Source organism: Pinus tabuliformis, chromosome X, assembly GCF_031772625.1.
Source record: "Pinus tabuliformis cultivar Carrire ecotype Pingquan chromosome X, CPIR1, whole genome shotgun sequence".
Lineage (NCBI taxonomy): Eukaryota > Viridiplantae > Streptophyta > Pinopsida > Pinales > Pinaceae > Pinus > Pinus tabuliformis.
In genome coordinates, this window is record NC_142308.1 from 1,313,411,134 (window position 1) to 1,313,555,312 (window position 144,179).

The 144,179-nt window shown below is 39.2% G+C and overlaps 1 protein-coding gene across 1 annotated transcript; it reads left to right on the top strand.

Annotated features, from left to right (window-relative positions):
• Window positions 1–8,622: 8,622 nt before the first annotated feature.
• LOC149144921 (uncharacterized) lies at window positions 8,623–119,186 on the top strand. Its single transcript, XM_089453122.1, has 6 exons — window positions 8,623–8,913; window positions 9,208–9,340; window positions 101,973–102,076; window positions 115,567–115,738; window positions 116,000–116,140; window positions 116,240–119,186. The coding sequence occupies exons 1-6, from the start codon at window positions 8,882–8,884 to the stop codon at window positions 118,928–118,930; spliced, it is 3,273 nt and encodes a 1,090-aa protein (XP_089309248.1). The 5' UTR covers window positions 8,623–8,881; the 3' UTR covers window positions 118,931–119,186.
• The last annotated feature ends 24,993 nt before the right edge of the window (window positions 119,187–144,179 follow it).

Here is a 144,179-nt window from a genome sequence, read left to right on the forward strand (position 1 = left end):
GAAGTTGCTTTTATACCAATATGATTTGTAAATTTCTTTAGATATTCCATTAGATCAATTCATCACAACAAATCTTGTGTAATGCTAAAATGTTCTATTACATAGGTCTATTTCGTTAGATCTGAAATTTGTTAGCATTAGCTTATTGCTTGAATTTACAAAAATAAATGAAATATGGAATGAAAGAACTAGAAAATAAACACATTTCCCACACAAATGAATGCATATGCATCCTATGAAACCTGAAACAAGAGAAAACCCAATTAGAAGGTGAGGCTTATGGTCTACACTCTTTTCATTTGTTATGAAGTGCAAGTACAAAGAAAGGGGCACTCACTATGGAGTTTCGTATGGAATTGTGGCTTGAATGGTTGTTACATGATCTACGTCCTCCCCTTTTTGGCTCTCAAATCCCACTCCTAGATGCTCTACACAACTATGGAACAAGTATAATACTAAAGAATGGAACCCTTTCTCCTCCTAACAGCCCAATATTAACATAACTCGATAATCATCTTTGTTACATGCCTTAGCTCTCAATTAGTAATAAGGTTAAGACCTTATAGAATCTTCTTAAAAGTCTATACATGACTAGCCCAACATCTTTGAGCAATGGGGGTTGATGTGGCATCCACTTGTACCATGGTGGTAAAAAATGTAAGTAAACTTGCAAGAAGCATAACTTCTACATATGAGCTTTTATTGATGTGATTTCCACCTCGTATTGGCATGCAGAACAATATCTAGGGGCCATGGCCCAGGCACACAAAACTTTGACCCCCAAAAGTGAGATTCGATGCCTAGGATGGCTTTGGAAGGCTTTAAACCCCAAATTTCTTATTTGGTACCTACCACTAAAATGGGATTTGCAAGCCAACTCCTCAAAATTTACACCCAAAAAGTACTAAGATAGATGGAAAGATATATAATGATCCATTCTGGATCATTAAAAGTGTCAATTAGACATGATGAGGTGTATTCCAATTGAAACTTTAAAATATTAAATATAATATTTTTAACATGAAAAAAGACAAACAATAAAATATTTAGATGATCATTCACTTACACAAAATATTATAGTTCTTTCTTTAAGGAATTTTTTGTGAAACTTTGAGGTCTTCCTTGGAATATTTGGATGGAGGATGGTGTCAAATATCTACCAAAACATCAATTGGAAATCTTGAGAAACTCAATTGGATTGGAAATTGTGACTTCCCTATTTGAAACATGCCTTTGACATATAGTCCATCTAATTAAATAAACCCTTATACAATATATTATAAAGTATTAGTTATAATAAAAAAAAAAGAAGAAGATAAAGTTATAAGGATTATGTTGAGTAAAGCTCAAAATTTTGTCAAACCATAGTTCTAGAGTTTCACTAATCACTATGTTTATCATAGTAACCCCAACATGAATGAGATTGTGGAATTTCCCTATTCGCCTGTGAATTTTGCAAGTTCATAAAAGAATTTGGATTCTTAGGACATATTTCTTAAATCTGATATAAACCATGAATTAAATGACATTGATACCTACACCAAAATTTGTGTAAATCCTGTCTTGAGTCTAGGTCAATTGGATAAAATAGTTTTAGACTGTGATAATTATAAAGTGATCTAGGAATTAGATTATGAGAGCATGACTTTTAGAGTTGAGTTTATCAAGAGATTGGCCATATGAAGAATGCATAATCAAATGCTAGGGTATCAACAAGATAATAAAAGGAAACACAACAAGTTCAGAGGTTGAATCACTTTCAAATGAATCATCACATTGAACCTCCAAAAATGTTTCACAATACTAAAAGCTTAGGACATCAACAATGATGTCGACCCCAACATTTTCGGAAAAAAACATTGACATGGATTTAGTCATGATATACAATTCACCCCTTATATACAGGTAATTATAATTGAAAATACCTTAGTCAGATGAGGAGGCAACATCGACAAGACACCTCGCATTTATAATGGGAAATGATCCCCTCTACTATATGATCAGAGGAAGGTTGTGTTGTAGTGGCTACAACCACCCTCCAAAATTTTGCCTTAGCTTCGTTTTAGAGCCTCTCTACCGACCATCCTCAACAGCATGTCTTGCACTGTCAAGCACGCCAACTTCAGTTGTTTCATAAAGTCTTGTTAGCCTGTGCATACAAGTTTGTTCCACCTCCTTCATAGGCTGATTTCCAGACTTAGTGTCAATTACTGGTTTAGCAGCTCCCTATGGGAATTGCGCAATTCTGGAGGGGAACCAGCCTTCCCTCCAAAAATTGCGCAAACCTAGCTGGACGCCTAGCTGGGCTTCAGAATTGCATAATTCTTCCTGACAGTCTTCCTCTCAAAAATTGCACAATTCATCCCAGGACAGCTGCTCAGCCAGAAATTGTGCAATTTTGGGCAGCAATCACCTACTACTCCCAGAAATTGCATAATCCCTCTAGGACAGCCAACCCAACAACTAGCAGAAATTGCGCAGATCCAGCCAGGCAACCTGCTAGGCTTAGAAATTACACAATACAGTCAAACAGGCCTCCTTGAGAAAATTGCGAGGTCTGACCCAAGATAGATGCTCAGCTCAGAAATTACGGAATACAATCAGACAGGCTTCCTTGAAAAAATTGCGAGGTCTAACCCAAAAAAATTGCTCAACTCAGAAATTGCGCAATATAGTCAGGCAGGTTTCCTTGAGAAAATTGCGAGGTCTGACCCAGGGAAACTGCTCAACTCAGAAATTGCGCAATACAGTCAGACAAACTTCCTTGAGAAAATTGCGAGGTTTGACCCAGGACAACTTCTCAGCCCAGAAATTGTGCAATCCTAGGAGACAGTCACCTGTTCCTCCCAGAAATTATGCAATCCCTTTGGGACAACCATCTCTTCTCAGCCCAGAAATTGCACAGATTTTCATCCTAGGCTCGCAAACTAATGCAAGTGCCTTTAGGTTGACCGGTTCCCTCCGGGACCGAGAAAAACTGATTTGCATGTATGGACTACTTCTCCCAAAGCAGCATGCAAAGGCATCCCTTGATTCAGAGATCTATTTTTAGCAGTTGGAGGTTACATGCAAGGATCATTTCAGAAACCTCTCGTTAAGTGTCGCTTTTCCTAGATTTGTGCCATGCGCGTCACAACCTCGATTTTATAAAAAATAATCAACCCAACACTACAGAGCTCATTCCTCACATCGACCTTGCAACTCTGACATCCCACATTGCATCTAGGAGTCGTCAACACATTCAACTTAGCTGTTTTGGGGTAAGCCTGCTTTTCATCTCTCGCGCTGCGTTTTTGTCACTTTTTGTGTTTCACTTCGTGTGAGTGTTGTCTTCTTGATTTCAATGAGCACTTGTTGTTGTTTTGATGTGTGTTAGCTTGTAGAAGCACTGCTTCCGTTTTCGTTCCCATCTCATTGCTGTGGCATGCATGACACTGTTTTTGCATGAACGGTTGCCATTGCGGCGACTCGCTTCACACACATGCATGCTTTCCTGTTTTCTGAATCCCGCACTTGTTGTTTTCATGTATGATCATAAACTCTTGTTTGCACTCATCTTATCATTCATTCATACTTCTCATGTTTTCAGTCGTCCGTTGGCCTGTCTAGGTTGCCTTGGCCCGGACCGTGCCTTGCCTGGCTAGCACTGCGCATTTCCGGAAGCGAAGGCTCTGCCTTCCCTCCAAAAATTGCGCAAGTCTGGCCCAGCACTAACCTCCAGGGTTGCATAGCACAATTCTTAGAGGCAGGGTCTTGCTGGCCCCAGAAACAGCGAATGCAGTTTGCTGGTTGCATTGGAGATCCCCTGACATGTTGGTGGGTCCAGCACTGTCAAAATTTCTGGTGCTAGAAGGAGGGCCATATGACAAGCTGTGTCCTCTCATCCTGTTTGGAACCTTTGCACATCTATCATGGATTCTATTACACACACCCCTCCATGATGTTTTTTGCATGTCGAACCTTTGAACATCACAAGGGAGTTTTTTGATCTCTTGTCCGAATTCACGTATGATGGTGAAGGAGAAGTGGCCTGACCTGTGTTCTTACAAGGATTCCTTTCCATGCTTGACGAGGAAGATGGATGTTCTAATGAACAGGCCAGTATGCTGCTTGCATACACACTTCGTGAATCCCCACTACGATGGTGTTGCAGCCTATCGGCTGACAACGTGCACTCACTCGAGCATTTATGTGATCTCATTGAAGATACTTTCCATCATTTTGATCCAAAACATCTTGACCAAAAACTGTTACAACAATGGAAGGCCCCGCATGAATCGCCTATGGATTTTTGGCAGCGCTTCCGTGTTTTGCAGTTTCAAGCTCTGAAAAGCCAGATGAAATTTCCATATCTTTGGGATAGATTCGAATATTGTCTTAACAAATCAGTCCATCCCAAGAAGAATTTTGAGCCCAAGCCTCACTCAACATACTTCAGTGATGGAGCTGCGCAATCACAGATGGACATGGTCACTGTCACAAGTGACTGTCCACCGTCCCCTCATCAAACAACTCCACCATTGCAGAGTGATGCAGGAGAACAGGCACACATATATGTTCAACTGTCACATCCTCCCAACATCACTTCGCTTAATTTTCACGTAGATTTGGTTGTGAGTCCATTGAGTTGTCACATGCGTTTTATACCACAACCTCCATATCCTCCAGATGATATTGTCTTGTGTTCTTCCATTCCAGACTCTACACTTGTTTTGAATGAGGATCAAGCCATCGACGAAGTTGGTGTTGCACAACCAACATGTGTTGTCATTCATGAAGAGTATGACTGGGAGCTTGAGAATCAACACTCGGCGAAGGATGACACCCTTCTATATGAGCCCCCTCAATTCTTTCCTGACATCTTTGGTGAACCTGCCATCCATGATTTCGCATGTGTATCTCCATCTATGGATGCACCCATTGTTGATCATTCGCAAGACACACCAAATGTCAGTCCATCATCCGACAATGGAGAGGACCAACTATTAATTGAAAATCCACTTGAATTTTCATCTACCTTTTCCTTAAACACACAGGGTGAATTTTTCCACTTCTCATCTAACCCTCTGTTTGATTCATCAGATCATGAGGATGCCGATGAAATCATTGATTTTGTTTATCATAGCTGTCGTGATTTATTGACTCCCGTACTCGATCACGATGATGATTCTGTCGCAGTTGATTTTTCAAAGCCACCTGTTTATGATGATCTATCTGTCGACGAATTCGAAACCCCCCAGACTGTCGAGGCACTTTAGCTCGAGCTGATGGTTATATCAGGCCCTTGCTGTCTTGAGGTTGGTTTCATTTCTGATCAAGGAATTGTTGAAACACCTGAGGCTCCTCATCACTCATATGTCTGCATTGAAGATCAATATCACACACATATCATGCTTCCTCCACTTGAACTGCACGATCCCATCACTCATGCATTGGAGGAATCTTACATTGCAATCACACATGCATGACACAAGTTGTCTTTGTTTCTTTCATTTGCTTACATGTCACAGTTAAGAGTATGCGTATGCTTCACGGCTGCACGTAGTGTCGCACAACACCATGACGAGTCCATGGACTGTATGTCATGCACTTGCACTCACTTATGTTCCGTGGACACTTTTAAACTTGGAGTGTGTTTGTCTTTGTTGTTATATCTTTCTTGTTTGCTAGTTTGCACAGTTGTGTTGTTCACAAACCATGCCTTCACCAACATGGGTCAACCAATGCATCGGTGGTTGCATTGGAAGTATCACTTCACGTGATCAGGCCCATGCACTGTTAGCTTAGGAGTAGGAGTAGTGTTTGCTTTTGGTTGTTTGCTTGCATGCTTGTTTGCTTACTTACCTCGCATGTTTGTTTGTCTGCTTGCTTGTTTTCTTTCACAGTTACTCCTGCTTTTGCTTTGTTTTGTGTTTGTTTGCTTATTTTGCGCTCGTAGGTTAGTTTTGCATGAAACTATGTGTGACTCTTGAAACAAGCTAGGTAAAGTACAAGAGGCCTTGTGCAACTATCATTACTGGTTATCTGTCATCCTACTTCTATATGAAGAGCTTGTTATCTTCAGTCCATGATATGTAATGCTCGAAGTGAACCTTGGTGAAAACACAAACGCTTGCGTGCTAACTAGTATCACCTACTCTAGTCGGTTGTTTTTGGGTTAACCCTTGTCAACTCAGTCAAGTAGAGTAAGGTGAGGGGGAAAACCTTAACAAGCACGTCAGAGGTATATAATAAACTACTTATCTGAAGGAACAACCTCTTCCGCCTTCGAAATGAATAAGTGCTATGCACAATTATGAAATGGAAAAAATGAAAAAAATGAAAAGTGAAAAATTTCAAAATGAAAAATGAATAAGGCGAAAGAAGAGAAAGGCGTCCTGTGCAAAGAGGTGATGCAAGTAACTCCGCTGAGGTACTGACCAGGTTCGCTGGCAGCGGAGCATTGCTTGTGTTCCTGTGTGACTTTGCTGGGGTACTGTCTAGGCCTGCTGGCAGTGGAGCAACACTAGAGATGAAACTAAAACTTTGATGACTATACTGCCTGTGCACCAATATACCCCTCATCCCCAATCGAAACAACTGTGTTGGCTTAGCTTCCAATGCATGTCGATCGACCAAGAGCTTGGCAGATGGTACATCTTATAATCAAGCAAGTGTGGAAACCAAGACGAATAGAGAACTGAACAATACTTCCGAAGGTGTTAGACTTGATTTTCACGAACAAGGTCTATTCAGAGAGCTGGAGTTCTACCAGTGTGTCGCCAAGTGTTATAGCAGCTACAACCACCCTCAAAATTTTTGCCTTAGCTTCATTTTGGAGCCTCCCTACCGACCATCCTCAACAACATGTATTGCATTGTCAAGCACATCATCTTCAATTGTTTCATAAAGTCTTGTTAGCCTGTGCATGCAAGTTTGTTCCACCTCCTTCACAGGCTGATTTCCAGAATTAGTGTCAGTTGTTGGTTGAGCAGCTCCCTCTGGGAATTACGCAATTCTGGAGGGGAACCAACCTTCCCTCCAGAAATTGCGCAAACCCAGCTGGACTCCAGAATTGTGCAATTATTCCTAACAGTCTTCCTTTAAAAAATTACGCAATTCATCCTAGGACAACTGCTCAGCCCAGAAATTGCGCAATTTTGGGTAGCAGTCACATGTTGCTCCCAAAAATTGTGCAATCCCTCTAGGACAGCTAGCAGAAATTGCGCAAATCCAGCCAGGCAGCCTGCTGGGCTCAAAAATTGCGCAATACAGTCAGACAAGCTTCCTTGAGAAAATTGCGAGGTTTGACCCAGGACAGCTGCTCAGCTCATAAATTGTGCAATACAGTCAGACAAGCTTCATTGAGAAAATTACTAGTTCTGACCCAAGACAACTACTCATCTTAGAAATTGTGCAATAAAGTCAGGCAAGCTTCCTTGAGAAAATTGCGAGGTCTGACCCAGGGCAACTGCTCAGCTCAGAAATTGTGCAATACAGTTAGATAGGCTTCCTTGAGAAAATTGCGAGGTCTGACCCAGGGCAACTGCTCAGCTCAGAAATTGTGCAATACAGTCAGATAGGCTTCCTTGAGAAAATTGCGAGGTCCGATCGAGGACAGCTGCTCAACCTAGAAATTGCACAATCCTGGGAGACAATCACCTGTTCCTCCCAAAAATTGTGCAATCCCTCTGGGACAACCATCTTTGCTCAGCCCAGAAACTACGCAGATTTTCATCCCAGGCTCGCAGACTGATGCATGTGCCTTCAGGTTGACTGGTTCCCTCCGGGACCGAGAAAAACTTATTTTCATGCATGGACTACTTCTCCCATGGCATTAAAATTATATATATATATATATATGAGATCAATCTTAATTTAGGATTTTATTAAGTGTTCAAATTTTTAGAGGTGCAAATCATTCTTCAAATTTTACACTAAAAAAAGAAATTTGTATATTGAAAAATTTGATCCTTCTCAATGTTTAATAAATTCAAAACTAAAATAAATCTAAACTAATATATATTAATTTTATTATTTTAATAAAAATAATTAGTTAATCAAATTGATAATAAACCTTACTAAAACATTAAACACTAATTATAAATAATATTGATAAATTCAAAACTAAAATAAATCTAAACTAATATATCTTAATTTTGTTATTTTAATAAAAATAATTAATTAATCAAATTGATAATAAACCTTACTAAAACATTAAACACTAATTATAAATAATATTTAATTTTATGAATAAAATTAAAACTAAATATTATTTAAAAAACATTATTTAAAATAAATTAATTGTTATTTTAAAATAACACCTAAAATAATAACTATTTTTTTTCAAATATAAAAATAGATTAATAACTCAAAATAAACCATATTTAAAAATGAAAATTATCCCCTTACAAACTACCCCAATCAATCATTTTAAATACCATAATTTTCTCTGTAATCAATATTCCTACACTAATAAATTTTCTCGCCATCAAAGCAATTCGCATTACATTATTGCGCTAAAATGCGTAACGAACCAATTTGACTATAGATCACTACTACATTTTTTTTAATTAATAAATCATTAGCTGTAAAACTAAACTAAACTAATTTGCTCCATGTGAAGATATTGGGAACCTCAAGCTGACTTTCCTTTCGGAACTGTGTTGAGTAAGATTTCGAATGGGTGTCTGACTTGTTCCTATCGCTGCTGTCTTTTCCTCTCCCCTTCCCTAGTTGAGACCTTCTCCAACATATGTTCCCACAAACGGCTCTACTCGTACATCTCCAATCTAATCAGCTGCCTGCTGCATAGCTTTCTCTGCCATTCACAATTCAATCCCGTCGCCATAATTTAACCGCATCTTCTGTCTTTAATCAGAGGAAGCTTTATCTGCAAGCCATGTTCGGCAAAAGTTTCAAGTCTGCAAAATGGTGAGAAAAAATATGCGTGCTTTTTTCCCATCAATTCAGTATTGCGCTGCTTTGCTTTTTTTTTTTTTTTAGCTTTTACAGTGTCTTCACAGAGATGAATACACATAATTGAATTTACATAATATTGTTACAGACGACTGAGCACTATGACCCCAATCAAATTTTCGATCAGTTGAGCATATATTGATTATATCGAGTCTCAATTGCAGTAATGGGTTTGATCTTGAATCTGTTTGAATGCTTTGTTACTTAATTTTAATGGTGAGTACTTGTTATTATTGGGTCTGTCGGCAGCAAGACCACTCTGAGGCTCGCGATCTCGCGCGTGAAGTTGTTAAAGAACAAGTCAGATTTGCAGATAAAGCACATGAGGAGGGATCTGGCTCAGCTTTTGCAATCCGGGCAGGAAGCAAGTGCCAGAATTCGGGTTAGTATGGTTCTGCTTTTGAATAGAGTTGCCTTGGTTTTGCTATTTAAGTTCATTTGTGTGTCAGTTAGAGATTTTGGGGAAGGTCAAGTGGTTAAATCAAAGCACTTTCAGTATGAACACCTGATAAAACACCCCCAAGACATGTTGTTGAGCGAATGTGGCCATCATAGTTGACCACCGCATCTGGGTGCGGGCACAGCTTAACGGTCAAGTGCAAAGTCTGAGGGAGTTTGACATAACAGATACCCTTTTGTTGTGGCGTCTAAGCCAAAGAAAGAGCCCACTTCTTTAACAAAGGCCATATGCCAATGAAAAAAACTTGTTAGCAGTTTAATTAATTGGCCAGTGGCTGGTCCTTCAATGCCTGGATGTTGCACGTTTTCCCCTTCACCTGTAAATTGTGTCGTTCTTGAAATTTCTCAAAAAACTGCAGGTTCTTTAAAATTGATTCCAACCAATAGCAGATCTAGATCACGTTTTAAGTTTTCGAAGGAAATCTTGTAGAGAAACCCAAAGGATGCTTTTCCACCTTTGTGCATGGCATCCCTGGTAAGACAGTCAGCTTAGATTAGTGCAGCTAACCCAGGGGGATTTGAAATGGGCACCTGCTGGCATGGAACTAGCTAAATGCTCAACAACTTTGGTGATAACCAATTGAGCTGAACCCTTGTGCCAACAGATCTCTGTCAGTTGTATGCAACCATTTTATAATTTTATACTGCTTGGTAGATTATTGAGACCTAGGTATAGAACCTTACTGGGTTGGCCATCAAATGGGTGAGGACTAGGCATAGAATTGTACTGGTTTGGCCGTTAAAGTGGTGAACAGAACCTCTTTGAAAACACTACTGTAGGATAAGAAAAGGAATCATATTTTCTTACCCTGTTAACACCCTTAAAAGCCTATACAAGTTATCCACCATCAACCTTTGACTTATTAAACATTCTCAACTTCCTTTCTGTTGGATTTCTGTTACACAATGACCATGCACGAGGCGGAACACAAGAGAGTAGTTTATCACAAGAAATGTGCACAATAACATGGATGCACGGCACAAAATTTGTCTCAAATTTGACTGTCGAGATAAGAAAAACTATTTTGTCAAAAATAGATCAACCCAAAGTAAACAATTTGCATCCGTCTCGCTCATCTTATCTCATCTCGATCCTATTCTAAAATGAGAATTATATGCTCTCACACTTGCCTTAATGATCATCTTATTTTCCTTTAAGCCAAGCACATCTCTAAACCTCTATAACTTATGATGCCTTCGTGAAGATGTTTGCAGGCTATTTTTTATTCTGCAATATAGGCCTTCCACTTCTTTGTTTACCTCTCGCTCTCTGATAACATGGTGATGGATCTGATATGCTTGGTTATGGCATGGAAGATTTAATTCTTCATAACTCGAGTTACATTACGAGTTATGATAGAGGGGTGTGGCTTGAGTTTTTTGAAGGTTTGTATCACCCAAAACCTACTTGAGCTGTATGTTTCTCTTGTTGAATCAGCTGCTACTTTGTGCCTAGCTTTTATGGAAGACAATATAATAATTGGTTGTTTCTTACTAATCCATGAAATGTCTCCCGTTTCCATACTAAATGAGTAACCTGTGGTAAGTTTCCTTACATCTAGGTAACCTACCCAATCTGAATTTGTATGCCCAACCAACTTGAAGTCACTGGTCTGTACATAGTCAAGTCTATAATGTACTGTATTTCACATACCTTAAAATCCTTCTCCTGCTTTCCAGTGCACATCTTTGGGACATGCGATTAACTGCAAAATAATCCCAATTGTGTGACTAAATCCGGTCTAATTATAATAAAGCAGATCATACTTCTTATCAGTTGTCTATACACCTTTGCATCATCTATTGCTTTAAAGTTTAAACCTTAATGCTCTCATAACTTCATTCATATTTATATTGGAGATGCCATTGACTTAGAATTAGCCACGTTAAACCTTCTTAGCATCTTCTAGATGTACTCCTTTGTGATATAAAGGTACCTGTCACCCATCTTCCATGCTTTTACTCTTAAATAATAATGAAGTAGGCTCAAATTAGTTATTTCAAAGGCTGCATGCATTCCCCCTTCAGTTCCTCAATCATATATGTATTTCTACCTGTAATGATGAGCTCATCAATCACCATCACATTATCATTATCATTATCATCTTTGATATTTATTTATAGATTTATATCATAGTTTGCAAGTTTTGAATATGAATACAATTTGGTACGGGAAAATACAAGATAGAAAAACTTAATAGTATTAAAATATGGAAGTATACATTTCATAGAAACAGAAAAATCACATATCTTACACTGAAATAGTAGGGTTATATTAATATACAGTGTAGTGATGTAGTCTATTGTTTCAAGTTTAAACTTTCTGCCAGTATTCATAGCAGAATTGCATAAGCAAATGTTAATGAACTAAAATGATCATTCAAATTCTCTCCAAGTATTCGTAGGAGAATGAAAGCTACAAGCAGGATGTAGCAGCGTGCTACTGCTCACTATATCCACCATTAAAATTTGGTTGCAAGATAGAATCTAGATAGAACTTAGAAGGACCTGAATTTATTACATTTAGAGTCTGGACTCTGAAGGTGAAATGCAGTGAAAAATGAGAACCCAAAATTGCACTGTCATGGCCCAGAAACAATGTAACTCAGAAACATGTTACACAGCCAGTATTATCTCCCAAAAAGTCACTTGTATTGAAGAATTTAAGCGACAGAATGCCCTCCTCTCCCCCCCAAAACAAAACTACTTGTGTTGGAGAATACAAGCTTCAAAATGTGCAATCAATCAATCAAAACTAATTCAATTCCTTGAAATGATGATTAACCAATTAACCAGATATCTATAGGTTTTTAAATGAAAAAATTTGGTTTTTTTTATTATCATTTTTTTGAGATTTTTGTGTGGTTTTTCGGGTCTATTTTGAAATTAATTAGATCATTTATATTGGTTTATTGGTCAGCTGAACCATATGTGATTGTCATGTCATGGTTTTATCACGATTTCTGCAGTAAAATGACACTTTTTTTGGAAGGCAAAAAATTGGCAATTTTTACCCGCGATAAAATTGTTGATTTTTTATAGGATCTTCTAAACTGATAATTACTTCTTATGATTTCTTTAGTTACTCTTATTTTGCATTCATATTCATCATAAAGCAATTACACAAAAGATCTCAACAATAGAAACCTAAATGGCAATAGGATCATAAAGAGATAGCCAAACAGGAACACAAACATTTACCCTGCGAAAACTCACATGGGGGGAAACCCATCAACCTTTTCCTTAGAGAAATTGTCCAGTTCAAGAAGAGACACACCTAGATCTTCTAGTCAATAACAAGGTCAAACTGACCAGCAAAGTAGACTTGGTCAAACCTGGTCCAACTCCCTCCTAGTCAAGTAAAAAATCTTCCCAAGTGACTTGGTCTGGTCTGCTCTGCTAGGGCCGAATTTCGGCCTCCTTCTGCACCCAAGAATTTCAGTTCTGCAGCTCTTGTTATGCCTCAGAAGTTTGGTCCTTTCTATCACATGTGCGAGGTCACAGATGGAAATCAGATCACACGTGTGAAGGCTAATGGAGAGAGAGAGAGAGCTCAGTCTTCTTCGGCCGTCCTTCTTCCTTGTCTCCTTCTCTAGATGGACAGAGAAATACTTGTTTGTGTGATGATCCGAATTTGCCCAAGAGGAGGAAGTCGCGTAGCATATATATAGTGATTCTAGAGGTCGAGTAGGTTCCTTACTTGACTGGGGCCGACTTGGCTTATTTGGAGCCAAAAATTCAATTTTCAAAAATTCAAATTTTCTTTTTTAAAAAGGACATGAAGAACATGCTTTAAAATTTCTCTTTTGACAATAGCATGAAGAAGATGCTTTATATTTATCATTACAAATACATCAATGGCTAAAATATTAATTACGAAGACCAACCATAGCTACAAAAATTCAACAAAAATCACCACATGGTAAAAATTGTAACCATGCTATTTTATTGCGATCTTGGTAACTATGGTATTACATATCCACCGATTCTGCACTGCATGAATTTAGATACAGAAAGGATCAATATGGCTGAATGTTGCTAGTATGATTTAGATTTGGTGGTCTTCTTTGAAATCCAGTTGCTCTATGTGTTTATCTTTCTATGTGTAGTGATGGTACATACCAAGCTCTATAAGTCTATTTAAGCTTGTACACTGCCTTCTTCAACTTACGCACTAGATGCTCTTTCCTCTTTTGCATGAAGCCTCTGGTTTGTTGCAAGTACACTTCCTCTTCTAAATCACCATTTCAAAATGCACCTTTGACATCCATTTATTAAAACTCATTTTCAACCAATTGTTTTATTTGCCTTTAGTCATCTTCACAAGTTCGCAATTGCCATTTCTTTGTATGGATTCTGGAATTCTATTCATTCTGCATTGCTTTGTCTTTTCTTTCCAGTGATGCATAAACTGCATTGGATATTTCAGTGGACAGTTTGTCGCAACAAATATTAATATTACTGCTACAAATACAATGAGACTATACTCTACTACAGAGTGATTTACTTACGTATGATGTTTTAACAATATTAAGAACACAACAGAGACATGTTTTAACAATATTAAAAACACATCATCTCTGTTGTTAAAATTAACTGACAAATAAGAATAGTTTACAAAACTATAATGGTAAAAACACATCATATAACATAAAAAATGCATGATTTACCTTGGAGGAACATGTGGGAAAAAAAATCCAACTAGAAATAAAGGATTTTGCCTTGCTTTTATTATTCTCAAAGTTTACAAAGCCATTGGACATGGTGCCCTGATACGGACTGTTACATGGTCGCCTTATTCCTTTGCTTTTCTCTATTATGTATTTCCTTTGCAGTTGCTTGATTATGGAACAAAAAACTATAGCAATAGGAATGGAAACCCTTTCCGCCTTTGTGACTGTTACCCACCAAAAAGTGGGTAACCCCTGGGAGAAAAAAAATTCTCCTCTTTGGACAGCCAGTAAGCGAGCAGCCCTATATGATCAGCACATAACATTATGCAATTTTTCTCTACTTATTACTCTGGTCAGATTTCTCTCACATCTGGCATGCCTTCTTAAAGGAAGGTGGATCATCCATCGACAGGTACTTCAACCATTTTTGTAATATGTGCTTTCATTTAATGTTATGGGCAATACTAGGATGAATCACAGCACAAACTGGATGATTGACCAATCTCGACTATATTCTTGTTCCCTTCACATGGGAGGTTAGTATTTGACTCTAGTCTAGTGGGACCTCCTTTGAGGCCTTAGGGTTTTAGGAAGGGCACTACTAGGGAAGCACTGATTGATGTAGCATGTCCAAGATAATCCATACTTACATCTTTCCATTTTTCCCTTTTATCCATCTCCATTCTTTGGGCCGGTGGTCATTGGGATTCGTACCCTTCATCCATATCCTTGAGTCTAGGCTTGAAAACTTGAGTGAATGTCCCCTATGGATTAATTACCTACAGGAGGACAAAGTAGCCTATCCAACCCCGTAGACTATAGGCTTGATAAAGGGGGAAAACCCAATTATCCAATTTTTGGGTTGGCTGGGGCAAAAACCCCAAATTGGGGGTTGCACATGAACCCCTCACATTTGATTAAGGAAGAGAAGCCCCATGGGGAAATCTATAAATAAAGGAGAGTTGGAGTCATTTGATCATCATCGATTTGGATTGGATATCTTTGATTTTTCTTGAGCTGAGGCTATGAGGGTTTAAGACCCTTGCTTCTTGATTAGCTTCGGTGGAGGTGATCCCAACCTATATAATCCTTTTTTCTAGTTTTGGTGGAGCGGATCCCACCCTACCTAGACACCCTTTTTTCTTGTTCTGGCAATAGGTTTCTTTGGAACAATTCTAGTATGATTTTGGCACATAAGGAAAAATCTATCTGAGGTCATTTATTAGGCCATTTACAGGACAACGAAGGATATCTCAATTTGAAGGCTATTGACAAGGTTCTTTCTACATAGGTAGTGATGTCTCCTCTGTAATCCTTTGAGCTTTTGGTCACCAAAATCCTGGCTAAGGAAGGATCAAGTTTGAGTTTGGGCAGCTGCAGGGCCGAGAGCCTCAAGGTTAAGGGCCTCAGGTCCCGATTTTGATAGCGAGTTTATCAGATATTCAACCAATGAGGTCTTTTATTTGGATTGAAATTCAAAGGCAACTTAATTAATTTATAGCTAGTTGAAGCCTGTTGTGAATTAGCTCTTTGGTTTGGTTTAAGTACTCTTAAATATCACTGTTTCAGTACTCTTGAATATTACTATTACAATTGAGAATTGCTATGGTTGCATGGGCTTGATATTTGGCCCTAATTATAGTCAATTGTGGAAGAATTTTATGACTGTTGATGCATTTTTATATCATTAAGAAAACCTGCTATTGTATTGGTAAATGAAGGTTTACTGTTCTCTTAATAAGTGTTGAAACCCTAGAAAAATTACCCTAGGACATTACGCTTGGCCTTGGAGCTTAATGCTGCTAAAAGAATGATAAAACTTAAAAGTGTAGAAAAACACAATGAAAGAAAAATGTAAAATGTAAAAGATGGATATGACATTATCTAGCGTGTGGGAAAAAGTGTAGCATGAGCTCTACCCCACCTCACTAGCCATCATCTAATTCCTCAAGCATTTAATGCTTCATTTAAGGAAAGGAATTCTTGTAAGTCCCAACCCTGCAATGGAAAATATCAAAAGCAAGCTTGGGCTCCTAAGCTATGCACCTAGTAAAGACAAATCATAAAAAGTAAAAGGCGCACCAAAGGAGTGGAAAAAACAAGCTGAGGAAAGGGATAACTCATGCCTCTACGATTGCTTCTTCCTTACATCTATTCACTCAGAATGTTGGACCCCCATTAGCTGGTCACATGGCTATGGGACCTATTGTGAAGTCTTTCCCACTCTACAACCATCATTATTGCACACACCTACGGATTGATGGGCTAACTTGGGACATGTCATTCCCCTTGGGGGATGGAAACACCTAATAGAGTTGTTGACCTAATCATCCCTAATATAAGTGATGTAACTTGTTTACATGTCCCATTCTGGTTAGACATTTGAAGGTGAGTTTCGTGTGAAGTATTCTTGTGCCCCTAATATTAGGTATGATCCACTATGATGCATTAATGGTTATTTCCCCTAATTATTGTTGATTTCACTTGATATTGAGAGGTTTTTGTTAGTTTGTGTTATCATAACAGTAGAGACCCTTTGAGAGTTGGTCTTGATCCCCTTCAATAACACTTTAGAGGTCGTTATACCTCGTCTAATGAGAAATTTTGATCTTGAGGATGCAACCTAAGTCACCGGGTTCGGTGAATTTAATCCTTGGGATTTGAAATTCGCCAAACCTCAAACAAATCTGAACAAATTCGATTTTATTCGCTGAACAAAATGCCAAACATGAACCCCAATCGAACGCCGAACATGAACCCAAATTGAATGTTGAACTCGAACACAAAAAAAATCAATGCACCTGAAAATTTGTTTAAATTCGCTGAAAGTTTGATTTTGTTCATGTTAGGTTTTTCTTGGTAGGGTGTTAATAATTAAAAAAAATAAAAAAATAACAGAGGTAAAAGAGGTTTGGCGCCTGGATTCTAAATTCTTTCTCACACACCCATCGGCTCCTGCTTGATGCCACGTACCCTTGCTCTACCATCGACTCTCACTACTCCTGCTCAGTGCTCACTCGTGACTCCAATTTCAACCCTCGTCTCTTGCTTCTCGGCTCTCAGCGTCACAATAGGCTGTCAACATTTTCATTTTGACTCTTGAGTCTCCACTGGTCACGGACTCCCGACTCACAGGTAGTGCCCACACTTATCGCTCACAAGCTATAGCCACAGGCCCACAACGACAGTTTTAACCCAAAGGCATAGACGTAGCCTACATAGCCACACTCACAGTGTTTCGTTCCACTTGATCCCTGATCCTGGCGTTGCATACCTATCACCAAGGTCCAATACCATTAGGGTTCAACTACAGGTGCTCCGCACAACGAGGTAGTCATGAGTTAGCCAAAAGCCCAAAGGAATTGGACAGGTGACGACAGTGAGCACCGAGGAGTCCAGGTTGTCAACTGTTAAACAACATTTTTTATATTAGTTATTATATACAAATTAATAGTTAAAATTTAGGTATTTTTTGAATATATTGTGTTTGGTCTCTCAAGCTTCAGCCTTAGTAGATCCAGACTGTTTAAATATATTTTATAAATTACAGTTTCATTCTGCAAAAAAATTAAAATGTAAATTTAAAAAAAATAAACTGCAAAAATTTCAAGCTTCATTTCAACAATCAGAACATTCAAATTTCAATGGCACCCCCAAAATCAACCACTGTAGCATGGAATTTTATCAAAAGAGAAGGGAAAAGTCTTTTGTGTTAGTTGTGTGGACATCAATTCACTGGCTCTTTAACTAGAGTAGTGGATCACCTTTCCAATACATTAGAGAAAATTTTAGCCTAAAAGTGGCCTCTTAAGGAAAAATATTAAAATAATAGGAAAATAATAAAATAATAGTTATGAATTTTGGAGGGAAAAGAAGAAAACTATTTTTTTCATTGTATTTTTGGCTTATTTGCTTATAAGTTTACTCAATTTCAAGTGTAGACACTCGTTGCATGCAGAATTCCGCATCCAACGAGTATTCATTATGCATACTTTTGAGAAGACCCACAGTGATAAAAATTGAAGATACATTAAAAAATGCATTAAACACATTTTTTAATATATCTTCAACTTTTATCAATGCATGTCTTCTCAAAAGTATGCATTCAATTTTTATCAATGCGGGTTTTCTCAAAAGTATGCATTCAATTTTTATCAATGCGGGCTTTCTCAAAAGCAATGTTGCATTAATCGTTATCACGGTATTATCGACGCGGGGAAAAAATCGGTAAAAAACGGGAAAAAATTGTAACATACAAAAATATTCATTTTTTTTTCAATTTTTTTAATATCTAAAGCATCGACAACATAAAATAAATACATTGACACATAAATATGATAAAAGAACTAATATATAAGATGTTTGATATCATTTCTAGTGCTACATCACACATAATAGTGAATCATTGTTAGAATAGTAAGTCCTGACTCATGACTCCCAACTCAGCCTCAAAATATCAACAAAAAATATAATAATGTATCTCATGAGTCATATCATGAGTCATAATGTCATATACAATGAAATGAACCAAATAACTAAAGTCTAATACTATTGATTTTCTCTGCCCCTCTTGCGAGAAAATGCAATAGCTTTCCCTTTCCCTCTAGATGTAGTGCCGGTGGAGTTGGTAGTGGACTCTGCTGTACTCTAGAAGCGGAAGAACTAGGAGCTATAGGCGGTAGACCACGTCCTCTACTGGTGGCAGGGGTAGCCCAGGTAGGTGGTGTCACCTCCTTGTCTTGTTGCTCCGCCTCCTCCTCCTCCTCCCCCCCTCCACTACCTCCTGCACTAACCAATCATCAGTAGACTCCATGAGAGGCCTCTTGGCCTCAACCCTCCATGCAGCAGTGGTGTCAATCCCATCTAATGAGGTGGCCTCCATATCAGGTGTCTTCTCAAGTTGCCTCACCCACAATCGAAAATTGTAGTAGACGTAGACCATGTCATTAAGTCGATGGGACTCCAACCTGTACAAAGATCATGAAATAATAATTATAAAAAAAAATATTGTTTAATGAATTCAAAAAATTATTTGGAAATTTGCAATATTTAAAGTGTGAACCTGTTGCACTTCTTGTTGTGTATTTTTTCAAATACACTCCAGTTACACTCACATCCTGAGGAGCTACATGTTTGGCTGAGGATTCAAATGGCAAGCTTTTGCAGAAGGGGTACCTTGGCACCATACATTCTCCACCATGCATCTACAACAAAATTACAAATAAAATTTTAAATAAACATAAGAAAAAAATGAAATTTGAAAGTTGAATCAAAGTATGAAGTTATGAACTTGAAGAGACAATGAAATTTGAAACAAACTAAAAAATACCTGGCATTTTAGTCGTCCTATCAGTCACAGCCATGTCAAAGCCAAATGTGCCACCTGCCATCCTGTATGTCTCAATTTCTTTGGAGATTTCTGTACGTTCTACTGGAGATCGCACCATCCTCTGAACACAGGTTAAGAATCCATCCATGATCTCAACATCAAATACGAACCCACATGGGTAAGAAAATGTGGGGTTCAGGTAGATCCCTGCAGCATGAATGGGATGATGGAGTGTGTTGTTCCATCGTTCATCAATCACTTCCCATAGGAGGAGTTGTCTTTGAAACCCCTCATCTCCTTTATCATCATAGTAGGCCTGAATAGATTCTTTCGCTCTGTCCATGGCCTCATACAAATAGCCCATTATGGGCTTCTCACCATCAACTAATCGAAGAACCTTTACCAAAGGTTCAGTAACGGTGCACACCTCCTGCACTCCCGCCCAAAAGTCTTCCTGGTATGAAACTAGTCTGCAAATGGCCTCTCTCTTTGGTTTGCATCTCATTGTCAAAGCACACCACTCCTCTGAAAGAAACATTCTCTTCACATCCCACATAGAATTCAAGAGGGATTGAAGAGATATGAAACTGGTGGCAAACGGTGTAATGGTGGGCGCACCAACTCTTTGTTGTTGATGAATTTTTTCATCAAGCTAAGCACAGATGTATGATTATATATAAATTTTGTAATTCTTTTTGATGACTCAACAATATCTTTGACAAAGAAAATTTTCCCTAGGTCCTCCAACATCAAATCAATACAATGTGCAGCGCAAGGTGTTCAAAATAAAGTAGGATGCCTCTCCATAAGCATCCTGCCAGCAACAACATAATTTGTAGCATTGTCCATTATGACTTGGACAACATGTTTTGCACCCACCTCCAAAATAAACACATCCAGCAAATCACATAAAGTTATTGTATCTTTGATATGTGTAGATGCATCAACAGATTTCATAAACATAGTCCCCTTGGGACAACTAACCAAGAAGTTTATAAGGGTTCTCTCCTTTTGGTCAGTCCAACCATCTGACATCACAGTGCATCCTATTTGTGCCCATGATTCCCTAAACTCCTCCAATATTTTGGTGTAGTCAACCTTTTCATTTTGAAGAATCTGGCCTCTAAAGTCACCATAAGAAGGGATTTTGTACCCTGGGCCAACAGTTGCAATAGCATCAACAGCAGGTTGGAAAAATGGATTATTCCTTACAATGCTGAAAGGAATATCACTCCAAAGGAGAAATTTGGCCAACAACTTGTCAGCTTGTTCTTTCTCAGTTTTTTTAAGCATTGAAGTGATAGATGGCTGTGAACCAGGCGTGGTTCTAGGAACAAAAAATGATGAGGCAGCTACCAGGTTGGTTGATGCTGAAGTAGAACCAGTGCCACTTCCTTGTTCACCTGAGCTTAACACAGACTTTGTTAGTTGCTTCTTCATTTCTGCTTTGGCCTCTCTATTGTGCTCTAAATTTTCCAATGATCTCATGGCTTTTCGGATGATTTCAGGATTTGTATTTGTGCAAGACCCTACATCAAATCCAAGGATTTGTGCAAGGTGATACTTCAATCTGTAAACCCCCCAACATATGTTGCCCACACAACTTGCAAGACAAGTTTATTCTATCAATCCCTCCATCAGGTTCACTAAATTCCCATAGAGGGTCTGATTTCCTTGGCATGTTTGACTTTGAACTTTGAACTTTGAACTTGAAGTTGAATGGTGATTCGGTGAACCTATGGAAAAATAAGGATTACAATTTACAAGTTACAAACTTACAATTTACATTGTACAAAAACTAAAAAATAATTACATACATCAGTAACATAACAAAACACATGGAATTTTTGACAATTTAAGAAATTTTAACAAACAAAATGAAAAATCAAATGACAAAAACCCCATCAAGATTCAAATCAATTCAAAAATATTTGATAACCCATTGAATTCTTTTGATAAACAATGGGTTATCCAGATTCCAAACCCAACCAAAAACATAGAAAAAAAACCAAAACAAAGTTACAAAACACAAAATGTTGGTGCCCATACTGGTTTGATAGAGAAAATTCGTCTCCTCCTTAGCTCTCACTTCGTTTTTCTCTTCCAATCAGCGGATTCAGTTCCCAAACGACCAAGAGGTCACTCAAAAACCCTGTTGCTGCCAGCGTGCCGCTGTTTGTGCAAATGAATTTAAAAAAATCGTGATTTTTTGTTTTATAAACCCGCTGTTGTAATGGGCCACGATTTTTTGCCATCGAATCGCAATTTTTTGGAAAAAATCGCTGAAAAAAATGTTGTATTTATCGGGCGATAATATCGCCGGTTTTAAAAAACTGCGATTTTGTACTGCAACACTGCTCAAAAGTATGCATAATGGGTACTCGTTGGATGTCTAATTTAATTTTGCATCCAACGAGTGTCTACATTGAAATTTGAGTAAACCTATAAGGATATAAGACAAAATTACAATTAAAAAAAGTAATTTTTTAATCTTCTCTCCAAAATATTTACATGTACCTCTTTTTAAATTTAAAGGACTTTGATTGGTTTACATATTATGTACGTGAAAATTTCATGGGCACTTTTAGGCTAAACTTTTCTCTAATGTTAGCAATGGAAGTGGAGGTGGTGTTGAAGGCTGCACTAAGATCGTTGAGGAACAAAAAAGTGCAGTGGAGAAAGACTATTTCACTTAATAGATGGAAAAAGGAAAAAAGGGAGAATAAGAGGCAACAAACTGAAAGGGAGATTGCCCTGTCTTTCTCAAACGCCATTAATTCAATCTCAACCATGGGTGGATCAAGTTCTACTCCAACGAAAAAAGGTGGAACCAAAACTTTAAATCAATTTTGGAAACCTATGGAGAGACAAGAAGTTGATGATACTGTTGCAGAATTCTTTTATGCATGTGCAATTCCCTTTAATGTGGTCAGGAGTCCATATTTTAAAAATGTATAAAAAGGACCATTGATTTTGGGAAGAGCTATTTTTCTTCCGGATCTGAAGCTTTAAGGACCACTTTGCTAAAGAAAACATGACACAGAGTGATAGAAAAGTTGGTTCAGATTAAAGAGTCTTGGAAGCATACAGGATGCACAATTTTTGAGTGATGGTTGTTCAGATTTGTGTCATCGCCCATTGATCAATGTGCTTGTTTATAGTCCTCGAGGGGTACTTTTCTTGAAGGCAGTTAATGCAATGGATCAAGTGAAGACATCAGAATTTATTTTTAGAATTTTGGATGAAGCAATTCAAGAGGTTGGGGAGAAAAATGTGATCCATGTTATTACAGATAATGCATCAAATTGTGTTGGTGCAGGGGAGATGATTATGGAAAAGTATAAAAACATTTATTAGACTCCTTGTGCAGCTCACTGCTTAGATTTAATGTTGCATGATTTAGCCAAATTTCCTTGGGTTAATGAGGCAATTTGAAGAGCCAAAACAATTGCAAACTTCATCGTTGACCATCGTCTCACTTTGAACATATATAGGAAGAATGCATCTAAAGAGTTGTTGAGGCCTTGTGATACAAGGCTTGCCACTTTTTATATTACTTTGAAAAGAGTTGTTGAGGAAAAAGCAAGCCTAAGAGTTGTTTTTTGCAATCCTGAGTGGGAGAGGTCTCCCCTTTCAAAAGAAACTAAGGGATGTTGAACAAATAGTGCTCAATAATGGATTTTGGGAAAATGTTGTCAAGGTTTTAAAAATATGTGGCCCAATTTGTTAATGTGCTCGGCATGGTTGATGGTGACAAACGTTTTATGGATTTTGTTTATGAAAGCATGGATCGTTGCAAGTGCTTTTAGTAATGTGGAAGCTGATTACCAGGAGATATGGGAGGTAATTGATCAAAGATGGAAGATGATGCATAGTCCATTACATGCAACAACATGCTATTTTGACCCTAGATTGTTTGGGTTATCAAGATATAGGGATGAAGAAGTCATGAATGGACTTTACCAGGCTTTTGAGAAGCTAAAGCCAAATCCAACAATTGCAGCTTTGGTCAGATGTCAGTTGAGGTCATATAGGTTAGAAGAAGGGTTATTTGGAACACAATCAACAAAGTATGATAGGAACATAAGTGATCCAACAATATGGTGGGAATTTTATGGATTAGGGGCACCAGAATTGCAAAGTTTTGTAATTCATATCTTAAGCCAGGGATTAAGTGCATCAGCGTGTGAAAGGAATTGGAGTTCCTTTGACCACATTCATTCCAAGAAAAGAAATAGACTGTTATTTGGAAGATTAGAAGATCTTGCTTATGTTTATAGTAACTTGCAGTTGGCTTTGAAGAATGTGGCTAAAGAGTCATCCAATTCCTCTACTCCATGGATCGATTCTGTTCCTAATGCATCAAGGGATGATAGTGACATTGACAGGGAATTGAGTGATGAATCTGATGCTCATGCTTCTAGTGGATTCACAACCCCTATTGCTCTTGATGATATATAAATTTTTGATATAACAAGTAGGCCACCGGAACATCAAGAATAAAACTTGTGTTCCCGTTTTAGACTTCTAGTTTACTTTTTGCATGAACAATTTTCTAAAACTGCCAAGCTACTTTAAACTTTAAAGTTTATATATTTTGAATACTTTTTGATCAGATTGTTTTTCAATATATGAAATCTGATATGGCCCATGGTTTTGTTGAATTTGATATGGGTGCCAATGTCTATGATGAATTTCTAACCTTGTTTACTATGTATGGAAGTTGGTTCTTTATTGGCACTCACTTTCATGGTTTATATGTGGAAATGATTTAAATGTTTGAGCAATAATCCTATGTGTTTGCAATGTGCATTATGGACTTTGAAAATTGACATGCCACAACCCACCTCTACATCCTTCCATGGCAACAAATTTGTTATATGAATTTATGTTTTATGAGAAATAAACATCTATTTGATTGATGCTAGATAGTTTGTAAGTAAAATTTCATAATTTTCAATGTGCTCTAGCTGTGATAAATTTCAGATTTTTTTGTTTGGATTCTCTAGCTGTCATAAATTTGATTGATGTTCTGGAAATTTCTCTAGTTGTCACAAATTTCATAATTCTTTTTGTGGAGTAGTTCTTTAAATTTTTAAGCAAATTTTTCTAGCTGTCTTTGAGATATGCCCAAAGTACATACAATAGAATCTATAAAGATGAATGTCACATTTATTTTGCACCCTGTTTAAAATTGAATCATATATATATATTTTCAAATTTCTATATGTCAAATTTTATGTCGAACTTTATCGGCAAAATTTTAGGTGCCGAACTTTATTCGAATTTCAAGGTCGTCGAACACAAACACGAACACGAACATGAACATGTACACGAACACGAACACGGTGACTTAGGATGCAACATTGCCTCTCCATAGATGAATGTTGGGCTATAAGATGTTTCCACATGGTACTTGACTCTCATGAATACCCCTAGATGTTGAGATGCTGAGACACTGAGTTGGGCGTTGGATTTATTGATGATGTGTCTTGATGGACCTAGGATGCCTCCCAAGCTAGCCTTGCGTAATTTCCTCAACAATTTGAGGACAAATAGGACTCATTAGCATATCCATCCCCGTATGTTATAGTCCACCTAAAAAGGGGAAAACCCCAAAAAATACCCATTGTTTGGCAAGTTTTGGGGCAGCTGGGCGAAAAACCCAGAATTGGGGTTTTGAGTAAGATTTATCCAACCATTTATGAAGATGAAATAAATAAAGGAGGATTGGATTCATTTTGGGCATGAAGTGTGAACCAATTCATTTATTCTTGAGCGGTAGCTCTAAGGGTTTTAAGACCCCTTTGCCTCTGGTCAATTTCGGTGGTGAAAGATTCCACCCTAGTTGACACCATTCTCTTTTCCTCTCTATTTTGGTGCATGACTACTTTTTGAAGGAGGAACAAAATTCTATTTGGATTGGGCTTGTTCTGGACACCAGAATGATCTTTTAAAAAAAATACCGAAGCCTCTATTTGACCTTTGATACGGTTTTGGCTTAGGAGTTTTGCTTGGAAGGCAACAAAATTCTCTACAACTCCTAGGCTCTAGCAGAAGAGCAATTCCGTAAAGGACATCGAAATTGTCTGTGGCATTAATTCTTGTTCTGGGCACAATAGTAACAATTAATAAGCATTGGGGATCTTTGTTTGTTTCGTAACGTTTAATGTCTATCTTTAGTAACCCTTTTTGTGGCCAATTTGATAGTTTCTCTGCATTCGACCGAGGCAATCATCTCCCTAAGAACATCCGCATATAGATCGAGATCACGTGGACCCCAATTTTCTGTAACGATTTGTCATTATTTGGCGTCCGAAGAAATTTTGTGACAAATCGTGCATATCTTGAAGTGATCTACAATAGTTTGAGACCACTATGTTGATACAACAAAGGTTTTTACAGATCCGTGGTCATTATGTGTGGTGGTAAATATTCTGCGGAAAGTCCAGTAATGAATCAACGTCCGACATTATGATGCGAACATTCTAAAGGGAGCGAGATTTGGTGATCAAATTCCGTGGGCCCTTGTGGTCATTCGAATAACCACAGGTCAAAACTAGGATCTGTTGAGGAAGCGCGAAAATTGCACAACGAAGGCAAGAGTCATGGGTAGTACGTAGTGTAGAAGCAATTTTTTTTTTTCAGTACTTTATTGGTAGGGTTTCGTGGCAGGAAATTCAATTAGAACACTGTCCACAACGTCAATCTAGTTGAAGCTGGACTGGAATATTGAATCATTAAGTTACTGTGGATTGTTGAATTGTAGTCTTTTGATGTATGGATAGTGGATTGCTATTAAATAAAATTACATTGTGCGACTATATGGGTTATTTAAATATTTTTTTGGAGCAAATCCTAATAAATCCTAGGGCAAAAATACCCTCATTTCATTACAGTGGTATCAGAGTAACGTTACAGTAAGGAAGAATAAGGGTAAGGAGGGTAAGGAGGAACAGGGAGATCCAGACACCAAGGATCTCTTACACATAGAAAATTTTAGGGGCGAATGTTCGCCCTTTGGCGAAATTAAGGGGTTTTAAATTTTTAGTGGGCGAATATTTTGTATCATAGTACATTTTTACAAATCACCTCAAATAGCCCACTTTATTTTAAGGGAGAGGGTAAAAAAGGTAAATTTAGCCCTTGAAATTAGGAGTTACAACCTTCCATTCGCCCATTTTCAAGAATAGGTTTTATTTAAGTGAATCCATTCGCCCATTTTCAAGAATAGGTTTTATTTAAGTGAATCCATTCGCCCATTTTCAAGAATAGGTTTTATTTAAGTGAATTCTATGGGCCAAAGGCCCAAATACCATATTTGTAAAAGAGGTATGGTAAATTAATAAAAATATAAATAAATGAGAGGTATGGTAAATAAATAAAACATCTTTTATATTTACTCCATAAGTCACTCTATATACATGCAAGGGTGTAAACAAATAAAAATATAAGTAAAGTGGAGATATGGTAAATAAATAAAACGTCTTTTTATACTTACTCAAAAGGTATGGTAAATAAATAAAAATATAAATAAACTAGACGCATGGTAAATAAATAAAACCTCTTTTTATATTTAGTCCATAACCCTCGTTCTATTTATGAAGGCTCAAGAAAGAGGTTTTATTTAAGTGAATCCTATGGGCCAAATACCATATTTGTAAAAGAGGTATGGTAAATTATAAAAAATATAAATAAACGAGAGGTATGGTAAACGAATAAAACATTTTTTATATTTACTCCATAAGTCACCTTATATTTAAGACACTCAAAAAATGCGTTATATTTAGGTGAAACCTATGGGCAAAATACTATGGGACAAATACCATGGACTAGATTGTTATTAATACCATGCAAAAAAACATTATTAACCCTAACATCAGTATTAATAAAAATAAAAATGGCACATGGTATTGACCCATGGTATTCACCAAAATGGCACATGGCATTGACCCATGGTATTCACCTGGAATGTAGCCTATTTAAATGGGGGAATTAAACCAACATAGATCCATCTTTACTCTGGATCTACTCACCCCCGAGAGGTATCAAGTATCGTGATATGCAAACTAGCATAGAGTGAAAAAATATCGTGATATGCAAACTAGCATAGAGTGAAAAAATATTTGATCCACTCAAGAGTAAAAATGGATGTTGTAATTTAATGTATGTTAAACATTTTAGCTTGGTTAAAATAAAAAATAAAATAAAAATCAACTATTAATTTTATTAATTTTTATAAATTACTAATAGTAATTTTTAAGCTCCAGGTTTATGATAACCCATGGTAATACCATGGTATTCATGTGAGCATAGACTATTTAAAGGGGAAATTCTATCATCTTAGATCCATCTTAATTCTGGGTCTACCAAGTTCTCAAAGGGATAAATAGATTTCATCCCCCTAAGAGTGGTAGATGTGGAGTTAAGATGGATATAGGTTGGTTTTTATGATAATGAAGATATTAAATAGACTTAGGAAATTATATTGTAAAAAGATCTTAAGGTGAATGGTTAAACATAGACATTGGACAAGTATATTTGTATACTTTTGTTTTAAACTGAAACAAATTCATGGCTAAAAGGAATGGATTGATTGCACTAGTCATCCTTCTATAACTTTCCAGCATATGCTGGAGTAAACAAATTGTAATTTGGGTAATTTTTCTAATTGCAAACAGGAACATACTTGTGTATGGGCAGGGTGGTTACAAGGTCCCCAGAAGTGATGAATTTGAATTTTTCTTGGTTTTATATATAGTATTAGGTTTTTTCTTATGCTTTCTGTGGATGGAACGGGTGAATTTTATCCTACACCCACTAGGTTATCGATATGTAATTTCGGTAATTTTGATTTCAAATGTAATTTCGGTAATTTTGATTTCAAAAGATATTTTAAAGAAATGCAATGATTTCATTTGTGTATTCAATAAACACAAGATTTTATAATTGAGTAAAATATTCGCCATGCATGGTGAGAGATTCGCCAAAAAATTATATATACATATCATATTATTGATAAAATCGCCTTCCATTTTTCCTATATACCATGGAGATTCGCCCATTTATTATACATGTAAATTTAGGGGGGGTTCTTAAAATTTTCCCTGCTCTTACATGTACTAATACATGGATAGACATAAATCTCAAATTTAATATTACAGGGGCAACAACAAGGACAATAGATAATGCACACCTTGGCCTAGGGTCAACAACAACTTGCTCAACTGATGACTCATCTCATAGGTAATGAAAATGTCGCTTGCAATAACAAAACTAACATGGAAGGGAGTGGAAATCATAACCCTGGTCCTCCTAATACCAGGGAAACCAACATAAGGAGTCACTGACCATTGCTTCCTCAATTCACGAATAATCAAGCCACGACAAACCAAGAAGTTGTTGAACCAAACAGACTGTTGGATGGTTATTTTTGGGAATATGCAGTGCTAGAAGAAAACATGTGCGCTGCTATGACCTTCAATGAATACAATAATTTTAGATTTAGAAGCAGACCCAGGGGACATCCTAAATTCGATCTAATACGTAAGGTGAGTAAAATTTCCTTTCCCTCCTTTGATGGATCATCTAAATGTACAACAAGAGCTTGGGTGCAAAAATTGGACACCTACTTCAGGCCCAACCCTATGCCAAAAGTAGATGCGATCCAATTTGCCTCATTGCATCTAGAAGGGGAAGCGCATGAATGGTGGTATCATGGTTTAGTAACATTGGGGCATGCCAACATTACTTCCTATGAAGATTTTACACAAAGGCTAATAGAAAGATTTGATTGAAAGAACCCAGACATCCACTTCAGAGAATTGGCACTTCTCAAGCAGACGGGCTCACATGAAGAATTCATTTCAGAATTTGAACATACCGCTTTCATGGTAATATATATATCTAAAGAAAGATTAGTCATGCTTTTTACGGAAGCTTTATTTGAACCTCTACAAGGTTCGGTAAAAGCATTCAACCCCACGACCCTATGATATGGGGAATGCAACAATCAAATCTAAAGCCCCTCCCAAACCTTTCATTCCTCCAAAAGATAAGGAGAAGAAGGCCCCTCAACGTGATTGGCCCAAAAGGGACAGGTTAGATGAGGAGACTCGAAGCGAACTAAGGAGGAAAAAACTATGTTTTACTTGCAGGAACCATGGGAACCTGGACATCGTTGTTTAGGAAAGGGGAAGATTCACTACATTGAAGTGCTCTCTGACGATGAAGAAGAAGAAGAGGCCACTCCAAGTACCGAAAAAGAATTACTGCAGTAGGTAGCAAAAGAAGAAGAAAAACCTAGCAGCCCTAGGGAAGAACCACCAGAAGAAGCGAAAGTTGAAGAAAGGGCCAGTGGAGAAAAGAAGTCTCGCCCTCAGGTCAAGATTGCAACCCTTTTTGGTACACCCATGTTTTACACCTTCAAGGTTAGGGGAGTTGTCAAGGGATAACGCATCACAACACTAATTGATGGAGGAGCGACACACAATTTCATTCATGCAACACTAGTGGCCAAGAGAGGACTTCCCACCGGCCTGGATGTAACAGTTGCAAATGGATACAACTTGGATTGCACTCGAATGATCTCAGGTTTGAGCCTAACTCTCGGTAACTATACTTTTACTAGTGAATTTCTATGTAATAGATCTTGTATATCTCAATATGGTATTAGGGGTTCAATTGCTGTATTCATTGGGCAAGCACACAATAGACTACCAAGCACTAGAGATGGAATTTAAAGCACCAAATGGCAATAGGATAGTCTTGAAAGGTATGGCAAACGACGGGCCACAGGTTGTTTCAGTGAGAAGAATGGAAGCTATCTTTAGGCACGACAATGTCGCATATGCAACAAATTGCAGAATCATGCGCCAAAAAGTACCTAGCAGCGATAAACCATAGTACAACACGGATATTCAACAAATAATTGACCACCATGCTTCAGTGTTTGGTGATATTCCTCCAGGATTGCCTCTTAAGAGAGGATTCAAGCACACTATAGAATTGGAAGAGGAAGCTAAGCCTGTGATCACCACGCCTTACTGACACCCGAAGAAATTCAAGGATGAAATAGAAAAGACCATCCAGGAGCTGTTAGAAATGGGCCACATCAGACCTAGCTTGAGTCCATTCGCCTCATCTGTGGTCTTGGTAAAGAAGAAGGATGGCACGTGGAGAATGTGCATTGATTACCGAGCGCTCAACAAGAAAACTATCAAAAACAGGTACCCTATCCCTAGGATCGATGAATTATTGGACAAACTTCATGGGGCAGTTTACTTTTCAAAAATTAATTTACGATCAAGGTACCATCAAATTCGAGTTTGAGAAGAGGACGTGCCGAAAACAACATTTTGATGTCATTATGGACATTTCAAATTTTTGGTCATGCCATTTGGGCTAACCAATGCCCCCACTACTTTCCAATCATGTATGAACAATATCTTCAACAAGCAGCTAAGGAAGTTTTTATTAGTGTTCTTTGACGACCTTCTCATTTACAACAAAACATGGGACAATCATCTGAGGCATTTGGATACAATTTTGAGCATTATGCAGGAGCAGTCTCTCTATGCCAAAGCATCAAAATGCAAGTTTGGGTTAATGAAGATTCTTTACTCAGGACACATAATCAACACAAAGGGAGCACAAGTTCATTAGGAGAAAATTTAAGCGATATTGGACTGGCCCACACCCAAAACCCTAACAGAATTACGTGGGTTCCTTGGGATCTGCAGCTACTACCAACAATTCGTTAAGGGTTTCTCTCAGTTAAGTGCACCTTTGACAGACTTAACCAAAAAGGGAGCATTCAGGTGGACAAAAGAATCTGACAAGATATTTAACAAGTTCAAAGAAATAATGAGCTCATGTCCAGTCTTGGCTCTTCTCGACTTTGGTCAACCATTCATATTGGAGTGCGATGCGTCAGGGGAAGGAATAGGGGCTGTCTTAATGCAAAAGGGTCACCCTATCACATTCGAAATTCAGAAGCTTCAGGACACAAAGAAGCTTTACTCCATATATGACAAGGAGATGTTGGCTATCATGCATGCTTTGGTAAAGTTTAGACAATATTTGGTTGGAAATAGGTTCATAGTCAGGACAGACCACAACAACTTGCATCATTTCTTGGGGCAAAAGGACCTTAACGAGCGACAACAGAAATGGGTAAGCAAGATCCAAGCTTATGACTTTGATATTGAGTATGTGAAGGGAAAGAAGAATGTTGTGGCCGATGCACTTTCCTGGAAACCAGCAGCATGGGCCCTCATGGAACTCACAAAAGATTGTAATGAACACCTCCCAGCAGAGTATGCGAAGAACTAGTTTACCTGCACACTAATTGATGAGATCACCTAGGATGACGGGTACAAAATAATCGATGGAGTCATTTATTATAAAGACAGGGTATACCTGGTTCCTGAATCTACACAAGGAAATGATTTTGAAGGCTACACATGATATTCCCTCGGTTGGGCATCAGGGATTCTTCAAGACATATCGACAGATTCAGGAACAATTCTTGTGGAAAGGGCTCAAGGAAGATGTGATGAAATACATTAGGGAATGCATGACATGCCAACAGAATAAGGTTGATCATACACATCCTGCAGGTCTTCTCCAACCCCTACCAATCCTAGAACAAAAATGGAAGAGCATCTCGATGGATTTGATCACACGGTTACCAAAGCACAAGGCACGATGGTATATAGGTTGACTAAATTCACACACTTCTTTGCTATCTCAGCTGATTATTCGGCCAAACAAGTGGCATGACTGTTTTTCAAAGAAGTCTTTAGACCGCATGGGCTGCCAAAGAATATAGTCAGCGATTGTGACAGTAGATTTATGGGTGCATTTTGGCAGGAACTTTTCAGGCTAGTGGGAACTAAATTGACCCCTAGCACTAGCTATCACCCTCAAACTGACGGTCAGACAGAAATTGTGAATAAGTGGATTGAAGGGTACCTACGCAACTATGTGACAGGTCAACAGAAGGCATGGATTAAGTGGTTGTACCTTAGGGAGCATTGTTACAACACCACCTACCACTTATCCATTGGGATGACACCCTTCAAAGCTTTGTATGGATATGATGCACCGTCCTTCATCGATAGAATTTTTGGAGACAATAAGGCACCTCTTGCCAGAGACTGGATACAGGAGAGTCAAGACATTCTCAGGGTACTCAAGGAAAACATACAAGTTTCTCAAAATCGACAAAAGTTGTATGAAGATCAACATAGAACATAACACATTTTTGAGATAGGAGATCTTGTTTTCTTGTGATTGCAACCCTATAGACAGTCTACACTCAAGAAGAGCGGAGCGGAAAAATTGAAGCCAAGGTTTTATGGGCCTTACAAAGTTATCCATAGAGTGGGCGAGGTGGCATATGAGTTGGAGCTACCAAGTGATAGTAGAATCCACAATGTATTCCATGTGTCATGCCTCAAGAAGGTTGTGGGTCAACAGGTCACCACCTCTATCGAATTGCCACCATTAGATGAAGAGGGACAACTGGAACTGATTCCGGAAACGATCATGGCCGTGCGAGAAAAGAAGTTAAGGGGAAGAGTAATTCCAAAATACCTCATTAGATGGAAGAATTTACTGGAGGATGATGCGACATGGGAAGGAGAGTGAATTTTGCAGCACCCGAACTTGCAATTGCTTGAGGGCAAGCAATTTCGGGCAGGGGGACTAAATTGTCCTCAACAAATTGAGGACAAATAGGACTCATTAGCCTATCCATCCCTGTAGGCTATAGTCCACCTAAAAAGGGGAAACCCCAAAAAATACCCATTGCTGGGCAAGTTTTGGGGCAGCTGGGCGAAAATCCGAGAATTGGGGTTTTGAGTAAGATTTACCGAACCATTTATGAAGATGAAACCTCTCAAGAAAGCCTATAAATAAAGGAGGATTGGATTCATTTTGGGCATGAAGTGTGAATCAATTCATTTATTCTTGAGCAATAGCTCTAAGGGTTTTAAGACCCCTTTGCCTCTGGTCAATTTTGTTGGTGAAAGATTCCACCCTAGTCGACACCATTCTCTTTTCCTCTCTATTTTGGCACAGGACTATTCTCTAAAGGAGGAACAAAATTCTATTTGGATCGGGCTTGTTCTGGACACCAGAATTATCTTTTAAAAAAAATACTGAAGCCTCTGTTTGATCTTTGATATGGTTCTGGCTCAAGAGTTTCGCTTGGAAGGCAACAAAATTCTTTACAACTTCTAGCACAAGAGTCCTAAAAGGACAACGGAATTGTCTGTGGCAATAATTCTTGTTCTGAGCACAGTGGTAACAATTAATAAGCAGCGGGGATCTCTATTTGTTTCGTAATGTCTAATTTCTATTTGTAGCATCCCTTTCTGTGGCTGATTTTGTTGACGGATAGTTTCTCTGCCTTCGACTAAGGCAATCATCTCCTTGAGAACATCCACATATAGATCGAGATCACGTGGACCCAAACTTTCTGTAACGATATCTCATTATTTGGCGTCCTGAGAAATTCTGCGACAAATCATGCATATCCTGAAGTGATTTGCGATAGTCCAAGACCACTGTGCTGATACAACAAAGGTTTTTACAGATCTGTGGTCATTCTGTGCGGTGGTAAATATTTTGCAGAATGTCCAGTAATGAATCAACGTCCAACATTATGATGCAAACATTTTAAAGGGAGCAAAATTTGGTGATCGGGTTCCGTGGGCCCCAGTGGCCATTCGAATAACCACAGGTCAAAAGTAGGATCTATTGAGGAAGCGCAGAAATTTCACGACGAAGGAAGCTAAGCCACCGTGTTAGAGTTCGACACCTAAAATTTTGCTAATAAAGTTCAGCATAAAATTCGACATATAGAAATTTGAAAAAACTAGGTATATATATATATATATATATATATATATATATATATATAATTCAATTTTAAGCAGGCTGAAAAATAAATGTGACATTTATCTCTATAGATTCTATTGTATGTACTTTGGGCATATCTCAAAGAATTCTAAAAATTTATGACAGTTAGAAAAATTTACGGAATACCAATTCAATTTATGACAGCGAGTGAATCCAAAAAGAAAAAATCTGAAATTTATCACAGTGAGAGCACATTCTGAAATTTATGACAGCTAGCTGCTAGAGCACATTGAAAATTTTGAAATTTTAATTACGAACTATCCAACATCAATCAAATAGATGTTTATTTCTCATAAAATAAAAATTCATATAACAAATCTGTTGCCATGGAAGGATGTAGAGGTGGGTTGTCGAATGTCAATTTTCAAAGACCATAATGTAGTTTGCAAACACATAGGATTATTGCTAAAACATTAAATCATTCCCACATATAAACCATGAAAGCGAGTGCCAATAAAGAACCAACTTCCATACATAGTAAACAAGGTATTCATCATAGACATTGACACCCATATCAAATTCAACAAAACCATGGGCCATATCAGATTTCATATATTGAAAAACAATCTGATCGAAAAGTATTCAAAATATATAAACTTTAAAGTAGCTTGGTAGTTTTAGAAAATTGTTCATGCAAAAAGTAAACTAGAAGTCTAAAACAGGAACACAAGTTTTATTCTTGATGTTCCTGTGGCCTACTTGTTATATCAAAAAGTTATATATCATCAAGCGCTGTAGGCGCTGTGAATCCACTAGAAGCATGAGCATCAAATTCATCACTCTATTCCCTATCAATGTCACTATCAATGTGAAAATCAACTTCATCCCTTGATGCATTAGGAACAGGATCGATCCACGGAGTAGAGGAATTGGATGACTCTTTAGCCACATTCTTCAAAGCTAACTGCAAGTTACTACGAACATAAACAAAATAATCTAATCTTCCAGATAACAATCTATTTCTTTTCTTGGAATGAATGTGGTCAAAGGAACTCCAATTCCTTTCATACGCTGATTCACTTGATCCAGGGCTTAAGATACGAATTACAAAATTTTGTAATTCTGGTGCCCCTAATCCATAAAATTCCCACCATATTGCTGGATCACTTATGCTCCTATCATACGTTGCTGATTGTGTTCCAAATAACCCTTCTTCTAACTTGTATGCCCTTAACTGACAACTGACCAAAGCTGCAATCGCTGGATTTGGATTTAGCTTCTCAATAGCTTGGTAAAGTCCATTCATGACTTCTTCATCCCTATGCCTTGATAACCTAAACAATCTAGGGTCCAAATAACATGTTGTTGCATGTAATGGACTATGCATCATCTTCCATCTTTGATCAATTACCTCCCATATGTCTTGGTAATTAGCTTCCATAGTATTAAAAGAACTTGCAATGGCCTCTTTGCAACGATCCATGCTTTCATAAACAAAACCTATACAAGGTTTGTCACCATCAACCATGCCGAGCACATTAACAATTGGGCCACATATTTTTAAAACCTTGTCAGCATTTTCCCAAAAGCCATTATTGGGCACTATTTGTTCAACATCTTTCCCCTTAGTTTCTTTTGAAAGGGGAGATCTCTCCCACTCAGTATTGCAGAAAACAACTCTTAGGCTTGCTTTTCCCTCAACAACTTTTTTCAGAGTAATATAAAAATTGGCAAACCTTGTATCACAAGGCCTCAACAACTCTTTAGATGCATTCTTCCTATATATGCTCAAAGTGAGACAATGGTTGATGATGAAGTTTGCAATTGTTTTGGCTCTTTGGATTGTCTCATTGACCCAAGGAAATTTGGCTAAATCATGCAACATTGAATCCAAACAGTGAGCTGCACAAGGGGTTCAATAAATGTTTTTATATTTTTCCATAGTAATCTTCCCTGCACCAACACAATTTCATGCATTATCTGTAATAACATGGATTACAATTTTCTCCCCAACCTCTTGAATTGCTTCATCCAAAATTCCAAAAATAATTTCTGATGTCTTCACTTGATCCATTGCATTAACTGCCTTCAAGAAAAGAACCCCTTGATGACTATAAATAAGCACATTGATCAATGGGCGATGACACAAATCTTACCAACCATCACTCAAAATTGTGCATCCTATATGCTTCCAAGACTCTTTAATTTGAACCAACTTTTTTGTCACTCTGTCTCTTGTTTTCTTTAGCAAAGTGGTCTTTAAAGCTTCAGATCCGGGAGGAACATAACCCTTCCCAAAATCAATGGCATTTTTTAATACATTTTTAAAATATGGACTCCTGGCCACATTAAAGGGAATTGCACATGCATAAAATAATTCTGCAACAACATCATCAACTTCTTGTCTCTCTATAGGTTTCCATAATTGATTTAATGTTTTGGTTCCACCTTTTCTTGTTAGAGTAGAACTTGATCCAATCATGGTTGAGATTGAATTAACGGTTTTTGAGGAAGATAGGGCTCTTCCTCTCAATCACTGCCTCTTATTCTCCCTTTTTCCCTTTTCCATCCTTGAAGTGAAATAGTCTTTCTCCACTGCAGTTTTTTGTTCGTCAGAGATCTTAGTGTAGCCTTCAACACCACCTCCACTTCCATTGCTAATACTGAAAAGGTGATCCGCTGCTCTAGTTAAAGAGCCAATGAATTGATGTCCACACAGCTAACACAAAAGACTTTTCCCTTCTCTTTTGATAAAATTCCATGCTACAACAGTGGATTTTGTGGGTGTCATTGAAATTTGAAGGTTTTGATTGTTGAAATGAAGCCTAAAATTTCTGTAGTTTATTTTTTTAAATTTACATTTTAATCAATTTTAATTTTTTTGCAGAGTGAAACTGTAATTTATAAAATAAATTTAAACAGTCTGGATCTGCGAAGGCTGAACCCTGAAAGTCCATACACAATATATTAAAAAAATACCTAAATTTTAACTATTAATTTGTATATATTAACTAATAAAAATAAATGCCGTTTGATAGTTGACTGCCTAGACTCCTCAGTGCTCACTATGGTCACCTGTCTAGGTCCTTTGGGCTTTGGCTAACTTGTGACTACCTAGCTGTGCGGCGCGCCTGTAGTTGAAGGCTTGATGGTATTGGACATTGGTAATAGGTCTGCGACTGTCGAGATCAGGGATTAAGTGAAACAGAACACTGTGAGCGTGGCTATGCAGGTTGCGGTTATGCTTTTGGTTTAAAATGCGGCTGTAAGCCTGTGGCTATAACTTGTGAGTGACGAACGTGGGCATTACCTTTGAGTCGGGAGCCTGTGACCAGTGGAGACTCAAGAGTCAAAATGAAAATGCTGGCAGCCTGCTGTGACGCCGAGAGCCGAGAAACTAGAGCCAAGGGTTGAAACTAGAGTCACGAGTGAGCACTGAGCAAGAGCAGTGAGGGTCGATGGTTGAGCAAGGGTACACGACGTCGGGCAGGAGTCGATGGGTGTGTGAGACAGAACTTGGAAGTCGGGTGCCAAACCTTTTTTACCTCCGTTATTTTTTTAATTATTAACGCCTGTGTTGTTAAAATCACGATATTATCGCTTTATCGCAATTTTTTCCCGAAGCCGATAATATTGCGAGTAATACTCGCGTTTTTTTTTATACGCGATTTTTTCCCAGTTTATCGCCGAGGGTCGGGGCAACGCAGTTTTATAAGGGATGCTAAATGTTCGAAATGCAATTTTATTTGAAAGAAACAAATAATTTTTGAGTGGGGCAGCTTAATGATCAAGTCTAGCCCCTAGTATTGATATGCTATTCATGGTAATGTTAAATTCTTAAAGTAAAAGGGACATTCTCCTTGATCTTCATTTTCATCCTTTTACTTAAATTTTTAACATTACCATGAAATGACTTAGGATGTTTGCGAGTGGTTCCGGTCTCATTGGATTTCATATGGAGAAAGTAGAATTTTAGATTTCATTCAAAATCCTGCAGACTTATCAGTTTTTCAGGATTTCAGGATTGGGAGATTGTAATGTTTCCAGGTGACACCACCTGCCAGGGCTACCCCTGCCACCAGTAGAGGACGTGGTCTACCTCCTATAGCTCTTACTTCTAGTTCTTCAGCTTCTAGAGCATAGCAGACTCCACTGCCAACTCCACCAGCACCATCATCTACATCTAGAGGGAAAGGGAAAGCTGTGGCATTTTCTCGCAAGAGGGGCAGAGGAAATCAATAGGATTAGACTTTAGTTATTTTCTTCATTTTATTGTATATGACATTATGACATGATGAGATACATTATTATATTTTTTGTTGATATTTTGAGGTTGAGTTGGGACTCAGGAGTCAGGACTTACTATTCAAGACATGATTCAATGTTATGTGTGATTTTAGCACTAGAAATGATATTAAACATCTTATATATTAGTTCTTTTATCATATTTATGTGTCAATGTATTTATTTTATGTTGTAGATGGTTTAGATATTAAAAAAATTGAAAAAAAATGAATATTTTTGTACCAAACGATTTTTTCCCGATTATTTCCGATTATTTCCCAATAATTACGATTTTTTCCGATTTTTTCCTCGCATCGATATTATCCTGATAACGATTAATGCAACATTGAATTAACGCTCTACCAAAAAGACCCTAATGCGAACAAAATCGAACTTTTAGCGAATTTAAATGAATTTTTAGGTGAATTCATTTTTTTGTGTTTGAGTTCGGCATTCGATTCGGGTTCGTGTTCGACATTCGATTCCGGTTCGTGTTCGACATTTTGTTCTATGAATAAAATTGAATTTGTTCTTATTTGCTTGAGGTTCGACGAATTTTGAATCCCAAGGATTAAATTCGCCGAACCCGGTGACTTAAGAAGGAAGGAATCATGGGTAGTATGTAGTGTAGAAGCAAAAAAAAAATTCAATACTTTATTGGTAGGGTTTCATGACAGGAAATTCAATTAGAATACTGTCCACAACGTCAATCTTGGTTAAGCTGGACCGGAATATTGAATCATTAAGTTACCGTGGATTGTTGAATTATAGTCTTTTGATGTATGGATAGTGGATTTACTATCTGGGTTATTTAAATATTTTTCTGGAGCAAATCCTAGTAAATCCTAGGGCCAAAATACCCACACTTCATTACACCTTGACACTGCTTGATGGGTGTTGCTTGTTCCAAAGCTTAGATGATGATTGACTATCCTTGATGATGACATGGGAGGGCTTGCACATCACTTTTGGACCTCAATGCATGTGTTGACAGTTTGGCAACTCAGGGATGAATTTCTAAAAAATAGAATTTCTAAAAGTAGAAAGTCTAAAAATAGAAAGTCTAAATATAGAATTTCTAAAAATAGAAAGTCTTAAGATAGTAAATCACTTCGCATCAATTGGTAATCAAGTATTGTTGATGGGAAATCCCTTCTGATCATCAATTAATCCTAATAGTTCAATTTTGACTTAATCATCAATATTATCATTAATATTATTATCAGTATTCTTATGATACTATTCTATTATTATTAAAAAGAAATTCAAGTCACTCAATCATGGCTCTCAATAATTTTCTCTTACGCTCTCATTATTGGCATGACATATTCCTCTTACACTCTTTTATAGTCATTAAAGCACGTCATAAAAGATTCTCTTGCACTCTCGTACACTCAATAAAAGTATTTCATGAAAGATTGCTCTTATGCATTCTTTAATGCATCTGTTACACTCTCTCTTAAAAGCATAAGTTACAAAGGCATGCATACCTCCTTAATGGCATGAGTTACATTTCCTAAATGGGCATGAGTTACACTCCTCTTGGCATGCGAGTTACTCCTCCTTTATGGCATGGATTCATTGCTCCTCTTATATATATGTGCCTTATTCTTTTTCCCCTCACTACTTGTGCATTATGAAAGAATAATTCAAACTTGAGAAAGTTGGAAAGAGTTGAAGAAGATTGTGAAAGAGAACTTGAGAGTAAGAGTAGAACTTGGTGAGCTAAGGTTGATTCAGTGTTGATTCAGTTGAAGGGAAGATTGATTCAGTATGTGCATCTGTTGCTACTACTAGTGATCTTCATGCTACAACTTGTTTAGATTTGGGGGAACTTGCTCATTCTCTTGATCTCTTATTGTACTCTGTATCTTTGTTGAACAATTAATTTCTAATAGAAGAAGAATTTGGTTGGGTTTCCCCTTGTGGGTTTTGCCCTGGTCATTGGACCTAAATTCTTTATTTCTCATTTATTCTTGGCTATCTTCTATTGCACATTTGATTTATGTTCTATCTACAATTGCTTATCTAATATTGCAGCATAAAGGAGTTTTGTAATAAGTGATTGTTACAACATAGAACATCTGAATTTCAACATAGTATCAGAGCTTTGGTGAAGACAAGCTCAAGAAGACAAGTGTTGTTCCAGACCATTTTCTGCTAAAATATCTCTTGTTGTACACTCTATTTTTTTAACAGAAACGATTGAATTTTATTAAGAAATATGGTTGGGCCTGAGTCAAACAACCTCTATTACAGTCATTTGTAAGATTTCTGGCATTTTAGAATCCACACAATCTGGCTTTTTCATTGGAATTTCGCTGTTACTTTTGATTCTTTTGGGATATCTTGAGAGTTCCTTGCTTTGCGCTTAGAGTCTAAATGCCTAGCTTTTTCTTTCAACTTTTCTTTGGTGGGATAAGACAACCTGACTTACCCAGAATCGCTTCCAGCAGCTCGATAACTGTAGTCTCTAACATTGCTATTCCTTTCCTTTATCTCGCTAGATGAGTGCTAAATGCTTAAGTGAACGCGTTAGCTGTGGCAAGCCAGTTGTGTGGTTCGAATCAATGTTGCATTAATCGTTATTGGGATAATATTGGCGCGAGGAAAAAATCGTAATTATCGGGAAAAAATCGTTTGGTACAAAAATATTCATTTTTTTTTTCAATTTTTTTAATATCTAAACCATCTACAACATAAAATAAATACATTGACACATAAATATGATAATAGAACTAATATATAAGATGTTTAATATCATTTCTAATGCTAAAATCACTCATAACATTGAATCATGTCTTGAATAGTAAGTCTTGATTCCTGAGTCCCAACTCAGCCTCAAAATATCAACAAAAAATATAATAATGTATCTCATCATGTCATAATGTCATATACAATAAAATGAAGAAAATAACTAAAGTCTAATCCTATTGATTTCCTCTGCCCCTCGTGCGAGAAAATGCCACAGCTTTCCCTTTCCCTCTAGATGTAGATGCTGGTGCTGGTGGAGTTGGCAGTGGATTCTGCTATGCTCTAGAAGCTGAAGAACTAGAAGTAGGAGCTATAAGAGGTAGACCACGTCCTCTACTGGTGGCAGGGGTAGCCCAGGCAAGTGGTGTCACCTGGAAACATTTCAATCTCCCAATCCTGAAATCCTAAAAAATTGATAAGTCTGCAGGATTTTGAATGAAATCTAAAATTCTACTTTCTCCATATGAAATCCAATGAGGCCGGAACCACTCTCAAATATCCTGAGTCATGTCATGGTAATGTTAAAAATTTAAGTAAAAGGATGAAAATGAAGATTAAGGAGAATGTCACTTTTACTTTAAGAATTTAACATTATCATGAATAGCATTCAATACTAGGGCCTAGACTTGATCATTAAGCTGCCCCACTCAAAAATTATTTGTTTCTTTCAAATAAAATTGCATTTCGAACATTTAGCATCCCTTATAAAACTGCGCTGCCTTGACCCTCGGCGATAAATTGGGAAAAAATTGCGTATAAAAAAAAAGTGAGTATTACTCGCAATAATATCAACTTCGGGAAAAAATCGTGATAAAGCGATAATATCGCGATTTTAACAACACTGTTTTGAATTGTACTGCAGGAGCAGCGATGAGTCAGAACCTGCAATGGCTGCGATGATTGACTTTCCAACAATGTTTGTCTACTTGTGTCAAAGCCATGGATCAGCGTCAGTCTTCTGCATTCAGATGCGATTTGGATGAATGTTGTGTTCACTAAGATTTGCACTTTCATGGAGACAGAACTGTTGCGAAGGGAGTGCAAAACAGAGACATTGCCTTGGCTACCCTGTCCATGCTCAACTCTCTGTTAAGGAATTGGGTGGCTTTCAATTTCTTCATCGTTCTTTGACAAAAAGCCTTGTGCTAATAGACATCCCTTATTTGCCATAATGTAGTTCGGAGGATATGGTAGAATGAGCAAGAAGTGAAGTTTTGCAGCATCTTTCTTATTCTTTCAAGGGTCCTGTTAAGCGCAGAGCTATTGAGTTGGTCGCTAGTGTTTAGGATTTTAATCAGGATTTCGGAATCGCCGAAGACTTGAAGGTTTTCCCCTCTATTCCTCTGAGCAAGCTGACACGCTTTGAATAGTCCGAGAATCTCGGCCTGGTTGTTAGTGCTCTGTCCTAGGCCCCAACTGAAGCTGTCATTTTTGTGCCCGTCTGAGGAGTAGATTGTTCCTCCTGCACCTGATATCCTCGGGTTTCCTTTGGAGGCTCCGTCGAAGAATATCGTGACTTTGCCTTGATTTTTCCACCAGTTTTGAAAGTCCGCCTCAGAGATCCGAAGCCGCCACTCTGGATTGTGGCAAGGCCAGGAGAGGTTCTTTTTGTTGTTGGCCCGTCTCAGGGATTCACCTAGCCAGCTGAGCTCTTCGGGGAGTAGAGAATTGTCTGACTTATGAGGTCTATTTTCGTAAGTTTCCAGCAACAGAGCTTTGGCCTTGGCAGTCACTGTATTGGTGGATTGTAATCTATTGTTGAATATGGCTTCATTCCTTGCCAACCAAATTCCCCAGCAGATGTATTTTGGAATTGCATTCCAGATTTTAGCCCATGTTGATTTGCTCTTCAGAGTGTGAGGATAGCGCTCTTTCCATGTGGCGAAGAGACTAACTACTGAAAGCTGCTTTGGAATTTGGGCGTTGAGCCCCAACATTGCTTGCAACCAGACTTCTTGAGAGAAGGGGCAGTCAATGAACAGGTGTTCAATCGTTTCCTGAGCCTTGCAGTAGAGAGGGCATCTATGGGGACCAATAATTCCCCGTTTCTCTAAATTATCTCCAGTGAGGACCCTTCTGTGCATGAGAATCCAGCAGAAGAAATTGATTTTTGGGAGGCCAAATGGGTCCCAAACATGCTGCCAAAGCTTTGTAGAGTGGATCTAAGGCGGTTGTTCTTGAAGAGTTGCAAAGCCTTGCCATGTTGAGTAAGTTCTGGCCTTCCCCCAACCCCACTTGTCCCTCGAATGGAAATGCACAGGAGCCAGACCATAGAGCTTAGCTAGAAAGAGATGGAGTTGAGGGAGCATCCAGTCAGGGGGGCGATGGAGAGCCCAATTACTCCAATTCCCACCGAAATCCCAAGTGCATATGTCAGCAAGTTTGTGAATACCTTTTTGGATGAGCCAGTTGCGCAAATCTGCAATTTCCAGTGCAAGATTTAGGGGTTGGAGGCCCATGATCTTATCTTCCCACAGTCCAATTCTTTTTCCGTTTCCTGGGATTCTGTAGAGATGATCTTTAAAGAACTCCCAACCTTGGCTACACAACTTCCACAACGTGGTTCCTTTGTGGGAAGCTCCTTCTTCCATATTCTTTATTGAGAGTCCGTGCAGATATCTAGAGAATCTTACCTCCCAAAGCCAGATTGGCCATCCTGGGATCTCTTACCTGTAGTCCACCTTCATATATTGGCCTTTTCACTATGTCCCAGCTTACAAGATGAAATTTTTTTTGGTTCCCCTTTCCTCCTTGCCATAGGAAATTTCGAATCAGCTTAGCTAGCTGTTTGGTGATCATTTTTGGAGCTAAAAGGAACGAAGCCTGGTAGATAGGAAGGGATGAGAGAACTGACTTAACAAGAGTGAGCTTCCTGGCTGTGGTAAGCCACTGTCCGCCCCATGCAGTCATTTTTGCCTTGATTTTGCTGATAATTTCCATCCAATGAGGGGCCTTGCTGGTTCCCAATGTTAAAGGCAGGCCTAGATACTTGAATTTGTCCCAAGAGACATAGCCGGTGAAGCCCAGGGCTTGGGCAATCTTGAGAATAGTTTGCTGGTCTACCGCCCAACCATACACTGCGCTTTTCCTCTTATTGACCATAGCTCCGGAGACTTTGTAGAAGCTTTGGATTACTCCATTGAAGGCCCTTGCTATTTTAATGGAGGCTCCTCCCATAAGGATAGAGTCATCGACGAACAAGGCATGATTGATTGGGGTTGTTCTGTTTATCACCCTGATGCCTGGAAGTGTCCCATTGAGCTTCTCTGCTGAGAGCTTACGGCTCAGGGAGTCTGCCATCAGAATGTACAAGAAAGGGGACAGAGGGCAGCCTTGCCTAATGCCCCTCGAAGCTTTGAAGTATTTTGTCGGCCTGCCATTTACTAGAGGGGCTATCCAAGGTTCTCCAATACATGCTTTAATCAATTTTATAAATTCAGAACTGAAACCAAATGCAGAAAGAACTTGGAGGAGGAAAGAGTGCCTTACTCGGTCAAAGGCATTCGCCATGTCCAGCTTGATGAGCATACCTTGCTCTTTGCGTTGATGGCTAGAATGGATGATTTCCTGCACCAGTATCACGTTGTCCAGGATATGCCTGCCTTTGACAAACCCTCCTTGGTTGGGCGAGATGAGTTTTTCCAGCAGCGACTTTATTCTATTTGCAAGTAACTTGGTGAGAATTTTGTAGGACGCATTACATAGCGAGATTGGCCTGAAGCGGTCAAATGCCACTGGGTTCGCTTCTTTGGGGATTAGTGCTAGGAAAGTGGAGTTTGTGCTTCCTCCCACTTTGGCTTTTCGAAGGAAGCCTTTGATCATTCGGTACAAATCAGCCTTGATGATGTCCCAGCAGATTCTATAAAAATGTATGGAGAACCCATCGGGTCCTGGAGCTTTGTCTGGTTCCATCTTCCATATGACATTGCTGATTTCGTCTTCAGTGAAGGGCTTCAAGAGTGTTGAGTTATCCTCCTCATTAACCAGCCTTGGAACGTGCTTGAGGAAGTCTTGAGCTTCCTCATCATCCTCCGCACCTTCTTCTTTGTACAACTGCTGAAAATGAGAGGTTGCAGCCTCTTTTATCAGAGTTGTGCCTTTGAGAACAACCCCATCTGGCGAGGTGATTTCAGCAATGTGATTTCTAGAAAGACGGGTTCGAATTTGCTTGTGAAAGAAGGCTGAATTTTTGTCTCCAGACACAAGCCAGAGATTGCGTGATTTGAGCCTCAAGGATTCTTCCTCCTCTCTGAATGACCGGAGGGTGCTGATTTGGAGTTCTTGCTCGCTCTGTATTTCTGAGCAGGTTATGTCTTGCAGCTCCAGGCCCATTTGCAGATCCAACAACTGCTTTGTGTTCTGTTTTCTATGACTAGTGGGGGAGTCTGTGGGCTTTTTTATCCATTGTTTCAAGGCTGATTTGGTGGCCTTTATCTTTTGCTCCCAGACATAGCTGGGCGATCCGATAACATGGATGGACCAGGCCTTCTTGATTGTACCCATAAACCCTTCTCTGTTTGCCCAGAGAGGGCTGAACCGGAAGGGGATTGGCCCCAAATTTTCTTCTTCTTCTAGCAGAAGAAGGATGGGTTTATGATCTGAAATCAACTTTGGCAGAATATTTGTGGAAATGATCTTCTTCTCGGAGAGGAGGATGCTCTAAAGTAGGAATCTGTCCAACCGGGTTGAAATATGCTCCGCCCCAACTTTGTTATTTGTGGATGTGTAAAGCCCTTTTTTTGGCTTAAAATCCAGTAAATCCCATTGTTGAATCAGGTCTTCCACTAAGGGAAGGAAGTGGTCCCTGTTGTTGGTTCCTCCTCTTTTTTCCTTTGGGTCGAGGATTAGATTGAAGTCTCCCACAAGAATTATATTCTTGAGGGAGTAGGCTTCAAGGAAATCAGTCAGGGTTTGCCAGCATTCTTTCTTTTCTGCATAGAGGACAGGTACGTAAAGATTAAAGAGAGCAAAGTTAATCTTACTTGGAAGGTGCCGGAGTTCGGTGTAAATCCAGTGCTGCGTCTGAAAGGAGCTCTCAAGTTGAAACTTGTCATCCTCCCAGAGAGTGGCTAGCCCACCGCATGTACCTCTAGCGCTTACAACTTTTCCAACTTTTGTTTTCCATTTTACTTTGCTGAGTTCCAGAAGGGCTTCGCCTTCTATTTTAGTCTCTTGGAGCATGAGGATCTCAGGAAATTCTGATTTCAATAGGTTCTTGACTGCTTCAGCTTTTGAGGGATTCCCCAGTCCTCTGCAATTCCAAGAGACTAATCGCATTATTTACTGGCAGAGGGTGGGGCAGTACCTCCCTTGGGAGGCTTGGTTCTAGTATTTCTGCCGATAGACATCTCAATAGTGGGTTGGCTGCCTTGCATTTTTTGTCTCTCTGCCTCTTCTTCTCTGGCCTCTCTGTGAGATTTCCTCCCCACTCTTTTCGAGGGCCTCTCAGTTGTCTCATCTTCCGAGGATCCCAAAATCTCTGGGGTCTTCTTCCTTGTCATATCTGCATAGGTTGGGGAACTAGAGACACCTTTTGGAGTTCCGATTTGGAGAGGGCCTGTTTCCTCTTGCCTTTTGTTTTCTTCCATGATGATGGCCTGCTGTTCAGCCTCTTTATCTGCTGGATCTTGGAGTTTTTCTGGTGTGGATCTTAGATTTGTGGGTATGTCTGCTCTTGGTGGGTCTGAGCTTCCCTCTGCTTGGGCTTCGGGAGGAGGACCACTCCCCGTGGACAATGCTTTCCCTTTGTTCCTGTTGCTCTGCTTAGCTGTTCCTGGTTTCTGGACCTGAGTCCATTGATCTCCTTTCGCATTCTCGGCCAAATCCTCTGATTTCTTTTTACAATGCCTGGCAAAGTGCCCATAGCCATGGCAATGTTGGCATTTAAATGGGAGTTGCTCGTAATCTAACACTTGTATGTGAGTCCAGTCAGCCACTGTGAGTTTAATAGCTTCAGGGAGACCTTCCTCCAGGTCTACTTCTACGCAAATTCTCACACAGGAGTACTGGTCCCTCCTTTCTGCTCGATTGATGTATTTGCCAAGTTTATTGCCTATGGTTTCTAAGGATTTGGGGTTCCAGCAATGCAGAGGTAAATGGGGCAAGTGCACCCAGATAGGGACAACCGAGGGCACATCCTGTGTCGGATCAAAGTTTGGAGTCCATTGATTCAGATACAAACCCTGAGGCCCCATGAAATACGGGCCGTTTTTGAATATGAGGTTTCTGTCTTCTGTCGCTTCAAATATGAATACAAAGAAGCCTTTGCCGATGAAGTGACTTTTGATACCTTCCTTGACCAAAGATCGCCAGTTCCTTTGCACCCAAGCATCTACAACTTTAGGCGAGGGCCATAGCCCAATGAACTGTCCAATAAGCCCTCTTTCTGCTAGGTTCAATGCCACTTTGCATGGTTCTTCAGTCGATAGAGCAACTGTGGGGATGGAATCCATTCTTTTGACAAACTTCTGCTGGTTTTTGGTTGCTGGCCGTTTATTGCATGCCGCAACCAGATCTCGGAACGCAGCTAGCTCAGGTGGAAGGGGAGGATCCAGTTCGCGGCCCCCTCCTAGGGCCATGGCGCTAGAGCTGCGCGTAGTCTCACGTTGTGGCTGTGGCTCCTCACGCGTGCCCAGAACTCCCGATCGCTCCTACCAACCTCGGATGCACCAGTCTCCTGCTGTGGTTGTGGCTCCTCGCGCGCAAAGCAATTCTCATTCCACTTCCAATGTATATTCGTACACTCTATTTACAACCCATTTTCTGTTGAAATATCAAGTGTTGTCCACTCTATTTGCAACCCATTTTCTACTGAAATATCACTTGATGTTCCTTCTACTTGTCGCTCATTTTTTGCTGAAATTTTACTGTTGAATTTCACTGCTGAAATTTTATTGTTGAATTTCACTGCTACCGTTCTTCCTAGATTTCAAGGAACCCAAGATATGATAGTAATTAAGGTGTTGCATGTGTTTAATAGTTGTGGTTTTGGTATTTGTAAAGAGTAGTTTTACTTTTGTTTATGCATGTGCAAGAAAGTGTTGTCTTGAAAAGAAGTACAAGGCATAGAAGGTTATGAAAGAATGTTAAAATTGGCAACTAGGGCCAAACTCTATGTGGGTCATCTTATTAATGGAAGCTGATATTTTTTTTTGGATCCCTCTCATCGAGAGGTGTAGGATTGATCTAAAGATCATCCGATTCCGATAAGTATTCATGGAGATATGAATTTATTTGTGTTATGGGACAATTCGTCAAGGTCGGCTAGCGACCAAATAAACCCCACTTTTGCTTAATGTTTTAGTATAAATAGAGGTGTTCATCAAGTCATTTCAACACAATTGAGATCTCTTCCTCTCTACTTGTCTTTGGGTTTTAGCAGGAGGAGAGATCCTAAGGAATAACGCTGCCCTAATCCAGAGGGCAAAAGTCGGAACTGCCGGGAAAGCTGACGCAGAGGGCAGAAGCCGGAACTGTCGGAACTACCGGGAAAGCTGACGTAGAGGGCAGAAGCCGGAATTGCTGGGAACAACCGGAACTGTCGGGAACAACCGGAACTGTCGGGAACAACCGGAACTGTCAGAACTGCCGAGAACTACCGGAACAACCGAGAAAGCTGACGCGGAGGGCAGAAGCCGGAACTGTCAGGAACAACCGGAACTGCCGGGAACTGCTAGGAAAGCTGACGTAGAGGGTAGAAGTTGGAACTACCTGGAACAGTCGGGAACTGCCGGAATAGCCGAGAAGCTGACGCAGAGGGCAGAAGCTGGAACTGCCGGGAACAGCGGGAACTGTCGGGAATTGCCGGAACAGCCAGGAAAGCTGACACAGAGGGCAGAAGCCGGAACTGCCGGGTAAGCTGACGCAGAGGGCATAAGTCGGAATTGCCAGGAACTGCAGGAGTGTTTATCCAGGGTTTTAGCCGGAGCATCTGTCTTCAAAGAAGAGCCGCATGCAAGGGACAAGCATGTATTAGTACAACTAGCATGCAAGGGACAACTAGCATGCAACAACAAGCATGCTAAGGACAACAAGCATGCTAGGGACAACAAGCAAGCAAGGTGTAGCCAACACATAGGTCAGTATAGCAACATGGTGCAGCAATGGCACATAATGAAGTGCAGTGATGGGTACAGTCATGATTAATGAAGCGTGATGAGATGCAACATAGTGATGATGGGTGCAACATGGTGCAGCGCGGTGAGCTGCAACATAATGACGAAATGCAACACAACGATAGGTGAAGGAGTCACCTTGGAGAATTAGTTGAAGCCGCATGTCTTCAATTGATCTCATGTATCATCTTCTTAGAGATGATCTATGCTCTTATCTAGATAAGTCAAAGTGTTGACTTCTGTTGTAAACGTACTCTGATGTTGATTAGGCTAGTAACTCCGTTGATAGAAAATGCACATCTGGATGGTGCTATGATATCTTGGATGAGCAAAAAACAGAAGTCTGTAGCCCTTAGCACGACTGAAGTTGAGTACATTGTTGCTAGCATGGCTAGTTGTGAGGTAGTATGGCTGAGGAAGCTCTTTGGAGAGCTGTTTGAGCATGTGCTAGATACGATAGTAATATACTGTGACAATAAGAGTGGGATTCAACTTGCAAAAAATCCTGTGTTCCATGACAAGTCCAAGCACATTGAGATCAAATATCACTATATCTGGGATATGGTGCAGAGAGGAGCAGTGAGGCTCCATCATATTGTGACTGATGATCAGATAACTGACATACTTACCAAGCCTTTGCCGAAAGGGAAGTTCTTGGTTTTCAGAGAGCAACTTGGATTGACGGATGTGACCCTTCCTAGAGAGGGTGGTCATGGATGATGAGCCTTGGATGTGCGAGATCCTTGATATGTGTTGACAAGTGGATTCCCCCAAGCAGTGATGAGCCTTGGATGTGCGAGATCCTTGTCATGCGTTAACAAGTGGATCCCCCCAAGCAGTGATGAGCCTTGGATGTGTGAGATCCTTGTCATGTGTTGACAAGTTGATCCCCCCAAGTAGTGATGAGACTTGGTTGTGTGAAATCCTTGTTAAGTGGTTATCCCCCCAAGCAGAGAGGTGACCTGGTTGTGCGAGTTCCTTAACAAGTGGGTTATCCCCCCAAGTAGAGATGAGACTTGGTGGTGTGAGATTCTTGTGATTTGTTGACAAGTGTATCCCCCCAAGCAGAGATGAGACTTGGTTGTGTGAGATCCTTGTCATGTGTTGACAAGTGGACCCCCCCAAGCAGAGATGAGACTTGGTTGTGTGATATCCTTGTCAAGTGGGTTATCCCCCCAAGAAGAGATGTGACTTGGTTGTGCGAGATCCTTAACAAGTGGGTTATCCCCCCAAGTAGAGATGAGACTTGGTTGTGCGAGATCCTTGTCATATGTTGGCAAGTGGCAATCCCCCAAAGTGAATATAGGGTGATAGATTAATCTCCCCTATTTTTCGTGGATACAGGGTGGTAGCCAGAGCTCCCCTATGATGATTCTTCATCATTAGAGAGATATCATTGTTCTAGATGATACAAAGCAGCGATGAACAAAGATGAGCAGAGAAAGCAGAGATCTTTTGTTGCAGAAAGAAATTCCTCCCTAGCTGAGAGGGAGTGTTGAAATTTGACAGCTTAGGGATGAATTTCTAAAAATAGAAAGTCTAAAAATAGAATTTCTAAAAATAGGTCTCAAGATAGTAAATCATCTTGTATCAATTAGTAATCAAGTATTGTTGATGAAAAATCCCTTCTGATCATCAATCAATCCTAATAGTTCAATTTTGACTTAATCATCAATATTATCATTATTATTCTTATTCTTATGATACTATTATATTATTATTAAAAATAAATTCAAGTCACTCAATCATGGCTCTCAATAATGTTCTTTTACACTCTCATTAATGCTCTTACACTCTCTTACACTCATTAAAGCACGTCATAAAAGATTCTCTTACACAATAAAAGCATGTCATAAAAGATTCCTCTTACACACTCTTTAATGCATATGTTACACTCTCTCTTAAAAGCATAAGTTACAAAGGCATGCGTACCTCCTTAATGGCATGAGTTACATTTCCTAAATGGGCATGAGTTACACTCCTCTTGGCATGCGAGTTAATCCTGCTTTATGGCATGGATTTGTTGCTCCTCCTATATATATGTGCCTCATTCTTTCTCCCCTCATTACTTGTGCATTGTCAAAGAAGAATTCGAACTTGAGAAAGTTAGAAAGAGTTGAAGAAGATTGTGAGAGAGAGACTTGTAGAGTAAGAGCAGAATTTGGTGAGCCAAGGTTGATTTAATGTTCCAGTGTTGATTCAGTTGAAGGGAATGTTGATTCAGTGTGTGCATATGTTGCTGCTACTAGTGATCTTCATGCTATAACTTGTTCAAATTTGGGTGAACTTACTCATTTTCTTGATCTCTCATTGTACTCAGTATCTCCGTTGAACAATTGATTTCTAGTAGAAGAAGAATCTGGTTGGGTTTTCCCCTTGTGGGTTTTTCCTTGGTCATTGGACCTAAATTCTTTATGCCTCATTGCATTTTTGGCTGTCTTCTATTGTGCATTTGATCTATATTTCATCTACAATTGCTTATCTAATATTGTAGCGTAAAGAAATTTTGTAATAAGTGATTTTTACAACATAGAATGTCAGAATTTCAACAACTTCAGCATGATGGTGCCATGTCAATCCTTTTGCCCTTAGAAGGGTGATGCAGGGCACAATTGTGATGACATCATGGTTTTGGAGGTATACCCGTTGCACTTTGAGTTTTACTTGGAGTGTGGAGCACTCATGATCCATTTTGTCACGTGCTTGTGGCATATTAAGCATTTATGGAGGATGACATTATAGTGGAGGACATTATTTCCCACACGTGTGGGCTATTTTGGCATTTATTGTTATGTTTTTGAGCTATATTGAGGTCAGCTTGTGACCTCACACTTGTTGAACACTTAAGCAAACTTGTTTTAGGGCTTTGCTTGTAAAATTATGAAAATAAGGCTTGTTAGACCTCATATGAAGTGGTAGCCTTATTTCTTTTTTCATTGCCACACTTTCATTATTCTTCTCTTTCAAAAGAGTGTGAATTATTCCTCTTGTAGCTCTTTGGACATAAATGTGATCTTTTCATGGTGCAAGTTCTCTTCGAGATGGTTTTTACTTGGCGATGATTCTCTCACATTGACTGAAGTGTTTCTCTTGGAAAATTGGTATATTTAATGCATATTTTCTATATTTTGCATATTGTATTTGTGTAGTAGGGTTTTTGTTTTGCGCCATGATATAATTGCTAAATCTATATTGAAATCTTGCTCCTTTATGATATGTAAAATTGTTTTCCTGGAAACCTTAAGGGAACTTTGAGTGTACATCCCTTAAATTTAAAATCTCCCCTCACAAAGAAATTATTGGGGTTTAAAGAGGATGCCCTAATCATCTCCTCCAACCTCTGCAAGGTTGTTCTCATTGATTTAGCCCTAAAAGACTCCATTTTTTTATTTAGAACAAGGCACTAGCCAAGAAGTGTTGATCAACCCTCTTATTATTACATTTCTCTTTCTTTCTTTTTCCTATATATCGTGGTTCAAGGCTAGGGTTTTATGTGAAATTTGCTAAAAAGTATCTATGTTTGATGTTTTTTTTGTTTTGTTTTTAAAGTAGGAAATGCACTTAATAATTATATAAAAGTAAAATCTAGTATTGCTGCATGTTAAACCCCACCTTCTAGGGTTGATGTCATCATTTATTTGCTGTTTATGCTTGATTTCAGCCATAAAGCTCCATTAAAACCCCTAAATGCACTTAATAATTTTATAAAAGCAAAATCTAGTATTGCTGCATGTTAAACCTCACCTTCTAGGGTTGATGTCATCATTTATTTGCTGTTTATGCCTGATTTCAGCCATAAAGCTCCATTAAAACCCCTAAATCCTTAATATCCATTTGAAGGTCTTGCTGCTTGTTGAAAAAGGTACTAAGGAGGTGTTTCCTAGGCACTTATCCTTTTGGCCTAGGGAGACACACTAATGACCTTCTGTCTAAGTGACATTATGAGTTTTATTAATATCAAGGAGCTAAAGTACTTTTTATGGGACTTGTACTATGTACTTTAAGTTATTAAAGTCACGTGTTTTAAAAGTCACTTTATGTGAAAAGTACTAAGTACACTTTATATTGTAAAGTGACTTTATGAAATAAAAAGTGGCTATGGTACAAAATATTGAAAAGTACTAGGAGGCTCATTATTTGAGGGGGACCACATGAGGGAGGGGGTCAACGGAGGGATTGATCTCCACCCTTGATCTAATGAGTTGAGATTTAATCTTAGCCATTAGATCTAAGGGTTAGGGTTCTCTACACTAAAGGAAGACAAAAAGGGAGAAAAAGGAGGAGAGAACTCATTATTCTCATGAGAGCCATTCAGAAGAGAGCAAGGAGAAAAAGGAAGAAGAGAACTTTGGAAATTGTACAACAGAGAACAAGGACCAATACCACAATAGATTGAATCTCTTAGAGGCCAAGATTAAGTCTACAGGAGAGGTCGAAGTTTGTGGAGGCAGTTACAGTCATTGGTTGCACATAGGTTGAGGGTTTTTCTGAGCCAAGTCTAATTACATCTCTGTGTGGGCCAATGTTCTAGTAGCTCGTATATTCCTCAGTCAGCCTACTCGCATTTACTGTGGCTGTCACCGAGATTCTCAGGTTAGTTAAGTGAGAGAATCAACGAGAATATTGGGTTTGTTCTAAGAGGGAATCGTGAGATTTCTATAGTTGTTATGAGAGCATATCAGGGCACATCGTGGGAGGTAACAACTACTAAAAGCTTGTGTATATATGCTGCAATACAAGCCTGAGTTTTAGGGAAAATCATGACTATCAGGAGGCTTAATTTCCTGTGCACAAGGAGCTGTCAAGAGGCTGAAATTTTCACTGGAAGGAGAGCAGACTATGTAAAAAGATATAAGTCCAGATCTCAGTAGAAAAAGACCTCAAAGATACTCCTTCATGGGAAGAGATAAGTTGAAATTTCTTGTTATATTTATTGTTGTAAGAAATTACTAAAGAAGCAAATAAAATCCTCCTTGAAGATTGGTTTCCCCTTGTGGGTTTTTCCAGGGTCATTAGACCAAAAACAAGTGTGCAAAGTTTGTGTGTGTGCTTGTATTTCCTTGTATCAACTGAAAAGTGAAATGTGGTAGAGTAGCTTTTTGTTTCAAGTCAAATGCAAGTTTAATATGCATATTAGTCACATGTTTATGATGGTTTTTAGACATTAAACCATGCAAAACTTGAAACTGGGTTGGGCTACAACAAAGCATAATTTTCTACATGGCATTAGAGCCTAAGAGCAGTCAGATCTGAGTTTTGTGTCAACTGATACAAAGACCAACAAGCAAAAATCCTGCCATCTCAGTGAATAGTAGTCACTAAACCTCAATTAGACCCAAAGAATTGTTGGTTGAGAGGGAGGAGATTACCTAGTAACAAATTTGCTCCATTGTGTTGGTTGTGAGGATCATGGCGACTAGTTTGAGGGTAGAGGACAAATTGAGTGGGGCTGATAATTTTGGCCCTTGGAAGGAGAGGATGATGCTTTTATTGGAGGAAGTTGAATTGTGGGACATTGTTGAGGCTCCTATGCAACCACCTATTGATCCAGCTCAGTTAGTGGACTTCAACAAGAGGAATGTGAAGGCAAGGAGAATCATCCTTGATGCCATCAAAGATCACTTATTCCCTCATGTGACTGGGAAGAGGTTTGCCTATGAGATGTGGGAGTCTCTAGTCACATTACACCAGAGTTCCAATGAGAACAGGAAGGTGTTGAGGCAAAAGCTAAGAAACACCAAGATGACCAAGACTGACAATGTGACCTCATACCTCACCAGGATCTCTCAAGTGAAGGATGAGTTGGCTACCATGGGAGAGGTTATCCCAGAGAACCAGTTGGTCAGGATTGCATTAGATGGGTTCACCCAAAAATGGGATGGATTCATACATGGCATTGTGGCTAAAGAACACTTTCCAGACTGGAGGAGGATGTGGGACGATTTCATCTAGGAGGAGACTAGGAGGAGTGCTAAGGCAAGCAACCTGAGTGGTGGTGGAGGTGAGGAAGAGAGCCCTTGTTGCTGAGGGCAAGAAGAAGAAGGCCAAGAAGGGGTCTTCTAGTGGAGCAAAGCAGGAGAAGGGGAAGCAGAAGGCGAAGGAGAAGGACATGAGCAAAGTGAAATGCTTTGCTTGTGGGAAGATGGGTCACTATGTTGTTCAGTGTCCCAACAAGAAGGGTAAGAAGAAGCAGGGAGTTGTAGCTTCGACATAGGTGGACAAGTTCACTTCTAGATTTGACACAAAGTTTGCCTTATCAGCAGAGGTGGATGAGTTTGCCTTAGTGGTGAGTTTAGCCACTCATGTTACATCTTCTCGTGCATGGTTTGTTGATAGTGGAGCATCCTGCCATATGACTGGAGTGAGAGAGCACTTCACGAGTCTCTCAGAGGATGATATTGACTTGGAGGTTGTGCTTGGAGATAACTCCAAGGTCAGAGCAGCAAGAGTGGGGACAATATCATTTTAGAGGGAGTCATTACCTCCTCTGAAAGTGACAAATGTTCTTTATGTTCCAAGGTTGAAGAAGAACTTTATATCATTCTCTAGCTTGGAGGATGGGGGGTAGGAGGTGGTGTTTCGTAGAGGACAGGTTTTGATATATCTCAGGGGATTTAGTGTTGAGCATGCTAGACCTATTGGAGTCTGGAGTGGGAGGCTATATAGGTTTATGTTTGAGCCTATTAGAGCTTTGGTGGTGCAAATCACAACAGTGAGTTGTGCGAGATTTGGCACAAGAGTATGACCCACTTGCACCATGGATCTTTTAGGATGTTGAGGGATATGGTTATAGGTTTACTTGAGTCCAACACAAAGCATCATGATGTGTGAGGGGGTGTGCTTTGGGAAAGTACACAAGACCTTTCTCGAGTAGTGACAGTAGAGCTGCAGGTATCCTTGACTTGGTACACTTTGATGTTTGTGGTCTTATGTCTCATGTATCCCTGATCAAATGCGAGTACTATCTGACCTTCATTGGTGACCACTTCAGGAAGACCTGGATTTTCTTTTTGAAGTACTAGGAGGAGGTCTTCAAGAGGTTCCAAGAGTTTAAGGCTCTTGCGGAGAACTAGACAGGGAGGAAGATCAAGGTGTTGAGATCAGATAATGGGGGTGAGTATACCTCCACGGAGATGGAGTTCTATAGGAGTGCATGCATAAAGAGGGAGTACATAGTGCCTTGTAGCCCTCTACAAAATGGGTTGCAGAGAGGAAGAACATGGCTATAGTGGGTGCAGCTAGAGCTATGTTGCATGACCAAAGAATACCTTTCTTCTTGTGGGTCGAAGTGTGTAACATTGTAGTGTATTTGCAGAATAGGAGCCCGCATAGAGTTTTGGGGAGAAAGACTCCTAAGGAGGTGTTTATCAACAAGAAGCTGGAGGTTGGGCACATCAGGATCTTTGGGAGCCTTACATATTCACACGTCCCTGAGGAGAAGAGGACAAAGTTGGAACCCACTGCAAAGAAGGGTATTCTTATGGGATATAGTGAGACCAATAGGGCCTATCTCATATATATTCCTACACAGAGGAAATTTGTCTAGAGGCGGGATGTGAGATTTGAGGAGGAGAGGACCTTGAGGAGGTCTCTAAAGGTTGATCAGGTAGAGAAGTAGGCTCCTCAACAAGGGCCCACACCACAAGTTTCAAGATCTTCAGGTGTTACACCAGGATTAGGAGGATCACCTTCTTAAGAGGTGACAGGTTCGTAGACTCCAGGATCACCGTGATCTAAAATGGATCTTGTATCAAATCTCTAAGTCTAAGTCTTCATATATATTAACTATCGGAAAACACTATCGCAGAAGAAAAACACTAAGAATGACGGAAACAGAGCTAAGCAGAGGTTTTAAATATTGCTGCACAGGAGCCGTCAGATCGGGCCGATCAACGGTCCAGATCAAATCGGCGATTATCGCATCGGCGGAGGTCAGTAGGGCATATCGGCGCTAACCCTGAGTGAGTTGCGACTGTGATCCAATGATGTAACGTGGACCATTGGATCGGCGCGTAGATCAACAACAGAGACCACTTATATCGCATTGCAATAATGCCAAAGGGAAGGACTTAACACAGGCGGAAGGCTTTTAGCGGACCCGAAGGAGTTATGAAATAAAACAGCGAAGGATTTGAGTTCCGTGGTAAGCGGTATTTCGGGCGGGCTTTAGGCGGTAAGCAGTATTGGAGAGGCTCTGCCCGATTCCATACACTGGTCGACACGTAGCACGCCGCAGGAGAGAGAAAACCGCTTTTTCGGGCGAGTAATCTTCGTGCAAGTGGGCCACCCAAAATGGCCGTCAGCCATTGGATTAACGATCACGGATCGGACGGTGAAGAAGGCATGAGCTAGTTGGATGATCGGGTTGGATGCGAACCGTCAGATTGAAGGCAGAGCAATGGTATGGAATACAAAGGGATTATGACCTGTAGCCAATGCGACTTGCGATCACGATCAAGGCGGACCCGAGAGGATTATAGATATGACACTATAAAATTTGAAATCCGATATGCGACGTTTTGTCGGGTTTTCTGTGTTTTGATGTATTTCCGTTATAAAATCAAAATACAAAGGAGTTCTTGTGCCTTAAGTGTTTTGTCTTAACAAGACGTGTCCAATGCCGAAAGAAAGGTGAACGAACAGAAGAGGAAGACAGAGAGCCCAAAGAGGGAAGGCGAACAGACAGGGCCGATAGGCTTAAAATCCATCCAATGGCATAACAAAACAGGGACAAGTGAAAGTCAGTGGAAGACAGTCACAGAAAGACAGTGAGTCAGATCGAGGCAGATTGAATAGAGGAACAGGATAGAGGGAGAGTCTGTGCACTCTTTTAGACTCTAGGTTTTCGAGTAGATCCCTCTTTGATGTCACTGTTGGTTGAGGCTTTGTTTTTTAGCTCACTTTTGTAATAATTTGTTCTTGAAGACTTAATATAGAGGTCAACACTGAACGCTGGACCAAGAGACGTAGCCAGGAAGTCTGGTGAACTCCTTGATTATTTTGGCTGTGTTGATGTGTGTGTTTATTATGTTTTATAACTATTCATTGTCTATATTATTCGCAATCTTTTCGATTCGTTGCACTAAATAATATAGACATTCTTGTACATGAGTCTGTAATACCTTTTCTTCTTGATTTAATATCCATTTTGGATCAAATGGTATCAGAGCATTTGGCTTTGGTTTTATTAAGGTTAGACAAGCTTGTGCTGGATTTTGAATGCTAACTAGATTAAAGCTCAGACTAGGAGAAGGAGAACTTGTTGAGACTAATCTAGAGATTGGAAGAGTCTATTCTTAGAGGAGAATGGCAGAAGAAGCTCCATTGGGATTAGAATCTCAGTTTATAGAGAGTTTTGAGACACTCCAAACCATGGTGGAAGAAATGTATCTGGAATTTAAGAAGGGTCGAGGTGGAAGCACTTCAACACCTAAACCAGACAAAGGAGCAGGGGAACCTTTTCTAGTTGCCCCTCCAGAAGGCAAAGGAAAAGGAGGAATGACTCCTCCACCATCTCCTCCATCATCATCCTCATCATCATCATCTTCTATCTCTTCTAAGAAGAAGAAGAAAACTTCCTTAATCAAATTAGATGTGAAGTTTGATTTGCCAATTTATGTTGGAGAACTCAATGCAAAAAAGCTAGATAATTAGATAAGACAAATCGATGTATATTGCAGGGTACAGAACGTTGATTTAGAAAGGAAGAAGATTCAGCTGGCTAGCCTTCGACTTGGAGGAATTGCACTAGTATGGTGGGAAGGCAAGACACAAGTCGATCTGAAAAAACATGGTAAAATCATTTCTACATGGAATGAATTTGTTTCTGCTATCAAAAATTAATTCTATCCTTTAGCTTACATGCAGTAGGCAATGATGAGTTGGCAAACTCTTCGGCAATTGAAGAGTCAAAGTGTACAAAGTTATACTTAGGAATTCAGAAAGAGAGCTTTAACTGTAGATATATCATTAGACTCACCTGAGACTTTATTGAAGTATATAGGTGGTCTTCATAGCTATTTAAAACATACTACTCTCATGTTTAATCCCACTAGCTTAGATGGTGTATCAGTTCAAGCCACACATCTAGAAGCTAGAGGTAAGAATGTAAACCTAGAGGTTGGGGGATCATCTAAATATTCTGTAAGCAAGAGCAAGGAAAAGAAGAAACTGAAATGGAAGGAGAGGAAAACAAACACTGTAAAGAAGGATAAACCTTCATGCACTCATTGCAAGAAAGAAGGACACAATGAGGCACACTGCTGGTTTTTGCATCCAGAACTGAAACCTAAAAAGTTCGGTGGAAAGGAGAAAAAGAATGCTGTTGCTATTCAGAAGGACTTGGGATCAGATTCAGGCGATGAAACAACAGTTACAATGACAGGTATTAAAGGTAAAGATTCTGAAGCATCCACAAGTAATTCTGTACAATCTGTTGATAATGAAAATAATGAGAGGGAAATAAATGAACTTTTTCGTATTAGAGTAATTTCCAAGCATAATAAGATTGATACTTTATTTGATAGTGGATCACAAGTAAATTTGATTTCTGAAACAATTGTAAAGAAGTTGGGATTACAAGCAAAACCTCATGAGAAGCCATATCCATTAGGTTGGGTGTGTGATAAAACAAAGCTACAAGTAATGAGACAATGTAAACTCAGATTTGCTATTGAATCAACATTTGTAGATGAGGTTGAGTTAGAAATAATTCCATTGGATATATGTGGTTTTGTTTTGGGAAGTCCATACTTGTATGATAGAAAAGCTATTTTCTATAGAGCTGAGAATAAGTATCAACTCACTAAAGATGGAATAGAATATATTGTAAGAGCTCATAAACTCAAAGGTAACTATTCTCTCATAAATTCAGGACAGATGAAAAGAATTGTGAATTCAAGTAAGCAGTTTTTACTAATGGTTGTAAAGGCAAAGGATCCTGAAAAATCCAATGCATTTGAAGGCTGTGATTCTAGACAGAAAGCTGATTTAGTTAAAGTTGTTTCAGAGTATGATGTTCTATTTCAAGAACCAAAAGGTTTGCCACCCAAGCGGGAAATAGTACATGATATTTATTTGCAGCAAGATGCTCCATTACCTAACATTGGAATGTACAGGTTATCAGCTTTAGAGAATGCAGAGATAAAGAAGCAGGTACAGGAGTTGCTCGATAAAGGGTTTATACGACCAAACACATCACCATGTGGATCCCCAATCGTGTTGGTGAGAAAGAAAGATGGTTTGTGGAGAATGTGTATTGATTATAGAGCACTAAATAAAATAACGATCAAGAATCGTTATCCTCTTCCTCTTATTGATGATTTATTAGATCAATTAAAAGAAGCAGTTTACTTTTCTAAGTTAGACTTGCGAGGTGGTTATCATCAGGTCAAAGTTGCAGAATAGGATGCGTGGAAGACTGCTTTCAAGACAAAGCAAGGACTGTATGAATGGTTGGTTATGCCTTTTGGCTTAACTAATGCTCCTGCTACATTTATGAGAGTCATGAATGATGTACTCAGACTATTTATTGATGATTTTGTAATTGTTTATTTAGATGACATTCTTGTTGTTAGTAAGACATGGGAAGACAATGTAAAGCATGTAAAGCAGACTTTAGATGTTTTAGAAAGAGAAAATCTCTATGTAAAACTGTCAAAATGTGAATTTGGTAGAATATCTTTAAATTATTTGGGTTATATTGTAGGGGGTGGCGATTGCAGCTCCATTACATGCTTTAACAGGATTGAAACAGGTGTTTAAGTGGGGAGGCAAACAGCAGAAAGCCTTCGACACCTTAAAAGAAAAAATCAGTACAGCACTAGTACTAGCACTGCCAGATCTTCAACATCCATTTGAGATTGAGACAGATGCCAGTGACTATGCCATGGGAGCAGTGTTGATGCAACACGGAAAACCCATATGCTATCATTCTGAGACATTTACTTCTGCAGTAGTTAATTATCCTACATATGATAAAGAATTGTATGCATTAGTACAAAGTGTGAAAAAGTGGAAACATTACCTAATGGGTAAAGAAACAATCATACATATAGATCATCAACCACTTCAATATTTTCACTCACAAACTAAATTGCAGCAATTAAGACATTATAGGTGGATGGGTTTTCTACAGCAATTTCATCTTGTCATCAATTATAAGAAGGACATACACAGGAAAGTTGCAGACATGTTATCAAGGCCAATCATAAATGCATCTACTATACTTAAGCATAACTCAGTAATGCATGAAAGTTACATTGAACAATATGCTCAAGATGTAGATTTTAAAGATGTATATGCAACTTTATGTCATGGCAAGCAAGTAGAAGAATTGGATTATTATGTAAAGGACCAACTCTTATATCATTTGGGAAAGTTATGCATTCCACAAACTAAAAGAGTTAACATAATTCGAGAAGCACATACTTCTCTCATACCAGGTCATTTTGGTGTAAGTAAAACAGTTGCACAATTGCAAAGATTCTGTTATTGGCCGAGAATGCATGAGACAGTTTCTAGAGATATCAAAGGGTGTACTGTGTGTGCTACAAGCAAGCCCAATAATAGGAAATTAGGCTTTTACACTTCACTTCCAATTCCTTCTCGTCCTTGGGAAAGTGTTTCCATGGATTTTGTTGGGGGTTGCCAAAATCTAGGAAAGGTCATGATTATTTGTATGTTGTTGTGGATAGATTTAGTAAAATGTGTATTTTGATACCATGTAACAAGCAGGTTACAGCTGAACAAACAACAAAGTTGTTCTTTCAGAATGTATGGGTTCATTTTGGGTTACCCACTTCTATTGTATCTGATCGAGATTCTCGATTTGTTGGGAAGTTTTGGTCAAGTTTATGGGATTTAATAGACACCAGGTTGAAGAAGAGCACAACATTTCATCCACAAACAGAGGGTTAGACAGAAGTGGTCGACATGACAGTGATCCAGTTGCTCAGAGGCTATCGCAGCAAGCATCCCAAGCTTTGGGATGAGCATTTGTATTATATGCAGCATGCTTACAACCGTGCCAAGCACTCTTTTACTCAGAGATATTCTTTTGAGACTTGTTTTGGTTTTATACCAAAGTCTCCCTTGGATTTTGTATTTGGTAAAGACATAACAGTTGATGGACACAGTGATGTGGACAAAGCAACCAAGTTCATTGAACAAATCCAAGAAATTCACCAGGCAGTACAACAATAGTTGGAAAGAAGTGTTAAAATTGGCAACTAGGGCCAAACTCCATGAGGATCACCTTATTCATGGCTGATAATATTTTATCTAGATTCCTCTCGTCAATAGGTGTAGGATTGATTTAAAGATCATCCGATTCCGATAAGTATTTATGGAGATATGAATTTATTTTGATTATGGACAAATTGTCAAAGTCGGCCAGCAACTTATGTAGGCTTAGAAGCCCAACAGACACATCTATTTATTATCAACGTTTGCATATAAATGCAAGATGTCTCCTTCTCATTTGGACACACACTTCTCATCCATCTCTCTCTCTCTTTTGCACAGAAAAGAGTCTCTCTCTCTCTCTTGCGCAGATAGGTCTCTCTCTCTTTTGCACAGAAAAGAGTCTCTCTCTCTCCTGCGCAGATAGGTCTCTCTCTCACACATGGGAAAGAAGGACACAATTTTCTAAGGGTTTACAAACTGGAGATTGGAACTTTGACGAGCGTTGACCAACGTTCTCTCTCTCTTGACTACACAGTAGGTGAAGCTGACTCTCCTTGGAAATCCACAATTTTTGGCACAGGAATCGAGGTGATTTGACCTCCGGTTTGGAAGATATTGACTGCCCTAGTTTAGGGCTGATGCCGATGATACTGATGCCGTTGATGCCAATGATATTGATGCCGCTGATGCTGATGATGCTGATGTCGCTGATGCCAATGATACTGATGTCGATGATGTCGATGCCGCTGATGTTGATGCCGGTAATCTAGGGTTTTTTGTTGCTGATATAAATCAGATTTTTGTACTATTTCTCTCTGCTGAATTATTGAAGATAAAAGAAGATTTGATCAAAGGGTTTCCCCATATTGGGGTTTGTCCCTGGCTAGCCGCCACATCTTGTGTCTCTTGTCTTGGCTTGTTTTCTGTTGATCGTTTAATGTTCTATCTGCACTTTACTTATGTACATGTGATTGCTAATCTGTGGATAATAATAAGAAAGATAAGTAAACTACTCTAAGCATAGAACATACCATAATTTAACATGGTATCAGAGTTGAGGTGAAGACAAAGCCCAAGCAAGAGCAAGAGCAATCACCGAAGAGAAGGTTGGCAAGGCTATCTAAAAAGAACTATGGGGTCCTCAACACTCTTCCCGCCGAAGACAAGCTCCATGAAAAGTCTGACTATCACGGATGGAAGATGTCTCTCGATCTAACTTTAGAAGATCAGGAAGTGTTGGACCATGTGAGAGGCAATATTGTTGAGCCTCCATCAAATGCATCTGCTGCTGCCAAGAACAAATGGCACTCACAATTCTTGGAGGACTACCATCTGAATGGTATATATTTAGGACTACTCTTCTCAGCAATAATGTAATTCCCAGATTTGAGGAATTAATGGCAAGATGCATTCAAGAAGAAGCAAGGATGGAAGAACAAGAAATGCCCACACTTAAAGGTCATCTCGTTGCCTTTTCTTCTCATGCTAAAAGAAGAAACAATTTCGAGGCTAAATCCAAAGGAAAGGCTGGAATATGAAATATCCCGTGAAAGGTGTAGGCAATGTCTCTCTTAAATTGAATCAAGGTAATACAATCCACCTACAGGATGTATTATATGTACCTGATCTCAAAAAGAACCTGGTGTCCATTTCGACAATGGAAGACAAAGGCTACAAGGTGGCTTTCAGCGATGGCAAGGTACGTGTATGGAAAAACAATATTAAAGATGCCTTCACTCTTGGGTTTCGAGTTGATTCATTATATCAGGTTGGAGGAAGTCCGCTAGGTGTCATGTCTTGTGACACATCTCTTTAGTCCAAACTATCCGAAAAGAAGATCAAGATCTTAAGGACTGATAATGGGACTGAATATGAATCTAATGAGTTTCATGACTTTTGTAAAGAGGCTGGCATTAAGAGGGAGAATACTACACCATACACTCCTGAACAAAATGGTGTGGCGGAAAGGAAGAACCGTACGATTGTGGAAGCTGTCCGTGCTATGCTCCATGATCAAAGACTTCCGAAGTTTCTATGGGCCGAAGCTGCAAACACTGCCGTATATGTACAAAACCAATGCCCCCATCAAGCATTGGGTTCCAAAACTCCTGAAGAAATGTTCACTGGTAAGAAACCTAATGTATCTCATTTTAGAATTTTTGGAAGCCCTGTATATTTTCATGTGCCGAAAGATAAAAGGAATAAATTGGGTGCATTTGGAAAGAAAGGAATCTTCGTGGGCTATAGTGAAAATACTAAGGGCTATAGAATCTATGTAGCCGGTCAAAGGGAAGTCGTGATTAGTCATGATGTCACCTTTGAAGAAGATATGGCTCTCAGCAAGGTGAATAATCTTCCTACAATAAGGAGCTCTCAAGAAGCTGACACTAGGGAACCGAAAGAAAAAGATGATGAAACAATGCTCGATGTGGAAGAACCCATGGATCCTATTGATCCTCCTCCACCTGAGCCTTCCTCTTCTAGGAAGAAGCTTTCATGGCTTGGGGGGGACACTTGATGATGCTGAAGGACACGCTGCACCTCGAGGAACCTTCCGTGAAAGTAAGAAACCAAACAGGTATCAGGGATACTTGACCATCATGAGCACGATCATTCAAAATGAGCCTTCATCATTCTTAGATGCCGTTAAGCATCAAGTATGGAAGGATGCTATGACCGAAGAATATGAGTCTATTATGAAGAATGATGTCTGGGAAGTGGTTCCCAGACCCCTGGACAAGACAATTGTCACTTCTAAATGGCTTTACAAGATAAAGCATGTAGCTGATGGAAGTACGGAAAAGTATAAGGCTCGTTTTGTTGCTCGTGGCTTCTCCCAGAAGGAAGGTATAGACTATGACGAGATATTTGCACCTGTTGCCAGATATACCACCATCCGCTCGATCATAGCCCTTGTGGCTTCACAAGGATGGAAACTACATCAGATGGATGTTAAGACCGCATTCTTGCATGGTTCAATCAAAGAAGAGGTCTACGTGGAGCAACCCGAAGGATTTGAGATTTATGATCGAAAATCTCATGTGTGCAGGTTGAAGAAGGCCCTCTATGGGCTAAAGCAAGCACCCTGAGCATGGTATGAGAGGATCAATAGCTACTTGATGAAGCTGGGATTCACTAGGAGTGAAGCCGATCCCAACCTTTACTTTAAGGTTGAAGATGACAAACCTCTCATACTGGTGCTGTATGTTGACGACCTCTTTCTAATAGGTGTAGACCCTCTCATTCACAAATGTAAGAGGGAGTTGGCTTCTGAATTTGAAATGAAGGACCTAGGACTGATGCACTATTTCCTAGGACTTGAAGTTTGGCAGAAGCCAGGGGAAATTTTCTTATCTCAAGGAAAATATGTGGTGAAGATATTGGAAAGATTTGGTATGGTGGATTGCAAGCCTGTAACTACCCCGATGGAGCTTGACTTCAAAAAGTTAAGCAGTAGTGCATCTGGACCTGTTTTACGAAATGCCACCGAGTATCGTCAACTCGTTGGAGCATTAATGTTCTTAGTGAACTCCCATCCAGATATATGCTTTGCAGTCAACACGTTGAGTCAACATATGGTTGAACCTCACCACATACATTGGATTGGTGCCAAGAATCTGTTGAGATATCTTCGTGGCACAATTACTTATGGGTTAAGATACACTGCCGGAGATGTGAGACTACTTGGATATACTGATGCTGATTGGGCAGGTAGTGTGGTGGACCGTAAGAGCACTTCCGGGTGCTGTTTCTCCTTGGGATCTGCTTCGATAGCTTGGATAAGCAGGAAGCAAAAGTCGGTGGCTTTGAGCACTGCCGAGGCAGAGTATATTGTTGCTAGCATGGCCTCCTGTGAGGTAGTCTGGTTGCGAAAGCTCTTCAGTGAGCTATTTGGATTTACATTGGATACCACCGTGATTCTGTGTGACAACCAGAGCGGGATCCGTTTATTAGAAAATCCCGTATTTCATGATCGCTCCAAGCATATTGATATCAGGTACCACTATATTTGAGATATGGTGCAGTGAGGAGCAATAAAGCTCCAACATATCGGTACAGATGAACAGGTCGCCGACATTCTGACAAAGCCCCTAGGAAAGGTCAAATTCCTGATTTTCCAAGAATGACTTGATGTCGTTCAGAGACCCTCTAATGAGGGTCAAGTATGATGTATTGAGCTCTAGGAGCTCCAGGGGGGGCGTGGGGTACTTCTTGGAGCGACATATGACCACGGGGTGACTCATCATCCCCTGTTGGTGCACTTTGTACAGGATAAAAGGTTCAACCTTCCTTTGTGACTCTTCGTGGCGACTATGGAATAGGATGATTAGTTCTCCTGTGGGCCAGGATGATTCGTTCTCCATGGCGACTATGGAACAGGATGATTAGTTCTCCTGTGGGCCTGGATGATGTGTTCTCCATGGCGATTATGGAACAGGATGATTCGCTCTCCTGTGGATAGGATGATTCCCTCTCTTGTGGACAAGATGATTCGCTCTCCTGTGGACAAGATAATTCGCTCTCTTATGGGACAGGATGATTCGCTCTTTTGTGGATAGGATGATTCGCTCTCCTGTGGACAAGATGATTTGCTCTCTTGTGGGACAGGATGATTCGCTCTCCTGTGGACAGGATGATTCGCTCTCTTGTGGGACAGGATGATTCGCTTTCTTGTGGATGAGATGATTCGCTCTCTTGTGGGACAGGATGATTCACTCTCTTGTGGACAGGATGATTAGTTCTCCTGTCGAGGCATCCTACCCATGCAGTTTGGGACTCATGGGAAGTACCTCTCATCTGATCAATGAGCAGGGAAATGAGGATAGGGACCATAGTAGTACTGATGGATGCATCATTGTATCTACCGTACTCCCTATGCTAGGATGACCTTCATTAATCTGGAATCAATGATACTGGTCTGGGACTAGTGAGAGTGGTACACACTCTAAGACTGACTTCAGGTCAGTGGAGGATGGTATGATACATCCTCGATCATTTCTTCTTCTTCATAGTTCGAGCAGAGCAGAACAGAGCAGAGCAAAGCAGAGCATAGCAAGACAGAGCAGAGCAGGGGTCAAACTGTGCATTTGATGGATGAATAGTAATGACGGTCAGACGAATTGCAGATGGAGTTCTCCCTAGTTGAGAGGGAGTGTTAAAATTGGCAACTAGGGCCAAACTCTATGAGGATCACCTTATTCATGGCTGATAATATTTTATCTAGATTCCTCTCGTCGAGAGGTGTAGGATTGATTTAAAGATCATCCGATTTCGATAAGTATTTATGGAGATATGAATTTATTTTGATTATGGACAAATTGTCAAAGTCGGCCAGCAACTTATGTAGGCTCAGAAGCCCAACAGACACATCTATTTATCATCAACGTTTGCATATAAATACAAGATGTCTCCTCCTCATTTGGACACACACTTCTCATCCATCTCTCTCTCTCTTCTGCACAGAAAAGAGTCTCTCTCTCTCTCCTGTGCAGATAGGTCTCTCTCTCACAAGTGGGAAGGAAGGACGCAGTTTTCTAAGGGTTTACAAATTGCAGATTGAAACTTTGACTAGCGTTGACCAACGTTCTCTCTTTCTTGACTGCATAGTAGGTGAATCTGACTCTCCTTGGAAATCCGCAATTTTTGGCACAGGAATCAAGGTGATCTGACCTTCGATTTGGAAGATATTGACTGCCCTAGTTTAGGGTTGATGTCGCTGATGTTGATGATGCTGATGCCGATGATACTGATGCCGCTGATGCTGATGCCGATGATATTGATGCCGCTAATGCCGATGATACTGATGCTGCTGATGCCGATGATACTAATGTCGCTAATGCTGATGATGTTGATGTCGATGATACTGATGTCGCTGATGCTGATGATGCTGATGCCGCTGATGCTGATGCCACTGATCTAGGGTTTTCTGCTACTAATATAAATCAGATTTTTGTACTATTTCTCTCTGCCGAATTATTGAAGATAAAAGAAGATTTGATCAAAGGGTTTCCCCATATTGGGGTTTGTCCCTGGCTAGCCACCACGTCTTGTGTCTCCTGTCTTGGCTTGTTTTCTGTTGATCGTTTAATGTTCTATCTGCACTTTACTTATGTACATGTGATTGTTAATCTGTGGATAATAATAAGAAACATAAGTAATCTCCTCTAAGCATAGAACATACCATAATTTAACAAGAAGTCAAGCCAAGTACAAGGCAAGACATGATAAGCATCGAGTTGAGCATAGCTTTCAAGTTGGTGATCAAGTCTGGCTGTACATCAACGAAAACAGAATGCAGGGTGAAGGTAAGAAGCTAAAACCAATAAGGTATGGACCTTTCAAGATACTTGATAAAATTGGTGAAAATGCTTTTCGCCTTGATTTGCCAGCTTACATGCAGATCTATTCAGTCGTTAATGCAGAAAACTTGAGATTGTATGAACCTTCATTGATTGAGGATCCTGAAGAGCAAAGTCAGCTGCCTTTCATTGAGGATTTGTTGCCTGAATATCTCAATGAGTTACAGGAGGACACAGTTCTGGACAGGAAGGTAAGAACTACGCGTCAAGGGGATGTTGAGTACCTGAGAGTAGGACTCAAAGGTTCAAAACCAAGCAAAGCTCGATGGATGGAGATTGGACAAGTGAGGGAATTGTATCCTCACTTGCTCGATGCCTAAAACCAACTTTTGGTGGTCCAAAAGCTTTTCAGTGGGAAGGCATGATCCAAAATGGATCTTGTATCAAACCTCTAAGTCTAAGTCTTCATATATATTAACTATCAAAAAACGCTATCGCAGAAGAAAAACACTAAAAATGGCGGAAAATAGAGCTAAGCGGGGGTTTTAAATGCAGCTGCATAGGAGCCGTTGGATCGGGCCGATCAATGGTCCAGATCAAATCGGTGATATCGCATCGGCGGAGGTCAGCAGGGCATATCGGTGCCAACCCTGAGTGAGTTGTGACTGCGATCCAACAATGTAACGTGGACTGCCGGATCGACGCGCAGATCAACGACGGAGACCACGTATATTGCATCGCAGTAATGCCAAAGGGGAGGACTTAACACAGGCGGAAGGCTTTCAACAGACCTGAAGGAGTTATGAAATAAAATAGCGAAGGATTTGAGTTCCATGGTAAGCGGTATTTCGGGCGGGCTTCAGGCGGTAAGCAATATTGGAGAGGCTCCGCCCGATTCCATACACTGGCTGACACGTGGCACGCCCTAGGAGAGAGAAAACCGCTTGTTCGGGCGGGTAATCTCTGTGCAAGTGGGCCACTCGAAATGGCTGTCAGCCGTTGGATTAGCGATCACGAATCGGATGGTGAAGAAGGCACGAGTTGGTTGGATGATCGGGTTGGATGTGAACTGTCAGATTGAAGGCAGATCAACGGTATGGAATACAAAGGGATTATGACCCGTAGCCAATGCGACTTGTGATCGCAATCAAGGCGGACCCGAGAGGATTATAGATACAGCACTATAAAATTTGAAATCCGATATGCGGCGTTTTGTCGGGTTTTCTGTGTTTTGATGTATTTTCGTTATAAAATCAAAATACAAAGGAGTTCTTGTGCCTTAAGCATTTTGTCTTAACAAGATGTGTCCAATGCCGAAAGGAAGGTGAATGAACAGAAGAGGAAGACAAAGAGCCCGAAGAGGGAATGCGAACAGATAGGGCCGATAGGCTTAAAAGCCATCCAATGGCATAACAAAACAGGGACAAGTGAAAGTCAGTGGAAGACAGTCACAGAAAGACAGTTAGTCAAATCGAGGCAGATTGAATAGAGGAACAAGACAGAGGGAGAGTCTGTGCACTCTTTTAGACTCGAGGTTTTCGAGCAGATCCCTCTTTGATGTCACTGTTGGTTGAGACTTTGTTCTTGAGCTCACTCTTGTAATAATTTGTTCTTGAAGACTTAATATAGAGGTTGACATTGAAAGCTGGACCAGGAGACGTAGCCAGGAAGTCTGGTGAACTCCTTGATTATTTTCGCTATGTTGATGTGTGTGTTTATTATGTTTTATAACTGTTCATTGTCTATAAAATTCACAATCTTTTCGATTCGTTGCACTAAATAATATAGTCTGTAATATCCTTTTTTCTTGATTTAGTATCCATTTCGGATCACACCGAGTGCAGGATCTCAGAGTCCAGGATCACCTTTGAATATAGTAGAGCCTTCTTCATCAGGAAGAGAGGCTTCAGTTGAGGATCTTCCAATACTAGCATAGGAGGCTACTAGAGGGAAGAGGAAGCCAAGATGGCTCTGTGACACCTTGAAGGAAGCCCAAGAGGTAGTGGGGGAGAGTAGATCACCAGAGAGGTTGGGTGGCTTTGTGGAAAATGTTGTGGAGACAGAGCCAGTTAGTTATGAGGAGGTCGCCAATTAGTAAATTTGGAGGGATGCCATGGTGGAGTATGCCTCCATCATGAAGTATGATTTCTGAGAGGTAGTGCCGAGACTTGAGGGGAAGTCGGTGGTGACTTTCAGGTGGCTCTACAAGTTCAAACATGCTGTAGATGGCAGCGTGGAGAAGTTCAAAACTTGTTTTGTGGTGCGGGATTCTCACAAGTATAGGGAGTTGACTATGAGGAGACCTTTGCACCAGTTGCTCGTTACACTTTCATTAGAGCAATCATTTCTATAGCAACTGAGATGGGGTTGGAGGATTCACTAGACGGATGTGAAGACAGCCTTTTGCAATGGAGTTATACAGGAGGAGGTGTACAGTGAGCAGCCACAGGGCTTTGAGGTGCATGGGAGGGAGTCTCATGTGTGCAGGCTTAAGAAAGCCTTGTATGCACTGAAGTAGGCGCCGAGGGCGTGGTACGAGAGGATAGATACCTACTTGCAGCAAATGGGTTTCTAGAAGAGTGATACAGATCTGAACCTCTATTTCATTATGGTTGGTGATGATCCACTCATTATTTGTTTATTACAGGAGAGGAAAGACTCATCCAACACTGCAAGAGAGATCTTGCTTCAGAGTTTGATATGACCGATATGGGACTGATGCATTACTTTTTGGGGTTGGAGGTTTGGTAGGAGGATGGCCATATCTTCATTGGCTAGGGTAGGTATGCAGGTGATATTTTGAGGAGATTCTGTATGGAGGATTGTAGGCTTATGGCTACTCCTATGATCACCAATTGGAAGAAGCTGCATGCTTTAGATTTCGAGTTGGTGAACCCCACCTTGTATCGTCAACTGATTGATTCTTTGATGTATTTGGTCAACACTAGACCGAATATCTGTTTCGCAGTCAACACATTGAGTCAGTTTATGATGGAGCCCAGGAGAGTGCACTGGGTGGTTGCGAAACATGTATTGAGGTACCTATAGGGCACAATGGACTATGGTCTGGACTATGTCAGGGGAGATGGAGTCAGATTGATTGGTTGCACAGACTCAGATTGGGCTAGTAGTGCTAGTGACAAGAAGAGTACTTCTGGGTGTTGTTTCTCGTTGGGCTCAGCAATTGTGTCGTGGTTCAGCAGGAAATAGAGGTCAGTGGCATCGACCAGCGCAGAGGCAGAGTATATGACAGCTAGTCAGGCAGCTTGCGAGGCACTTTGGCTTCACAATGCTATTTGGTTTATTTGGTTAGAGGCTGAGACCAAATACGATATATTGTGGTTGCGAAACATGTATTGAGGTACCTATAGGGCAACAATGGACAATGGTCTGGACTATGTCAGGGGAGATGGAGTCAGATTGATTGGTTGCTCGGACTCAGATTGGGCTAGTAGTGCTAGTGACAAGAAGAGTACTTCTGGGTGTTGTTTCTCGTTGGGCTCAGCAATTGTGTCATGGTTCAGTAGGAAATAGAGGTCAGTGGCATTGAGCAGCGCAGAGGCAGAGTATATGGCAACTAGTCAGGCAGGTTGCGAGGCACTTTGGCTTCACAAGATGCTATTTGGTTTATTTGGTTAGAGGCTGAGACCAACTACGATATATTGTGATAATCAGAGTTGTATCAAACTCTCTGAGAATCCAGTATTTCATGACCAGTCAAAGCATATTGAGATTAGATACCACTTCATCAGAGACTGGGTTCAGAGGGGAGCTGTGAAGCTTGAGTATATATCCACTGATGAACAGGTAGCAGACATTCTCACCAAGTCATTGCCAAGGGGCAAGCATGTATTCTTCAGAGACAGGATGGGAGTGGTGAGAAACACCTTCCTCGGTAAGAGGGAGTGTTGAAAAAGGTACCAAGGAGGTGTTTCCTAGGCATTTATCCTTTTGGCCTAGGGAGACACGTTAATGATCTTTTGTCTTAGTGACATTATGAGTTTTATTAATGTCAAGTAGCTAAAGTACTTTTTATGAGACTTGTACTATGTACTTTGAGTTATTAAAGTCACATTTGTTTTAAAAGTCACTTTATGTGGAAAGTACTAAGTACACTTTATATTTTTTAAGTGACTTTTATATTCTAAAAGTGACTTTATGAGAGAAAAGTGACCATGGTACAAAATATTAAAAAGTACTAGGAGGCTCATTATTTGAGGGGGACCACATGAGAGAGGGGGTCAAGAGAGGGATTGATCTCCACCTTGATCTAATGAGTTGAAATTTAATCTCAGCCATTAGATCTATGGCTTAGGGTTCTCTGCACTAAAGGAAGACAAAAAGGGAGAAAAGGGAGGAGAAAGCTCATTATTCTCATGAGAGCCATTGAGAAGAGAGTAAGGAGAAAAAGGAGGAAGAGAGCTTTGGAAATTCTACAGCAGAGAACAAGGACCAATACCACATTAGATCGAATCTCTTAGAGGTCGAGATTAAGTCTACAAGAGAGGTTGAAGTTTGTGGAGGCAGTTACAATCATTGGTTGCACACAAGTCGAGGGTTTTTCTTAGCCAAGTCTAGTTACATCTCAACGTGGGCCAGTGTTCTACCAGCTCGTATATTGCTCAGTTAGCCTACACTCATTTACTGTGGCTATCAACGAGATTCTCGTGTCAGTTCAGTGAGAGAATCATCGAGAGTCTCGGGTCTATTTTGAGAGGGAATCCGTGAGATTCCTCAATTTTTGTCGCTATTCTGAGAGCATATTAGTTCACATCCTGAGAAACACCTTCCTCGGTAAGAGGGAGTGTTGAGAAAGGTACCAAGGAGGTGTTTCCTAGGCATTTATCCTTCTGGCCTAGGGAGACACATTAATGATCTTTTGTCTTAGTGACATTATGAGTTTTATTAATACCAAGGAACTAAAGTACTTTTTATGAGACTTGTACTATGTACTTTAAGTTATTAAAGCCACATTTGTTTTAAAAGTCACATTATGTGAAAAGTACTAAGTACACTTTATATTCTTAAAGTGACTTTTATATTCAAAAGTGACTTTATGAGAGAAAAGTGACCATGGTACAAAATATTAAAAAGTAATAGGAGGCTCATTATTTGAGGGGGACCACATGAGGGAGGGGGTCAAGAGAGGGATTGATCTCCACCTTGATCTAATGAGTTGAAATTTAATCTCAGCCATTAGATCTAAGGCTTAGGGTTCTCTACACTAAAGGAAGACAAAAAGGGAGAAAAAGGAGGAGAGAGCTCATTATTCTCATGAGAGCCATTGAGAAGAGAGTAAGGAGAAAAATGAGGAAGAGAGCTTTGGAAATTCTACAGCAGAGAACAAGGACCAATACCACAGAAGATCGAATCTCTTAGAGGCTGAGATTAAGTCTACAAGAGAGGTCGAAGTTTGTGGAGGCAGTTACAGTCATTGGTTGCACACAAGTCGAGGGTTTTTCTTAGCCAAGTCCAGCTACATCTCAACATGGGCCAATGTTCTAGCAGCTCGTATATTGCTTTGTTAGCCTACACGCATTTACTGTGACTATTAGCGAGATTCTCGTGTCAGTTCAGTGAGAGAATTAGTGAGAGTCTCGGGTCTATTTTGAGAGGGAATCGGTGAGATTTCTCAGTTTCTGTAGCTGTTCTGAGAGCATATCAGCTCACATCCTGGGAGATAACAACCAATAAAATCCTGTGTATATATGCTAGAATACAAGCCCGAGTTTCAGGGAAAATCATGACTCTCAAGAGGGCTTAATTTCCTATGCACAAGGAGTTGTCAAGAGGCTTAATTTCCTGTGCACAAGGAGCTATCAAGAGGCTGGAATTTTCGTAGGAAGGAGAGCATACTGTGTAAAAAGATACTAGTCCATATCTCGGTAGAAAAAGGACCTCAAAGATACTCCTTCAGGGGAAGAGATAAGTTGAAATTTCTTGTTGTAAGAAATTTCTAAAGAAACAAATAAAATCCTCCTTGAAGACTGGTTTTCCCTTGTGGGTTTTTCTAGGGTCATTAGACCAAAAACAAATGTGCAAATTTTATGTGTATGCTTGTATTTCCTTGTATCAGCTGAAAAGTGAAATGTGGTAGAGTATCTTTTTGTTTTAAGTCAAATGCAAATTTAATATGTATATCAGTCACATGTTTATGATGGGGTTTGGAGTCTTTGGACATTAAAGCTTGCAAAACTTGAAACTAGGTTGGGCTACAACAGAGCATAATTTTTTACACCGCCATTGTTGATTAACCATTGAAAGACCTTTTCTTTAGGTTGTTATATGACATCACATACCTGGTCATTGAAAATCTGCAAAACCCTAACTTATAACAGTCCTCTAACTAGTCTAGGAATAGAGTGCTTGAACTTTGGCATAGATTACGTAGGCCTTCTAGGCTCCACCAGTACTATATCCCAATTAGTAGACCTCATATCATTCATCTTGAGACATTCTCATTGAATATCCTTTAGGTGAGTATTTAGAGAAGCCTCACAGATGGTTGAACACCACTAAAGCGCAGGAGAAAGGTTGTTGAGGTGACAATGGCAACGAATATCTTGTTGCGCTAAGGTCTAGTTCTAACTAGTGAGGCTTTGCACTAGGCCTACTAGATTAACAAGTTAAAATCACAAAAAGATTGAATTTATTACTAGATCTAATCCAAGGATAGATACATGGTTTTATTGGGTATATTTTACACTTGTATTTAGTCGATACTAGGCAGATCTAAACTTGTTTGCTAGCTGTATTTGCATAAGTTCGCAGCAAAAACCAAAGGCTTCACGTTTCCAAATAGGTAAGTATGTTTTTAAAGTCGTATCTCATAACTCTACTACTTTATACATGTTGATCTTACATTTTAGAGTCAATTTTTTAAGTTTCTTGCCATAAATAAGTCATATCTATCTTAAATATGGAAGTTATCTAGGCATTTTGCCTAGAGGGATATATTTTCAATTCTTACAAAAGTCGGAAATTGACTTTTTCTATTGTTGTAGGTTGGTAAGTGGGTTCTAAGGGCTCATTCAACACCCTACAACACCTATAGATATTTGATCTAGGAGTTCTTTCACACTCATTGGGTGGCTGTTTTGGGCAAGGCTGCTTGGGAGTGGGAGCAGGGAGCGACATTTTCAAAAGCTCCTGGGTCGGGAGCAAACATTTATATAATATACTTTTATATATTTTGATGCATATATGTCAACAAATGCATGTAGAATGATGAATTAGACATAAAAAGCATAAAAACATGGATTAAACCATATAACATTGATCATCTAGAAGTTATAATCTTCATCAAGTCCACAAGTTACAAGTTCTCATTTATATAGTATGTAAGGGTGCACATAACCAAAATAGCATTGAGTGCAATCCATCTCTGAACCAAAAGTACATCAACAAATAGGCCCTAGATGGCCTCTAGCATCTAAAAGAATCATGCTACAACAAATACCTACTTATCATCAAAATCATTGCTTATCTTGGGATCTTTGTCATTAATATCACCCTCTAAGAAATTAACATAAGATTAAAAAAACGTAGCATGTCAAGTCAAGATTTTGTTTGACTAATGGGTACATTTTTAGTAGGGTCATGATAGAGGAGTTCGACAACCAATGTCATTAATATCAACGTGCATAGAGGGCTTGGTGCTCTTGATTAAATTTGAGTTTCATACCCTAATACATGAGAAAATCCAATGGAAACATTGCAATCCCCCCAATCCTGAAATCCTGAAAAACTGATAAGTCTGCTGGATTTTGAGTGAGATCTAAAATTCTACTTTCTCCATATGAAATCCAATGAGGTTGGAACCACTCTCAAACATTCTGAGTCATTTCATGGTAATGTTAAAAATTTAAGTAAAAGGATGAAAATGAAAGATAAAGGAGAATGTCAATTTTACTTCTTTAACATTACCATGAATTGCATATCAATACTAGAGCCATAAGCTTGAATATTAGGCTGCCCTACTCAAACACTCTTGTTTCTTTGAAAAAAATTGCGTTTCAAACATTTTTGTGAATATTTTTTACGAAAAAGCCAGGGAGAGAAATTTTTTTTTTTGTGGGAGCGCACTCCCCGCTCTCGCTCAGAGCATGCTTTGGAAGCGGCTTTGAGGGGGGGAGGGCTCCCCTGCAGCCCTGGTTTTGGGCCTAATAGGTTGCTCTCTTTATATTTTTATGGACTTTATAGTGTGATTGTACAAGACAACAAGCTGTTTTGACTCATAAGTCCTAAACCAACATTTCAAATTGAAAACTAATAACATATTTGGTTAGGATGATTTCTGAACACCAAAATCGACTAGTCACACGATATATTTTTTGTTATTTGGTGTCTTTTAATCTGCTGTTTAGTTTTCTGCTGCAAAGTTATAACAAGAGACAGATAGACAATCTCGGAAGTAAACACCTCCACCTCACTCTTACCCCATCTAAGACACTTGTTTTACTTGGAGTTGATTGAGGTTTTAATAGGGACTCTTCCCTTGACCATTTAGGAGGTTGTTGGGTTTAAAGAGCGGGGGGCTTGCGCCGAGGTGATAGTGTGCCCATCCAGCAGGTTTGTCAGGAGCTTAGCAACTCTGCTAATTGGACCAGTAACAGTTCCATTGCTTGGTTTGAGAGTCTCATACTTTCCTTTCTACTTTTTTCCAATATTAGAGATCCCTGCTGTTATATATGGCAAAGGTCCTCAGGCTTAGTTCTTACAACCTTTAGTCACCCCATCAGCTAGACATTACTTGGAGAATCACTTCTTTTTCCTTGGTGCTCCCAGTAGACATAGGCACCAAGAGGTGGGCAAAGAGTAGCACCATTTCAACTCTCAGATCTGTAAGACCTCCCTAGATGGTTTGGCCCCTAGCTGCAGGACACCTGTGGAGTTTCCAACATAGACGTTAGGGGAGCTAATGCCAGACCAGCAACCAGCCCTTCCCATCCAGTTCCCAGCAATGACCACCACTTTTAGACAGAGAGACATCCCCCTGGCCAGATCCAGCTCTTTTAGCTAGTCCTCTATCTAGAGATACTTTTCTTTGGCTTTGAATGGTAGGAGGGTTGTACATTCGGTTTTAGAGCATGGTAGGCAGATTCCATTCTCAGAAAACCCTAACAGATAAAGTAGAAAACATCAAGGATTATCAAAACTGTAATTTGTGAATACACTAATCTACAAACACATTGCACTGAAAATATAGGACAGAAAGTAAAAAATTGAACTCTCAAACCTGCAACTTGCTTTCAAATAAATCTGGAAAAACAATATGCTGCTACAAATAAAAAAATGCTCTGCTCATTACTAGCACACAACTCATTCTTAATATTCTGATCTGAATAACACCTTCCCCTGCCTTTCTTTTATAGACTAAGAAGGCTTAGGGAGAAGATAAGAAGGAAAAAACAATGCATCGTTTTGGGTGCCAAAATTAGTAAATAAAATATCCTAATCTATTTCTATCTAGGGAAGTGTGCCCTTTGTCAAATTGGAAGTTTCCCTAGCTCAGGCACTTAAGCTAGCTTTAGAGCAACTCTAGATAAAAACATAGCCTACTTATTAATATGGAAATCAAACTCCAAAAGAAGAAGAATATCTATTCTAAAACTGGAATGCTAAATCTGGAACAACAGTTATCAAACTAGAAGTGGATGAGGCTGACTCCGTCTCAATCTCTCTTCTATATAACTGCAGTGTTATACCTTAAACAACCTGGTCCCACAACCTCGTTATCCTTAGTTGCACCCTTGTCATTGCACTGGAATGCGAAGTGTTGTTGCTAGTGCACCTCTATAATGGAACGAACAAAGTTCGTTTTTCAAGTTAAATACTCCAGAAGACTTGGAATATGTAGATCTCCATTTAAGATACAAGGATACATATTAAAATGTATGAATAAGAATGATGATACAATTGAGAGTGAGGGTCCTGTATATAGCCAAGTAAGTACCATTTCACGAATTATCATGTCTATAGAGACAGGCCTTTTCCTTGCTAATTATTAGTTAATTAATTATTGTTTATGTCTATTATTATTTGTATTATTTTTACTATTTTTATATATATTTTATTCATAACAAACAATAGTTCATATAGGCAAAAATATCCAACATAAGAATGAAAGGTAGTTGAAATACATAAAGGATAATAATTATATAATTGATAAACGAATAAGTGGGATGATGATACAATGAGCCTTGTGATGATATACTTATATGCATTGACTAGTCACGAAGATGAAATGTTGTACCTTAGATAATTAACTTAACATTATTATTATTATTATTATTACAGCCTTTGTCATTGAAGAACACTGTCGTGTCGCTATGAGAGAGGACAATGACTAATGCAACAGGCAAAAACTAGTCACTCCTTTATGTTAGGAAAGTGTTCTTGACCAGACCAACTTTTTCTCTATGTATCTGAAACCTCCCTCTATGAGCGGCTTTGTCATCATGTTGACCATCTGTGAACCTGAAGAAATATAAGCCTGGATCACTACTTCCTTCTATACTTTAATATCTCTTCTGAATCTTCAACGTGTAAATATCTTGTAGAGGGAAAGCTTCATCAGTGACCTGCCAGCCTCCGTCCTTTATGTCAACTTCACTGGTCAATTTCTGCTCACAACCACATTATGAGTTGTTCATGACTTCTTCCAATGATAGACTCATATGTATACAGAGCTAAGGTAAGTGGACCAAATCTATCAAATAAAGAATTAAAATCTGCACTAAATTTACAAAAAACCCAACTCGAGTAAAAGCTCATTTATCTTGAAATAAAAAATTTGTGGTGCATGCATCTACCCCTCTAGGGTCTTTTTCAAACTGAATGCATGGGTATATTGCCTATGCATCTCAAAACCTTCGGCAATTGAAGCAAAGGTCTAAATTGTTGAAGAAAAGTGTAACTGGGTTCGGTATTTGTCAATATAATTTTGATCTTTGTAATTTTCAAGAAAAATAAATATTATTTTTATAAATGATATGAATGAGTTTCTTGCTCATTCTATAGGTCTAGGAAAGTCAAAGAGTCAAAATTATGTTAAAGAGATCCTCTTGAGCATTTATGTAATGTACATGGGTCAACCTAGTGTCAAGTAGCTGTAAGGACCGTAAAATAGATGTAAATGTTTTTATCATGAACCTGTAATTAATTTCCTGAAATCTTACAAAACCAACAAAACTGCTGAGGGTACTTACCTGTGCACTTGCGGTTGATGATGCCTCCAGCGCCCTGCTTCGGTTACCAAAAGACCGAATCCACCCAGCAAAACTGAGCAGAACCTGGCTGCTCAGTCCATTAAGCTTCTGAGTTGAAGCAGACTATTCCCCCGTGCCCAGAAACCTCAGAACAATTCGCGCTCTTCCTGTGGATAATTTTGGTTTATCATGTTCTTCCTCCTTCAATTTTCCTTTCCTCCGTTCTTTTCCTTCTTTCCCGGCCCCCTTCTTCAAATTCTGCTCAGTGGTTTTATCCGGTTTCTTGGTGGTGGCCGCTCTTCCACCAGCAGCCCACCGCTTAACCTTCCGGTGACACCTTCCATGTCATGTATCATATATAACTATGTGATGGTCACGTATATAATTAATTTCATTTATAATTTAATTAATTATATTTCTTTATGATTTATTAAAGTACTTTTTAATATTAAGATTATAATTATAGATAGGTTGTTACATACACTCCCCCTTCAGAAAATTTTGTCCCGAAGTTAGAGCTTTTTTTAATTTTTTTTTTTTATATGATTACTTATGATAGCAATTAGTACATTCTTCTTAGGATTGTAAATCGAGATTAAATTCTTATTTAATGTAAGGATATTATAAAATTGGTGTTTTGAATACTTCTAGGTTTATAATTTTAATGGTCATGCCTTGCCCTAACCAGATTCCCAAGCTATTCTAAAATCATCCTATCCTTCCTAATCTCTTCAGCTCCCATCCTATTCGTCCTCTACTAGAGTATGCCATGGTGTCAGTTATACTGACCTAACCATTCATAAATTCTAAGGATGATAGCGTCAGCTATACCGACCTGATTCCCAGTAGGCATCCGACAGTCATCATCACACGTCTAGGGGAGTGTGATTCGCACAGCCCTCCCATGACTCCAGGGTTCAGAGGATAAACAATAGGCAACACCTCCACCCCTCCCAATAGAATTTGGGTTAATACCCCATCATAAAATCTCTTTGAGCCTTAATTGTTCTGAGGTTTCTGTCATCGCATGGTCATTTTGGTAACGGATATTATCTGCAATCATAAACACTTGTCCATGCATTTATAAAATGTGCATTAACATATTAAAAAATAAATAACTTATGTATAATTCACACATGTCAACTATAGTATAACATATTTTGCCATATTCTATTCATGTTATTGACTTTCATATTAAAATGTAATTATTCTTTGATTTCTATCTCATCAATCATATTGATACGCATAAATAACATATCCATGTAACCACTGAACTTAAATAGATATTATGTCATAAAAATTCACGTTTATATATGATCATTCAAAATGGTTCTGAGTCTCTAATTTGCAGTAAAGTAAATATATACAAAACATAGTTTAAAGTTATTCAAAATTGACACAGATTAGGGTATTTTTGACATATGTTCTTTGTATCTTCCCAAGTCGCTGATCCAGGACTATACTTGTCCCACTGGACCTTAATTTGGTCTACCAGACGATTCCTGAGCTGTCGAACCCTACGTTCCAGTATACGTAATGGTTCGACCGATATGATTCCTTCGTCCGATACCTGCAGTTCCTTCCATTGAAGGTTATGAGATTGATCAGCTATATAATGTCTTAATACAGATACATGAAATACATTATGAATTTTATGCAAGTGAGGTGGCAGTGCAAGATGATAGGCGACAAGTCCAACTTTTTCCATGAGTTTAAATGGTCCAATAAATCGGGGTGACAACTTTGTCCCTTTTCCGAATCAAATAGTACTTTTATTTGGTTTGATGCAGATGAAAACCTGATCCCCTACTTCATACATCCTATCAGTTCTGTGAGTATTAGCATAACTCTTTTGTCTATCATGTGCTTCCTTTAACCGTTGTCTAATTTGTCTTACCTGTTCTTCCATTTCTTGGATTAATTCTGGTCCTATTATCACTTGATCTTCTAACCTATCCCAACTTAACGGTGTCCTGCAAGGTTTGCCGTATAACGCTTCAAATGGATGCATTCCAATCGAACTGTGGTAACTGTTATTGTATGCAAATTCGACTAAAGATAAGTATTTTTCCCAGTGATATTGCTGATCCATAACATACATCCTCAACATATCTTCAAGTACTTGATTTACCCTTTCTATTTGCCCATCAGTTTCAGGATGCTAAGCAGTGCTCAAATTTAGTTGAGTTTCTAAGGCTGACTGCATGCAAGTCCAGAATCTTGAAGTGAATCGTGAATCTCTATCTGATATAATTTTCTTAGGTACTCCATGAAATCTGATAATTTCATTTATGAATACTCGAGCTACATCAGCAACTTCATAAGTATCTCTTATGGGAATGAAATGGTCGCTTTTTGTTAATTTATCCACTACTACCGGAATGGCATTGTGTCTTTGAGAAGTAAGAGGTAGCCCAGTGATAAAATCCATATAAATAATCTCCCATTTGGTCATAGGAATGTCGTGAGGTTGTAAAAGACCCGCTGGATAACAATGATCTACTTTTACTTGTTGACATTCCAAACATCTTGCAACTAATTGAACGATATCACGTTTCATGCTCGACCAGAAGAAGAGTTTCTTGGTATCCGTATACATTTTCTTTACTCCAGGATGTGCACAATATACTGCTTTGTGGAATTCCTTAACGATAGCGTCTCGAAAATTCCTATTATCAGGAATATACATCCTTCCATGGAATCGTAAGATTCCATCATCTTCTAGTTCATATCCTTCAAACTTAGCTTCTTTTGGCTTTTTACCCTCAAGACTAGATCTCACCCTTAAATACCAGCTATCTTTTATGAGATATTCTAGTACTCGTTGCCTTAAGTCTACTTTGATAGGTATGAGAGAGAATATTCGTGGCCTTTTGCTTAAAGCATCTGCTACTACATTTTCTTTTCCCTTAATAATGATATTCCAAAGTCATATTCACTTGGGAATTCACTCCATCGTCTTTGTCTAGCATTTAAGTCTCTTTGGGTGAACAAATATTGTAGACTTTGATGGTCGCCTTTAAGTGTAAAACTTCGCTCCACTAGATAATGTCTCTAGATCTTTAAAGCTAATACTATGGCGGCTGACTCTAAATCATGAGTAGCATAGAGTTCTTCATGAGACTTTAACTTTCTTGAGACATACGCTATTACTCCTTTATCCTACATCAATACTGCACCCAGCCCTTGTTTGGATGCATCAGTACATACCGTAAAGTCTTTGTCCATATCAGGGACTCTTAAGATTGGTGCACTGGTCAGTAGTCTTTTGAGTTAAGAGAATGCTTTATTACATTCCTCAGTCCATTCATACTTAACACCTTTACGCTGAAGGGTTGTAATCGGCTTTGCAATTTTGGAGAATCCCTCCACAAATCTTCGGTAGTAACCGGCTAAACCCATAAAGCTTCGTACTTCATGTGTGTTTTTCGGTATTGGCCATTCCATGATTGCTTTTACCTTCTTAGGGTCTACTGAAATTCCTTCACCCAATATGATATGACCTAAGTAATGAATCTTTTCATTAAAGAATGAACACTTGGATAATTTTCCATACAACTGATGTTTTCTAAGGCAGGTTAATACTATCCGTAAATGATCTTCATGCTCTTTCTTATTCTTGGAATAGATGAGAATATCGTCTAAAAAGACTTGTACAAATTGATCAAGATATTCGCGGAAAACACTGTTCAAAAGATTCATGAATAATGTTGGTGCATTTGTTAATCCAAATGGTACCACAGTAAATTCATAATGTCCAAAACGTGTCCGGAATGTAGTCTTAGAAATATCGCTTTTAGAAATCCTTAGCTGATGATAACCTGATTGAAGATCAATTATTGAAAAAACAACAACTCCTTTCATTTGATCAAAAAGATCATCGATTTGAGGCATAGGATATCAATTCTTTACCGTAGCTCGATTCAAGTCTCGATAATCTATGCATAATCTTAAGGATCCATCTTTCTTCTTAACAAAAATTACAGGAGCACCTCAAGATGATATACTGGGTCGAATATGTCTTATATCCAATAGTTCCTTCAATTGAATTTGCAATTCTTGAAGTTCTGGGGCTATCATTCTATACGGTGTTTTAGAGATTGGTTGAGTACCAAGTTTCAATTCAATAGTGAGATCTAGCTCTCTTACAGGGGGTAATCCTGGTAGTTCCTTTGGAAATACATCTGGAAATTCGGCTAACACCGGATATTGTTCTAAGGATGGTCATTTTTCTTTACTTCTTGAATTATATAAGCCTGACAACCTTTTCTTAAGCAACGCTTCATTTTCATTGCTGATATGTAGCGTAAAAATACTTTTCTCTTGATTCCTTGAATTTGGATCGCTTCTCCTTCATCATTTATACCAAAAATTCTTTTCCCATAACAGTGTACCCAAGCTTGATGAGCTTCTAGCCAATTCATACCTATGACAAGATCATAAGTTCCTAAGGCTGTAACATAAACTTTCAGTTTAGTCGTGCAGACCCCTAGGTTAATTTTGCATTGATCCACACTTAAGTCTACGGATTGGAGTTCTCCTGAGGCCATTTCTACCCGTTTGAAATCATTTTGTCTGCGAGCTGTCAGCCCACATTTGTTTAATGCATATGACGAAATGAAACTATTTGTGGCACTAGTATCAAATAAGATTTTGAGTTTTATACCATTAATAATACTTGAAGATTCTACTACAGTGGATTGATGTGCTGCTTGGTTGTTGTCGACTACTGCATGAATTCTATGATTGCCTTGGTTGTTTGATATTGGTTCCTTTCCAGTCCTATGCAATATATTTGATGAAGTTTCTAGACAATCGTGTTGAAAATGCGGTCCTCCACATCCCCAACAATTAACTTGTATTGGTCCTCTTGAATCAGGGCGTGAATCTCTAGATAAAGAGCTTCGTCCTCTCATGTTGTTTCCTCTCGAATTTCCTCCTCTATTAGCAGTTCCACGAGATTTCCATGGGCTGGTGTTTGATGTTTCAACGGCTATAGTGTTAACTGCCATGGGAGCTCTTGTTCCTACATTTCTTGGGATAAATCTATTACCATAAGGTGGTCTTGAGCTACCTCCCCTGAAGGAATTTCGGGGAGTCTTTCCTGGGAATCCTGATTGCAAAGGTTCTGCGGGCCCTACATCTTTTTTGATTCCTAGATGTTCTTCTGCATAACGACCACATTTTACCGCCTCATCTACTGATGATGGTTTCCACATGCTCACCAAGGCCTTGATGCGAGGATTTATCCCAAATATGAAGCGTTCAGCCTGACGTTCATCAGAATCTAAGTAGTGAATGTATTTTACAAGCTCCATAAACCTTATCTCATATTCTTCCACTATTTTATTACCTTGAACTAATGTATGGAAGGCTCTGGCTTGCTGTTGTTGAAAATATGGAGGTAAATACTTTGCGTGGAATCTTTCCTCAAACAATTCCCAAGGGACATTATCCGATGTAAGGTGCAGTTGTTTTTCCAGATTTCCCCACCAAATCAAGGCACTTTCCTTTAATTGAAATACAACAATTTATGTTTTTGCAGAAGAAGAATATTCTCTTAATCTAAAACATTTGTTCATTCCTTCTAACCATGCCTTAGCACGTTCACCTGCTCGACCTCCTGAAAATTCTGGGAGTTTAATTTTCTGAAGCTCCCTAGAAATATCTTCTTTTGATCTTTTATGCTCAAAATTCTTTGGTTTCGTTGAATTGGTTGCTAAGGGTTGAAGTTCTTCCTTGGTCTTCGCCATAGTTGACCCTTTTAATGTTTCCAATAAGGCTTCCAATGAGTTCATTATCATGGTCAACTCTGGTGCTGGAGCGATTGGTGTTGATGATGGTCTCGGTGGAGACGATGATGATGGTGGTGGTGATGGGGATGATGATGACGACGGTGGTGGCATTAATGACGATGATGCTGCCTGATCACGTTGTTGTCGCTCATATGTCCTTACCATTGTAATGTTTTTTGTGTACATAATAAAATTTTGTAAAAATTTGAGGTATACATTCAAATTTAACATATAGTTTTTGCAATTTCACATTTATAAACGGGTATAGTTTTTTGCTATTTTTATCTGCTAGGCAGATCTTACTGGTATCGAGGTCAAGGAGGGTGGTCTTGTGACCTCATTGTCCTAATGCAGGGTATTCTATCCTAATATGAAATAATGCAGAAGCGTATGGTTATTAATTCCTAAGGTAGATCATCCAAAATTAATTACTAAATAACATTCACAAAATTAAAATATTAAATGCCTCGTTACAATGAACATCATCAACATACCTATCACACCTCAAACTAACTATTACCTTTAAAGAAGGACACACATAATTATAATCTTGAATATGTTATTTAGATGTATACTATCGGGATATCAATTAGAACATATTCATTACAATTTCATTAAAGAAATTCAAAATGTTTACCTAAAATCATGGTAGGCTGGAAAGTTATATATTTCTATAAAATAAAGCTCACAACCTTTATAAAATTGCTCCGGAAAATTTAAACATAAATCTATTCTAAACTATTTAAAATAGCATGTTTGTTATTCTCAATAAACATATAGTATTATTATTTAAATATATATTCTAATACATATTCCAAATATATACTCTAATACATACTTTTCCATATTCTAATACATATGATATTCTAATACATATGTTATTCTCAATAACATATAATATTATTATTTAAATATATATTCTAATACATACTTTTCCATTCATAATCATAAGTCATGATTTAGAATATGGAAAAATTAATTTTAAAAACTCTTTTATTTCTGTCGTGAGCACACTAGGCCAACCCCGAATTGGACATGTATCACGGAACATAGTTTAGCTGGCTGAACCCGAGGCTTTATAAAAGAAACCGACTAAGAATAAGCTTGGCCTGAAGGTTGGGAGAAGTTACGCTAGATCCTATGTTGCGATGGATGGAGCCAACTAAATTGAAGCGGAGAGAGAGAAGGGTTGTGCCGGATTATTCTTTCCTCAAACCTAAGGTTGTCGAGTGAGAGTGAACTGACCATCCATCCAGAATTAATGGGCAATATTAGCAACGGTGACGGTTAATTATGGCTCAACAGTGGCACAGTTAATTGTTTCCCAACCAGTCGGGGTTTCAAATTGGTGCGGTCGACATCGTTGGCAGTAGTCTCTGTGGGGTTGGCTAGCCGTCCATAAAATCTCCCCGCATTTTAAAGGAAATCGAATAAAACCCGCAAGGACCAGTTTTACCATTCAGTCAATTACTCCTCTCGTACCACAATTTTGCAACTTCTGCTTGGAGTCTGCGAAAATTTCTCCTTCTCCCTCATGATGCGTAGCTGCAGTGAGTATGGAATTAATTAACCAGAGCCCCCGGTCAAGTGCTATGCTTATCAAGTTTATGTATATATACATTTTTCCTCTTCATCATCTTCATGGCGGCTGACGGTGTTATATTAAGAAAAATGGGCTTCACAGAAGAAGCTATCGCTGCAACATGGATGTCTTGGAAACAGGGGACACAAATATTTACTATGTTGTTGATAATGTTAATATAATGAAACTCGTCGACGCAAAATCTCCCCGTAATTAATGATATAAAATTTAAATTTCACAGCTAAATCGTCACATTGAATTAAAATTTTTAACACTAATGATGGTGACATTACAGGGACAAGCCTAGGTGTCTGGCAATTTTTTTTTTTTTTTTTGTGCCATACTTCAACAAGCACATGTTATGTCACAGAGTCGCTGTTTTATTTTCTTTCTTTACCCTAAGGTCTCGAAGGGTTTGACATAGGCTCTGATACCAAATTGTAAGGACCGTAAAATAGATGTAAATGTTTTTATCATGAACTTGTAATTAATTTCTTGAAATCTTACAAACTTAATCAACAGAACTGCTGAGGATACTTAATCCACCCAGCCAAACTGAGCAGAACCTGGCTACTCAGTCTAGTAAGCTTCTGAGTTGAAGCAAAAGTCATTAAACATATCAATAGGTCTCCTTTGAATTTATGGAAAGGGATGCTTATGAAAGATCCCCTCACATAGCAATATTGGAGACATCAAAGTGATGTAGATGATAAACTCATTCTCTAAAGATGCAATGAAGAAGGTCACATGAAATCTGATCTACATGAAAGTAAAGGGTATCAAGGGATGTAGGATATCTTCATAAGATCTCATCTACAAGATCTAGGAAGGAAGATAATCATCATCGTTCTAACTGATAGGCAAGGTAACAAATGTCCATGAACAAGAAGGTTACCTCATTCAACAACTTGTGGTCTCTATGCTAGATAGAGAAAGACAAGTTGATGACAAAAATATTGAAGGTTAAAAGAACTCAACCATGTGTAGAAAGGAAAGGCAAGGTTGGTCCTCAAACAAGACAAAATAAGTATAGCTAAGATTCAATGCTATAGAAAGATTTTGGAAGCTCATATCACTAAAAGATGGATGAAGCTGAAGAAAAGGGCTAAAGAAAGAGGGAGTAATGAATCTCTCCTATGAGTAAAGATGTTATCCCTCACAAAAGGGTCCTATCATAAGCTCCTAAATCTTGTGTTATAGATATGACCAAGATAATAAGATGAATCATGGCATCATGGAAGCATTAGAAACAAGAGCTCATGACATCACCATGGGAATCATGAAGGACAAAACCCAGACAAACATGAAGAATATAGCTCTTGGGAACCTCAGTGGACATTGAAGAAAAGGAAGGAGTCATCTGGGACAAGGCTCATCATACATCAAGTAAAAAATGAAACATCTGCCAGTTGGGGATATACAAAATCCTCAAAAATTCTCTAATGGAATCCTCATCGAAGGGTTCTCTAATCTAGAGAGGAAGCAAGTGTTTCAACAAGAATTCCAACGTATGGAATCCATGAGATAATGATGTGATGCCATGAAGCAAATCAGGGGATTGAAGATCTCTTCAATCAAGGAAGCTCCTAGAAGAAGCCTTGATGACCTGGAGGTAAAATAAGGTATGTATGCTTGTGTTTAATGGTTGCAGGGAACATGGATCATTACTTCTATCTTGAGAAACATGATCAAGAGAAAAAGGATCTCCTCCTCTGAAAGTATGCAAAAAGACATAAGACACACTAGATGAAATCAACATAATATGTCCTCATATGAAGTATGAGGTGGTTGACTACAATTAAGAAACTCTTATTGAAAGCACCTGGGAAGGAAACGTGTGAGGAAGGAAGAGATCGTGAGATATCCAACCTTAATGAAGGCAAGCAATATCGAAAGACTAAGAAGACTTAACTAGGAAATCTCCCGGAAAGATATGAAGACTTTGATGGAAAAGATGAAGACCCTTGACAATGGACATCTTTGGGAGATGTGTCAACATGAATGCAGGATGTTGATACCTACAGGAAGATGTCATGATGAAGAGCCATCTAGTAAGGTACGATTTAATTTAATGTTATGTTTTGATTTCTTGAATAATATCTGGATGAGTGGATGCAGGGCTATTGGAACAAGAATTGTAAGTCCAAGTACAATTGGCATTCATGTGGTGGATGGAAATTCCTGAAAGAAGCCTGATGGAAAAGAAGTAGCTACATGACGAAGGTTCTAGATATGTATCAAGAAGGCCACTTTTAATGAAGAAAGGAATAACATGACGAACCAAGAAGGAAAGTGATCGATGGTTGATGCCCTATAAGGAAGAAGCTCAATTGAACTCTATGACATCAAGGAAAGAAGTTGATCAAGCAGTTGAAGGACCGATGAAGAAGAAGCTGTTGATGAAAAGAGGAGTCCTGTTAAATTTGGACAACTAGGTCCAAACTCCATGTTCTGATGCTCAGATTAAGAGGCTAATATTTTTGTTGGATTCCTCTTTCTGAGAGGTGTAAAATCCATATAAAAATAGTCTTAATCCGATGAGCAGAACTTATATTGTGAATTTATTATTCTTAATAAATTATATGTGCAAGGTCAGCGAGTTTTGTAATGTAGGCTCACATGCCCAACAGATGTGTCACACACCCTCATTGATGGATATATATACAGGAAAAGTTGGAGAGAATTTCATCACAACTCAACTCACATCTTCCTCTCTCATCTTAGAGAGTACGCTACCTGGAGGACGAATTTCAGCCTCACGTGGGAAGGACGAAGAGGACAGACCGTACGGATTTTCTGCTGCTAGGATTTTCTGCTGCTAGGGTTTCGCAGAAAGTTTGACCAGCGTTGACTTTGGTCAACGCTTGGTCCAATCAAGCTGAAAATTGGTGGAAAGTTCGATTTTTGAAGGCCGTACTATCTGGCACAAAAATCGAGGTCAAAGGGTTGACTGTTTTGCTGCTGCGTTGACTTTTAGCTTGCTGCCCCTGCGTTGACTTTTCAGGACAGCATTGACTTTTTGTAGAATTGACTTGGGTTGACTCATCTACTAGTTGGAGGGATCTTGTGACACATCTGGGCTGGCTGACCAAAGGAGACTTTGCTGGTTGAAGCATCCTGTTGACCGCCGAAACGAACACACATTTTTCTTGTTTCTGATTTGTCTTCTGTAAGATCTGCTTATATGTTCTATCTGCATTTTGCTTAACTACTTGTATGATTGCTGTGAGAAAAGTGAAATTGCTCTTAGCATAGAACATCTACAAAACTTTACATGGTATCAGAGCTGAGGTGAAGACAAACTCTATCTATAGCAATCATCATCGAAATAATCATGCCCTAATCGAAGTCAATGGATGCCTTTGTGTCGCTGTACATAGAGGATTATATACGCTATCAATGATATACGTTGTAACGGAAAGATATACAGCGCAGCTGTAGAGGATATGTTTAGGCAGTAAAGGAAGCCGCAGTCATAAGGACATGAGGCTGCAGTCATGAAGAGTCAAGTCGTAGTGATGAAGAGGTATCTGCAGGCTTAAGGCTCTGGCCAAAGTGCGAAGAGGAGTATTTCTGTGTCTTTTGTTTATGATCTGATTGGCCAAGTAAGGAAGGAGGCTAGCTGAGCTTGTAAAGAGGAGTTCTGAGCATAAATGCAAGGGTTATTCTCTATGCACAGGCCGTTGAGTGATTTTGAGTTTTACAATGGGACAAAAGTCTGTTTTGAGAGGGCCGAGAGGCCCAGCAAGGAGCAGGAAGAAGGCCGCAGTACCCTTGACCATCAACGTAGGAATTAAAGAGGTTTGAAGGCTGTATAGTGGGCTGTCGTAGAAGCCACAGAAAGCCCTAACCAGGGCCGAAATTTCAGGGTCCTGTGCATTGGTCAAAATGTAGTTGTGGACAGAAATATGACGTCTATCACAGGTATGTGCTTGTCTTTTATAATGATGAATTTGCCAGATACTATGGTCCAGATTAGACAGTTTGCAATTCTGGTATAATGGGCTGTAAGAAGATGCTTGGTAAAGCTCCAAGTATAGTCCCTTGAGAAGGACAACAAGGGCTGTTAGAAGGTAGATGATTTGGAGTCTTAAAAATGGATATATGGAAGAGCTTAAGGGTAGTCAAGTGGGCTTATTATCAGACCCCATCTTCTGTACGTATGACAGTGAAATAAGACAATATGACAGAGTTTTTGACAGTGATCTTCTGCACTCATTGTAGTGTCACTTACTCTTATAACAGTTATGCATAGCAGTGATATTGTTCTCTTGACAAATGGAGATGATATATGGAAGAGATATTTGTTCCTATGACAATAATGTTTGGGCAGCGACTTTAGTGATATTTGGACAATGTTTCTTGATGTATGGAAGTGATTCTTGTATGACAGTGATTTATATGGCTGTGATGTGACAATGATATATAGGACAGCATGATGATGATGCATAGGCAGCATTATAAGATCATGAACATGAAGGGCTGCCTGATTTTGGAAATAATCATAAAGGTGTATGTAAGGGCTGAAGGAAAACATACAAGGGGACCTTTCCCCTCAAGTGTCACAAAGACATCTGAGATATTGCAACTGGTCCATTCTGATCTTTCTGGTATGTTGCCTGTAACATCCCTGGGGGGATGTTCTTACTATATGACATTTACTGATGACTTCTCTCGCAAAACCTGGATATACTTCTTGAAAAAGAAGGATGAGGCTTTCATGTGGTTCCGTACCTTCAAAGCCTTGGTGGAAAATATGACCGGAAAGAAGATCAAGATTTTGAGGACTGACAATGGCACTGAATATGAGTCAAATGAGTTCAAAGACTTCTGCAGAGAAGCTGGCATTAAGAGGGAGACTACCACTGCACTCTCTCCACGTGTTTGGGTTTTGTGGACAGAGAGATCTAGAGGAGAATCCGCAGTTCTAAAGAGCCCTCATACGCTGTCCCAAGAGGCCCTTACACGCTAAGAATAGGAGCCCTAAATCTGCAGTATATTGGGCCCTAAATCTCTGTTTTATTGGGTGCAGGTAAGGGCATTTCCAGTGAAGGAAGAGGGGACGTTTAGGTCACTCCTATGACTGTTTTGGAGTGAAAATTAACCAGCAGAAAGGCCTCAATAAAGGAGACAAAATTCTGGGTTGATTTGAATATTATGTGCGGGCTGGAAACTCTGTTTCAGCAGGCCGTGGGTACAGGAAGCCACCTGTGGTAGGCCGCAGGCCCTTACCCCACTGAAAAGGCATTGCGTGGGACTGTTTTGGGGCTAGATTGAGCCCTAATCAACAGCGTGGATGCAGAGGACTTATACAAGGGTAGCACGTAGTTTTTGAAGGCTGTTTGGTGACTTGGTTAAGGGCTGTTGCAGCATATGGATGCCCTAACCAGTCACAATTAGGAGCAGCAGCGAAAACAGATTGGAACAACAATTTATGCCTTGTGTTGGGTCAAGGAATTTGATCAGTTTTGGATCAGATGGTTGGGCAACCTGTGGGGGCAAATTTGGAGGCTTGATTGGGTGATCGTAAGCCTCAATTAGTGCAGATCTGACTGTGTTGTAGTGTTGCAACGTGATGATGCAAAGGCAGCATGGGTAGCATGCAGCGTGATGATGCATAGACAGCAAAGAAGATATGAATCTCCACTAGGAGTATATTACAATGAAAAGACCAGATCTGTCATTCTTGTTGATTTGGGGTAGCAATGTGATGCTGTATAATGAGAGCAACATTACAGTCATTGAGGTGCAGATCCATGATGATTGAGAATTGACTATGACGATATATTTGCACCTGTGGCTCGATATACCACCATCCGATCCATCATAACCCTTGCTGCTACGCAAGGATGGAGTCTTCATCAGATGGATGTCAAGACCGCTTTTCTGCATGGTGCAATAAAGGAAGAGGTGTATGTAGAACAACCTCTGGGATTTGAAGTTCAAGATCGAGACACTTATGTCTGCAGGTTGAAGAAAGCCCTCTATGGGTTAAAGCAAGCACCCAGAGCTTGGTATGAGAGGATGGATAGTTACTTGATGAAGCTGGGCTTCACTCGAAGCAATGCTGATCCAAACCTTTACTTTAAGGTTGTGGAAGGAAAGCCTCTCATTCTAGTGCTGTATGTGGACGACCTCTTCCTGACAGGTGGTGACCCTCTCATTCATCAATGTAAGAGGGAGCTTGCTGCTGAGTTCGAGATGAAAGACCTAGGACTGATGCACTATTTCCTAGGCCTAGAGGTCTGGCAGAGACCTGGAGAGATTTTCCTTTCTCAAGGAAAGTATATTGTGAAGCTTCTGGAAAGATTTGGGATGGTGGACTGTAAGTCCGTGTCGACACCAATGGAACTCAACTTTAAGAAGTTGAGTGGCAGCGCTGCAGGGCCTATCTTGGCCAATCCTACTGAGTATCGTCAACTCATAGGAGCTTTGATGTTCTTAGTGAACACCCGTCCGGACATATGTTTTGCAGTGAATACTTTGAGCCAACAGATGGTTGAGCCTCATCATTTTCACTGGGTTGGTGCCAAGAATCTTTTGAGATATCTTCGGGGCACGATAAACCATGGGCTGAGATACACTGCCGGGAGTGTGATACTCCGGGATATACTGATGCCCATTGGGCTGGCAGTGTGGTGGATCGTAAGAGCACATCTGGATGCTGTTTCAATCTTGGTTCTGCTTCGATCTCATGGATGAGCAGGAAGCAGAAGTCGGTGGCTTTGAGCACCGCGGAGGCCGAATACATTGCTGCTAGTATGGCCTGTTGTGAAGCAGTTTGGTTGAGGAAGCTCTTTAGTGAGCTGTTCCAACATGTGCTAGATACCACTGTAATACTCTGTGATAATCAGAGTGGGATTCGTATGACTGAGAATCCTGTGTTCCACGACCGATCCAAGCATATTGATATCAGGTACCACTTTATCCGGGATATGGTACAGCGAGGCGCCATAAGGCTCGATCATATAGGAACTGATGAGCAGGTCGCGGATATTCTCACTAAGCCCCTGGGGAAGGTCAAGTTCCTAACCTTCCGTGAGAGTCTTGGTGTCGTGGAAAGACCCTATGATGTGGGTCCTGTTGGACGATGAGCTCTGGGAGCTCTGGGGGGACTTTGGGGATAGCTTCTCGAAGCTATAAGCACTCATAATGCTTCTGCCCCACCCTTGTGATTATTGAGCTGGTTCGCCACTCATTTAATCTGTGCCCCGTATGCATCCTACCCATTGAGTTCAGGGCTCATGGGAAGTACCTCTCATTTGGCCAATGAGGTGTGGAAAAGCTAGAGACTATTAGCAAAGACTGATGGACGCATCAGAGATTGCCGTACTCTCTATCTAGGATGGCATGGTCCAACCTCTTGATCTGGGATCAAGATTTGTGAGGTCTGGGACCTCTGGACTGATTATGTCAGTCGGGGAATGATGTCTTTGTGACTGACCCACTTCTGTTCTGAAATAAAGAAGCCAGCAAAGCAAGTTTCGGCGGGATGACTCACGATGTTGATTGCACTAATAAATGGAGTTCTCCCTAGTTGAGAGGGAGTGTTAAATTTGGACAACTAGGTCCAAACTCCATGTTCTGATGCTCAGATTAAGAGGCTAATATTTTTGTTGGATTCCTCTTTCTGACAGGTGTAAAATCCATATAAAAATAGTCTTAATCCGATGAGCAGAACTTATATTGTGAATTTATTATTCTTAATAAATTATATGTGCAAGGTCAGCCAGTTTTGTAATGTAGGCTCACATGCCCAACAGATGTGTCACACACCCTCATTGATGGATATATATACAGGAAAAGTTGGAGAGAATTTCATCACAACTCAACTCACATCTTCCTCTCTCATCTTAGAGAGTACACTACCTAGAGGACGAATTTCAGCCTCACGTGGGAAGGACGAAGAGGACAGACCGTACGGATTTTCTGCTGCTAGGATTTTCTGCTGCTAGGGTTTCTGCTGCTAGGGTTTCGCAGAAAGTTTGACCAGCGTTGACTTTGGTCAACGCTTGGTCCAATCAAGCTGAAAATTGGTGGAAAGTTCGATTTTTGAAGGCCGTACTATCTGGCACAAAAATCGAGGTCAAAGGGTTGACCGTTTTGCTGCTGCGTTGACTTTTAGCTTGCTGCCCCTGCGTTGACTTTTCAGGACAGCGTTGACTTTTTGTAGAATTGACTTGGGTTGACTCATCTACTAGTTGGAGGGATCTTGTGACACATCTGGGCTGGCTGACCAAAGGAGACTTTGCTGGTTGAAGCATCCTGTTGACCGCCGAAACGAACACACACATTTTTCTTGTTTCTGATTTGTCTTCTGTAAGATCTGCTTATATGTTCTATCTGCATTTTGCTTAACTACTTGTATGATTGCTGTGAGAAAAGTGAAATTGCTCTTAGCATAGAACATCTACAAAACTTTACAAGTCCCTTATTAAGAAGGAGCTCTGACAGGTAACTAATCAAGAGGGAGCTTGAATTAGATCACCCTTGATTACAAAGGAGCGACAGTTGTGTTTTTTTATTTCAAGTGTCATTCACTAGACTGGGACTAACAACCGTAAGTCTAGGTGAAGGCCATGAATGGAAATGTAGACACATGATAGACACAACATTCTTGTCTTCACCTAGGAAGAGAGAATGGAGGGTTGGGTAATCATCTGGCATCTGATACTCTTTGAAGATGTGTAGGGCATCGAAGGTAAGAGTAGGCAAGAGGACCGATATTCTTTGAGGGTTGGGAACCCAAGATAAGAATAGTCCTAGAAGGTCATACTCAGTGAACACTCGGGTGGGTATGTACCTTGAGAGACAATGATTAAGGTGTCTATAAATCATTGGTCCCACCAGCGTTGTATCTCATGGTCTCGTTGAGAGATGGAGTGGTTAGTCAAGGCCTTGCACTGTGACAATGCTGGTTGATATGATGTTATACAAATGGGATTACCAATCTGATTCTTCTTATGAGAAATTCTTCAGATTGAGAATAACCAAGTACCATTGTAAATACCTCCCTAGTTAAGAGGGAGTGTTGAAGAAAAATGTAACTAGGTTCAATATTTGTCAATATAATTTTGATCTTTGTACTTGTCAAGAAAAAGAAATATTATTTTTATAAATTATATGAATGAGTTTCTTGCTCATTTTATAGGTCTAGAAAGTCAAAGAGTCAAAATTATGTTGAAGAGCTCCTCTTGAGCATTTATATAATGTACATGGGTCAACCTAGTGTCAAGTAGCCCTCCAAGACAAGCACCATCCTTCAAAGAAGAAGACTGCCAGCAAAACGATGTAAATCTCAGTCATGTCGGCCTACAAATGAATTAAAAGGATAGTCATGTCGGCTCAATTAAAGACACAACGGTTCACACTTATGTCGACTTATTTATGGAAGCATAACCACTATATATACCCCATTAGGGTCTGCGCAAAAGAGCAAGGAAAAATCTCGGATAAGGCTCTGAAATCTCGGATGGGTGCAGGATAGATTCTCGGATGGGTGCAGGACAGTAAGGTGCAGTCTCAGTGATAGTTACAGTGAAGTCCTCGCATATCTCTCTGCTATCTTGGCCTAGTCACAGGGTCACAATAATAGTTTCGGCATTCATAAGGATCTCGGTGAAGTATATATATCATAGACACAGTCATCACTATAATCATGATATCAATCATGATCCTAATGAATATGAAGATCTCGGTTATAATCCTAGTGAAGATAAGGTCATGATACAAATCTCGGTGCATTGGTGAAGACATGTTATCAAAGTCACGACGAAGACAAGGTAGAGATCTCGTTGACATAATGATAACCTTAGTAAAAGGGCAGCTATGTTTTCGGTGAAGGCAAAGCTATTCTAAGACAGTCATGATCTCAGTGAGTCTAGGAGTAGACCTCGTGCAGATCTCAGTGGTATGGTGAAGACCTTGGTGAAAGTGCAGCAATGATGTTGCAGCAATGAAGATCTCGATAGTGCAGCAATAATGATGATCTCAGCAATGACAAGGAAGAAGAATGGTGTATTGATCTTGGAGTGGCATAGAAGATCAAGTGTCAAGGTCTTGGTGTTCGGCAATTGGAATCTCTATAAGAAGAATTATGTGCGGGTTTTCCTCTCCAAGAGGGAGAGGTTTTGGCCCTGGTAGAATGCCAACTTCTTGAGTTATTGTCTCTTTGTTTTTGATAGCAGTTTGATGAAGTAAACACACACACTAATAATAAGAAGAAGATCAAGCTAAGATAAATTGTAAAAAGCACTTCACAAATTGTTATCAAGTCTAGAAGAATCTTACTAATGCTAACTGCCCTAGATTCTTCAACATAAACAAGATGAACTCCCTCTTTTTGAGAGAATCCTCTGATGAGTGGAGTTATCAACGTCAACTCCCTCATTCTGAGAGAGTCCTTTCACAACAAACATGTCCTAGAGGCTAGAACTCTTCAATACTCCGGTCAGCAGCATGCACGGAGTCAATCTTTGATTCCATTGTAGGTTTTGATACTATCTCCACAATGCTGGAAGGACATTCATCTGTCATGGCACCCTGCCATACTTGCTGCATTGGATCAACAAGTACTCCACTTTTTCCCTTCCACTCCCTGCCTCCACCATTTATAGAGCTATTTTAGGAATTTGGAGTTCTATTATAGGTACTTGTGTTATTTTGCGAGATGGAAGCTTTTATTGGAATGTTCTTTAGTCCACTTCTATTATTAGTCCTCTCATCTCCAATAAACCATTGTACAGTCATGTGAGAAAGTTTATCAATACTTTTTACTTTCCCTCCTTGCTTCATATTTTCTCCGAGAGAGTTGTGATTGAGAACTGGCAATAGAGTGCAGGTGTTGGTTGAATGACTCCCCAATGGTTATCATTATTGTTTCTGATCCCATATGATGTAGAGAAATTGAAGAATCTTGGCTTCCCCAACATTTTAGAGAGTGATTGCTGTGTTCTTATTTTTCAAGAAATTTGTTCATCCTACAACCCTTGGTAATAAAACCCTGCCAACAAATTTCTTGGCAACCATTACTTGTCTGTAATTGTGTAAGAAATTCTATAATTTGTAGACTCTTGCTTTTATTGCATGTTTAATAGGAAATTGAGTAGTAGGAATCAAATAGATTTCATTTACCCTACTTTCTTTCTTTCATTTATTATTTGACTCCATATAAGGCACTGATCAATTTACTTGGTTATTTCAATGATTCAAAACAAACTTAATCGATTTTGATCTATTTCCATGCATTCTTAAGCATCTAGGGCATATATATTAGGCATTTCTATTACATATCGTTTTGCTTTCTTTCAAAAAACAAGAAGCTTATCCTGCTGGAGCCCTCCTCACTTGTGTGTATAATAAAATATATTGAATACAAAAGCAACTTTTAATATCTTTTGCACAAAGAATAATGATAAACAGCATGCTTTTCATCACTGTTTTCACACACCAGTCAACAGTTTTCCTCATCTTAGCATTGGTTTGCATGCCCACCTTTTAGAAGCAGTTTAAAGTGATTCTTTGTGTTTATTATTTTAGCACAGAACAGCAAAGTATCTTCCTCGTGATCTATAGTCTAGTTTTCATTGTTTTATGTGCACTTGCACTTGATGTCCTCTATTCTACAGGACAGCAGATTTATTTTGTTTATATTAGGTATTATTTACAATTGTTGATTTGCAGTAGACACCTTAAATCACATAGGGATGCCCTCCTGAAGTTATTCATCACTGTTTTCACACAATAATCAACAGCTTTCCTTATCTTAGTTGCATTGGTTTGCAAGCCCACCTTTAGTGAGCATGTATTGCATTGACTTTCATGTTTTCAAGCAGTTTAGTGATTCTATGTGTTTTATATTTTAGCACAGAACAGTGAAGTATCTCTTTCCTTTTGATCTCTAGTCTAGTTTGCATCGTTTTATGTGCACTTTAGATTGCTGTCCTCTATTTCTGTTTGCTGATTTGTTTGATTTCTACAGGACATCAGATTTATTTTGTTGATTTTAGGTATTACTTACAATTGTTGATTTGCAGTAGACACCTTAGATCACATAGGGATGCCGTCCTGAAGTTAGCATGCACTAACTTCAAAGTGAGGAATTAAGCTAAGTTGCACTGAAACAGATACAGGAACGGATACGGATACGGGGTTTGAAACAGATACGACAAATTTTCAAAATATGAGGATACGATACGGCAAGGAAACGGCATGCATATATATATATATATATTTCATATTACCATTCATCTTTTAGAATCTAGAATCTATATCTAAAAATGCATAGTCATCGTCATGAATTCAACATAAACAAATCATCATCATCAATTCAGCATAAACATTGTCATCATCATTAGTGATTATTATAACATTCAACATATTATCATCATCATTAATAATGTAATCAGAAATGCAACAACCTTTGTGCTTTCGGGTCCAACTCCTTCAAAGAACGTGTCATGCATGGCAGATGATATCTATCTTCCTTGCATGACAATTAAAAGGCCCATGGGATCATTGGGATATTCCATCAAGACCTATCTGAACATTTCAATCTTCTCAATGTCAGCTTGGTCTCGTGACTATATGCAGGCACAAGATTGGCTAGAGAAGATTTGTTATATTGGAGGGATTTATGAAATCAAAAGCAAAATCAATGACAATTAACAAAACCTTAACCAAAATGAAAATTAATCACTCAAATAAATCTCTTTACGAAGACATTCATCAAACCCCTTTATTTTCATTTTTGAACATCTATCTTTTTCTTAGTAAGAATTTTTTATAAATATATGGAGTGTCGTTGTTTCTAAATATTTAGAAAAGATTTTATGAGACTCTGTTTATAGTGAGTTTATTTGCAAATCTGATTTCTTCATTTTTATTATTTATTTATGGCTATGCAAATTTTCAAGCTTTTTAACATTTTAAGGGTGGATTCTGATCACAATTTTCGTGGATCGAAAAAAATTTAAATCCCTTGGAAACGTATCCAATTCCAAATCTAAAGTTTCCGATTTTTTGAAACGGCACAAAAACGTTTTTACAGCGTTTCAGACAAGAATCGTATCCGTTTATGTATCGGAAACGGGGATCCGCGTTTCCGGAAAAGTCTTCAGGAGTTTCCGGTAACTTAGGAATTAAGTGAGGTGACATTGGCTTGTTTCATAAAATTATCCAGACTCCACTTACCTTTTGTAGGACAGGAATTTCCAGGTGATAATAGATCCATTTAAGTTGAGGGTGATCTCGCCTCCTATGAGCATGGCTGCCATTAAAGCATCCGTGGCCATTATTGTTGAGTGTTTTGTCTTATCTATCGAAAAGGAATTTTAGTTTTAGGAAATTTTTTATTTTTCGAGAAGGCTCTCTTTTCATTACGATCACAAGAGTTAATCACCTTGGCTTGTAAGGCTTTGGTAACTGCTTACTCCTTTGCATGAAGTCCTGTTGTTGCACAATTTGATATGGAGCCTCAATCTTTATACAAAATGGTAAACTTAGTAGCTTCTAAGAATGGCCTCTGATTTATCACTGAACCAGTGAACTCTATTATAGATTCCAGAACCAAATTTCTTTTTAGAGAACTCGAGTGTAAGAATCTTCACACTATCCTTCGGGTCATAGTTCTTAATTCTGCAAAAAGTAATTGGATCTCAAAACATACTTTAACTTCCTTTTGAACACCCTTTCTCCACTCTTGATTTAGTCCTTCAAGTTGGTAGTCATCATGATGTGGTCACGACTCTTGGGTATACCTCACCTGATGAAGTATATTGTTTATTTTAAGGACCTGATAAAATAAGTGTTATGTCTTATAAATTTTCACTTGAGATGGCCGAAAAAGGCCAAAAAAAATTAATTTTCCTTTTCAGCCACTGAAACTCGGCCTGTAGCGGCCGAAACACCGCCGGCCATACCATACGGAGTTTCGAAATTGCGAAACACCGTACGATACGGTTGGCGGCATTTTGGCCCTGCTTCAAGGTTTTTTTCGGCGTTTCAGGCCGTCCCTGGTACTGGTACGCCACCATTTTTGGTGTTTCCTGCAACATAGCTTTTCTATATCTTCACTTTTTAAATATACGCTAAGATTGTCTTCATTTTGTTTTTGGAGCATTCAAGAAGGAGAAATTACAACACAGGTTCTATGCGTCTTAGAAATAAGAATCACCCCATTCATAAGTGATTTTACTATTTATGCAAAGAAATTTTTTCCTTTTGGGTAGCAATGTTTCCACACGGGGTTTTGAAGAACTGTTGTTTCACCACATGCTGCAGAAATTTCTCCTAACCACAGGGAATGCATATGATGAACTTTTTTAGTGATTCTATTGTATCACCTGTAAAGAAACAGTTATTTTAGTTGCATGTATAACACTTCTTAGATTTGATTTTTTTGGTATGAAATTACTTGCAAGGGTTGTTATGTATATTCATTTTCAGTTCTTTGTTGTTTACAGGTTGAACAGATAATAAGAGAACAGAATATGATGACAGCACGTGAATTTATTGAACTCTTTTGTGAACTGATTGTGGCACGGTTACCCATTATTGAATCCCAGAAGTATGTATATTCTATCATCCTATATATATATATAAAATTAAATAACAAATGGAGAATACGGATTGAATCATGTGAAACAAGTCAGACCCTAGAATGTCAATTCACAGATTTGATTTATTGCTGCTTCTAGATGAGATGAATTTTTCTACTTTGAAGACAATTGAGTTTTTCTTGAAAAGTTGCAGTTGTTTTCCTTTTTTTCCAAAATATTGGGATGACATCTTCTGGCAGACCCTTCCGACTAATATTTTATATTTATTGGCTCAACAATTGGGTTTCTTTTTTGTAACATGCACGTTTGTGTTGAGCTCATGCCTTAGTTGAGTGATTTTATATATTTAAATGTAATAAATTATGAAGACGCCATAGACAAATGCACAAGCTATAGTAATGAAGGCACAAAAAATGATAGAATTCGGGGATCCAACTTGTTGCTTTCTTTGCAGCTACATTTGCTTCTTGAGTCAGTTATAGAAGTATAAGTCATGAATTTGCAGCAAAACATTTTCTGGAAATAGGTGGACATTTGAATAGCTTGTCTCCCTCTTTGATTACCTGTATCTACTTATGTCTGTAAAAAAAGTGGTTTTATTCCCTTTGATTTTGAATTTGCAATTTAGACCCACAACCTGGTTGATTGTTTCCTCCAAAACAGTTTTATGTTTATGCAACTTTGAGAACATGTACTGTTCTAGCTCTTGAAGATATTATACAAATTGCAGAATAAAAATTGTAGCTTGGACCGCAGATGAAATAAAATATTTCATGCATTGTGTTACCATTTATGTATTATTCCAAAATACAAGGCCACAGGGTCCAGCATTACGGGGCATATGCACTGGATGGCCACGGGAGATACACGTACCAAATTGTATTTTCAGCACCTAAAGAGAAAGCACAAATCTGAGAGGGTCCTGGCCTTATGAGATGGAAATTCAACAGATATTTGAAGATCAATTTTAAAGGATTTTCATTTATGCAGGATTTGACCAGTTGCGGGATGCTACCATGGAGCTTGTCCATCAAGTTGTTCCCAGGGGAGTTGAGGCCATAAGAGGAACCATCTCTTGAAAGAGCTTGGGATGGATGAATTGAAGGCAGCTGTGAATGAACTCAAGAATGAGAAATCCCTATTTTTTTATGAGAAATCCCTAGATCTACCTTGGAGTTGGTTGATGCTGGGCTTATAAAACTAATTCCTAAAAGTGTTAAGAGAGACATGGTGGACCAAAGGCATCCGATCACCCCATTGAATGTATCCTATAAAGTTCTAGCAAAAGCGCTAGCCAGGAAGATTCAATTGTTGGTGGCCTAGTTTGTTGATGATTGTAGCATCGGACAAGAATTTCCACAAAGGTCTAAGTGTCTAGACATGTGGAAGACGTCCAAAGTATTCAACCTTAGAAAATTCACTTTAATTAAAGGATTGATTAAAGTGAAGCATTGTAATATTCCTAATTAGCCATGGCTAATTGGAATATTCGATTTTGCTTATTTTTGCCTTCTATAGTTATTTATGAATAAAAAGGTGAGGGAAAGGGGACATGACTCACTTTTAGAATAAAAGTCACTTCCTAGTAGCACAACGTTGTGACTTAAAGGGGAGCCAAGGGGGCCAAAGGGGGACGCAGAGATGGAGCCCACGCAGACACTTGGAGGGACTGCGCAGAAGGGAAGAAACACGTGGCAAGAGAGGAATTACGCTGGAGAAGGTGGGCCTTGGGATTGAGAGAGGCAAAGGCTATAAAGGAGAGAGGAGCTTCCTCATTTTGGCATTCGATTATGTGCATTTGAGCTAGTCACTTCGACTTAGAGTATGTTGGTTGTCTAGCTAGTCTGCAGCACTGTTTAGTGCATTGAGTGTCTCCGTTCGGAGATCTCACCCTTAGCCCAGGGGGACTTCGAGTGCCTGCTCGGGCAAGGTATTTCCATCAACTTTTTTGCAGTAGTTTCATCAGCATTTTTGGCAGGAGGATTGAGAATCTTGGAGGACTGCGCAGCACTGAGAGGGATGATGCAGTTCTCTCTAGCAGGAGTTCTGGATTGAGGGTTTGCAGTAGGATTTGTGCTGGGAGATTGAGCAGGGGATCAGCCAGTGAAACAGGAATCGCCGATTTTGGCGATTAATCTCGAGTCATAATCTGGTCGGCGGTGAAAAGATTCGATTTGAAACTTTGCGAGTCAACTCGCATTGACCGAGTTTGACGCGTGGTCAACGCGAGTTTGACTCGCGAGTCTGGCGATTTACCCGATTATTAACGGTTTCCCGAGTCCCGCCAGATTTCAGTTCCGCATCCCGCTATTCTGTTGAGGTTTACGGGGTTCAGAACTTCAGGTTGTCGTTATTATTAATACATCTTACCTAACGCGCAGACTCGCACAGCCATTCCAGTTCCACACAGCCGCAACCATTCCAATTCGACGCGCAACCATTCCAGTTTGACGTGCAGCCGTCGACGCCGCAGACTCCAGCGCTTCCACTGTCCACGACTCAACAAACAAGTTTTGTTATTATCCAAGGTTTGTGTCATGTGAAAGGATAGATGATCTGCGATCGAATGTGTTGTTATTAACTTCGAATGTGTTCACTGTTGTTATTATCTTCGTGTGGTTGGACCCTTAGATCCGAGGTTGACACAGTCAACAATGCTATAGCCTATCATTGTTCCATATCCAAGCTTCTACACTCAATCTGAGCTTCACTACAGTCTGAACTCACTGTCCACTCTTCTGTCCACTGTCCGAGCTGTAATGGAGTCTATCAAAGGTTCCGAGCTCCTATTGTTCACACACTTTGCCAAATGGTAATTGTTCTGAGGTATCTAAAGTTCATATCAATGGGATAATGACTAGACAACGAATGTCTTCTCCTTGATTTTGATCGAACTTTTTGCCTGTTCTCGATGAATATCGATGTTCTGATCTGCGTTCCTTTCTGGAACTGACTTCAACTTGAGTACCATCTCTGAAATGGTATTCTTTACCTCTAGCATTCCACCCCTCAACATTTTCATTGATCATTCCTCTCTCATAAAGTTCATTGAAGTTTTCACAGTTAGCTTCTACGGAAGTAGGTTTTTGACTGCACCATCTATGTCTACCATCTTCTACACCAATCCCTCCATGCCTCTTTGACTCAATTTTAATCTTGGATGATCTTCTTCCCGTGTTACCACAATTCGCTTGTGCCTTAGAAAAATCCTGAAGATCATGCATTTGTCCATTCAACTTTAAACCATAGTTTGAGCTCCAATATGAGATTGGTCCAAGATGTTATTAGCAGTGATAACACAACTAATAACATTCATAATTATCACATGTAGGGCCTGAGCAATATGGCACTCTTTTCTAATGAAGATAGCAAGATATATTTTTTTGGATACGTGTACTTAAGGTCATACAATTTAACAGAGTTAAAATTATTTGCATAAAATAGGATCAAACTATCAAAGAAGGCATCAGAATCTTGACCAAATATCCCTCCGTTTTGTCATGCCTTCACAAATTCAAACGTTTGCATCAAATCTTTTTTATTAAAGCTTGCTCGCTTTTCTTTCCAGAAACATATCAGATCTGCCAAGTCATATCTCCCTTTTACAAGATCATTTTGCTTCTTATTTACTGGAGTATCCAATGAAATAAATTGTCAGTGACAAACATAGGTAATATTTTGTGCGAGACAGTGAATAAATTTATCAGCATTCAATTAGTGAATAATCCTTCATTCCCCACTTTGAAATTATTTGTTATTCCTAAGTTAGCACTGTCTACAAAATTACAAATGCAAATCCGAGCTTTATATGCTTCCAAAGTGACTGTTCTGTAGTCTGAAGTTAGAAGCATGTCATAAGACTCAAGAGGTAACAAATGACAAATAGTAAAGGACAGGCACTAAAGTTAATTTTAAATTTTAGCCTTTCGACAAGCATCTTCAAGAATGCAACTTCAAAGACAGAATGCAGGGTATGGGCAATGAAGAAAAATGCAATTTTGGTCACAATGGGGCAAGAGAAATTCATTAGCTGGAGAAAATTAGAAACTGAAATACTAAAACAAGGAAAGTGCTGCAGGTTGCAGCTATAGCAATGCAGTTTCTAGAGCTAATTCTCTTCCTAACAGCAAAGAGAGAGAAAATTCTTCTGTCTTGTATCTAGCATCAGAGGTGGCTTGAAAGTTTGCATTTGAAAACTGGTCTCTACCCTTAGCCTGTCTTTAGAATTGTCCCTGTTTTCATAACAGTGATCCTCACAAAGTCACACCTATGATCCTATGATCTATCTATCTCCTAGACTCCTAGTACCTTAGAATACTGCTCCATAACAGTGATCCTCACACTCCTTTTGCATAATCTCTATAATATATATGACATATGTTTAGTTGACTGTTGTTTACTGACATCTGTCTTCATTTAATTTTTTAAATTTCTAGCATATTTTAAATTTTTGGATCATTTTTAAATTTGATTTTTTGTTGTCTTTCATAGGAGCCACAAATTAAATAGAAGCCACGACTCCAAATCTTAACAGAAGCCACAAATTAAACACAAGTTCAAAGCAACAACAGTGCCGAGAGAGATGGACTTTGCTTGGGCTTATTGTGACAAGATTCCCGGAAAATCCAAGCTCCTTTGTAAATTTTGCAAAAATGAATGTAGTGGAGGCATCTATAGATTCAAGTTCCACCTTGCACAAATACCTGGCCATGATATAGGTCTTTGCGGCAAGGTTGACGATAATGTCAAATACCAAGCAGCCTTGGCCCTTGAGAAGTTAGATCAGCATAATGCCAAGAAAGCAAAGCAAAATACTGAAATAGGAACTCTTGGAGTTGATGGTTTTTCTCCCACTAGCGTGACTAGCCCCATGTCACCTCACTCTGTTGAATCCTCAATGCAGTTCCCAAGTTTTCCACACATGCCTCCAAGGCCAAGTCAAACTCAAAGCCATACGAGTCCTTCAACTCCTTCCTTCAACATTGGAGGTGGAAACATAAACACCTTTTTTGCTCCCCGCACAAAACCCGGTTCCCAACCTACCTTGGATGCCACTGGTTGGAAAAAAAATATCCATAGTTAGGCAAGGAAGGCCATTGCTAACTTTTGGTACTATTCTGACATACCTTTTCACTGTGCCAGAAGTCCTTATTGGCAAACTATGATTGATGCAATTGCTATTGCAGGTCCAGGGTTCAAAACCCCTACAGCAGAGAGCCTCAGGACAAATATGTTGTTAGAGAGTGTTGAAGATGTCATGCTTGTGCTCGCTGAGTTTCGTTCATCATGGGTAGAAACAGGGTGCACCATCATGAGTGATGGATGGACAGATCAGAGGAATAGAACTTTAATAAATTTCCTTGTATCTTATCCCGCAGGCACAATGTTTCTCAAATCAGTGGATGCTTCAGACAAGGTTAAGACTGCCCAACTTATCTGTGAAATGATGGAGGAAGTCGTTCAAGAAGTGGGAGAAGAACATGTTGTACAAATTGTCACCAATAATGCAGCTAATTATATGGCTGCTGGTAGACTTTTTGAGATTAGGCACCCCACTATTTTTTGGACCTCTTGTGCTGCCCATTGCATAGATTTAATGCTTGATGACATTGGTAAGCTTCATTGGATACATGAGATTGTGGAGAAGGCAAAATCCATAACCAAATACCTATACAACCACACTACTGTCCTAAACGCTATGAGAATATACACTGAAGGTAAAGAAATTATTCGACCTGCAGTGATTAGATTTGCAACAATTTCATATCTTTGCAATCTCTGGTTGAGCAAAAGATAAATCTGAAGAGGATGTTCTTGGGACCTGAGTGGATGGGATCTAAACATTCCAAGACCCTTGAAGGCATCGAAATTGCTGCACTTGTGTTTAATGATGGTTTCTGGAAAGATGCCGAAGAGATTATTGCTGTGACGGAGTCCCTTGTTAGAGTTATCAAGTACTTCAAGTCTTTTAACTTTTTCATTTTTTAAATTTCATTTCAAGCTTCTTTTTATTTACAATGTTTCATATTTCTTTAAATTTGAATGCTTGAACTTTCAGGATGGTTGATGGTGACAAACCCGCTATGGGTTACACTTATGAGGCGATGGATCTCGCAAAGGAGGCCATCAAAAGAATATATGGGTATGATGAGACAAAGTATATGCCTCTTTGGGACATTATAGATGCACGTTGGGATAGGCAATTGCATTCCCCCTTACATGCTGCTGGGTACTTCTTAAACCCACAATATTTTTATGATAAGAACAAATTTAATGAGGATGGGGAGGTTGGCAGAGGATTTATGACATGCGTGGAAAGGTGCTTCCCTGATCCAGAACAACAAAGTCGTGTCTTTTCCCAACTGCAAGATTATAGGGCACCATCTAAATTGTTTGCCTATACCAGTGCTATAAGACAAAGGTCTAAGATGTTGCCAGGTACCCAGCTTGAAGGCTTCATCAATTCATTAAATTTGTTTAAACTTTATTTTTTATGTTAAATGTTTTATTAAATTTTCTTTTCTTTTTAAGTTTTTACTATTTAGTACTTCTACTCACAAACCCTTACCACTTGCTAGGTCTTTGGTGGCAAAACTTTGGTAGTGATACGCCATATTTGAAGAGATTTGCCTTTCGAATCTTAAACCAAGCATGCAGTGCTTCAGGTTGTGAACGCAACTGGAGCATGTTTGAGAAAATACATTCTAAGAAGCGCAACCGATTGACACAAAAACGCTTGAATGACCTTGTATTTGTCCATTACAATCTACGATTTCGCAACAAACAAATACTAGGTGAGACTCGAGAACTTGAATTTGAAGGTTTCATAATCTAGTTCAAACTTCAAACTTCAAAGTGAAACTTTAATTCACATTTCAATGTCTCATGATAATGACAGGTATGGATCATTCACCAATCGACCTTGAAGAGATAGATTTGCAAGCTACAAATGCGGTAGACTGGGTTCAATCAGATGAGGCTCCTCTTCTAACCCTTCATGACTTGGAGAACTTTGAGAGACAAGCAAGCGAAGGAGTGGAAGGAATCGCTTCTAGTTCTCACTCTTAAGAGTCTTAGACTCTTAGTTGCTGATTTTTTTCTGATTAGTATGTACTTTTTTGTAAACTTTTAGAAGCATATGCTTCTAAGGACTCAAAACTCAGTGCTTTGGATCATGTTTGGAACTTTGGACTCATAACATATATGAGATACTTATCTATTCATGATATTTTGGACATCTATTGATATTATGCATTGTTTGGACATGCCTTTACCCAATATTAATGAAAAATGGTTTTTTTAATTCAATATATGTGTATATTTTTATTTAATGAATTCAACGATTTTTTGCCGATTTTTTCCCAATCCGATTAAAACTCTTCGCTCTTTTGCCTCTCCGATTTATTGCCGATTCCGAGTCTGGTAACATTGGGATCAGCCCTTGCATATTGGAGGGTTTTGGCAGAGGTTTCAGGCATATTACTAGAGAGCTTCATTCAGTGGCAGCGCAGAGCATTGAGGGATTGCGCAGAACCCCAAGGGGGTGATTTTCGGGGGTCGGCCATTTCAGAAAAGCTTTCTGGTTTTTCTTGGTTTCTTGAGTAGAGTCCGGTTCCAGAGTTTCAGCCTTTTCTGAGGAGGGGAACAGCCCCAAATCCTCATTTGATTTCCAGCAGCACAGTAGTTCTCCAGCAGCTGGGACGCAGATCAAAGAGAGGCCATTCTTTTGCTATTCTGAGTGTATTTCTTCACTTGCCTTGTGCAAGTCGAGGTGCCATCTTTCTAATCACCTCCTGTACTCATTCTATTGCTTAGTATAATAAAATGGCTTAGCATTTCTCTCTGCATTTCTCGAGTATCTACTTATATTTCATGTTTATATTATTATATATTGCACCACTCTTATTTTTATCATTTTGAGCTTCCCGGTTATTATATCATTTGTACGTCTTTGGTTGGAGTTACTGGGGTTTTGGAGAATATCTCTGAAACGGGATATTGCAAGCATTTTTTTTATAACAAATGAGTTTAATCTAATAAAATGCAAAGGTTTTTGCATTAGAGAATTAGATGAATCTTAACCATTGATCTCAAGCGAGGTGAGATCTAATGTCAACTGTCAATCACTTTGGTGATTAGGGTTATAGATTCGGTCAACCACTCAAGCTTATAAAAGAAAGGTTAGGTGAAGGAGAAAGACACACAAAAAAAATGAGAGATTGAGTCAAGAAGGACAATGATTCAAGGAGATCTTAGCAAGGGTGATATAGTAGTTTTATATATTGATCAAGTCCAAAGGAGTAGAGTGTAAGTAGGAGAAATCTACATCAAAATGATTCAGCCATTTAGCAGGCCATGTAGGGTGACAAAGTGCAGGATGAGAGTACAACTGCACAGGTGTTGTGCAGAGTTCGTGCATTAGGTCAAGACTAGAATTGCATAGTCATATAGGTGTTGTGCAAGGTTTTTGCAACAGAGAGAAAGTGAAATTGTACAACTGTATAAGTGTTGCATAGGGTTTGTGCAATAGGTTGAAAGTGAAACAAGTCCTCACGGTTGATCTAGGGAATTCTGGTGGGCCATATTAGGCCATATAGGTGCCCAGTAAATGCAATATCCCCATCTCTTGGTTTCCCTTATGGTGTAGTTAGGGTGGGTTTCCAAGGTTTGTGTCATCTAGGTCAGAGGAGCAAGATCGCGTCATTAGTGGGCCTGAAGGGTTTTGGAGGAGTTTTATGGGGTTCGACAGGGTTCGCTTGCTATATTTCATCATCAGGGTCAGTTCCGCACAATTCATTCTTGGTTTTGTTGCATTCTAACGATTCCCGTAAAACGAGGTTATTATCAAGCATATTTTAATTAAATATGCTAAAGGTGTTATTTGGAGCGAATTATTTGGAGAAACACCTTAGTGTAATAGCTCGTTGGAACCGAGATAAAGAAATCTACGAGATGAGATGATGAAAAGTGGTTTTCCGTGGCCGAGGAAATCATAGAGGTAGATTAATCATTTTTTAGGATTAAAAGTGACTTAAATAAAATAAAATAACAAGTCACTTAAATAAACTAAAAGGGAGAAGCCTCCATATTGAAATTAAGGTAATAAAATAAAATTGCAAAGATAGAAGCTTCTAGAATGGAAATGAAATAATAAAATAAAAGTGCTTCTAGAAGGTTGAAGAGAGATCCATCAAATCTTTAAAAGAGGGGGAAGCAAGCCTTTTGGGACATCAGGAGTTAATCATTTGTTTTTTGCGAAGATTGGGGAAATTGTCCTCATAGGTTCATTATGCCAGGACAAAAACCCTTGGGTACCTTGGTGAGATTGAACAGAAACCCATCTCATCCCTTGGTGAATTCATTCAGAATTCATAGGTTTGTATATTGATTCCAGTTACAATGTTGGGAGGCTAGAGTCAATATTGCAACAGTTATTTTGGAGGCCATCACCTCAACTATTTTCCATCCATTCAAATATTTTGCTGGTGTTTGTAACAGTTTCTCATAATCGTATTTAAATTTTTAATATAATAACGCTATGGATTTTGCTGAGTTTTCTAATATTTCTAGTGTTATTTATAATTGTAGTATTTTTATTGCCGAAGTATTAGCACTTAATTTGATTTTCTGGGTTTTACAGTATCTGCTGGCAATTTTTGTTGTGTAAATGGGTGATTTTTTATGGTGTTTTTTGATTTTTCATGAAATATTTTTGCTGAAGCTAAATTCGTAATATTTTAACGAAAATAATAAAAAGGGATATTACAATGGTATGAAAGCTAGTTTTCTTGCCAGCCTAGGGGATTGAATAATGGAAGGATTATCAACTACTTCTGAAGTGAGAAGTTTTCATGTAGGTTGAAACCCTAGCCAAGTATCATTTTGCCGGTTGATCTCGTGGCTAGGAAGAACTAGTTCTAGAGGACAGTTTCCCATTTTATTGTGCAGGAGCCAAGATTATTATTGTGCTTAGGCCAAATTCTTTGGCCAAATTTTATGAAATCTTCAAGAGTTGAGTTTGTGGGCATGGATTTGTGAAGGCCACAATCTTTAATTGCAAAGGATGAGGCCGCGTTTTAGTGCTAAACTGTGACCAAACTCTTGCAACATGACTCGGGTTTTCCTTGAAAAGAAAATTGTGGAAGCTCGCGTCTATTAGAGGCCGAGTTTAGTTACTTACATGGCTGGAACTATTGTTTTACAAGGGCTGAGACTGATGGTTTCATATTGAGTCGAACCCATCATTTGGCAAGGGGTTGAGACCATCAAAGTTGTTGGGCGGAGTGGCCACAACCTGAAGCAAATTGAGGGAAGAGTCATCAAAATTATTCACTGGTCGGAATAACTAGAGTCCACGGGCCAAGCTGGTTAGAAATTTCATGAGTTAAGCCAAGCGAGAAGGGCCAAAATTGTGAGGGTTGCATTCATCAGTTGCTGAGGCTAAGTCCGTCAGTCATTGAGGCCGAATTTGTGTTACTCACAGGGCTGAATTCCAAGGGACAAAGATTGAGATCAACACAATGTACCTAGGAGTATGGTTCATAGGACCTCACTTTGGCGAGGCCTCCAACCTTGTCTCAAAAAAGGGTATGATTCTTCGGTCCTCATTGAGATACAATGCTTCTAGGGGAAGTTTCAAGACGTTTTGACTAAACTCTACCTCACGCAGGCCATTATCAAACCCACAATTCTTTATGGCTTTGAGATCTAGGGACTTAGCTTGTTGCAAATAGACTAGACTAGGCTGGAGAGAGTATATATCTTGCTTCTTAAGCACACCATCAGATGTAAGCAAATAGTTCGACAACCCATCATCTAGGCAAAGTTCGGCATTCACAATTTCACCCTTTCTACCTTGAGGTCATTTTTTGTTTGTTTCTTTCCTTCATAGAGTTCAATCTCTCAGAGACTACCGTTGGGAGAGAGAGATATACCTACCTTCCTCTTTCCTCCTTGGAGGCTCTTGCATCAAATCCTCTCTCAGGCTAATCATGAGGTTGGTTTTGAGAGGTGTCTCGGCTTCTTTGGTTAATCACTCTCTTCCTAGAGCACCTTCCCCCATTTAGGTTTTCCCTTGATGTGCCAAGCCAACCTTTGTCGACTAGACAAGTACTAAATCAGGCTATCAGAGAGGATATCTATAAATTGTACGTTTAGGTCACTTGGACCTCACCTCTGACGAACCTAAGCTTGAAGATGTCCTACCTAGATTCTAAGGCTTATTTTATTGCTGTTGTAAACTATTTACATGCTGTAAATTTAATAGTTAAAACATAGTTTACAAGGGCCAAGTGTAATTTGTTGATTGCATGTGCTTGGGAATCTATTTGAGCCTCTATTGGTCAACCTAAACCTTCTAGATTGAGCCATAGGAACCCTTGAACCTGCTCTCTTGGAATTATACCATAATTCACCCAAACCCTGATAATTGCAACCCATCCTTGGGTGAACTCTTGTCGAAGAACCCTTAGGGAGCATTCAGCATTAAGACTAATTGGGTTACTTAATCCCTAAGATCTACGAGGGAAACCTCTCTTGTGATGGATTGTGTCCAACTACAGAAATGAGGGTAGTAGTTGTTGAGATGACAATGATAACTCTCCCATTCTTGCTCTCAATCTAGGTTGCCTAGTGAAGCTTTTCACCAAGGTACCAACTGCTATATATATATATATATTCTAGAAAAAAAATAATTCCAATTATACTGTCAAATATATTCAGATGGACATAGTTTGTTTACTAAATAATTTCTGTTACGATATTGTAATCTGGGCTCCTTGGGTGGTAAACAAGAACACTGATTGGACTAGGATAGAAAGGTTTTATATCATGGAACTGAATTTGTGGTTATGCCAGGCCAATCTTGCATACTCATATATGTGGTCAACCTCGCAGACTCCATATCTTTGGTAATCTAGCCTATATTCAAATCTTTTACTTACTAGCAAAAATCTCCTACAGCCCATATATCATTTACACAATCTTTTTAATTTAAATAGGCAACAAAGAGTTGGGACCAATGAAGTGTTAGATGTTTCTCTTTTTATCGAGGGATATTGACTTATTACATAATGATAATAAAGTACTTAAAATAGTCCAGTTATAGAAGTCAAAACTCGCTTTTTATAATGTATATAATATATTTGAAAAAAACCATACATTTCATCTTTGATGTAAACTAAAATTTATTCTTGGAAAAAGGGCATGTGAAAAGTTGAGGAATCAGTTGAAAAAGAAGACAATTGTGCAAAAGAAAACTGATTGAGAAAACTTCTAAATGCAAATGAACAATTTTTATTGGCAAAAGAAAAGGTTGCTAGTCATATTTGAAGAATATAAGAAAAATTGGTACTTCACTTTCCATAGTTGAATCCTTGGCATGACGTATAGTCATCACTTCTTGGCACTAGTATTCTGCCATTCATTTCTAGTCCTTGTCTTTTCTAGAGTGTTCCATTGGGACTGCTTATGCTTTCACTACAAACACACAAGGTTTGATGGATGCAAATGGCATTGCACGTTTTTGAAAACATTTAGCATTAGACTTGGATTGAAATTATTTGTGGGCAACATCAAACTTGGAGTTGTGACATTTCATTCACTTTGGTTGTCACCTTAAGAGCACATTTTTATGAGTTGGAAGGAAATAAAAGATCTTGATAACATACATATTATTTTTTGTTCCATAAAAGTACCCTCCACCCTAGGCCACCAATAAAGCAGAGGATAATCATATGAGTGACATTGGTATTTTAACCTATCTGACAATAACAGACGTGATATCATATTTCTTGCGATAGGGAGTTTGCATTTTAGAAATTAACATTGCTTCAAGTTAGACATTGTAATGTATTTCATAAGGGTATCCAAAAGGTGTGGGCCTTTATATGGAATTATAAAACCCAAACAAACAAATTAATAAAATAACAAATGCACAGATAGACACAAATGTGCCCACAGCATGTGGGTATATTACATAATAATTTCAATATCTTGGCTATGTTTAATCAATATTGTGAGTTTTGGAGAAAAATCATACCCAAATATATAAATATATCATGATATTTCTTTGAAATATACAAAATAATGGTTTCATTTGGACTTTGTCCACTTTATTATATTATTTTGGCCATTTTGGTGGTCCACTCTTGACTTCTTGTGGGTGGTAAATGGCAGAGTCTAGACATTGCTTTTTCCTTTTGAAATTGATGTCAAGATGTTTGAGGCCCATAAGATTAGAGAGACAGAAATTTGTTTGGTAGTGATTGAAAAAGCTCCTGTTGTTGTACTTGATATAGTTGCAGCTTAATAACATTCAATACCTCATTTTATTTATATTCATTTATTCAAATATTAACAGTCTAGCATAAGCCTTCAAAGCATCATTCTGGTTTCTGTCTTTCAAGGACTAACAATGCAGACCTCCAAATAGTGATTGTTCTTATTTTGGAGTAACAGTCCAGGTCCAAGTTATTTATCACCTCCTGTTTATTGGCAGGAACTGCCCTATTGATTTGCGGGAAGCAATATCGAGTTTGATATTTGCAGCTCCAAGATGTGCTGACATTCCAGAACTTATAGAAATTCGCAGCCTCTTTGGGTCAAAATATGGTAAAGAATTTGTAGCTGCAGCAGCTGAGTTGCGCCCAGATTGTGGTGTAAACAGAACGGTGAGTCCAACCTTGATATCTGAGACCTTTGTAGGCAGTGATTGTTATTTTAGTTGATAAAATTCATTACAAAATCCTCCCTGGCATTGGTGCAAAATTCAAACGGAAACTTAATTTCCTAACAGCAGAAGCAGGTATAACTATCAGCCCATGTCTATGATTGCCCATCAGCTATTCATGTCTGGCCAAAGATATTGTTAGAGTTCCAGATGCCTTTTTAGTCTTTTCTTACATGTTTAGTGGTGGCCTCATTTATTCCAGGTTATTGAAAAACTATCTGTGAGAACCCCTAGTGGGGAAGTAAAGTTGAAGCTCATGCAAGAAATAGCCAAGGAGCACCAAATTGATTGGAATCCAGCAGACTCTGAAAAAGAACTTTTGAAACCCCCTGAAGACATGCTTGTAAGATCTTTGCTAAAATCTTTTACCCTGTTGATAAGTTCATGGTTTCATTTTCAAGGCTGTTGGCATCGCTAACCTATTTACCTTTTCCTTGATCAGGATGGCCCAAGTAAATTTGTTGGTGCTACCAAGACGACTATAGAATCTATCAAGGAACCCCATCAGTCTGTTTCTCGGCAGAAATATGAACCTGAGCCCCAGGTTTCTAATCAAAGTGTAAGTGGAATGCCTAACAATTCTAGAAGTTCTCACTCTGGAGTTGCTGCACCTTACATGGCCCCTTCAACGACTAAAATTTCCCAGGACTTCGCATCTTCGGCTACATCATCTGTTGACAATGTAAAATATGAGAAAGGAAGCACAAGCTCATCCGTTTCACTTTCTAGTGCCAATATTGAGCGTGGACAACCATCTCAAGCTTCCTCAAATACCTTTGCCACAAATAATATGCCTGTTGGCAAATATTCTTCATCTGTGCAGTCAACCTCTGATAGAATGGACAGTAGAAAAGAAGATTTAATAGCCAAATCCTCAACACCATCTAATATATCCAACGAGAGTGGGTTTTTGAACTCTAATGGCCAAGAGTGGAATATGAATTTCAAAGATGCGGCTTCTGCTGCTCAGGCAGCTGCTTATTCTGCAGAGAAGGCATGTGAAGCCGCAAAGGCTGCTGCTGATCTTTCAAATCCTGAAAGATTTCTAAAGGAAGGTTCAACACGAGTCAGGGTTACTCCATTTAGTTCAAACCAAAGAGATGATGAGACTAAAGATTTGAGTAATTCAAGGATAACAAGAAAACATAGCTCCAATGATCTTGTGCAGAGTGAAAAACAGTTCTTTGATGGTAATGATTTATATGGGGGGGATTATGTTGAAACTCACACTGAGAATGCAGTGTCTCAGGAGAGTGGAAATTGGCAGGGCAGTCAAGAGAAGGGGAGAGGAGAGGCTGATAGTGACTATGAAGTGCATTTAAAAAGGACGAGCAGGATGGACCCTTATCAGCAGCCTTCAGATAGAATTAACTGTGACAATACAACACCTATTGTATGGTCTGAACGCATTAGAAGGGAAGAGAAAGAAAACTTTGATGGTAAAGAAGAGCATCATCCTGTCAGCAGGAAAGATAGTGATGTTAGTGACTCTGATGAGGAGTTTATACCTGGGAGAAAAGAAACAGTAGTCTCACATACAAACACTCGAACATCAACTAGTTTTTATGATTCAGTTAGACTGAACTCGAGTGCTGAGGAGATCAAATTAAAACATGCTGAAGATAGTAGAAATGCAGTCAATGGCATTAAATTTGATGGTAAAGAAGAGCAGCGTCATGTCAGCAAGAAAGATGCCGATGTTAGTGATTCTGATGAGGAATTCCCACCTTGGAGAAGAGAGACAGTGATCTCACATACAAACTCTGAACCATCAGCTAGCTTTTATGATTCTGTTAGACTGAATTCGAGTGTTGAGGAGATCAAATTAAAACATGCTGGAGATAGTAGAAATGCAGTTAATGACATTAAATTTTATGGTAAAGAAGAGCAGTGTCATGTCAGCAAGGATACCGATGTAAGTGATTCTGATGAGGAATTCCCACCTTGGAGAAGAGAAACAGATATCTTACATACAGACACTCGACCATCAACTAGTTTTTATGATTCTGTTAGACTGAACTCTAAGAGGGCTGAGGAGATCAAATCAAAAGGTACTGAAGATAGTAGAGGTGCAGTTAATGACACTCCTCAGTTTGATAACTCACCCCATGGGAAACCTTCAGATATTAAAGGGATTCCACAATACACTGAGCATGCTTCTGTCACAAAGTCAAGTTCTTTTGAAGAACAGAACCAATTGTATTCAAAACTTCCACTGTCTCAACCTCCCCAGCGCCGACCTCCAGGTGCTTCTATGACCTCTGAAGCCCACTTTCAATCTACCCTTTTGAATGAAAAGAGCCTTCTAGGAAAGGTTTCAACATTGGGTGATGTATTTTCTGATTCAAGCTCAGATGAGGATGGTCAGAGCAGTCTAAGGATGACAGGGAAACCAAGTTCAACTTCAAATGATTCTGGAAGGCATTTTGTTGAAGTCCATGCTAAAAATGGAAAATCTCAAAGGAACCTGCATCTGCCGGAGGAAATGAATAGCAGGCCAGATCATTATCATCAGCCTTCAAATAGAGTCTATCATCATGATATTAAACCTAGTGCAGGAAAATCACAACCCTTGAGAAGGGAAGAGAAAGATCAACTTGCTCATAAGAGTAGTACTAACATGCAGGAAACCATTCCTAGCATATCTGTTGAAGAATCACCATCAAGGCGAGGAAATCTAAAGAGTTCAAAATCCAAAACTCCAGCATCTTACATCTATGATTCTGACACATCCTCTGAGAGTGGAGAGGAGATTGAGTTGGAAAGATACAATGATAGTACCAGTAGTCATATTAACAGGCTTCCTCTCTTCAATGGCTCATCACATGATACATCATCAGACTTCAAACATCAGAATCCAAAACATGCAGAAAATCTCTCTGCACCAACACCAAATCGGGTTGCTGAGTCTCGTATTCAGTCATCTCAGTATAAGCCGGAGTTTCAACCTCCTAAACAGTCGCTTCCCAGCGTCACAGTGTCATCTCAGAATACTCAATCTCCACTTTCTGTTAGAGGGTCGGAAACATCAAGGGAGAGCTCAACAAAGGGTGGTTCACATGTTCATCCAAAACTTCCAGATTATGATAATTTGACTGCAATGTTTGAGGCCATGAAATCTAACAGACGGTGAATTGAAATTATTCTGAATGGTTGTCGCAACTCATCGATTTTATTAGAGACTGTCCATGTCTGGTTGTATATTTGAAGATCACTTGCAGTGAAATTTACCGTTTTACACATTGCTTGGTTTTGTATTTAGTTATTGGTCTCTCTGGCAAGATTAGTTATAGCCCTTTTCAACCAATCAGTATTGAGTAACATGCAAGCACATATTCGATAATCTGTTCGATATTTTATTATTTCATAAATTCCTTATTGCTTTTCAATTATTTTAGAGTTGGAGTAAAATTGATTTTTTAATATTATGAACGATACTTATGAAAGTTCAATTGTAGTATAAGCTAAAAATATATTGAAGAAGAAAATGTTTTATCATTTCTAATTTTTAAGATTTTTGACAAATTTTGGAAGAATATTAATTGATTAAGCCAAAAATAAATTAAAGCCTTGTAATATCCAAATTTGCACAATTTAAATAGAAAGTTCAATTGTAGTATAAGCTAAAGATATATTGAAGAAGACAATGTTTTATCATTTCTAATTTTTAAGATTTTTGACGAGTTTGGAAGAATATTAATTGCATTGAGCCAAAATTAAATAAAGCCTTTTAACATCTAAATTTGCACAAAAGATAGCATGTCTTGTTTTTTTTTTTTTTTCCTGAATTAAATAGATAGCAGGTCTTGTTTCTTATTTTTTTTCTTTATCAAAATTCAGATGGCAAGGTAGGTGTGTATATATATATAGTGATTTGCTTTGCTGCATACACAAAATGGCATTGTCCAAATACTATAAGTTTTGGAGTCTTTAGCTTGAATCTGACAAAACAATATTTGGTGGGATCATGTTTTTGTTGTTGTTTAAGATCTGTTTTTGAATGCAAAAATATATTCAGCGCCATGAAAAACTCTTAGGGCACTTAGTACAGAATTTCCAAATCAAACTTGTGATTCCAACATATTTCTACCAGATTTTAGCTGTATTTAGAAAACAGCTTAGGCTGAAAATCCATATTTGTTAATATTATTGATTTCAGTTACTACGTCACACTGAATTTTAAGCACTATCAGAAGTGTTTCGCTGAGCATCAAGCACTCTGTTATCATTCTTTGTAAATACACCAAGGCAACCGAGCAAGATACCTAACTCAATTGTCCAACATCGATCAATGTGACCCAAACAATTTTGGGGTCAACAAGCAGTAGAATGACCACGAAAAGGACCACTGCAAACACCATCGTGGCACTCTTAGAGAATGCAGGTGACATCATCCCTTTCTAGATAGCGTAAAAGGTGGTCATCCAAAGGCCTCTTATATAACTGCCCCTTAATGACAAATATCGTCACGCGCTTCTTTTGCTTCGAAGGGTATTCTTGTGAAGATATTCGGGTATGTTAGAATGTCACTCTAACGTGTAATAGATTTCTGTGAAATGAGAATGAAATGATATTTTAAGGTTCACGAGCTTAAAATAGTTTATGAGACCATTAGTTTCTTGTTTTTCGCTTTTTGCAATTCAATCCTTTTCCAATTCTAATTGATGATGAGCTGACCCAACTTTCCAATAATCCCCTTGCTAAAAAGACAATGTCAAGACACTGATACCAACATGTTCTCATAACTTTCTCTGATGTTGAATGCATCACATTCTAAAATGAAATGTTTTTCCGATTCCACAACCCCAGACATGCAAAATGTACACACCTGTTCTTCCCAAGCTTCTTTAGGTCGTTTCCACCGTCCTGTTTCACACCAAAGTTGATCCAAATTGGTGATGTCGATGTTATTTCCTTACCATGAAAAGTTCCATCCTTGATAGAGCTCTTTGGTCATTTTGTTAAACAGAATTGATGAACTACTATCTATGATAATAACTCTTTTCAATAGACCCACTTGAAAGGCAAGGTTACTTGACGAGGGGGATATTTGTTGGGATCAAATTAAACTATTGCTTGAGTATTAGCCTATAATGGTGACATTTTAGTTTTGAAGACGTAGGTCTGACATTATTTTATAATGGGCAGATAGTTCAGCTCATTGACTCTATCTCAAGTCATTTATCTTTTTGTGTAAACTTTGATCCTCTAGTATTATATACGATCTATGTATATGAAATATGCTGGCTCTCAGTAAGAAGTGCATGGATAAGATTAACCATGAAAGTTTTTTTTAATTACTCTTTAGGTGGTAGTGAATATTGAGGAGACTAGATTGATGAGATTAGTTATCTTTTCTCGAGGCTTTTTTTTTAAGCCTCAGAATGTGTCGAATTTCTCTTTTGGTAAAGGTTTGGTCAAAATATTTGTTGATTTGTCGAGACTCAAAAGATATTGGAGCCTCACTACTCCCTTTGAAATCTCGTCTCATATGAAGTAACATATGATCATTATGTACTTGGACCTGTCATGAAACACAAAATTCTCAGTTTGATAGCAATCTGATTATCACAATAAATGACTATGGGATCAAACAATTGTACAAGCAACTTGCGAAGCCAGATGGCTTCACAACTACCAGTATTGGTTGCCATGTATTTTGCCTCTCTTGAGCCAAGTGCCACAAAAGTGTATTTCCTATTGAACAGAGATATCATCACCAATCCCAAGCTAAAGCAACAACCTAAGATGATCTTCTTGCTTGTTGCATTTCTTTCTCAATCTAATTCTAACTATCCTTGCAACTTTACCATCTCCAAGATATATCAAACCATACCCCATTGTGCCCCTAAGATATATGAGGACATGTTTTATTGCCATCCAATGCTCTCGTGTTAGTGCCATAATGAACTGGCGTAAGGTATTTTCACTGCAAAACATATATTTGGCCTAATGTTGACCAAATACATAAGGGATCATTTCAATGGGATATACAACACTAGATCCACCAACTCTGAATCTGAAGTTGTTTCCTTCTTTAAGTTAGTGATCATGGGTATGGCCATAGGTTTGCAGTCCTCCATCCAGAAAATATTCAAGATCTCAACCGCATACTCAGTTTGCCCAAGGACTATCTCCCTTGGTCTTTACCAAACGGCCAAACCCAAGAAACAATGCATCATGTTGATGTCCTTCATCTCAAACTCAAATGCTATGTTTGCTTTGCACCTTGCAATGAGCTTTTGTATACCTATAATAATAATAATAAATCATTTACTTGTTGATTTTTAATGTACCTTAGACAAGTGGTTTCCCATGGGCTAGTCTCTACCTAGGGAAAAGTGTCCAAAATAATTATTTTCCTAAGTGTGATTTTATAAAATGAAAGTGACTTTATAAGTGGTAAAGTCAATGTTAAATTATAAAGTAAAAAGTGACTTTAGACATAAAGTACAATTTGGGTTCTTTATTTAATGGGTGAGTTAAAAAAATAGAAAGTGAGAATTAAATGCACATTTATTCTTATCCATTGATCTAAATGAATCTAAGCCATTAGATCTTAGGGTTGCCCAAAAGTCGTTTAGGGAAACAAAAGGGGGGAAGAAAAGAGAGGTTGCATTCATTCTTCATGAGTAGATTGGAGAAAGGAGGCTAAGAGCTGGAGAAAAGTTCTTAAGGAGAAATTTGTTGCAGCAAGCTGAAGGTGTGATTTCTGGGCAAAGTTGGGCATGGAAATCAAGGCATAGAAGACAATAGAAGGTACAGTACGAACAATATTGAATGTTGTGAGCCACACACTGTTCGAGTGAAGTTTTGAAAAAAAAATATGTACAGTCCATACAGCGGTACGGAAATCCATACAGTGGTATCTATATAGTACATATTTTCAGCTTCAAGTGGGCATGAAAATCGAGGCAAAGTGGGCACAATTTTCAAGGAGTTTTGGGCTAAAGAGATAAGTTGTATTTTGCTGTTTTGTTTTGTCTGCAAATGTATTTTTCCTGAACTTGAAAGATAAATAAATTTGAAGAGCTCTCTAACAGGTTTTCCCCGGAGAAGATTGAAGGGGTTTTGCCTGGGTCTAAGTTGACCAAAAATCTGTGTGTATTTTTATGTGTGTTGTTGGTCTGTTTATGTCCATATTTATTTTCAGCGTGTGTTGACAGTGCCATGTGTTTTAATGTAAAAATTTCATTTCCAGAATTCTATATGTTGAATGTATGTTTATCGGAAAGGGCATTTAATTGAATGGGAGTGATAAGGTGAAATTAAAATTGGGTTGGGATTGCAGAAACTTTTTTTTTTTAGTCATCAAATTTCAACATGGTATCAGAGCTACAAGCTGAAAATTGCAGTTTGAACAGCAGAGAGTAGTTTGGGACAGCAAGGTGAAATTTCACACAGACTGAACTTTTCGGACAGCAAGGTGTGCTTGAAAGTTCATTTCTCCATTTTCTTGGTTTTGTAAATTTTGGACAGCAGTCATGGCCGTGTTCTTAAGGATAGAGGACAGACTGGATGGGATATCCAACTATGACGTTTGGAATGACAGAATTCAGACAGTGTTTGAGGAAGTAGCAGTTTGGGACATAATGCGGCAAGTGGTTGTACCTCCTACTGTTGTAGATGAACTTATTGAGTTCACAAAAAATAATGCAAAGGAAAAAAGGATTTTGATGGACAGTCTGAAGGATCATGTGGTTCCTCAAGTGAGAGGAAACACATATGCATATCAGATGTGGACAGCTCTAACCACTCTCTATTAGAGTACCAATGAGAGTAGGAAGATGGTACTCAAAGAACAATTGAAGAAGATCAAGATGACAAAGGCTGAAAGTGTAGTTCATTATCTTGGCAAGGTCAAACAGGTACGTGATGATTTGACTACTATTGGTGAAGTAGTTGCACCCACAGAGTTAGTCAGGATAGCTGTAGCAAGACTTCCTAAGTCTTGGGAGGTCTTTGGAGATGTTGTTACCTCTAGGGAGAATCTTCCCAATTGGGACAGATTCTGGGATGATTGTGTGCAGCATGAGATACGGAAGACTGGCAGTGGTGGGGTGAAGATAGCAGATGAGGAGGATGTAGCCTTGATAGCCAGGGGGAAGAACAAAGGGAAGGCCAAGAAAGGGGCCTCATCAGATGGGGCTAAGGGAAAGGAGAAGAAGAAGAAGAAGAAAGATACGGATATATCCAAAGTCAAATGTTGGGCATGTCAGAAGATGGGACACTATGCTGCTACGTGTCCTGAGAGGAAGAACAAGGGGAAGAAGGGTACTGCAGCTTCAGCAAAGGTGGAGCAGTTTGCTTCACAGTTTGACCAGGACTTTGCATTTATTACTTCTACATCTAGTAGGAGTACATCATCTGATGTGTGGTACATAGACAGCGGGGCTTCCCGCCATATGACAAGTGCACGGGAGTTCTTTTCAGAGCTTGCAGAGAGGGCACTTGATATTGAGATTGTACTAGGAGATGACCGCACTGTGAGAGTTGTTGGTGTGGGGACTGTGACCTTTGAGAGGGAGTCTTTGCCTCCTTTGAAGGTCATGGATGTTTTGTATGTTTCGGGGATGAAGAAGAACTTGATTTCAATGTCTGTTATGGAGGAGAAGGGGTTTGACGTCACTTTCTCAGGAGGGCAAGTATTAATGCATCCCAGGGGAGCTTCCATCACTTCGGCCAAAGTGATTGGAGTCCGCTCTGGGAAACTATATAGGTTCAATTTTTAGTCGATAGGAGCATTGGTGAGTAGCACATCTAGTAACACTCACACTAGTACCACCAACAATAGAGACTTGTGCGAGTTATGGCACCGGAGGATGGCGCATATGCATCATGGAGCTTTGAGAGTACTGATGAGCCCCAAAAATGGACAAATATTTGGGCTCATCCAACCTCCTAATTTGACTTAATCCACCATTCTCATTTGTTTATTGCATGTTTTTGATTATTTTTATGTTAATAGAGTGAATTTGGTTTGTCATTATGCCAACAAGTCTAATGGGTGCTTTGTGTAGCCTTTTTGGTCAACTTGGAGACAAATTTGAAGGTCTTAATGAGCACTTGGCAGCCAAATTCGTGGGAGAACAAGCTAGAGGATTTGTAGGAAGGTGTCCCCCTCATTTATGGGCCCTTACCTCGAATTCTCCACCATCAGCTCGGAGTTCAAGGGCCACCGAATCAATCAGCTCAAGGGCAGCCAAGCAAGTCAAGTTGGACTGCTGTTAACTACAAGTCTTGGGCAGCCAAGTCCCTAACTTTTAGGAGGATTGTTGGGTCCTCAAATTGTATAAATGAGAAGGCTTGGGGCCTCATTTTGGTTAGCTAGTGGGTAGTCATTTTGTAGCTAGTTAGTCATTTTGTTTTAGCCATTAGTTAGCTAGTTTGTAGTTCGATTTTTATGCAATAGATTAGCTTTGCTTTCAGCTCATGTTCAAGTTCTCCTTGTGGACAGTTTTGATGTACTTTTCATTTCTTGATTAATAAAGATGGATCCAGCTTTGCACCAGTTCTAAATCTTTCATGGGAGGCTGTAGCTCTTGGGGTTGGGCCCATCTCAAGCGCCCAGTACCTCCCTTGTTTCTCTTTATGTGTGTTTGCTGCGTTCTTGAGAAAAAATCTGCTCTTTAGATTTAATTCATGCTGTGTTACTTAGGTTGCTTTTGATGGTTAAAGTAGTTTTTCATGTTTATAATAGATTGGTAGGAGTTTGTTATGCATTTAGATCTTTCGGCATGTTCTTGCTCACGTGATGTATATGGTTCCCTTTCCAAACAAAGCTGTTGTTTATTCATTTCATTGACAGTTGGATTGAGTTAGCTAGGACTTGGTTTGTTTGCAAGAATTCATTGATTCGTTTGAATAAGCATTGTGCAGGGCATCTTCATCACCTCCTCGTTCATTTGAGCCTCGTTCATATCAGCTCCTCCATCACCAAGTCTGTTCCCTCATCTCCCATCTTCTCTTTTGCCAAGTAACCTTACCTTCTTCCCCATTGTTGTCTCAACCACCTTCAAGCCAAGTCAGCTTTCCACATCACCTCACCACTCCATCCATCAGTCCCTGGGTCACTTCAGACCCCCATCCTACCTCCATAACCATCCATGCATCTTCCATCAACCATCCATCCTCAAACATCCCATTTCAGAACATCCTGTAGAAGAATTGCAGACCTTCCTGTAGAAACCCCTGCGTTTCCTGTAGAATCCCCTGCAGACATCCTGTAGGAGGCCACTCACTCGGTTGCTGAGCCTCCGAACGTGAGGAACCTCTATGGACTGATGCTAAGGATCTCTGGGGACCTCTCCTAGCCTCCCCAACCTTTCCCAAGCTTTCCTTCCTTCCGCATCACATCTGCACAACCAAACCCTAATAAGCACAAAATCACAATCACTCCATCCACTTAAAGAAAAAATACAAAAACATGTCTTTTAAGCTGCAAGTAGATTAGATTCATGCATTTTCACTTATTAGAAGTAATGGCATCATTGGTAGAAGTTTCCTTCACATTCTTTGCATCATAGAGGTTAGACTAGTTAAATTAGGGTTTCCTAGGGTTTCCATGTTTTGATTTGCTTTCAGTTCATTTTTGCCAAGTAGATTAGTCTTCTTTGAGCTAGCTTTTGTCCATCATTGATAAAGCTTCTTCTGTGAGCCTATAGAAGTTGGCTTGAGCCCTAGCGGACTTGTGCCAGCTGACCAAGTGACAGCTGCGACAAGAGCTAGTACTTGTGCATACAACACCATCGCTTCCAAGTTTGTACGAACTACCGGGTTGATAAAATTAAGAGACAGGAAGCCCCAGGAGTTGTAGCATTATTGCTACAATACTGGAGCTCACCATCTTTTTGGCGCCGTTGCCGGGGAAGCGTCAGAGTATTAGTAATTGTTGTTTTTCTTCTACTTTCTTACTCTTGCCTTCTGCTAGTAGTTTACTTCATTTCCATTCTGCAAAAGTAGCATAGACATTTCCTGCTTTCGTAGCTTAGCATTTCCTGCTTTCATAGACTATCATTTCCTGCTTTCATAGCTTAGCATTTCCTGCTTTCATAGACTAGCATTTCCTTTCTGCAATTTCATTTGAGCAAAGTAGATTAGTTCTTTCCTGCTTTCAGTTAATTTTGCATCTTTCATAGTTAGTTGCAGTTCAATCTATTTTAGTTTTGCAAGTAGAAGTAGAAAAAAAAAAACAAAAAAATCAACCAAAAAGATTTCATTTCATGCTTTGTAGGAGTAGAGATAAGTTAGAAAAATGATTGCACAACACCCCCACTGCTTCACACAGCCAACGTTCTTCTTCGATGGCTGTGATGAAAGAACCCCTGGGTGGACATCAAGACATATTTAAAGAACCTCTAGGGGAGAAGAAGAAGAAAACATTCCTCTGGAGCAAATGGCTACAAGCAGACATGTTGGGAGCAGTCCCTTATCCAAAGATGAATTTGCAAATCAGATCGAAGATTTCAAGAGTGACATGAGGCAGTTTCTTGCCATGCAACTGGATACCTTGCGGATCCAAAAGAAGCAAGAAGAAGCCAAGAGGGCTTTGGTCATTTTTTGTCCTAGGTGCCTTAAAAAGCATCCTAGGAACGAATGTCCAATGCACTCCCTAGAAGTGTGTTTTGTATGTGAAGAATACCATCCTACAGATCAGTGCCCTTCCTTGCCCAGAATCAAAGCTGCATATCAAAGAGCCAAGGGAGCCACTGAATCACTCTATTATATGAACCAAAGGAGGCCACATGGACCTAGATCTTACCAGCAGGAACTGCAAGGGATACCCGAGACCTATTATGACCCTTATCAAGCCACTTTCATGCCTTCTTGGGATCCCCCTGCTCATCCTTCCTGGTCTACACCTCCTCCTTGGTCATATTCTCCTTATTCCTTCACAGATCCATATTATGCCCAACCAGTTGCTCATTCATTTCACTCTTATGCTCAGCCACAGCCTCAGTGGAATGCACCTTATCAGGAGTGGAGGCCCCAGCACAACTCTCATCCCGCTCATTTTCCTCCACCACCTGCTCATCCACAACCATCGCCTCCTCCTCCACCAAGGCAACCCCAAATGCCTACCCAACCGCAATGCCATCCATCTCCATCTCAATTTCACACTTCCACTCAACTACCCATACCACCATTTCCAAATCCACACATTGGAGTAGCTCAACCTAATTTCAAAGCTGAGGCACAACATGTGCAAATGACTCCTCTTGAGCTCAATGATGTTCACCAAAGCTCAGGAAAAGCATTGCAAAAAAGAGATCATCTTGAAAGCATTGAAGGATCACATCCAGCAAAAGAGGATTCAAAAGAGGAGATCAAAGAACCATGGGCTGCACTTGATGAAGAGAATAGATTAGAATCAGAGATCGAGAGAGTTCCTTCATGGTTACCATCAAATCTTCCATGTATTCAAGAGAAAGATCAACAAAAAGAGGAAGATCAGAAGGTCATGATAGAAGGTGACATGAAGAATGATCCAGATCAGCAAAAGAACCAAGGATATCAAAGCTATATTGAGATATGGTTTCAGAAGGTCACTAAGTTGCAGCAGTACTTCCTTCCTCAACTTCGTTTGATCCCTTCAAAGCGAGATCATTTGGTCTCTGAGATCTGGATACTTGTCCAAGCATGCATTTCGAGCCTTCACATCATTTTGTCTTTAATCTCGATGTGCACATGGCTCCATTGGAAGTATTCTTATACTTGAACATGATTTTGTTTTTCAAGTAGGGTAGGGTAGAAAAAAAAAAAAAAAAAAAATGAAAAAAAAAAGAGAAAAAAGAAAAAGAAAAAAATGAAAAAAGAGGAAAATAGAAATCTAAGGTGAAAACCTCCTCGGAGGCACCTTAGATTGGCTCATTGATTGAAAACCTCCATGAGGCGGTCAATGGGTTGAAAAAAAAAGAGAAAAGAGAATAAGATCTCTGGGTGAAAACCTCCCTTGGAGGCGCCCAGGGCAGGCAATTAGGGTGAAAACCTCCATGAGGCGCCCTAGTTGTTTTTCAAAAAAAAAGAGAAAAAAAGAAAGAAAAAATAAAAAGCTAATCTCCATTGAATAATTTCATGTTGCAGCAGTGACATTGCAGGTTGCAAGAAGGACATTGTAGGTCAGGTGGATCACTCAAAACAAAGACAAAGGAGTTTTTGTGCCTTCTACAGGAAGTTTCGTATCTTCTACAGGAAGCTTACAGAAAAGCCAAATTGATCTCCGAGGAGGACCTGAAGGCTTGGAATATGTCCATGAGGCCTACCCACATCCATGTTTCCATTCCTCACCCATTTTCCATCATTTTTTTCATGTCATTATGCTTCTTTCCTCAAAACTGTGTCTTCTACAGGAAGCTTTGTATTTCTACAGGAAACATCATGTAGAACCTTTGGACGAGCCAAATCCAATTTCAAAAGTGAATCTGATGGTGGGAGTCTATTGGTTAGGCCTGCAAGCACTTGTGTGTCCATCCCTTGCCTTTCTCCATCATTTGTCCACCTCATTTGCTTCTCATTGTGCTTCTACAGGAACTTCCTGTAGAAATTGTGGGAAACTAGGCATGCATTTCAAAAAGTGGTTTGGCAAGCATGGTAGCTTCCTCAAGGGTTCAGAAGTCCTCATGCAGTGTTCCAACTCATCCTCCATCATCTCCACACCTGCATCACAACCAAAATTCATTTTGTCATACCATGCAACCAAAATGCAAAAGGCCTTGAAGCAAAAATACCTAGAGCCAAATTTGTTTTTGCCATAACTTGAAAACCATGCATCCATTTGACAAACCGTTTTATGGGGAATTGTACAAGGTTGATGACAACATGCCTGAGCAGTTTCATGCAATTCCGGTGCACGGTTTCCAAGAAATCAACCTCCATCACCATCAGCCATTTTTGCATTTTCTCCATGACCGTGCATCCGTTTCAAAACCTGTTTCATGGGGAGATGCACATGGGTGATAGTAACCTACCCAAGCAGTTTCAGCCAATTCCGATGCACGGTTTCTGAGAAATCGACCTCTGAAATCTTCAGCCATTTTCCATTTTTCTCGAAATCCGTGCATCCATTGATCACGAATTTGCTATGGGAGATGCATAATGATGGAGTGAACATGCTCACCGAGTTTCAGATCAATCCGATCTACCGTTTGGGAGAAATAGCAAAAAGAAGTTCTGGTTGTGACCATGCAGCAGCAGCAGCTTGAACGGGCAGAGTTGAACGTGGAAATGAACGCGTGCAGCTTAGATCTGTCCAGAGGGCACCTGCACAAGAAAAAAACAGCCATAAATCATCAGTCAAGCCACCAAATGAAGATCAACACATGCAGCAAATGAAGATCAACACATGCATGCAGCAACACGCTTCACAATCAGCCGTTTAACTTGCAGGTACGTGACTAAACTTGTTCCTCTGTTTGCATGAATCTAATCTAAAGCAATGCATGAATGAATGAGATGAGTGGGTTCAGCCAAGAAGGGAGCCACGTTCAATTGCACTCAGCAAGGCAAAAATCACGCATGCGTGGATCAGCCATTCACGTGAAACTGAAAAAACACAGCCAGTTATGGATAGTTTAAACTCCAGTGAAACAAATGGTAAGGGATTACAGGCAGATGGAACTGCAGGGGACGAACAGTTTGCATGGGCTAAGTGCAGGTCTCTGCCACCTCACCACAAATCACGCAGTGAATAAAGGAACGCTCGGCTGAAGACTCACGTTAATTGTTGTTCATGTACACTTGCTAACTGTTGTTCATTTACACTTGCAAATGTTAAACTCACGTCCTTCATCAAGTTTTTGGGCTTGTTAACAATTCTCCCGCATGCAAAGATCATTCAAAGGCCGAATCACGCTCTACAGGCGTTTCTACAGGATGTCGTCTACAGGAAAGGCAGAGAACAGCTCTGCAGAAGGAAAACGCTGAAAGATTCAGTTGGCTTTGTGCAAACACCTTCTTGATAAGTATGACAACATTATTAGCATGGCATTTAGCAATGATAAAACTTTCCAAAATGCTTTGAATTCATCATTGGGATTCTTTATTAATTTGAATACAATGTCACCAGAATATATTTCTTTGTTTGTTGATGATAACCGTCGGAAGGATCCAATGAAATCAGCGAAGAGCCTACTTTGGCCGTGCAAGTTCTCACAACAGGTTCATGGCCAACACAGCTAGGTGCATGTTGTAACCTGCCCACAGAAATCTGGGCTGTGTGTGAACTTAATGTTTCCACTTATCAGATGTGTATTCTAATGCTGTTTGAACAGGCAACAAATATCCTAGCTGCAGATCTGAAAAGGTGCTTGCAATCTCTTGCCTGTGTAAAGGGAAAATGTACTGCGTAAAGAACCTATGGGCAGGGATATAGGTGAAAAAGATACATTCCAGTTCAATGACAGTTTCGCCAGCAAGTTTTACAAGGTGAAAATAGGAACAGTGGCTGCAAGAAAAAAGAAAAGAACCACTCATACAAGGCCTGTTCATTCGCACAAATACCACATTAGAACAGTATTATTGAATGAATCGATGTAGAATGTCAAGCCCCACTTGCATACAGCCTTATCCATTCTTTTGATGTTTCCACAGCCTCAATTTCATTTGTCTTCCAGTGTTTTGCAATATTTTCATAAAAGAGGGTCATCTGGATTTGGTGCACTTAACAGTGCTTGCATACTCAGTAAAATTGTTCGAATTTGCAATGCTGGACTCCACTTGATGGAGATCAAAGAGATGCAGTTGCAGGATCTGTCCTATGATCAAGGAGCTCAACATACAGTTTATATTGGCTTGAATACCTCAGTGTGAACTGCAAATTGATATCTCTCAATGGGTATTTGAATTCCACGGTTGCAATCACAATTTAGACACACATGGAGATCTAACCTTCAGGTAGACTTCATGGATATGATAAAGAAGCAACAGTGAGGGTCTCAATGATGATGTAACAACCACAAAAAGACCACCACAGAAGGAACAGGCAGAGGAATGAGGAAAAGGACAAGCTGTTGAGGCCAAAGCAGGGGGTGGTAAAATAACACAAATGCCAAGGGAGAAGCGGTTGCAAGCACGAGCAGAGGAGACTGAAAAAGGCCAAACAAGTAGGGACACACCCAAGGCAGCCACAGCACAGCTCAAGGAGAAGGCACCCCCAGCCAAGCAAGCAAAATCAGAGAAAAGTGGTTCAGAGGAAGTTAGCAGACTGTTTCTACAGGATACAGTGGTGCTGACTGTTTCTACAGGAAGACAGAGACTGTTTCTACAGGAAGACAGAGACCGTTTCTACAGGAAGCCAAGAAAGGAGAAATCGGCTGAGATGTTAGCCAAGGAAGCCACCAGGGCCATCAAAGACAAGGGGAGAGATTTGGTTGCTCAGAGGATGAGCAACACTTTCAGTAGGGGGGTGATGATGAGCCCCAAAAATGGACAAATATTTGGGCTCATCCAACCTCCTAATTTGACTTAATCCACCATTCTCATTTGTTTATTGCATGTTTTTTATTATTTTTATGTTAATAGAGTGAATTTGGTTAGTCATTATGCCAACAAGTCTAATGGGTGCTTTGTGTAGCCTTTTTGGTCAACTTGGAGACAAATTTGAAGGTCTTAATGAGCACTTGGCAGCCAAATTCGTGGGAGAACAAGCTAGAGGATTTGTAGGAAGGTGTCCCCCTCATTTATGGGCCCTTACCTCGAATTCTCCACCATCAGCTCGGAGTTCAAGGGCCACCGAATCAATCAGCTCAAGGGCAGCCAAGCAAGTCAAGTTGGACTGCTGTTAACTACAAGTCTTGGGCAGCCAAGTCCCTAACTTTTAGGAGGACTGTTGGGTCCTCAAATTGTATAAATGAGAAGGCTTGGGGCCTCATTTTGGTTAGCTAGTGGGTAGTCATTTTGTAGCTAGTTAGTCATTTTGTTTTAGCCATTAGTTAGCTAGTTTGTAGTTCGATTTTTATGCAATAGATTAGCTTTGCTTTCAGCTCATGTTCAAGTTCTCCTTGTGGACAGTTTTGATGTACTTTTCATTTCTTGATTAATAAAGATGGATCCAGCTTTGCACCAGTTCTAAATCTTTCATGGGAGGCTGTAGCTCTTGGGGTTGGGCCCATCTCAAGCGCCCAGTACCTCCCTTGTTTCTCTTTATGTGTGTTTGCTGCGTTCTTGAGAAAAAATCTGCTCTTTAGATTTAATTCATGCTGTGTTACTTAGGTTGCTTTTGATGGTTAAAGTAGTTTTTCATGTTTATAATAGATTGGTAGGAGTTTGTTATGCATTTAGATCTTTTGGCATGTTCTTTCTCACGTGATGTATATGGTTCCCTTTCCAAACAAAGCTGTTGTTTATTCATTTCATTGACAGTTGGATTGAGTTAGCTAGGACTTGGTTTGTTTGCAAGAATTCATTGATTCGTTTGAATAAGCATTGTGCAGGGCATCTTCATCACCTCCTCGTTCATTTGAGCCTCGTTCATATCAGCTCCTCCATCACCAAGTCTGTTCCCTCATCTCCCATCTTCTCTTTTGCCAAGTAACCTTACCTTCTTCCCCATTGTTGTCTCAACCACCTTCAAGCCAAGTCAGCTTTCCACATCACCTCACCACTCCATCCATCAGTCCCTGGGTCACTTTAGACCCCCATCCTACCTCCATAACCATCCATGCATCTTCCATCAACCATCCATCCTCAAACATCCCATTTCAGAACATCCTGTAGAAGAATTGCAGACCTTCCTGTAGAAACCCCTGTGTTTCCTGTAGAATCCCCTGCAGACATCCTGTAGGAGGCCACTCACTCGGTTGCTGAGCCTCCGAACGTGAGGAACCTCTGTGGACTGATGCTAAGGATCTCTGGGGACCTCTCCTAGCCTCCCCAACCTTTCCCAAGCTTTCCTTCCTTCCGCATCACATCTGCACAACCAAACCCTAATAAGCACAAAATCACAATCACTCCATCCACTTAAAGAAAAAATACAAAAACATGTCTTTTAAGCTGCAAGTAGATTAGATTCATGCATTTTCACTTATTAGAAGTAATGGCATCATTGGTAGAAGTTTCCTTCACATTCTTTGCATCATAGAGGTTAGACTAGTTAAATTAGGGTTTCCTAGGGTTTCCATGTTTTGATTTGCTTTCAGTTCATTTTTGCCAAGTAGATTAGTCTTCTTTGAGCTAGCTTTCGTCCATCATTGATAAAGCTTCTTCTGTGAGCCTATAGAAGTTGGCTTGAGCCCTAGCGGACTTGTGCCAGCTGACCAAGTGACAGCTGCGACAAGAGCTAGTACTTGTGCATACAGCACCGTCGCTTCCAAGTTTGTACGAACTACCGGGTTGATAAAATTAAGAGACAGGAAGCCCTAGGAGTTGTAGCATTATTGCTACAATACTGGAGCTCACCAAGTACGGAGGGAGATCACTACTAGAGTTCCTGATTTCAGTGTCGAGCATTATGAGGTTTGCAGAGGATGTGTTTTGGGCAAGTACACCAAGTTACCATTCCCAGCGAGCGATAGCAGATCTACAAGTATACTAGACTTGATTCACACTGATGTTAGTGGTTGTATGTCTCATGTGTCTTTGGGTGGTTATGAGTATTATGTTATATTCATTGATGACTACTCTAGGAGGACTTGGATATATTTCTTGAAAACCAAGGGTGAGGTCTTTAGTCACTTTAAAGATTTCAAAGCTCTTGTGGAAAAGCAGACAGGTAGGAAGATTTGGGTCTTGAGATCAGACAATGGTAGTGAGTACATCGATGGTTGGTTTTCTGACTTTTGTGCACATGAGGGCATTAGGAGAGAGTTCACGTTTCCTTACAACCCCTGGAAAAATGGGGTGTCTGGAAGGAAGAATAGAGCTATTGTTGGGGTTGTTAGAGCGATGATTCATGATCAGGGGTTGCCTTTGTTTTTGTGGGCTGAGGCCTGCAATACTATTGTTTATCTTCAGAACTGGAGTCCTCACAGAGTATTGGGGAATATGACTCCAGAGGAGGCTTTCACTGGAGAAAAGCCTCATGCGGGACATCTTCGTGTCTTTGGATGTCTCACATATTCTTATACCCCCAAGGAGCAGAGGACGAAGCTAGAACCCATGGCAGAGAAGGGTATCTTTATGGGTTACAGTGAGACTTTGAAAGCCTATCAGATCTTCATTCCTTCTAAACGAAGAGTGGTGATTAGGAGGGATGTGAAGTTTGAGGAGGAGAGGGCCTATCGGAGATCACGGGAGTATGATGAGAGAGAGTCACAAACTTCTCCTCAGTAGGGAGGTCAGGTATAGGGAGCAGGACCTCAGGGTTCTGGATCCACTGGTACAGGAGGTACTTTAGTGTCAGTGACATCTGGGGCACCAGTGGCGAGTTCACCGAGCACTTCTTTAGGGAGTCCACTAGTACAGAGTTCACATGGCACTTCAGCGGACACAGGAACAAGTGCCAGTATAGGTTCTTCAAGGACAGGTGTTGGTACATGCACACGAGGGTTAGTTGGCAGACCTTCAGGTTCACCAGACTAGGGAGCAGAGGATGAGGTTCCCTATGGGGAAGCTTCTTCAGGGAAGAGAAGGCCGAAGTGGCTTCAAGACACCTTGAAGGAAGCGGAGTCTGTTGGTCCTCTGAAGAGGGTGAACAGGGAGAGTGTGCCACTTGAGCAATTTTGCAGCTATGTAGCCAAGATTACCAACATTGTTGACTCTGAGCCTGCTGGCTATGAGGAGGCTTCCAGCTAAGAGGAGTATGCCTCTATCATTAAGAAAAATATCTGCGAAGTGGTGCCTAGGTCTGAGGGCAAGTCAGTTGTGACTTCCAGGTGGCTCTACAAGATCAAGCATGCTGCAAATGGTAGCATTGAGAAGTTCAAGGTGAAGTTTGTGGCTAGAGGGTTCGCACAGATAAAGGGAGTTGACTATGATGAGACCTTCACTCCCGTAGCTCGATACACTTATATCCGGCCCCTTATTTCTATTGCTGCAGAAATGGGTTGGCAGATCCATTAGATGGATGTGAAGACCGCATTTATGAATGGAGTTATAGAGGAGGAGGTGTATGTTGAGCAGCCACAGGGCTTTGAGGTACTTGGGCGGGAGACCCATGTATGTCGATTGAGGCGAGCACTCTATGGACTTAAGCAAGCTCCGAGAGCTTGGTATTCGAGGATTGATACTTACTTGCAGCAGATGGGTTTCACGAAGAGTGATGCAGATCCGAACCTATACTACATTGTTGTAGGGGATGATCCACTCATTCTTGTGTTGTATGTTGATGACTTGTTCATTACTAGGGTAGAGAGACTGATTAGTGGTTGCAAGGAGGATCTTGCTATGGAATTCGAGATGAAGGAAATTGGGCTGATGCATTACTTTTTGGGGCTTGAGGTGTGGCAGGAGGAGGGGCATATCTTTCTGGGGCAGGGGCAATATGTTGTGGATGTCTTGAGCAGATTTCACATGGTATATTGTAGACCCATCTCTACACCTATGATCACCAACTGGAAGAAGCTTCATGCTTCATATTCTAGTTTGGTGGATCCCACATTATATAAGCATTTTATTGGGTCCTTGATGCATCTGGTCAACACTAGGCCAGATATATGCTTTGCAGTGAACACACTTAGCCAGTTCATGGTGAGCCCAAGAGGGTGCACTGGGTAGCTGCAAAGCACATTCTTCACTACGTGTAGGGGACTATTGATTATGGTTTAGACTATAGGCGGGGAGATGGAGTGAGGTTGGCAGATTACACAGATTCAGGTTGGGCAAGTTGTGCTTCTGACAGGAAAAGCACCTCAGGGTGTTGCTTCGGATTGGTTTCGGCAGTTGTGTCATGGTTCAATCGAAAGCAAAAGTCAGTTGCTTTGAGCTCTTCTGAGGCTAAGTATATGGCTGCTAGCCATGCTAGTTGTGAGACCTTTTGGCTTCACAAGTTGTTGTATGGCCTATTTGATCAAGGGTTGAGACCGACGGTTATTCACTGTGATAATCAGAGTTGCATTAAACTCACGGAGAATCCAGTGTTTCATGACAGGTCAAAACACATTGACATCAGATATCATTTCATCAGGGACTGTGTTCAGAAGGGGGCAGTGAAGTTGGAGTATATATCAACAGATGAGCAGGTGGCCGATGTTCTCACGAAGTCCTTGCCAAGAGGCAAGCATGTCCATTTTAGGGAAAAAATCGGTGTGGTGAGAAACACTTTCCTCGTTTAGAGGGAGTGTTGATTTTTAATGTACCTTGGACAAGTGGTTTCCCATGGGTTAGTCTCTACCTAGGGAAAAGTGTCCAAAATAATTATTTTCCTAAGTTTGACTTTATAAAATTAAAGTGACTTTATAAGTGGTAAAGTCAATGTTAAATTATAAAGTGAAAAGTGACTTTAAACATAAAGTACAATGTGGGTACTTTATTTAATGGGTAAGTTAAAAAATAGAAAGTGAGAATTAAATGCACATTTATTGTCATCCCTTGATCTAAATGAATCTGAGCCATTAGATCTTAGGCTTGCCCAAAAGTCATTTAGGAAAACAAAAGGGGGAAGAGAAAAAAGAGATTGCATTCATTCTTCATGAGCAGATTGGAGAAAGGAGGCTGAGAGTTGGAGGAAAGTTTTGAAGGAGAAATTTGTTGCAACAAGCTAAATGAGTGATTTCTGTGCAAATCTGGGCATGGAAATCAAGGCATAGAAGACAGCAGAAGGTACAATACGAACATCATTGAATGTTGTGAGATACACGCCATTCGAGAGAAGTTTTTGAAAAAAAATTCATATAGTCCATACAGCGGTACAGAAATTCATACAATCTGTACAGTCGTATACATACAGTACATATTTCCAGCTTCAAGTGGGCACATAAATCGAGGTAAAGTGGGCACAATTTTCAAGGAGTTTTGGGTTGAAGAGATAAGTTGTATTTTGTTGTTTTGTTTTGTCTGCAAATGTATTTTTCCTTAACTTGAAAGATAAATAAATTTGAAGAGCTCTCTAACAGGTTTTCCCGAGAGAAGATTGAAGGGGTTTTGCCTTGGTCTAAGTTGACCAAAAATTTGTGTATTTTTATGTGTGTTGCTGGTCTGGTTATGTCCATATTTTTTTAGCATGTGTTGAAAATCCCATGTGTTTTAATCTGAAAATTTCATTTCCAGAATTCTATATGTTGAATGTATGTTTATGGGAAAGAGCATTTAACTGAATGGGAGTGATAAGGTGAAATTAAAACCGGGTTGGGATTGCAGGAAACGGTTTTTTTAGACATCGAATTTCAACATTACATATAACACCAAAACAAGTAGATTAGATACATACTCTATAAGAAACAAGTTATTTACATATAGCACCAAAACAAGTCTAGCAAATGAAACCATGCTCTTGGTGCTTTCTTGAGTCCATACAAGGCTTTCTTAAGCCTACACATATGGGACTTTTCCCATACACCTCAAAGGCTTGAAGCTACTTTGCATGCACTTTCTCTTCCATGATCTTTCTCTTCCATGATCTCATTAAGGAAATGTTTTTTCACATCCATCTAATGTATCCTCCATCCCATAAATGAAACTTAAGATGTAATTGTTGCAATGGAAGTGTACCTTGTGATTAGAGAAAATATATTCTCACAATCCACTTCCTCTTGTTAAGAGAACCCTCTCACCAATAACCTCATTTTGAATTCTCAATGTTGTCATATGTTGTATGCTTGAGTTTGTAGAGCCACCTAGAACTCCATATTGACTTCCCCTCCAATCATGGCACTATGTCTGAAACATCATTCTTCATGATGGAGTGTACTCCACCATGGTATCTCACCATCTTTGCTAGTTTTTGGGCCCTTAAAAGCTTTAAGATTAGGAATCTATGGTGTTTCTCATCTATGCCATGTAGTCTAGAAACTTCTACAAGGTCTACTCTCTCTAAAGTTCCTTTTAGGAGCCTCGACACACTCCTGAACATCCCTCAATGTCTTCTTCAACCTTTACATCTTTGTCACTATTGTTTTCCTCTGCCTTGGAATATAGACCCTGTAGGCCTTTGAAGTCTCACTATAACTTACAAACAAACCCTCCCTGCTAGAGGATTTCAACTAAGTTCTTTTTTCCATTATACATGAATATAAACTAAACAACCAAAGATGTAGAAATTACTCACCTCTAGCTTCACACCAATGAATGTCTCCTTTGGTGTCTTGTCCTCTAGGACACTGTTAAGACACTGGTTATGAATGTAGATTATCATGTTGCGTGCCTCCACCAAAATAAACATTGGCAAAACTTGGTCATAAATCATGGCCTTAGGAGCCTCTATGATAGATTGATTATTTTGTTCTACAACACCATTTTGTTGTGGGTTGTACAAAACAATCAACTCTCTCATAATTCTTGCCTCCTTGCAAAAACCCTTGAACTCTTTGAAGTTTTTTTTTAAAGGGAAATTTATTCTATTAGTTAGAACACACAGCAATATTACGCAAGATAAAACTATTTCATAAATGCCACAAATGAGCCAATTACAAAATGTCTCAAGAGTCTTGAACCCACACAATTGGGGAAATGAATTGTTCACCAAACCACTTGAGCTAAGATCCTTTGACAAACTCCTTGAAGTTATGTTCACCCACATTGTTTGATCTCATTATGTTGAACATCTTCCATCTCTGATTTTCAACTAGAGCTTTGAACTACTAAAACCTACTAAAGACCTCATCTTTAGTCTTTAGGAAGTAGAGGAGTCATCAATGAAGGAAACATAGCATATACATTGTGAAATTGATGCAATTGACTTTAACCCACAAACACCAAAATGCACTAGGTCTAGAATCTCATTAGACCTATTCCTTTCTTGGAAAAGTAGCCTTGGCACGATTTCAAAGTGTGCACTCGTTGCATGCTTTATGAGCGTAATTACCAACTTAATGAGAACTTCATAATTATGTTTTTAAAAGGTAGCATTTAGTTGCTATTTTTACCCTTGTTTGAAGTAGTGTGACTAGTAGCACTCTGTTTTTCTTTTGGAGTTAAAATTACAAACTTTTACCATTGTCATCTCTAAAGTTACAAACGAAAACCTTAAAATCAAGGTTATAATTACTAAAAAATTTCACCATGGCTTTAAGTCCCTATAGAGTTGCAAACAAAAACTTTAAAATCAACCATCGAAAACAAAATTAGTCCTCACAACAACACCCCTTTTTTTTCAAAGTTTAAATTACAATATGGTTGAAATTGTGGTCTCGACATCTAGTACCATTCCAAAAAAAAGCTTTAAAATTGATTTACAAAACTAAAAGTGGTGCTTCTAGCAGTGCCCCCTATTTTCACCATTCTTATACTCACCTTCTTAAATCGAATTAATTTGATTACACCACCAAGATTGCCTACCTTGCCCCTATAGAAGACCCCTCATCTCTTCATCCTATCACTGGAAACATAATCAACTTGACATGACTCCATGCCCAATGGATATGTCTTCTTTCCTGCCAGCAAACCTTTAAAACTTATACCCCACTGAGCACCATACCTAGCCTAATATCCAAGTGATTGAACATTTCAGATAGAGAGAAACTTCTCTAAAGTTGGAAGGACTAGATTCCAACTTCCAAGTGGTTTGTGGTTACCTCTGAGTTTCTCTTTTCAGCCTAGGGAAATTATGGAGTGCTAACATCCCGTTTTATTTGGGTTAGATTGCAGGTTGTTTGAGAGTGTGGCCTAACAACTATTATCATGAGTTATGTCACGAAATCAACCTCTAAATTGAAATGTGGTATTATAAGTAGCCCATGTGTTTTCTTTCTAGGCATATAATTGTAAGGTTTTTTAAACCATCTACCAAAACACTTACATTATTGCAAATAAAATCATTTAAAAAAAGGAGCATGTTGGTTTCCATAGTATACCATGAACATATCAACTGCAAAAGATATATATATATATATATATATAAACTAAACTATATTTAAATGATTCATGAAAATTAAAAAAGAAAAACAAATTTTAATTTTTTTTTAAATTAAAAATAATAAACAAAATTATTAACAATAAATAAGTTTGAAAAAGAAAAACAAGCAAAAGCAAATTTAATTAATTAATCTTTATTTTTAATTATTTTATTTGCAACAATGTGTCTGTCTTAAATGACATTTTAGAAAACGTTGCAATTTTAATCTCAAAAAGAAAACAAATGGCCGACTTGAAACACCACATTTCAATTTAAACGTTGATTTCGTGGATTTGGATCACAATTATATCAATTGTGAAGGCCACGATCTCCAACAAGTTGTAATACTAACCTCAAAGAAAAGAGGAGACTGCTACTGGTATCACCACTTTTAGTTTTGAGGGTCAATTTTTTAATTTTTTGTTTGAAATGTTACTAGATGTCAAAGGTAAGATTTCAATCAAGTCGTAATTTTAACCTCCCAAAAAATGGGGGTCATGTTGTAAGCACCACTTTTGTTTTCAATGGTTGATTTTAAGGTTTTTGTCTGCAACTTTATAGGGACTTAAAGGCATGGTGGAAAATTGTAGTAATTCTAACCTCAAGAAAAAGGTGCTACTAGTGGCACTACTTTTTCATTCAAGTGTCAATTTGACGTTTTTGATGTAGAAATATGGGTTTTGAGAGATGGGGTTCTTGTTTTGAGATCACATTTGTCCTTAAGTCAGGAACTATGTTCATGTTGAACTCTAGAAAACCTATGACTATCTCCCTCAAAATAGGCAATGCCTTGTGATGCAAACATCACATCCTCTTGTGCCACAACTCATAGACATTGTCATTGTTATGAACTAGGGCTTAAACAAGTTCACCCTACAAACTAGAAAGATTATCTTTTCCAACCCCTATTAGTTGAGTCGTATTTTGGCTTGATGAGGACTTGCTAGTTCTTGAACTCAATTGCAAAGCCCTTATCCACCACAACCAAAGTTGAAATCAAGTTCTTTATGAAACTTAGAACAAATAAGACATAATCAAAATCTAAAGAGTCATCTGACTCGAGATGGATGGGAATTTTACCAATTCTTATTACTAGGTATTTGGCATCATTACCAAGTTCGACATAAACTTGATTAAGTCTTGCTTCTTTAGAATAGAAATCAATTATCGAGTTGATGCCATATGACAATATGCCCTACTATCCACGTACCATGTATTCCTAAGAATCGTGTTGGTATAAAAACAAGATACCATCAAGAAATATTTCTCAAACTTGAAAACAAGCTAATTCATTTGAGTTTATTTAAAGGTTGCTGCTTGTTTCTATTGTTGCTTCCCCTTACCCTCCTTATCTAGACATTGAGATGCATAAAAACGATGCCTATGACAAATGAAGCACTTGATTTTAATCAAGTCTTTTCTTGGTTGTGAAGGCGACTCCTGACTCATTCTCTTACCCTTGTTGGGTCCTTTACCTCTAACCTTGTTTGTCTTGCCAAATAGTGCTAAGTTCACATCACCACCCCTCTTAATGCTCTTTGACTCCATCTGAGTCTCCTCCTAGATATAATCATTCCACAACCTTTTCAACTTAGGAAGGTTGTCACAAGCACAAACCTTTGAGAAATGGTTCCCATGGATTTGGAAATCCATTGGGTTCCATGTTCACTAATTTTGCATCTACAATATCTCTCCAATTGTGATAAGTTGATCACAAATCTACATAACCTTCATAAGTTAATTGGTGGGTAAATTTGATATGGTTAATGCTATGGATTTGAGTTTCTTTACAAAATCATATTTCTATTATGTGGTAGAGGCATGCCAAAGCATCGAACATTTCATTTGTTGTCTTCCCTTCAGATATTTGGGGGATCAAATGATCCTTTATGGTCTCCATGATTTTATCCATTTTGTCGGAAAATTGGAAAGGCAGAAAGATTTTCTCTTGTTGACAATTACTTGTGATTTCTTTAAGTTACTATTATCTTTCTTATGTTCTTCTTTTATCTTAGTTCATTAAACAATTACCAAAACCAAAACATGAAGATCAAGGACACTAGATGTAGGCGCACAGCCAGGGCAAAACCCCTATTTAGGGGAAAACCCAATCAAAAATTCTTCTTTCAATAGATTCATATGACAATGAGACAACCAAGACCTTAACCAATAGACCTTCCTCCACCAAGTCAACCTTTCAATGAGATACAACAACCTTGAATAGTCTCTTCTTGTCCAGTAGCTTCAACCAAGCATCAACCCAGAAATTTCGGCCCAGCTTCACCAGAAACTTCAAAATTTCGGTCTCCTCGGCAACTACAGAATTTTGACCCCTCCAGCAACTTCACACATGTGGGAAAAATAAAGAGAATTTTGACTTCTTATGCTTGTGAGAGACCTCCTTCTCCTTCGATATGCTTCTTTCTCTTCTTCCTTGAAATTCACATTTTTTCTGGCCCTAGAAGACGTAGATCGAACTTGTTGTGTGTGAGTGAAAAATGAGGTCGAGTTGCTACCTTTGTATAGTGATTATGCTACCCAGTTTAGTTCGACTTGTCCAGTTTGAGGCCGACTTGGTGGAGGAGACCTAATTGACCTATTTTTACAATAAAATAAATTTATTCTTTGACAAATAAATCCCAAGAAGGTTTCTTTACAATATGACATGGACAAGGACACTTGACATAACCCCTATAATTCTTCAATGGAGACTTTGACCTAAAAACAATTGACCCAAGCAAGAGTTGCTACCTTTGTATAGTGATTATGCTACCCAGTGTAGGTCAATTTGTCCAGTTTGAGGCCGACTTGGTGGAGGAGGCCTAATTGACCTATTTTTACAATAAAATAAATTTATTCTTTGACAAATATATCCCAAGGAGGGTTCTTTACAATGTGACATGGACAAGGACACTTGACATAACCCCTAGAATTCTTCAATGGAGACTTTGACCTAAAAACAATTGACCCAAGCATGAAACCTATGCTTTAATAAGTCAATTTATTTAATAATAAAATTTCTTTTTCTTTCTTTTGATAAATACATTTCATTATGATTCAAGTACAATTATGAAGACTAACACTAGTTACATTCTTCAACACATTTGGCCTTCACTTTCTTCTTCTTGTGAGCTGCTAATTGCTGCAGATATGTAGGTGAGAGTAGGACATCCTTAACAAAATCCCAAAGATCATTCTCTTCTAATAAGAGTGTAACCCTCACTTTCCATGATAGGAACTTTGAGGCACCATCGAGTGTGTCCTCGAATCTAAGCCTAACTGAGGTATATATATATATATATATATATATATATATATATATATATCCTCTAGTTGATTGTCCTTTCTAGAAATTGATTTTCTAATGTAAACCCTTGATAACTTCAATCGGAGTATTTTCTTATACCATGTAAAAAATTTCAAGTCTAGATGACCATTGTCCTAATGTCTTCTCATTAAA

Excerpts from the sequence above, each read along its gene's own strand:
- LOC149144921 (XM_089453122.1), top strand. The coding sequence starts at position 8,882 with ATGTTCGGCAAAAGTTTCAAGTCTGCAAAATG. Across the intron at positions 115,739-115,999 it reads ATTGTGGTGTAAACAGAACG|GTTATTGAAAAACTATCTGT; the intron begins GTGAGTCCAACC and ends CATTTATTCCAG. Across the intron at positions 116,141-116,239 it reads AACCCCCTGAAGACATGCTT|GATGGCCCAAGTAAATTTGT; the intron begins GTAAGATCTTTG and ends TTCCTTGATCAG.